This window comes from Camelina sativa, chromosome 5, assembly GCF_030686135.1.
Source record: "Camelina sativa cultivar CO46 ecotype springtype chromosome 5, ASM3068613v1".
In the NCBI taxonomy this organism is placed as follows: Eukaryota; Viridiplantae; Streptophyta; class Magnoliopsida; order Brassicales; family Brassicaceae; genus Camelina; species Camelina sativa.
In genome coordinates, this window is record NC_141884.1 from 38,590,029 (window position 1) to 38,708,198 (window position 118,170).

The following is a 118,170-nucleotide window of genomic DNA, read 5'->3' on the forward strand; positions in this document are numbered from 1 at the left end:
TGCAAGATAAGCACGCACCAAATAATATTCTGAGAGAGTAACTCTCGTTCTGATCAAATTAAACTTCTGGTGATAGTCCACGATTCCATCAGTTTCCTGCGATGCTTTCAACTCTGCTATCGGATCTTCTAACACATCAATAAACCTCTCCTTCATTAACAAGTTATATGAAGGCCAATCATACAACAAACTTTGGCTAAACGGTGTTTGCACTAAAGCATGATGCCAAACAGCTGCGTGACTATCAAAATGCATAGAGGCCATACGAACCTTAGAGTTATCTGGAGTAGCATCGAGAACAAAGTAATCTTCCAACTTACAGATCCACTCCGAGAAATGATCTCCATCAAACCGAGGGAAATCCACACGTCCTAAACGAGTAACCCTCGAGTAATGGCCAGATCCCGTCGATCCTCCATTGTGTTGTTGCCCAAAACCACTTCCACTTCCCTCTGGCATAGCCGACACCGCCAAAGGACTACGTTCTCCATGTGACTTAGAGCTTGAAGATGCTTGTTGACCCGAAATCATCCTGATCATCTGTATCATGTCAGCAATATTCCGATCCATCTTCTTATATTTATCCGCAATCGCTCGCTCTATCGCTTGAGTACGACTGAGAAGGTTCCTTGCGTTGCCGATCGTCTCAGTTTCACCTTTCTGGACTTCATCACCACCCAGACCTTGCCTGTAACGCCCCTGAACCGTCCTATGACCACGCAGGCCAACGGACAGCCACGGAACGCCACTATGGGAACTGCACCGGGTTGATCCGGCCGAGGGACGGAAGCTACATACTTCCCGACCGGTCCTCCCTAGCACAATTCCTCCCGCGACCGAGACTACTTAGGCTTTGCAACCCTCGCGGCCTGGTGCGTTGTGTTGGCCCGGACAAGGCTGGAACCATTTGAAAACTAAACAACTTAAATAAAAAGATTTTCAAATTTATTTACTTCATAAAATAGTCCATAAAGCATTAATACGAAAATGGCGCCAGGCTTAAGGCCAAAATACGATTAAGTAAATTTTACAAAAGAAAACATCTTGCAAAGGCAACGCAACTCTACACCGGCTGGCCTAACGTCCTGTGCTCCCCGCTAAGGCTTTTCCCCACTAAGGTTACCTGCAACACAAATATGGAGTCTTGAGTGCTAACACTCAGTGAGTTCGGAAACCTAACGAGAAACCAAACCCAACCCCAACTCCAGCAAGCAACACACAAAGATGCAAGCTAAACAAACAACAACAACTACATGCAGCACTCAAATGCTACATGCAAACCAAAATGCAAGAAAAACAAGCAAGATAATATGCAAGTTAGTCAAGCAATCTCCAAGTATACTATCAAAGTATACGCATGCGGAAGCTAACAACTCTTCTTCATCTTCAAGTCCAAGGGCCCTTCTCTCCTTTACTTTAACGCCTCAACGCTTTATCACTTCATCACTTCATCACTTCCCCCATACCCGTGAACACCTACACTCACAGCCACAAAGGCACGCGAGCATAGAACATCACATGCGAGTTCCTCTCAACAGGCGATCTCGACTACACCGTCGTGTAGTACTCGGCCATAGGCTGCAATCCCGTCTCTCCGAGTCTTCGTAATCCGCACCGATTACGGTCTTTGGGGAAGTCTTTACCTTCACAACCTCAACACACAACCAAACAAACCTGCATAGCACACAAGCTACATGCAAGCTACAAACAACAACACGCAAGGCACACAAGCCACATGCAACCACAAACAACATGCAAGGCACACAAGCCACATGCAATAATAACAACATGCAAGGCACACAAGCCACATGCAAGCAACTACCACTAACATGCATTGCACACAAGCAACATGCAATCACAAACAAGCGACAAAGACACTAGAAATAAATCTAGAGGCTAAGCGCTAGACACAACCTCACACCAACATGCAAACAAGCAATAAACGAGACTTAACTTTCTAGAACTTCGATCTAGAAAGAAAAGAAACGAATCTACCCAACACCCCAACGAAAATGCTTAGATTTACCACAAAAATCCTAAGCGAAAACAACCCAAATCCCACCTATAATGTGCCATATCACACGCTTCGAAACTCACCTGGCTTGGCTGAGAAGAACACACTCTAAACAGACTTCAAGCAGGGACTAGACGCGAACAGCTCCTACAGCAGCGGTTCGCTACACACTCGCGGAAAGAGAGAACTCTAAGGAAGAACTCTCTCTCGCTCACTCTATAACTTTTCTTACTCTCTCTTTTACTCTAACTTAGCAAGAGATACGAAAATGGCTTCTAAGGACCTAAGTCCTCTATTTATAGTGAAGTGTGAGTGCTTTGGGCGGCAACAATGGCCAATGCATGGCGAGCAAGTGCTTCCCTTTCTCCTTGGCCACAAAACACTTAGGGAAAACGCACAACACTTGGCCACTTACTCTCCACTCCTTTCCTTTGTCTCACATTCTCCTTTGCATGAAACTCCATTGGCCAGCTTTGAGAAGACAAAATGATTATGTCTCCCACTTCTTTTTCTTCCAAAGAATATTCCATTTTAAACCACAAGATTCCAAAGAATATTCCTCCTTCACTTGCATGAAATTTCATTGGTCCACTCCATCTCCTTTGTCTCCCACTAATTTGCATGAAATCCTATTGGTCAATCCAAAGAAAGAAGCGTTTACGCGCCCACACGCTCGTCCCAAAGTATCCATGTCGCGATTCTGCGGTACGCTCTCGGACGGTCCTCTCGGCACTTTTCGGCAACGCTCGGACATTTCTCTCTGCAATACTCGGTCTTGGTCTGGACAACTCTCGACAACTCTCGGTAGTCTCGGACAACCATCGGCAGTCCTCGGACAGCTTCCTCGGACAGCTATCGACGATCCCTCCGGCAACTCTCGGATACACCTCAGTCTTTCTCGGACCATTCTCCTGATCCTTTCAAGCTTCTCCCGATCCTCTTGATCATTACCCGGACAACTCTCGGTCCTTCGGACGACTCGGACAGTACGTCGTGGTCAACTCGGCCATTTCTCAATTCACTCATAATTTCTCGGACTTGTCTTCAACAATTCTTCTAATCTCCTCGTTGGCTTCCTTTCTTGGTCTTTTGGCCTTGGGTTTTCATTTTGCAATTTACCCCTTGGTGAGGGTCACTACATTGCCAGTTTAGCTGTGATCTCGTCTCCACCACCATTGTTCGAGGTTCGACTTTGCTCTGATACCAATGATAACGTTTAATCAAACCACACTCACAACAATAAAAATAGAGGAAACAGAGGAAATACAGAGTTGATTTATTGAGATAAACGATATAATGAAACAACATTCTCTAGGAACGCAGATTCATCTTCTCACCTACAAGAGCCTCGAAAGAGATACTCCAGCAAGGCGATGAGGGAGAAAGTACTAGAAAGACCTTAAAAACTTTTACAACTCTGAATATGCGTAAAAGATAAACGATGAGCTAACACTGCTCTTATACTGCCACCACATTAACAGTGTCAACCGATTATTCCCGTTACCGTTTCTTGATGTTGACAACCTGCAACTTCTGTCACCTGCATATTGCCAGCTTTATTATTCCTTCTCCACGCGCTCGTCACTCTCTTATCCATAAACATGTGTCCCATTGTGCACTTTAATACCTCATTTGCTATATCAGCTTGGAGCTTCGTGCTACCTGTGATGGTAGAGGAGTAAAGGATTAATCTTAAGAGATGGTAGAGGAGTAGTCTTTAGAGATGGATCCGCCAATGTTATAAATATCAGAACCAACCACGACGAGACCCAATGCGTGTGCAAGAGGATCATTGGGAACTGGGACTGCAGCCAATACAAGCAGGCCCAGCTCATACTCATGGCGAGAGGGGTGGGTGGCCAGGGGACCAATTTTTTTTTTTGAAAAAGCCTTAAGTAGATGGAGTCCAAAAAAAAAAATTTATGTTGAAAAGGGTCCAAAAAACCTATATGCCTAGGGACAAAAAATTTATTGAGACGGGGCTGAATACAAGTCCTGAATTAGGTTTTCAGGAGAGAGTGAACCAGCGAGGGTTAGCGTCAGAAGGGTTTAAGCACACGTAGAGACAAGTCTCGGTGCAGCCTAAAACTGAACGAGTCTCATAAAGCTCAGGTGAAGCAAGGAGAGGTCGTAATCTCTTGAAGAAGAGAGAGAGAATCGTGTAGTCCAGTCTCGACACGCGTGCCAAGATACTTATTAGCAAATCATCGGGAAGTTGAGTCGATTGAGGCGTCGGAGGAAGTGAAGGGGACGTCTTTGTCTTCCGTCAAAATCAAACTGTAATGAGCTTCTGATTAAGGGTTTTTTTTAATGCTAGAATTTTCCACCGTAATGAGCTTCTGATTTAACTTTTAATGGGCCTCAAAAAAATTAAAATTTGTAAATTTGAACGAAAAAATAGAAATGTTTTAATTTTTATAAATCAATATCTCCATAATCTATCTTGAATTTTGGGATTCAAATATCTGATACATAAAATATATATTTTATTACCGATTGTTATTCGGAAGAGTTCGAGTTTTGTTAATGTTCAAATTTTTTAACTGTACCAAAATGATAGATAGATATCCAAAATTTTCTGTTAATTAACACAAATAGAGTAAATACATGTTTATTAATAATGGAAATATGGATTAGATCCGATGCACGTGATTAGTTTTCACACAAAGGCTGGCGGGGCCAAGAAGTTTCCAAAGCTTATCAAGTTGATTATCTTTTAATTAAATCTCTGCATCGTGCTGATTAGTGAACATCTCTTTTAGAAACCTCTCCTTTGTCACTTTCATGTCAATAAGCGGAGACATTTTTCGAGAGCTAAGCGAATAAGAAGATCATATCAGAGCCACGATTACATATTCCCAAAGAAGCATACGTTCCAAACCGAGTGTCCTTTGGCTAGCACTGAATTTAAATCAACTTAGCCGAGTTTCATAGAAGTCAATCAGTAATTGTATTGAAAATTTGATGTTTTTAATGCAAAGAACTTACGAAATATATATGCTCCAACAATTTCTACAAAAAAAAAAACATAACCAAAAAAGAAAGAACAAGAAAAAATTGAAGCACTTATAGAAGTTATCCACAACTCTCTCCATAATTCTAGCACAGAGTAAAACCAAAACCACTATTTAATACATAATTGATTGATCACTAAATCCTCCGACAGAAAAGTTCAACTTCATGGTGCCAGAGACAAAACTCACAAGCAGAAGAAGTCTTGATGTCGTTACTGTCCTCATTGTATGGATGCCAATCACAGTTCCTTGCTAAGAACATCATGGTTTTACCATCGCATTTGCACTTCTCTCGAACGTAGACTGTTTTGAGTTGTTCCATCACCGGGTTGGCACGATCCCATTCGCTGTCTCTAATCTTTTCAATCTTGTATCGAAGTTCCATCAGCTCATCTATCGTAGTTGACAACAACGGCTTTGTAACAGAAGACAAGATCTTAAAACCCTTTTGTTTTGTTTGGCCTCCAAGACAGATCAGAATCAACCCATAGACATATTTTGCCTCTTTGTGTCCTTTTTCTGCAGCTTTAGCTAAATATTTGAGTCCTTTGTGATCACGGTTCTGAAGAAAGTAGTAGATGAATCCTTTGCGATACAAAGCTTCGGGGTTTCCATTCTTGCGACATCTTTTGAAAAAATTGGAGAACGTTTCATGGTCGCGATGCCATGGGAACAGAGGGGTTTCTTGGAGCGAAAGTCTGCGGAGAACATATCCATCATCGCAAATACGTCGAAACGGTTTTGAAACTAATCTGAGATTACGAACCTCTGACAAGGAAGAAGCTGCGATACATGACGAAATCTCCACAAGAAGATCTTCCGGTAAAGAATCGAGGCAAATTCTTGTTTTTCTAGATTTCCTTATAGACGAAGAAGACGAGAACAGAGAGGATGATACCATGTTGTTGTTGTTGATAAAATTCAAGAGTACTGTTTCCAATTATTGTTATATATATAGAGAGGGCTTAATTCGTTTTCCTTTTTTGATTAGGAGAGACAAATTGTTCCTTTTCCATATTACAAAAGGAAAAAAAATAGATAGATGACCAAAAAAAACAGGAATAAGAAATTCACAATAGGCTTAAGATCCTATTTCTCAACCCGTCTAGGATTTTAAAACCCAATAGACTCAAGAAGATTGTATGCCCATCGAACAGGATCAAGAACTCACTTTAGCTGCGCGTTTTGGAGATCCTACAACCAAAAAAAAAAGGGGTCTCATTATCATCAATAAAGACAATAAGCCTAGGCGTTATAAACTAACTACTCATTTGTTTTTTCATTGGAATCAATAAAAACAATAAACCTAAGCGTTATTGTTTTGTCATGAGCAGATAAACAAAATAGAATAATAACCCATAGTAAAGAACTTTCTATAGAGATCTGAAGATATATATGTAAAATCAATCCTAAAGTAGATTCTATGATAGCAAGAGAGTCACATATGACGGAGATGATATCTAATAACTGGCTAGGTTCAAATCAGTACAGTTAACTACTCAAGAGACAGTCCTTCACATATCCTCTTACCAAATTATAGTAGCATTAAGGAGGCATAACAATTTAAAATAAAAGACATACTTCATAATACAATCTCCATCAAGTGCATGGACTACAAACTTTCCTACACGGTATTCAGAGAATTACAGCCAACAAAACTCCACAGAAACATTAAAAAAGAAACCAACACTTGAAGATACAAACACGAACCATAGTCTATGACAATCCACTTACTATTGTACCCGTGCACAGAAGGCAGCGTTACATGTTTGACTCCTTTCTGCTTTTGCTTGGCCTGTGAAGAGAAATACAAGAGAACCATATATTTGATCACTCTTATAATGTTCCAAAAAAACAAATTACTCAAAACGAGTTCACAAAACAGCTACTCATTATCCACCAGAGGTCAATTCTCACATCTTTTATCACAAAATTGGCTACATCACAAAATCAACAATCTCAACGATAGATATACCTCTTGTAAGAGATATATCTCTCTATCTCTGATTTCTGTTCAGGCTTATAAGCTAACCATCTTTCATGTGGACATAAATCATCAAATGTCCCTAGATCTGCATATTAATTAATAAGATTGAGATTAAATTACTAAACACATTTGCATATCAAAACATAAAAAAAAACGTTAAGCAAAATTTCAAACCTTGAAGCAAAAATTTTGGTTCTTCTTCATAGCACTTGAGTTTCCAAAGAACAAGACCATTATCATACAATATAATTGGTTTAGTTCTATATGCATCACATATACGCGTCTCTGTAAATAGAATTTGTCACGTTACAGACAACAAACATATAAGACAACAATATATAAAACATATTGAGTCTAAGGATTTAGACTTACGTTGAGATGTCATGCCTTTTGCTTCCATCATCTCGTCATGAGCTTCTTTAGCGGCTCTTATTTGAGACATGATTACGTTATGTTCCTCAATGGACAATGGAGCTCCATTTTTCTCCATAATGGCTTTGGCAACATCCTCTTGCATCTTCTGTTTGAGCTTCTTCTCCTATAAAGACAAAACGAGCTTTAGCACAACAAAGAGATTGATATATATATTACAGATTTTAGAAAATACCTTTTCCTTTGCTGCTGCAAACTTTTCTTTAGCTTCTTTTTTCTGGTCTTCACACTCCTCAATTTCGCTTTTTATGTAATCTCTCATTACCCTGAGAAAATTACACACATGAGGTATCTCAAAATAAAGCATAAACTACAAGAAAATTTGATATTGGCATACAAAGATTCACATACTTTGTGCCAAGTGATTCATCACATAAGAAATTTAGAAGCTTGAGCCTTCTCGATGCATCCATCTTCTCGTACTCAGTAACACCCGCTACAAAAGTTTCAGGAGGGAACTCATCACTCAAAACTTCTGACTGCGATAGGATCTCTCCGATAGCAGTGAACCAACTGCTGTCAGTTGCACTTAGAGTCAAGGACCTGTAATATAAAATGCAAATGCATCACAAACATGAGCAAGAAAACAAACATGTGTATACATTTATATAGACTCATACATCTCTCTATGATGTGATATTAAATCCAACAACTGGATCATCATCTGGATAATAGGGCAGTATTGGGTTCTCCTTGTGTTACACCCACATACAAAAAGCTCACGGACAACAGTTTCAGCTTGTCCTTCCTTCAAAGAAAGAGCCTATCACAAAAGTTAAAAGCGAATCAGACTAAGAGTAAATCATTAGAGACCATACGTTGCTAAAGAGAGTAATTATATATCATACGTTTCCAAAGGCTGTGCAAAACTTGAAAAACTGGAATACATTTCCAGCTTCTTCAGTGGGTATATCAATGCCTGATACACAAGTCAAGCTTGTACCCTGAGGAACTACTGGAGCCTCAAACTGAATCTCCTCTTTAAGTTTGTCACTGGATTTGGCTCTCCTCCTCTTGCCCACCGCTTTCTTCTCCTCCTTGGGAACATCTGTTTCATAAACCTTAAATCATTGGCCTCTTCTTTTATATTAGAAAATTAACAAAACACAATTCTAAACTTATTGTCTCACCTAATGTTTCCACTTCTGTCCCTGGAACAGATTCACTATTGCTACTACTACCTTCAATGGAAGCAGCAATCTACATAATTAAACCATGTTAATCAAGTAAGTATAATTAAAGACAAAAGCTAAAGATCATTAAAAACAGGATTTGTATTTTAGTTACCAGTTTTGGCTTCCTCTGATAAGCAAACTTATCAGGCCCTTCAACTTCAAGAAGCTCAACGACTGAAGCCAACCCACAAGCTCTAGCCTTATGTACCAAAATCCCAGTGGGGTTTAGCCCTCGGCTTGTCCTGTAAAATCCACACAAACCATTTTATTTCATTGATAAAGCTCTAATATATTAATTTCAAAGACATGTATAATTACATGCACACGCTGCAGATGCATATGCCTCTACATTGAGGACATACCCAGTCGTCCAACTTTGCTACTTCTTCTGCATTCTCACCATACCTATGGTTCAAATCATGAATAACACACATTATAATTAAGAAACCATAATTGTCTCTGGAAAAAAAATCAATGAAAACAAAAAAAACGAACCTGTTTGATAAGCATTTGTAACAAAACTTATTGGGGCATAGCTTGTTATTCATCCTCCTGACCTTGCACGGTGCGACGAAGTCCATAGTCTTCTGTCGACACTACAAACAAACAAATGAACCAACAGTTTAAATCAAGAAAGAAAAAAAAAAACGTTATTATCTAACCAAACAAAACTAAGTCTCACACCTGGTGACAGGATTTGCCATTTTTGGAATCATAAACTCTTCTTCCAACGACTCTAACGCCAGGATTGTGATTATGTTTGTTCTCCATAACAACAGTAAACTACGGTGAAAAAGAATCGAATTTTAACATATTTTAGGTCTTGTTTAGTCATGTTTTGCATCATATAGAAGTAATTCCTTAGGTCTTATAACCATTTCTATCCAAATATGCATTTAGGATGTTTAGAAGCATGCATTGCATACATTTGTACATTGGAAGTATTATTAGGTGTTATGGAGATCTAAAATCTAAGGAAGGACTTGGTGTTATTTCTGGAGCTAACCAAGAGGACTAGAAGCATCAAGAACGTATAAGAAAGAACTCGACCACACCACTCAACCACACCACTCGACCATGAACATGGTCGAGCACTCGGTCGGATTCATAACGAGCTCATCGATCCGAATGAAGTTTTCTGTTGCGATTCAGTTTCAGCATACTTCGTATAAGTTTTAGGAAATCGGGTTACTTTTCCAATGGCGGTGGTTTCAGGTCAATCAGAGGTGTCCTTCAAGAGTTATCCCTGTTTTACTGAATAGATAACATCCCAGATCGAAGACTGGAGCTACCTAACGGACCAACCACTCGACCATGCACTCGACCGAGCACATGGTCGAGCACTTGCAGCCGACTTTCTGTTTTGTCCTCTAGCAAAATATGGTTTCTCCCTCTTTTCTATATATATATGTGTACTGCCACTTGTGGCCGCAGACAGACACCTCATAACCTAGTTTTTGCCATTTTTAGCCTATTTTTACTTTATTGCATCCTCTTATTTTTTCTAGGGTTTTTAGCCACCAAAGTTTGTAATCTTGATAACTTTGGATCTGTTGACAATTTGCTTTCACTTCTTTGTATTAAATTGTTCATCTCTCTCTTATCTATCTGATCATGCTTGTTTTATCATTTTCTGGGTTTGTGTTCTTCATCATGATTTGTAGATCTGAATAGTAACTAGATCCTTGGGGATGGGTTAGGTTGATTGAGAGTTTGGTTGTTCTAGCACTTTTTAAGCCTTGATTGTTATAGATCCCTTCTAGATTAGATGTTCTCTAAGCTATTCTTGTTCTGAGAAGTTAAGAATAGATCTGAGGTTTTTTATTATGGAAAAGATATTTAAGATGTTGGATAAGACTAATACTGGAGATTATTGTGTCTAGCTTAAGAGATTAGTTGTCTAGGGTGGTTTTGACAAAAATGAATCTGGGATTTAATGCCTGTTTATCCATGTCTTAGCTAGTGAGAACTAGGTCTAGGAGTGTTTAAACTTGATTGTTATTGCCATGAGAGTGGATTAACAAGTTTATGAGATCATTGTCTATGGATAGCTTCTATGAGTTTTGTTAGACAGTCTAGATAAGCCAAGCTTGATATCAACCCATTATTCCCATCTCTAGGATCTATTTGCTTATTATTTGTTACTGCTTTCATATTTGATCATTTGTCATCGTTTATTTTGCATCTTTGTTCTTTGTTTTGCTTTTGTTCTTCTGTTATGCATCACTCGACCACCTGCTCGACCATGAACTCGACCGAGTGCATACTCGAGCACCAATTTATTTCCTTGTTTATGTTATGTTTCATTCCAGTTTGCTCTTAATTGCATCTGTTAGTAGTTTTCTCTAGCTTAGCATAGTTTATTGCACTAGTTCTATAGTTTAATTCTGCATTAGTACTGTCTTAAGTTGCCTTTGTTCATTGCATTTCATTTCTGCCAATAGGTTGTTAGAAACAAACTAACTTGATATTTGGCTTAACTTAAATGCATTGATCATGTCTTGACTGCTTACATTTCATACTCTTTATAGATTGACATCCTTTATGTTACAACAACATAAGGGTATTGAAACACTTTGCATCCCATTTGATCATCTTAGCCTAAGTCTGTTTGTTTGCTGTCATCCATTCATTCATAGGTTAAGATCAGAAAAGACCATGTTTCACTATGACGCTTTTTGGTAAATGTGAGATCAAAGATTATCGACAATCTTCCAAAAGCGAATCAATGGAGGACAAAATAGCCATTGTCAAGAGACGAACTGGCGTTGGTGAGTGGGCCAAAGTCATGATTCTTGGCGGCACGAGAAGAACATAGCTTGTGGGAGTGGTGTGAAGGCTGTGATGCTTGAAATTAAATCATCGGAATAGCAAGGAGAGTGGTCATTGGACAAGTTCAAGAGCCAGGATGTTGAAGTTCTCACCAAAGGCCTTGAATTAGGTAGGGTTTTACTGGGTTTTAAAAGGGGAAATAAAAAGATTAACAAAAGAGAAAAAATAGGAGATTGAAGAGTTTGATGAGGAGAGAAAGGTTGAACAGGGTGAGGCCTCGATACTAGTGTGTGGGAGCTTTTGGGGGGGGGTTTAATTCGAAAAATGTACCACATAATATTTATAATTATATTTAGGATATATTTACATCGTTTTAATTAAATTTGGTAGTAGATCCAAGTCAGATCTGAATATCTTATTTTTCAAAAATCAACATATTTGGAATATGATCGGAAAGTTCCCTATGTCATATCATTTTTTTTTTGTGTCAACGGAACACTAATTAGAAAAGAACTTCAATGTTGATAGCACAAACTGGAGGAACATAGTTTACAAACTGGAGGAACATAGTTTATAAAGGAAAATGCTAAAATTAAAGATCTAGAAGACCGAGCCAGACAATCCACCTACAAATTTTGCATGCAAAAAATCTTGGACAAGGAGAAGTGTGTGAAGGCGGCTCAAAGCAAGTGAAAATCGTCAAGAAGATTAGAGAAGCCAGGCCAGTCTTGAGGGGCTTAAATCATTGCTACTAGTTATGCATAATCCGTCTCGAAACTCTAACAAGCAACTCCATTTGCAAGGATACACTCCATGGCCCAAAGCAGAGATTCTAACTCTGCATGGAGCGGGGAAGGATTTCGTCGAAAACATCGAACACCCAATTAAAAGTCTCAGCATCGCCATTACAACACCACCAACCGAAACCTGCATTGGATCAGATTCTTTCCAGAAACCGTTGATTTGACAAAAGGGACCCTGACCCGGTCTCACCGAGGGAACCAAAGAATCCGCGGGATCTGAAATACAGGAGGCAACCTGATGTGAGCACAGGACCAGAACCCGACCGAGACGACCGAGACGTACCGGACGCGACCAAGACGCCTGACAGAGACGCACCGAACGCGATGGAGACTCCAGCATCGAGCACGGCCAAGGTTCCAGCGATCCTCCCGGGAGCCAGGACAAGGTCAAGGAGCTCCGCCAAGGCCACCAAGCAGAGGATCAACCTCTTTGTTCGAGCGTTCGTCCAACACCGCGACCAGACCAAAGACCATGAAGAAACAATTCGCATGGCCTTCACTCTTACCCAAGGGTGAAGGCAACCAAGTCATTGTAAGTGAGGAATCATACTCTTTTTCCTCACTCCGGGTTTTTCCCAAGTGGTTTACCGGAGGAGGTTTTAACGAGGCGAGGAGCTTCAATGCACAACGTCCAAAGCCAAGTCGTTTCCCGTGCCAAGGCCAAAGACGATTTTCTATTTTTACTTATGATGTGCGTTTTAATTTGAACTATAGAATTTTCTTTTGAACGTTGAGACTGTTTGTGGTTAAGTTTGATTTTCAAAGAGAGCGACATGGTCTATTTCAAAGAGAACACGTCAAAGGACAAGTGTGCGGACCATTGCGAGTCCACGTGTCCTTAAGCATTTTCTAAACTGATGTTCATATATTTTACCATGTTTTCCCTTAGTTTATTCACATCTTTTGCATCTTTTTCTATCCATTTTCACCATTATTGTGTAGCTTTAGGACTAATCATGCATTATAGTGTAGTTGCATTGCATTTGCATCTTTTCATGCATAAACAGGTGATTTTGGAGCTTAAGGAGCATGGAAGCAATGGAGAAGAGATGTGAAGCAATCATGAGGAGGAAACAAGGGAGTTAAGGCTGAAGAACAAAGGATCCGGAGTCCAGCTCGACCAAGCACTCGACCGAGTGGGAGATGGACTCGACCGTGTGGAGTTGCACAAGAGAAGCCAGCTCGACCCCCAGCTCGACCGAGCACTGGTCGAGTTGACCGATGCGTGGACCACTTTGACTTTTCCCATTTTTAGGGCTTCCACCTTCCCCACTATATAAGGACTTGTACTGCAGCCACCTGAACGAAGTTTTAATCTAGATTTTTAGTCAGCTTTTCAGATATTTTAAACCTAGTTTTTGCCTTTTGAGGAATATTATTCCTTTTGCTTTTTATTTCTTTTTTGGATCTTGTACTTAGAAAAGAAGAATTTCCTCATACTTGTTGGTTGAATAACTTTCTAAGTATTGAGAATCTGAGTTTGATTTCTTCTTTAAAGTTGTAGATCTTAATCTTATCTTTCTAATCATGCAAGTTTCAATGATTTCTGGGTTTATGATTTGTTTGATCATGTCTTGTTGTGAGTAGTCTTCTTAGGATCTTGAGGATGGGTTAGGATAGATTGATCTTGTGGTATATCTGATTTGATCAAGCTTGATTGTTGTAGATCTCTTCTAGGCTAGATGTTCTTAATGCTGATCCTATATCTGAGAGGGTAGGATCTGATCTCAAGCTTTTTAGCATCACACCAATGTTTAAGAAGCATAGATAAGGCTAGATCTAGAGCTTACCATTAGGCTTGCTAAGAGATTAGAGGTCTTGTTTGGTTTGAGATGTATTGCTTAATGCCTGCTTGTGTAGATTCTTTTCATTGTGAGAGCAAGTCTAGGATTGCATAGGTTTGATTGTCTCTTGACCATGAGAGTGGGAGAGACTTGTCTTAGATTAATATGTCTAGAGGTTAGCTCATAGCATTGCTTGAGATTTGTTGATCAAGTTAGATTACCACAATGGTTAGTTTATCCCATGAATCCATCCTCAGGAACCTTCTTTGTTTATTGAGTTTAAAGTCTTAATCTTGTTATTTGCCTGCTGTTTGATCTGTGTTAACTTTACTCTGTTTTTATTGCATTGCTCTGTTTTCCCGGATTTGTCTAGCTCGACCACCCACTCGACCTACACTCGGTCGAGTGCTGCTCGAGTTCATCCCCAGAACTCTTGTTTATGATCTGTGTTTGTCTTGTTTCATTCCTGTTTAATTTCCATTGCATTCACTTAGCATCTAGTTCATTACCTGTCTTGCATTAGTTCATATCTAGTGTTTACAGTTTCTGTTTCTGTTCTTAGTTCATAATCATTCTGTTCTACTTGCATCTAGTTCTTAGCTCTTGTAGTTTATTTTCTGCATTTTATCATTATCATCATAGGATTGTTAGTGACAAACATCCTTTCATATTTGTCTTAACTTAGATTCATATGCATATCTTGATTGTTCACAAGCACTCAGACTGGATTGACACCCCTTATACTGCAACTGCATAAGGGGAATTGAAACACCCATCATTCCATATCATACCATTGCACACACTCATTCACCACCATCACACAACACAATAAATCATGTTTCAATTTGGCGCCGTTGCCTGTTTGAGTTAGTTTTTGTGATATTTAGGATCCATATTAGTCTAAGATTAAGTCCTTGTATACATTTGTGAAGTTTCTGCACTTGAATCTTGTGTTTGGGGTTGAAGTTCCGTTTCAGGTACCACTCGACCAGTCACTCGACCACCACTCGACCGGGTAGTGCTCGAGCACTTGATCGAGCCAGACCCCGGATCTCTGTAAGCCTCTTTTTCCAGTTGCCCTACCTTCCTACTTGAGCCTGTGCTCAGTCGCTTGCTCGGGAAAAATCGTTTGTGTTCGTTGATGCACACAAGGTCCAAAGGAAAGGACAATCTTCTAAGGCATAGTGACAGCATCAACAAGTTGAACAAGGGTTTGGGATCCAAGAAGAAGAGAGTTGTTCAGCAACAACAAGAGGTTCCAGTAGCTATGGATCAGCAAGATCAGGTTCAGAGACCAAGACATATTGGTGCTGGAGATGCACCCAACACACACAACCAAAGAGCTGGCATTGTACCACCAACAGTTGCCAATAACAACTTTGAGATCAAGAGTGGATTGATTTCAATGATTCAGGCCAATAAGTTTCATGGATTGCCTATGGAGGATCCACTTGATCATCTTGATGAGTTTGACAGAATTTGTGGTCTTACCAAGATCAATGGAGTAAGTGAAGATGGTTTCAAGCTGAGGTTGTTCCCTTTCTCTCTTGGGGACAAGGCTCATTTATGGGAGAAGACTCTGCCCACTGGTGCTATCACTACTTGGGACCAATGTAAGAAGGCTTTCTTGGCAAAATTCTTCTCCAATGCTAGGACAGCAAGGCTGAGGAATGAGATCTCTGGATTTGCTCAAAGGAACAATGAGAGCTTTTGTGAAGCTTGGGAAAGATTCAAGGGCTACCAGACTCAATGCCCTCATCATGGTTTCAGTATGGAGTCATTGTTGAGCACATTGTATAGAGGAGTGCTTCCCAAGTTCAGAATGCTTCTTGACACAGCCTCCAATGGAAACTTCCTCAACAAGCATGTGGATGAAGGCTGGGAGTTAGTAGAGAATCTTGCTCAGTCAGATGGCAATTATAATGAAGATTATGATAGGACCATAAGGAGTTCCTCAACTGATCAAGAGGACAAGTACAAGAAGGATCTGAAGATGGTCAATGAGAAACTTGACAAGATACTCCTTAGCCAGTCCAAATCTATTCACTTCATTGGTGAAGAAGAAGCTCCAGTTCAAGAGGGGGAGAATGAGTTTGCTGAGCTTTGCTATATGCAAAACCAAGGTGGATTCAAGGGCTACAATCAAGGTGGTTTCAAGAACAACAACCTATCTTATAGGAGCACCAATGTGGCTAATCCACAAGATCAAGTTTACCCTCCTCAACAGCCTCAACAGCCTCAAGGGTTCCAAAACTATATCCCCAAACAACAGCAGCAGGTGTTCCAGCCCCAGTTGTGTCCCCCACCAGGGTTTCAGACTAACCAAGGCCAAGAACAAGACCTTAGAGCTATGATACAGCAGCTGTTGATTGGTCAAACACAAGGGAAGATTGAGGAAGCCAAGCAGTTTGCTGAGCTAAACCAAAGGCTTACATCCCAGTATAATGACCTGAACATGAAGTTTGAAGGACTTAACTCTAGAGTGAAGTACATGGAGAGTAACATAGCATCTACTTCAGCTCCAAAACCCAACCAACTCCCTGGAAAAGCTGTTCAAAATCCAAGGGAGTTCACAGCCAAAGCCATCCTACTTCAAGAGGAAGAAGTCACTGAGGACAGTGAAGTCCAAGTTTGGGGGAATTCATCAGTTACTGAAGCCCCAAGTGACATCTGTGCAAAGCAACAGGAGCTCGCAGGAGAACTCGACCAGCAGCTCGACCACACACTCGATCGAGTGCATGCTCGAGTGGTCGACCGAGCTGAAGACTCCGAAGCTGTCAAGCCTGCTAAGTACATTCCTCCTGCTTACAAGCCTCCACTACCATTTCCTGGGCGTTTCAAAGCACAGAAGATTAGGGAATTGAAGGAAATCATTGAGAAAAAGGAGATGTTGGCTAGGCAACAAGAGGAAGAGAGGGTTTTGAAAGAAGAAGCTTTGGTTGAGAAGGAGGAACAAGTGTCAGCCATTCAAGAGATCATCATAGCTTACCAAGAAGAGGAGAGATGACCTGCCTTGGAACAGTATGAGCCATATCCTCTCTACAAATTTTTTTTGCTTGATATGTCTAGTAAGAGGGCTGAAGCTCAAGATGAGAAGGATCTTGAGGACCTTGGAGGAGTGATCATTCCAGTAAAGCTTAAGGATCCAGGACCTTTTTATCTGCCCTGCACTATCAGCTACCTTCACTACAATCAGTGCCTTTGTGATTTGGGAGCTTCAACAAGTGTGATGCCATACTCCATAGCTCAAAAGTTAGGGAGAACTGATTTCAAATCTACCAATGTCCATGTGCTTCTAGCTGATGGGACGAATAGAGAGGTAGTTGGGAGGTTGGAGAATGTCCCACTCAAGATAGGGAAAGCAAGGATTCACACTGACTTTGTGGTGATAGAGATGGGCAAGGAGCCTGAGGATCCAATCTTGCTAGGGAGGCCATTCTTAGCTACTGTTGGAGCAGTTATTGATGTGAAGGAGGGTCTTGTGACCTTGAACATAGCTGAAGATGTGGTTATGAAGTTCAATATCCACAATCCAACAAACCTTCCTACTATTGATGACCAGCCCTTCACTATCAAAGACAAAGGAGGTCAAGGAAGTTTAGGTGATAAGGCAACCCCAAAGGCTGAGTTCCCACTTCAAGAGGATTCTGTTGAGAAGCTTAAGAGGTCAGTTCAGGAGCTGACTAGTATGGTTGAGGACCTCCAAGTCAAACTGAATAAGAGGTCTTTGAGGAGAACAAGGCCAAGGCTCAAATTTAAGAAGAAGTATGGTTTGTGTGCTAAGGGTGAGGTGATCAAGGATCAACTTCACAGTGACCAAGAGGTTCCAGGGAGGATTTCATCACCTCCTTGGTACTTGAACCAAAGTTAAGATGGAAACCAAAGTCAAGCTTAGTGACTATAAACAAGCTCACTAGGGAGGAAGTCCCTAAGGTATCCCTTGTACATATGGTTTAATTTCTTAGTAGTTTTGATGTGTTTTGTTTTATGTTTTTGTTGGACAGGCTTTTTAATAAGAATATAGTTGAGTAAGGAGAAATGTGGACATGGAGAAGAAGGCTCGCAGGCCCACTCGACCACAAAACAAGAGGCACTCGGCCGAGCACCTTCCCAGACCACCTTATGGCTTCCCACCTCCAGCTGCTTATCCAGGTTATCCACATTACCCACCCTTCCCACCCCAATTCTTTATGGATCCCACACTATACCAGCAGTACCAGCAGTACCAAGCTCAACATATGGAGACACGCAACCCAGCTCGACCCCCCCACTCGGACATGCACTCGACCGAGTCCCGGTCGATCTCTGTAGTCGAGCTGCCCCAAAGTCCTTCTCCAAGCCACCAGCCTGACCCCAACTACTCCTATGATAGCATGCAGATGGATGTGGACAACTTCTTCCACAATCCCTAAGGTACCATCATCACCTTACCATTGTTTATACCATTGCATTTGATGTGTGTTTTGTGTTGTGTTTTAATCTTGAATCTTCTCACAACTTTTTCACACAAGGGACTGTGTGATTTAAGTTTGGGGGAGGGTTCTAGATAGCATTTGATGTTGTGTTTTGTGTTCTTATTTCAAATTTTTATCAACATCATGTTAGCACTTGCATTAGCATCTAAGGCATAGAAAAACCATAAAAATTTGAAAAATATTGAAAAAATCTTCATAAAAAAAAGAGTGTTCATGTAGTTTGCATTGCATATTAGGATCTTGTTTAGCATGTTTCATGTAGAATTGTATAATATTTGCATTAGGGATCTATGATGAGTATTTCCTTGTTAGCTTGCTTTATTCACTAGACTAGGATCAATGCCCAAGTTATTAGTACTTTGATGCTAGTTGAGTGGTTAGAAGCATAAGACTGAACCAAGCCTTGAATTCCTGCATTGCATTTGGTCTAAATTGAAGCATGTTGTGATTTGATTCCATTTCCTATTTATAAGAACTTAATATTGACTTTTAATTATCATTGTATGCATTGCTTTAAACTCATGGATACCATATACATATTTGGATCATCTTTCTCCTTTTTACCACTCTTGTTGATCCAAGTAGCTGATTTCACTTTTAAATCAGTTTCCCTACCCCTAACCAAACCTTTCTTTCAAGCCATGTTTATTCTTGTGTGTGTGAGGCCTTTTTGGGATTGAGCTTGGTAGAAAGTGTTAGGTTTGAACTGACAAGAGTAAGACCTTGTGTAGTTCTTGTTTGCATTTTTCAAACTAGATAGGACTAGGTGGTTCACTTGTTGGGTTTGGGACTTGGCTGTAATAAAAAGGAAAGAAAGAAAAGAGAAAGAAAAAGGGTAGAGTCTTTAGGAGAGGAATGTGTTTAAGTGAAGGCTAATGTCTAGTGAAAGGATGGGAAGTAAGAAAATGTTATCTAAGATGGTTCTAGTCAAAAGAAAGAGAAAAGAAAGCAAAGAGCAGTTTAGCAAAAAGCTTAATTGTCTTAAGAGTAAGAAGAAAAGAGAACCATAGTAATCAATAAGAATCCCCCATCCCACTAGAAAGATCAAATAAGAAACCTCTCCTAAGACTTGAAAACCAAAAAGAGAAAAGGGTTAAAGAGAAAAGAAGAAGTTAAAGGGTAGCACTAGGATCATTTGGGTTTAGATTGATAGGATGAAGTCTTTGGGTGCCTTTGGGTAGACAAGGTTTTGTTCTTGTATGTGTCTAAGTGTTCTTACCTTTAGCATTCTTCTAAAGCTCAATCCATTTTTCATGAGAGAACCTTGATATTGATAAGCCCCACTCTGAAAAGAGACCATCATTGTCTCAAAACCCTTTATTACCAAGCCAAATGAGTTTAAGCATTGCATAGAATTGATTCATGTTCTTGATTAATGAATGTTAAAGGAAATGGTTGATTTGAATGCATGTGAATATCTAAGGCTCAAATCAGTAAAGGTTGTGATGTGCTTGTCTAAAGTTTTTAAGTATAGCTCTTCACCTTGCATTCTAGTACTAGTAACTTGGACATTGATTCTAGATGGTCTATTTGCAAGCTTTAGGAGCTGAGATCCCACTTTTAAACCTCACTTACCTTCTTATGTCTTGTTTATTTGCTTGAGGGCAAGCAAAGACTAAGTTTGGGGGTGTTGATGTTCATATATTTTACCATGTTTTCTCTTAGTTTATTCACATCTTTTGCATCTTTTTCTATCCATTTTCACCATTATTGTGTAGCTTTAGGACTAATCATGCATTATAGTGTAGTTGCATTGCATTTGCATCTTTTCATGCATAAACAGGTGATTTTGGAGCTTAAGGAGCATGGAAGCAATGGAGAAGAGATGTGAAGCAATCATGAGGAGGAAACAAGGGAGTTAAGGCTGAAGAACAAAGGATCCAGAGTCCAGCTCGACCAAGCACTCGACCGAGTGGGAGATGGACTCGACCGTGTGGAGTTGCACAAGAGAAGCCAGCTCGACCCCCAGCTCGACCGAGCACTGGTCGAGTTGACCGATGCGTGGACCACTTTGACTTTTCCCATTTTTAGGGCTTCCACCTTCCCCACTATATAAGGACTTGTACTGCAGCCACCTGAACGAAGTTTTAATCTAGATTTTTAGTCAGCTTTTCAGATATTTTAAACCTAGTTTTTGCCTTTTGAGGAATATTATTCCTTTTGCTTTTTATTTCTTTTTTGGATCTTGTACTTAGAAAAGAAGAATTTCCTCATACTTGTTGGTTGAATAACTTTCTAAGTATTGAGAATCTGAGTTTGATTTCTTCTTTAAAGTTGTAGATCTTAATCTTATCTTTCTAATCATGCAAGTTTCAATGATTTCTGGGTTTATGATTTGTTTGATCATGTCTTGTTGTGAGTAGTCTTCTTAGGATCTTGAGGATGGGTTAGGATAGATTGATCTTGTGGTATATCTGATTTGATCAAGCTTGATTGTTGTAGATCTCTTCTAGGCTAGATGTTCTTAATGCTGATCCTATATCTGAGAGGGTAGGATCTGATCTCAAGCTTTTTAGCATCACACCAATGTTTAAGAAGCATAGATAAGGCTAGATCTAGAGCTTACCATTAGGCTTGCTAAGAGATTAGAGGTCTTGTTTGGTTTGAGATGTATTGCTTAATGCCTGCTTGTGTAGATTCTTTTCATTGTGAGAGCAAGTCTAGGATTGCATAGGTTTGATTGTCTCTTGACCATGAGAGTGGGAGAGACTTGTCTTAGATTAATATGTCTAGAGGTTAGCTCATAGCATTGCTTGAGATTTGTTGATCAAGTTAGATTACCACAATGGTTAGTTTATCCCATGAATCCATCCTCAGGAACCTTCTTTGTTTATTGAGTTTAAAGTCTTAATCTTGTTATTTGCCTGCTGTTTGATCTGTGTTAACTTTACTCTGTTTTTATTGCATTGCTCTGTTTTCCCGGATTTGTCTAGCTCGACCACCCACTCGACCTACACTCGGTCGAGTGCTGCTCGAGTTCATCCCCAGAACTCTTGTTTATGATCTGTGTTTGTCTTGTTTCATTCCTGTTTAATTTCCATTGCATTCACTTAGCATCTAGTTCATTACCTGTCTTGCATTAGTTCATATCTAGTGTTTACAGTTTCTGTTTCTGTTCTTAGTTCATAATCATTCTGTTCTACTTGCATCTAGTTCTTAGCTCTTGTAGTTTATTTTCTGCATTTTATCATTATCATCATAGGATTGTTAGTGACAAACATCCTTTCATATTTGTCTTAACTTAGATTCATATGCATATCTTGATTGTTCACAAGCACTCAGACTGGATTGACACCCCTTATACTGCAACTGCATAAGGGGAATTGAAACACCCATCATTCCATATCATACCATTGCACACACTCATTCACCACCATCACACAACACAATAAATCATGTTTCTCAAACATTTGTAGAACCCTCTCTTAAACATTTGTAGCCTTCAGACTTGAATGAAATAAAAACATTTCTCAAAGGGAGATTCTTTGACCTTGTCTAACTCCTTTCAGTAGAACAATCCGGGATTGCTCTAGCGAGAGAACCCTAACGACTCGAACCATGTTCGTCGTCGTTAGCTTGGCCATATCGAAAAAGTGCGAAGAGCAATTGTACGCCAACTTGGAAAAGTGCGTCTTTGCTGCTGATGAGTTAGTGTGTCTAGGTTTTGTTGTAAGTTCGTAGGGCCTCAAGGTAGATGGAGAGAAGATTCGCGCCATAGAGGAGTGGCCCACGCCTACAAGCATCTCGCACATCCGATTGTTCCACGGCGTCGCTAGCTTCTATTGGAGGTTCGTGAAGGACTTCAGCATGGTCACAGCGTCCTTGACCGCGGTAATCAAGAAGAACCAGGAGTTCAAGTGGGGAGAGGAGCAAGAGCGAGCGTTCAAAGAACTAAAGAGACGTCTCACTCAAGCCCCTCTACTGACCTTGCCCGACTTCAACAAGACGTTCGAGGTCAAGTGCGATGCGTCTGGTGTAGGCATCGGGGTGGTTCTCACTCAAGGAGGCAAACCGGTGGCTTACTTCATCGAAAAGCTTAGCGGCGCCTCCCTCAACTACCCCACATACGACAAGGAGCTCTACGCCTTGGTGCGCGCTAGGGAGACCTGGCAACATTACCTCCTGGCCCGAGAGTTCATGATTCACACCGATCACGAAACTTTGAAGCATTTACGCGGCCAGACAAACCTCAAGAGACGTCACGCCAAGTGGCTCGAGTTCATCAAGTCTTTCCTGTACGTGATCAAATATAAGAAGGGGATAGAGAATGTCGTCTCCGACGCCTTGTCACGGAGACACGCCTTGAGCACCACAATGGACGCTCGAGTGTTGGGGTTCGAAAGCATTAAGGGTGCGTACGCTGAAGATGTCGAGTTTGGTGATTGTTTCAAGAATCACGGCAAAGGCATCTACACCGAGTTCTACTTGCACGAAGGGTTCTTGTTCCGAGGCCAGCGTCTTTGCATCCCTACCGGATCCATACGCGAGTTGTTAGTCTGAGAAGCACACAGTGGAGGCTTGTCCCGTCAATTTGGTATCACCAAGACGCTGGCCGTGCTTCAAGAGCATTTCTGTTGGTCGAAGATGCGCAGCATGGTCGAGAAACACTGCGTAGTGTGTCGAGCTTCAAAGTCGACAACTCATCCTCACGGCCTCTACATGCCTCTACCTGTGTCAACAGCGCCTTGGATCGACTTATCAATGGACTTCGTTCTCGGCCTACCTCTCTTACCACATAAGGACATAATAATGGTTGTGGTGGGCAGGTTTTCAAAGATGGCGCACTTCATACCTTGCAACAAAAGCAATGACGCTGTACGACTGGTGAACCTCTTCTTTAGTCAAGTGATCAGATTTCACGGACTACCGCACACTATCATCTCCGACCGAGACCCGAAGTTCCTTTGTCACTTCTGGCGAACAATATGGAAGAAACTTGGCACCAAGCTTCTATATTCCACCGCTCCTCATCCGCAAACTGACGGCCAGACCGAAGTCGTGAACCGGTCAATAGGAGCCTTACTTCGGCGGCGATCGCAAGCAACAAGGGTTCATGGCTCGAGTGCTTTCCCCTCATTGAATTCGCGTACAACCAAGCCGTCCATTCTTCAACAAAGAAGTGTCCGTTTGAAGTTGCCTATGGGTTCAAGCCGCTTACACCTATGGATCTCCTACCTCTACCACCGGACGAGACCGAGAATCAAGATGGAGCCGCGAGAGCAGAGTTAGTCAAGAAGCTGAACAAGGACGTTCGAGCAAACATCGAGAGAAGGACCAAACAGTATGCGCGCTTCTTGAACCACGGACGCAAGCCGATGTTGTTCAAGCAAGGCGATTTGGTTTGGTTGCACTTGAGGCCAGAGCGGTTCCAGCAGAAGAGAAAGGACAAGCTTAGCCCACGCGGAGACGGACCATTCAGAGTCATCGAGAAGATCAATGACAATGCCTACCGACTCAAACTACCAGGTGAGTATACTACATCTACTTCCTTCAACGTTACTGATCTCGTTCCATTTGATGTAGGTGACGATGAAGAAGTTTTGGGGACAAAACATTTTCAAGGGGGAGACGCCTTACCGAGACCCGCCAAACGCGACCGAGACTCCAGCATCGAGCAAGGCCAAGGTTCCAACGATCCTCCCGGGAGCCTTGACAAGGTCAGGGAGCTCCGCCAAGGCCACCAAGCAGAGGATCAACCTCTATGTCCGAGCGTTCGTCCAACACCGCGACCAGACCAAAGACCATGAAGAAATAGTTCGCCTGGCCTTCACTCTTACCCAAGGGTGAAGGCAACCAAGTCATTGTAAGTGAGGAATCGTACTCTTTTTCCTCACTCCGGGTTTTTCCCAAGTGGTTTACTGGAGGAGATTTTAACGACGAGAGGAGCTTCAATGCACAACGTCCGAAGCCAAGTCGTTTCCCGCGCCAAGGCCAAAGATGGTTTTCTATTTTTACTTATGCTGTGCGTTTTAATTTGAACTCTAGAATCTTCTTTTGAACGTTGAGAGTGTTTGTGGTTAAGTTTGATTGTCAAAGAGAGCGACGTGTTCTATTTCGAAGAGAACACGTCAAAGGACAAGTGTGCGAAATTGTCAAAGAGAGCGACGTGTTCTATTTCAAAGAGAACACGTCAAAGGACAAGTGTGCGGACCATTGCGAGTCCGCGTGTCCTTAAGCCTTCTCTTAACCTAGCTATTTAAACCCTCTCTTAAAACATTTGTAGCCTTCAGACTTGAATAAAATAAATACATTTCTCAAAGAGAGATTCTTTGACCTTGTCTCACTCCTTCTAATAGAACAATCCGGGATTACTCTAGCGATAGAACCCTAACGACTCGAACCGGGTTCGTTGTCGTTAGCTTGGCTGTATCGAGAGGAGAGCCATTACTCTCGTGTCGTCACTCGTTCCACCGTCGCCTCCCTCAACTCGTTTCCACTCGCGTCCACCATCGCTTTGCATTGAAACCACTCGCTAGCCGTTCCGCATCCGATCCGTCCGTATCGCATCCTTTCGACCTGATCGCGGCCAAAAGCTCGATCTCTCAATCCACTCGTTTGTCTTCCTTCATCTTCGGTGTCTCTCGTTTGTTTCGTCCCTAGGGTCGAATCACCAAGCCTTGTCCGAGGAAAACCTCTCACAGTCCGAACGGCCCGAGAGCGACCTCTCTGCCCGTACTGCAACCGCGACCTCGGTTCACATCACTACCACTGATTGAAATTGCGCATTCTCTAATAACATTTTGTCGCTTACAGCTTGATTAATTACCTCATATGCGCGAGCTGCGTATTTTGAAAAACTTTTTATTCATATCCTTCCAAATTGACCATAATATCCAAGGTAACTGAAGAAAGGAATCATGATCGCCTGAGTGAGATGATCCTCTCCAATAGAGAAAATCAAGATTTGAGTATACAGACACATACAGAACACTCCCTGAAGAAATCTGAATCAGAGATAAACCCCAAATTTGTCACGAGTGAGGACAGTCAAAAAGAGCATGGTTAATTGTCTTATATGCCGAGTCACATTTTTTACACTTGATATCACACTGGACACCACAATTAGCTAATCCAAGAGTGCCGATGCAATTTGCCAAAAGAAATTATTATTTTTTGGTGAAACATGGAGCTTCCATGCTTGGGCTCTTAAAACCGTACATGTTGGGCCATATTCTACCTCTACCGCCATCACCCTAGCCAACACATAACCCGATTTCACCGAATATTTTCCAGACTTTGAATAATGATAAATCAAACGATTTGGCTTGAAATATTTGTTGATAGCCATATTCCGAATAATCTGAATATCCTGCAAATTTATAAACTCTTGGAGAATAGTTAAATGTCACTCCCTGGTAATCGGATTGACTAAATGATTAACCATTAAATTTGGATGCAAATGTCGACCCCTGCATGGCCATATAACTTTCCTGTTGAGCGAAGCTAGAATCAGGCTTCTACAGTCTTCAAGTTCGACGATATTTAGTTTATCCAGTTTCATGTTTGTAAATCATATTAGATATGAACATCTTACACTCTGTTTCCCATGATCTTTGGCTATTTTTTGTTTTTAATATCATCCTCATCAATTCACTAAAACTTTCTCACTAATATACACAAAAACATCAACAATCTCCTTAACTTGTCAATGAACCTGCTCGTTCTTTTTTTTTCCTTTAGCAGATGTATTGGGTTTAAGAAAACAAATCTGCTAAACCGGAACAGAACCCTCTTGGAATGATGAGTTTGCCAGTTAGCTGTCAAAGGGAGAAGAGTACGTCTATGCCAATGAATCCACTTTCACGTAGAACTCTAACCATGCACTACTATAACAATATTAGGAAACTCCAAATAGAAACCGCAAATTAAGAATAGGGAATGTTTGGGCAAAAATAATCGATTCGTTTAGAAACTACGGAAACAAGAAATAGATGTTGAATAGTCGTTTTTATTGATCAAAGTATCGAGCTCAAATACAAAAGTTTAAGGCACAACGTGTCAATTTAGGAACCCTAGCAATGCTTTGGAATTGAGTCGTGTGGCTGTGTTTTTGGTCTCTTGTTTTGGCTTCGATTTCCTTCCCTATCATGTCGAAATCGCTCCCTATTTATAGGGAAGTCCCTTTACCCTAATCCTCATGGGATTTGGGTTTGAGTAACCGCCTCTTCATGAGATAAGGTCGTTCCGAATATTCTCTCTACAAGATTAAGTCAAATATTCTCTCGATAATGTCGTAGCAAATCAGAGTCGGTCTCAAAGTCAGTTACAGCCCATATTGACTCGTTGTTTGTCGTTACAGCCCGTATTGGCTTGTTAATTATTGTGTTGGCCCGTATCGGCTTGATGCTTGTCGTTACGGCCCGTATTGGCTTGATGCTTACCGTTACGGCCGGTATTGACTCAATGTTTACCGTTACAGCCGGTATTGACTCAATGTTCTAGAGAATGCATAATTCTCTATTCTTTATAGAATATATCATAAATATAATAGAATTTATCCATTATAATTTATATGATTAAAATTATGCCCAACAGTTTGCCCCCCACTCTCTATTTTCTTAGTAAGAATTTAGAGAGTAGTATAGACAAATGGTATCATTTTAATAAACCATAAATATAAAAGCTAAATATTTGTATAAGTCATGACATACCTTTAGATGTAGTCGTTTTCTTTCACTTGATTAATTCACTGCCTTCCACTAATGATGTTGTGATCCACATCGTGATCTTGTAGTTTTGTAGTTTTGTAGCTTTGGAACGATGTTTATCCCATGGCAAGACCTATGACATTGTTTGTCATCACCGGTTTATCGAATCGATTGCGCATTGGCTTTATATTGACAATTTTGTCATAGCCAATTTAATGAATTGGCTTCGCATTGGCTCTAAAACGATATAGTTATCGTAATCAATTTCTTGAATTGGCTACACACTGATCCCATATTGGCTCTCAAACCAATATGCTGCCATAACCAATTTCTAGAATTGGTTACACATTAGTTCTGCATTGGCTGCAATTTGTCGGTTTAGCCTTAGCCAATTTGGTGAATTGGCTTCACATCGGCTCTAAAACGATAAAGTTACTGTAACCAAAGTTACCTGAATTGGCCACAACTTCACTTTGCATTGGCTCCAATTCTTTGAATCGGATACACGGTTGACTTAGTGTTGATTTAAGTTAACATTTGGCCATATCCACTTTATTGAATTGGCCGCACCTGAACTCCGGATTGGCTCGAAAACGCCAATTTGGCCTTAACCAATTTCTTGAATTGGCTGCACATTGGCCCTGCATTTGTTGCATTTATTCTAAAACGGCAAATCGGCTATAATCAATTTCTCGAATTCAGTGTACACTGACTCAGAGTTGGTTCGGAAACGACTGTGCAACCATAACCCAATTCTTGAATTGGCTATACGCGCGTTGGCTTTAAATAGACAATGTGGCTCCTACCCAATTTCGTGAATTGGCTTCATGTTGAGTCAGCTTTGGCTTCAAAATGACAATGTGGTCCCTAACCAATTTCTTGAACTGGTTACATATTGACTCTATATTGGCTTTTAAATGACAATGTGGTTCCTAACCAATTTCTTGAATTGGTTACACATTGACTTTATACTGGCTTTTAAATGACAATGTGGTTCTTAACCAATTTCTTGAATTAGCTGCACATTGGCCCTGCATTTGTTGCATTTATTCTAAAACGGCAAATCGGCTATAATAAATTTCTCGAATTCAGTGTACACGGACTCAGAGTTGGTTCGGAAACGACTGTGCAACCATAACCCAATTCTCTAACTTAGCAAGAGAAACAAAAATGGCTTCTAAGGACCTAAGTCCTCTATTTATAGTGAAGTGTGAGTGCTTTGGGCGGCAACAATGGCCAATGCATGGCGAGCAAGTGCTTCCCTTTCTTCTTGGCCACAAAACACTTAGGGAAAACGCACAACACTTGGCCACTTACTCTCCACTCCTTTCCTTTGTCTCACATTCTCCTTTTCATGAAACTCCATTGGCCAGCTTTGAGAAGACAAAATGATTATGTCTCCCACTTCTTTTTCTTCCAAAGAATATTCCATTTTAAACCACAAGATTCCAAAGAATATTCCTCCTTCACTTGCATGAAATTTCATTGGTCCACTCCATCTCCTTTGTCTCCCACTAATTTGCATGAAATCCTATTGGTCAATCCAAAGAAAGAAGCGTTTACGCGCCCACACGCTCGTCCCAAAGTATCCATGTCGCGATTCTGCGGTACGCTCTCGGACGGTCCTCTCGGCACTTTTCGGCAACGCTCGGACGTTCCTCTCTGCAATACTCGGTCTCGGTCTGGACAACTCTCGACAACTCTCGGTAGTCTCGGACAACCATCCGCAGTCCTCGGACAGCTTCCTCGGACAGCTATCGACGATCCCTCCGGCAACTCTCGGATACACCTCAGTCTTTCTCGGACCATTCTCTTGATCCTTTCAAGCTTCTCCCGATCCTCTCGATCATTACCCGGACAACTCTCGGTCCTTCGGACGACTCGGACAGTACGTCGTGGTCAACTCGGCCATTTCTCAATTCACTCATAATTTCTCGGACTTGTCTTCAACAATTCTTCTAATCTCCTCGTTGGCTTCCTTTCTTGGTCTTTTGGCCTTGGGTTTTCATTTTGCAATTTACCCCTTGGTGAGGGTCACTACATTGCCAGTTTAGCTGTGATCTCGTCTCCACCACCATTGTTCGAGGTTCGACTTCGCTCTGATACCAATGATAACGTTTAATCAAACCACACTCACAACAATAAAAATAGAGGAAACAGAGGAAATACAGAGTTGATTTATTGAGATAAACGATATAATGAAACAACATTCTCTAGGAACGCAGATTCATCTTCTCACCTACAAGAGCCTCGAAAGAGATACTCCAGCAAGACGATGAGGGGGAAAGTACTAGAAAGACCTTAAAAACTTTTACAACTCTGAATATGCGTAAAAGATAAACGATGAGCTAACACTGCTCTTATACTGCCACCACATTAACAGTGTCAACCGATTATTCCCGTTACCGTTTCTTGATGTTGACAACCTGCAACTTCTGTCACATGCATATTGCCAGCTTTATTATTTCTTCTCCACGCGCTCGTCACTCTCTTATCCATAAACATGTGTCCCATTGTGCACTTTAATACCTCATTTGCTATATCAGCTTGGAGCTTCGTGCTACCTGTGATGGTAGAGGAGTAAAGGATTAATCTTAAGAGATGGTAGAGGAGTAGTCTTTAGAGATGGATCCGCCAATGTTATAAATATCAGAACCAACCACGACGAGACCCAATGCGTGTGCAAGAGGATCATTGGGAACTGGGACTGCAGCCCATACAAGCAGGCCCAGCTCATACTCATGGCGAGAGGGGTGGGTGGCCAGGGGACCAATTTTTTTTTTTGAAAAAGCCTTAAGTAGATGGAGTCCAAAAAAAAAATTTTATGTTGAAAAGGGTCCAAAAAACCTATATGCCTAGGGACAAAAAATTTACTGAGACGGGGCTGAATACAAGTCCTGAATTAGGTTTTCAGGAGAGAGTGAACCAGCGAGGGTTAAAAGGGTTTAAGCACACGTAGAGACAAGTCTCGGTGCGGCCTAAAACTGAACGAGTCTCATAAAGCTCAGGTGAAGCAAGGAGAGGTCGTAATCTCTTGAAGAAGAGAGAGAGAATCGTGTAGTCCAGTCTCGACACGCGTGCCAAGATACTTATTAGCAAATCATCGGGAAGTTGAGTCGATTGAGGCGTCGGAGGGAGTGAAGGGGACGTCTTTGTCTTCCTCTCCTTCACCGGTGACGATGACATTGGCAAAATCAAACTGTAATGAGCTTCTGATTAAGGGTTTTTTTTAATGCTAGAATTTTCCACCGTAATAGCTTCTGATTTAACTTTTAATGGGCCTCAAAAACATTAAAATTTGTAAATTTGAACGAAAAAATAGAAATGTTTTAATTTTTATAAATCAATATCTCCATAATCTATCTTGAATTTTGGGATTCAAATATCTGATACATAAAATATATATTTTATTACCGATTGTTATTCGGAAGAGTTCGAGTTTTGTTAATGTTCAAATTTTTTAACTGTACCAAAATGATAGATAGATATCCAAAATTTTCTGTTAATTAACACAAATAGAGTAAATACATGTTTATTAATAATGGAAATATGGATTAGATCCGATGCACGTGATTAGTTTTCACACAAAGGCTGGCGGGGCCAAGAAGTTTCCAAAGCTTATCAAGTTGATTATCTTTTAATTAAATCTCTGCATCGTGCTGATTAGTGAACATCTCTTTTAGAAACCTCTCCTTTGTCACTTTCATGTCAATAAGCGGAGACATTTTTCGAGAGCTAAGCGAATAAGAAGATCATATCAGAGCCACGATTACATATTCCCAAAGAAGCATACGTTCCAAACCGAGTGTCCTTTGGCTAGCACTGAATTTAAATCAACTTAGCCGAGTTTCATAGAAGTCAATCAGTAATTGTATTGAAAATTTGATGTTTTTAATGCAAAGAACTTACGAAATATATATGCTCCAACAATTTCTACAAAAAAAAAAACATAACCAAAAAAGAAAGAACAAGAAAAAATTGAAGCACTTATAGAAGTTATCCACAACTCTCTCCATAATTCTAGCACAGAGTAAAACCAAAACCACTATTTAATACATAATTGATTGATCACTAAATCCTCCGACAGAAAAGTTCAACTTCATGGTGCCAGAGACAAAACTCACAAGCAGAAGAAGTCTTGATGTCGTTACTGTCCTCATTGTATGGATGCCAATCACAGTTCCTTGCTAAGAACATCATGGTTTTACCATCGCATTTGCACTTCTCTCGAACGTAGACTGTTTTGAGTTGTTCCATCACCGGGTTGGCACGATCCCATTCGCTGTCTCTAATCTTTTCAATCTTGTATCGAAGTTCCATCAGCTCATCTATCGTAGTTGACAACAACGGCTTTGTAACAGAAGACAAGATCTTAAAACCCTTTTGTTTTGTTTGGCCTCCAAGACAGATCAGAATCAACCCATAGACATATTTTGCCTCTTTGTGTCCTTTTTCTGCAGCTTTAGCTAAATATTTGAGTCCTTTGTGATCACGGTTCTGAAGAAAGTAGTAGATGAATCCTTTGCGATACAAAGCTTCGGGGTTTCCATTCTTGCGACATCTTTTGAAAAAATTGGAGAACGTTTCATGGTCGCGATGCCATGGGAACAGAGGGGTTTCTTGGAGCGAAAGTCTGCGGAGAACATATCCATCATCGCAAATACGTCGAAACGGTTTTGAAACTAATCTGAGATTACGAACCTCTGACAAGGAAGAAGCTGCGATACATGACGAAATCTCCACAAGAAGATCTTCCGGTAAAGAATCGAGGCAAATTCTTGTTTTTCTAGATTTCCTTATAGACGAAGAAGACGAGAACAGAGAGGATGATACCATGTTGTTGTTGTTGATAAAATTCAAGAGTACTGTTTCCAATTATTGTTATATATATAGAGAGGGCTTAATTCGTTTTCCTTTTTTGATTAGGAGAGACAAATTGTTCCTTTTCCATATTACAAAAGGAAAAAAAATAGATAGATGACCAAAAAAAACAGGAATAAGAAATTCACAATAGGCTTAAGATCCTATTTCTCAACCCGTCTAGGATTTTAAAACCCAATAGACTCAAGAAGATTGTATGCCCATCGAACAGGATCAAGAACTCACTTTAGCTGCGCGTTTTGGAGATCCTACAACCAAAAAAAAAAGGGGTCTCATTATCATCAATAAAGACAATAAGCCTAGGCGTTATAAACTAACTACTCATTTGTTTTTTCATTGGAATCAATAAAAACAATAAACCTAAGCGTTATTGTTTTGTCATGAGCAGATAAACAAAATAGAATAATAACCCATAGTAAAGAACTTTCTATAGAGATCTGAAGATATATATGTAAAATCAATCCTAAAGTAGATTCTATGATAGCAAGAGAGTCACATATGACGGAGATGATATCTAATAACTGGCTAGGTTCAAATCAGTACAGTTAACTACTCAAGAGACAGTCCTTCACATATCCTCTTACCAAATTATAGTAGCATTAAGGAGGCATAACAATTTAAAATAAAAGACATACTTCATAATACAATCTCCATCAAGTGCATGGACTACAAACTTTCCTACACGGTATTCAGAGAATTACAGCCAACAAAACTCCACAGAAACATTAAAAAAGAAACCAACACTTGAAGATACAAACACGAACCATAGTCTATGACAATCCACTTACTATTGTACCCGTGCACAGAAGGCAGCGTTACATGTTTGACTCCTTTCTGCTTTTGCTTGGCCTGTGAAGAGAAATACAAGAGAACCATATATTTGATCACTCTTATAATGTTCCAAAAAAACAAATTACTCAAAACGAGTTCACAAAACAGCTACTCATTATCCACCAGAGGTCAATTCTCACATCTTTTATCACAAAATTGGCTACATCACAAAATCAACAATCTCAACGATAGATATACCTCTTGTAAGAGATATATCTCTCTATCTCTGATTTCTGTTCAGGCTTATAAGCTAACCATCTTTCATGTGGACATAAATCATCAAATGTCCCTAGATCTGCATATTAATTAATAAGATTGAGATTAAATTACTAAACACATTTGCATATCAAAACATAAAAAAAAACGTTAAGCAAAATTTCAAACCTTGAAGCAAAAATTTTGGTTCTTCTTCATAGCACTTGAGTTTCCAAAGAACAAGACCATTATCATACAATATAATTGGTTTAGTTCTATATGCATCACATATACGCGTCTCTGTAAATAGAATTTGTCACGTTACAGACAACAAACATATAAGACAACAATATATAAAACATATTGAGTCTAAGGATTTAGACTTACGTTGAGATGTCATGCCTTTTGCTTCCATCATCTCGTCATGAGCTTCTTTAGCGGCTCTTATTTGAGACATGATTACGTTATGTTCCTCAATGGACAATGGAGCTCCATTTTTCTCCATAATGGCTTTGGCAACATCCTCTTGCATCTTCTGTTTGAGCTTCTTCTCCTATAAAGACAAAACGAGCTTTAGCACAACAAAGAGATTGATATATATATTACAGATTTTAGAAAATACCTTTTCCTTTGCTGCTGCAAACTTTTCTTTAGCTTCTTTTTTCTGGTCTTCACACTCCTCAATTTCGCTTTTTATGTAATCTCTCATTACCCTGAGAAAATTACACACATGAGGTATCTCAAAATAAAGCATAAACTACAAAAAAATTTGATATTGGCATACAAAGATTCACATACTTTGTGCCAAGTGATTCATCACATAAGAAATTTAGAAGCTTGAGCCTTCTCGATGCATCCATCTTCTCGTACTCAGTAACACCCGCTACAAAAGTTTCAGGAGGGAACTCATCACTCAAAACTTCTGACTGCGATAGGATCTCTCCGATAGCAGTGAACCAACTGCTGTCAGTTGCACTTAGAGTCAAGGACCTGTAATATAAAATGCAAATGCATCACAAACATGAGCAAGAAAACAAACATGTGTATACATTTATATAGACTCATACATCTCTCTATGATGTGATATTAAATCCAACAACTGGATCATCATCTGGATAATAGGGCAGTATTGGGTTCTCCTTGTGTTACACCCACATACAAAAAGCTCACGGACAACAGTTTCAGCTTGTCCTTCCTTCAAAGAAAGAGCCTATCACAAAAGTTAAAAGCGAATCAGACTAAGAGTAAATCATTAGAGACCATACGTTGCTAAAGAGAGTAATTATATATCATACGTTTCCAAAGGCTGTGCAAAACTTGAAAAACTGGAATACATTTCCAGCTTCTTCAGTGGGTATATCAATGCCTGATACACAAGTCAAGCTTGTACCCTGAGGAACTACTGGAGCCTCAAACTGAATCTCCTCTTTAAGTTTGTCACTGGATTTGGCTCTCCTCCTCTTGCCCACCGCTTTCTTCTCCTCCTTGGGAACATCTGTTTCATAAACCTTAAATCATTGGCCTCTTCTTTTATATTAGAAAATTAACAAAACACAATTCTAAACTTATTGTCTCACCTAATGTTTCCACTTCTGTCCCTGGAACAGATTCACTATTGCTACTACTACCTTCAATGGAAGCAGCAATCTACATAATTAAACCATGTTAATCAAGTAAGTATAATTAAAGACAAAGCTAAAGATCATTAAAAACAGGATTTGTATTTTAGTTACCAGTTTTGGCTTCCTCTGATAAGCAAACTTATCAGGCCCTTCAACTTCAAGAAGCTCAACGACTGAAGCCAACCCACAAGCTCTAGCCTTATGTACTTATCCCAGTGGGGTTTAGCCCTCGGCTTGTCCTGTAAAATCCACACAAACCATTTTATTTCATTGATAAAGCTCTAATATATTAATTTCAAAGACATGTATAATTACATGCACACGCTGCAGATGCATATGCCTCTACATTGAGGACATACCCAGTCGTCCAACTTTGCTACTTCTTCTGCATTCTCACCATACCTATGGTTCAAATCATGAATAACACACATTATAATTAAGAAACCATAATTGTCTCTGGAAAAAAAATCAATGAAAACAAAAAAAACGAACCTGTTTGATAAGCATTTGTAACAAAACTTATTGGGGCATAGCTTGTTATTCATCCTCCTGACCTTGCACGGTGCGACGAAGTCCATAGTCTTCTGTCGACACTACAAACAAACAAATGAACCAACAGTTTAAATCAAGAAAGAAAAAAAAAACGTTATTATCTAACCAAACAAAACTAAGTCTCACACCTGGTGACAGGATTTGCCATTTTTGGAATCATAAACTCTTCTTCCAACGACTCTAACGCCAGGATTGCGATTATGTTTGTTCTCCATAACAACAGTAAACTACGGTGAAAAAGAATCGAATTTTAACATATTTTAGGTCTTGTTTAGTCATGTTTTGCATCATATAGAAGTAATTCCTTAGGTCCTATAACCATTTCTATCCAAATATGCATTTAGGATGTTTATAAGCATGCATTGCATACATTTGTACATTGGAAGTATTATTAGGTGTTATGGAGATCTAAAATCTAAGGAAGGACTTGGTGTTATTTCTGGAGCTAACCAAGAGGACTAGAAGCATCAAGAACGTATAAGAAAGCACTCGACCACACCACTCGACCATGAACATGGTCGAGCACTCGGTCGGATTCATAACGAGCTCATCGATCCGAATGAAGATTTTCAGTTGCGATTCAGTTTCAGCATACTTCGTATAAGTTTTAGGAAATCGGGTTACTTTTCCAATGGCGGTGGTTTCAGGTCAATCAGAGGTGTCCTTCAAGAGTTATCCCTGTTTTACTGAATAGATAACATCCCAGATCGAAGACTGGAGCTACCTAACGGACCAACCACTCGACCATGCACTCGACCGAGCACATGGTCGAGCACTTGCAGCCGACTTTCTGTTTTGTCCTCTAGCAAAATATGGTTTCTCCATCTTTTCTATATATATATGTGTACTGCCACTTGTGGCCGCAGACAGACACCTCATAACCTAGTTTTTGCCATTTTTAGCCTACTTTTACTTTATTGCATCCTCTTATTTTTTGTAGGGTTTTTAGCCACCAAAGTTTGTAATCTTGATAACTTTGGATCTGTTGAGAATTTGCTTTCACTTCTTTATATTAAATTGTTCATCTCTCTCTTATCTATCTGATCATGCTTGTTTTATCATTTTCTGGGTTTGTGTTCTTCATCAGGATTTGTAGATCTGAATAGTAACTAGATCCTTGGGGATGGGTTAGGTTGATTGAGAGTTTGGTTGTTCTAGCACTTTTTAAGCCTTGATTGTTATAGATCCCTTCTAGATTAGGTGTTCTCTAAGCTATTCTTGTTCTGAGAAGTTAAGAATAGATCTGAGGTTTTTTATTATGCAAAAGATATTTAAGATGTTGGATAAGACTAATACTGGAGATTATTGTGTCTAGCTTAAGAGATTAGTTGTCTAGGGTGGTTTTGACAAAAATGAATCTGGGATTTAATGCTTGTTTATCCATGTCTTAGCTAGTGAGAACTAGGTCTAGGAGTGTTTAAACTTGATTGTTATTGCCATGAGAGTGGATTAACAAGTTTATGAGATCATTGTCTATGGATAGCTTCTATGAGTTTTGTTAGACAGTCTAGATAAGCCAAGCTTGATATCAACCCATTATTCCCATCTCTAGGATCTATTTTCTTATTATTTGTTACTGCTTTCATATTTGATCATTTGTCATCGTTTATTTTGCATCTTTGTTCTTTGTTTTGCTTTTGTTCTTCTGTTATGCATCACTCGACCACCTGCTCGACCATGAACTCGACCGAGTGCATACTCGAGCACCAATTTATTTCCTTGTTTATGTTATGTTTCATTCCAGTTTGCTCTTAATTGCATCTGTTAGTAGTTTTCTCTAGCTTAGCATAGTTTATTGCACTAGTTCTATAGTTTAATTCTGCATTAGTACTGTCTTAAGTTGCCTTTGTTCATTGCATTTCATTTCTGCCAATAGGTTGTTAGAAACAAACTAACTTGATATTTGGCTTATCTTAAATGCATTGATCATGTCTTGACTGCTTACATTTCATACTCTTTATAGATTGACATCCTTTATGTTACAGCAACATAAGGGTATTGAAACACTTTGCATCCCATTTGATCATCTTAGCCTAAGTCTGTCTGTTTGCTGTCATCCATTCATTCATAGGTTAAGATCAGAAAAGACCATGTTTCACTATGACGCTTTTTGGTAAATGTGAGATCAAAGATTATCGACAATCTTCCAAAAGCGAATCAGTGGAGGACAAAATAGCCATTGTCAAGAGACGAACTGGCGTTGATGAGTGGGCCAAAGTCATGATTCTTGGCGGCCCGAGAAGAACATAGCTTGTGGGAGTGGTGTGAAGGCTGTGATGCTTGAAATTAAATCATCGGAATAGCAAGGAGAGTGGTCATTGGACAAGTTCAAGAGCCAGGATGTTGAAGTTCTCACCAAAGGCCTTGAATTAGGTAGGGTTTTACTGGGTTTTAAAAGGGGAAATAAAAAGATTAACAAAAGAGAAAAAATAGGAGATTGAAGAGTTTGCTGAGGAGAGAAAGGTTGAACAGGGTGAGGCCTCGATACTAGTGTGTGGGAGCTTTTGGGGGGGGGGGGAGATTTAATTCGAAAAATGTTTAGGATATATTTACATCGTTTTAATTAAATTTGGTAGTAGATCCAAGTCAGATCTGAATATCTTATTTTTCAAAAATCAACATATTTGGAATATGATCGGAAAGTTCCCTATGTCATATCATTTTTTTTTTGTGTCAACCGAACACTAATTAGAAAAGAACTTCAATGTTGATAGCACAAACTGGAGGAACATAGTTTACAAACTGGAGGAACATAGTTTATAAAGGAAAATGCTAAAATTAAAGATCTAGAAGACCGAGCCAGACAATCCACCTACAAATTTTGCATGCAAAAAATCTTGGACAAGGAGAAGTGTGTGAAGGCGGCTCAAAGCAAGTGAAAATCGTCAAGAAGATTAGAGAAGCCAGGCCAGTCTTGAGGGGCTTGAATCATTGCTACTAGTTATGCATAATCCGTCTCGAAACTCTAACAAGCAACTCCATTTGCAAGGATACACTCCATGGCCCAAAGCAGAGATTCTAACTCTGCATGGAGCGGGGAAGGATTTCGTCGAAAACATCGAACACCCAATAAAAAAGTCTCAGCATAGCCATTACAACACCACCAACCGAAACCTGAATTGGATCAGATTCTTTCCAGAAACCGTTGATTTGACAAAAGGGACCCTGACCCGGTCTCACCGAGGGAACCAAAGAATCCGCGGGATCTGAAATACAGGAGGCAACCTGATGTGAGCACAGGACCAGAACCCGACCGAGACGACCGAGACGTACCGGACGCGACTGAGACGCCTGACAGAGACGCACCGAACGCGACCGAGACTCCAGCATCGAGCACGGCCAAGGTTCCAGCGATCCTCCCGGGAGCCAGGACAAGGTCAAGGAGCTCCGCCAAGGCCACCAAGCAGAGGATCAACCTCTTTGTTCGAGCGTTCGTCCAACACCGCGACCAGACCAAAGACCATGAAGAAACAATTCGCATGGCCTTCACTCTTACCCAAGGGTGAAGGCAACCAAGTCATTGTAAGTGAGGAATCATACTCTTTTTCCTCACTCCGGGTTTTTCCCAAGTGGTTTACCGGAGGAGGTTTTAACGAGGCGAGGAGCTTCAATGCACAACGTCCAAAGCCAAGTCGTTTCCCGTGCCAAGGCCAAAGACGATTTTCTATTTTTACTTATGATGTGCGTTTTAATTTGAACTCTAGAATTTTCTTTTGAACGTTGAGACTGTTTGTGGTTAAGTTTGATTTTCAAAGAGAGCGACATGGTCTATTTCAAAGAGAACACGTCAAAGGACAAGTGTGCGAAATTGTCAAAGAGAGCGACGTGTTCTATTTCAAAGAGAACACGTCAAAGGACAAGTGTGCGGACCATTGCGAGTCCGCATGTCCTTAAGCCTTCTCTTAACCTAGCTATTTAAACCCTCTCTTAAAACATTTGTAGCCTTCAGACTTGAATAAAATAAGAACATTTCTCAAAGAGAGATTCTTTGACCTTGTCTCACTCCTTCTAATAGAACAATCCGGGATTGCTCTAGCGATAGAACCCTAACGACTCGAACCGGGTTCGTTGTCGTTAGCTTGGCTGTATCGAGAGGAGAGCCATTACTCTCGTGTCGTCACTCGTTCCACCGTCGCCTCCCTCAACTCGTTTCCACTCGCATCCACCATCGCTTCGCATCGAAACCACTCGCTAGCCGTTCCGCATCCGATCCGTCCGTATCGCATCCTTTCGACCTGATCGCGGCCAAAAGCTCGATCTCTCAATCCACTCGTTTGTCTTCCTTCATCTTCGGTGTCCCTCGTTTCTTTCGTCCCTAGGGTCGAATCACCAAGCCTTGTCCGAGGAAAACCTCTCACAGTCCGAACGGCTCGAGAGCGACCTCTCTGCCCGTACTGCAACCGCGACCTCGGTTCACATCACTACCACTGATTGAAATTGCGCATTCTCTAATAACATTTTGTCGCTTACAGCTTGATTAATTACCTCATATGCGCGAGCTGCGTATTTTGAAAAACTTTTTTATTCATATCCTTCAAATTGACCATAATATCCAAGGTAACTGAAGAAAGGAATCATGATCGCCTGAGTGAGATGATCCTCTCCAATAGAGAAAATCAAGATTTGAGTACACAGACACATACAGAACACTCCCTGAAGAAATCTGAATCAGAGATAAACCCCAAATTTGTCACGAGTGAGGACACTCAAAAAGAGCATGGTTAATTGTCTTATATGCCGAGTCACATTTTTTACACTTGATATCACACTGGACACCACAATTAGCTAATCCAAGAGTGCCGATGCAATTTGCCAAAAGAAATTATTATTTTTTGGTGAAACATGGAGCTTCCATGCTTGGGCTCTTAAAACCGTACATGTTGGGCCATATTCTACCTCTACCGCCATCACCCTAGCCAACACATAACCCGATTTCACCGAATATTTTCCAGACTTTGAATAATGATAAATCAAACGATTTGGCTTGAAATATTTGTTGATAGCCATATTCCGAATAATCTGAATATCATGCAAATTTATAAACTCTTGGAGAATAGTTAAATGTCACTCCCTGGTAACCGGATTGACTAAATGATTAACCATTAAATTTGGATGCAAATGTCGACCCCTGCATGGCCATATAACTTTCCTGTTGAGCGAAGCTAGAATCAGGCTTCTACAGTCTTCAAGTTCGACGATATTTAGTTTATCCAGTTTCATGTTTGTAAATCATATTAGATATGAACATCTTACACTCTGTTTCCCATGATCTTTGGCTATTTTTTGTTTTTAATATCATCCTCATCAATTCACTAAAACTTTCTCACTAATATACACAAAAACATCAACAATCTCCTTAACTTGTCAATGAACCTGCTCGTTCTTTTTTTTTCCTTTAGCAGATGTATTGGGTTTAAGAAAACAAATCTGCTAAACCGGAACAGAACCCTCTTGGAATGATGAGTTTGCCAGTTAGCTGTCAAAGGGAGAAGAGTACGTCTATGCCAATGAATCCACTTTCACGTAGAACTCTAACCATGCACTACTATAACAATATTAGGAAACTCCAAATCGAAACCGCAAATTAAGAATAGGGAATGTTTGGGCAAAAATAATCGATTCGTTTAGAAACTACGGAAACAAGAAATAGATGTTGAATAGTCGTTTTTATTGATCAAAGTATCGAGCTCAAATACAAAAGTTTAAGGCACAACGTGTCAATTTAGGAACCCTAGCAATGCTTTGGAATTGAGTCGTGTGGCTGTGTTTTTGGTCTCTTGTTTTGGCTTCGATTTCCTTCCCTATCATGTCGAAATCGCTCCCTATTTATAGGGAAGTCCCTTTACCCTAATCCTCATGGGATTTGGGTTTGAGTAACCGCCTCTTCATGAGATAAGGTCGTTCCGAATATTCTCTCTACAAGATTAAGTCAAATATTCTCTCAATAATGTCGTAGCAAATGAGAGTCGGTCTCAAAGTCAGTTACAGCCCATATTGACTCGTTGTTTGTCGTTACAGCCCGTATTGGCTTGTTAATTATTGTGTTGGCCCGTATCGGCTTGATGCTTGTCGTTACGGCCCGTATTGGCTTGATGCTTACCGTTACGGCCGGTATTGACTCAATGTTTACCGTTACAGCCGGTATTGACTCAATGTTCTAGAGAATGCATAATTCTCTATTCTTTATAGAATATATCATAAATATAATAGAATTTATCCATTATAATTTATATGATTAAAATTATGCCCAACAGTTTGCCCCCCACTCTCTATTTTCTTAGTAAGAATTTAGAGAGTAGTATAGACAAATGGTATCATTTTAATAAACCATAAATATAAAAGCTAAATATTTGTATAAGTCATGACATACCTTTAGATGTAGTCGTTTTCTTTCACTTGATTAATTCACTGCCTTCCACTAATGATGTTGTGATCCACATCGTGATCTTGTAGTTTTGTAGTTTTGTAGCTTTGGAACGATGTTTATCCCATGGCAAGACCTATGACATTGTTTGTCATCACCGGTTTATCGAATCGATTGCGCATTGGCTTTATATTGACAATTTTGTCATAGCCAATTTAATGAATTGGCTTCGCATTGGCTCTAAAACGATATAGTTATCGTAATCAATTTCTTGAATTGGCTACACACTGATCCCATATTGGCTCTCAAACCAATATGCTGCCATAACAAATTTCTAGAATTGGTTACACATTAGTTCTGCATTGGCTGCAATTTGTCGGTTTAGCCTTAGCCAATTTGGTGAATTGGCTTCACATCGGCTCTAAAACGATAAAGTTACTGTAACCAAAGTTACCTGAATTGGCCACAACTTCATTTTGCATTGGCTCCAATTCTTTGAATCGGATACACGGTTGACTTAGTGTTGATTTAAGTTAACATTTGGCCATATCCACTTTATTGAATTGGCTGCACCTGAACTCCGGATTGGCTCTAAAACGCCAATTTGGCCTTAACCAATTTCTTGAATTGGCTGCACATTGGCCCTGCATTTGTTGCATTTATTCTAAAACGGCAAATCGGCTATAATCAATTTCTCGAATTCAGTGTACACTGACTCAGAGTTGGTTCGGAAACGACTGTGCAACCATAACCCAATTCTTGAATTGGCTATACGCGCGTTGGCTTTAAATAGACAATGTGGCTCCTACCCAATTTCGTGAATTGGCTTCATGTTGAGTCAGCTTTGGCTTCAAAATGACAATGTGGTCCCTAACCAATTTCTTGAACTGGTTACATATTGACTCTATATTGGCTTTTAAATGACAATGTGGTTCCTAACCAATTTCTTGAATTGGTTACACATTGACTTTATACTGGCTTTTAAATGACAATGTGGTTCTTAACCAATTTCTTGAATTGGCTGCACATTGGCCCTGCATTTGTTGCATTTATTCTAAAACGGCAAATCGGCTATAATAAATTTCTCGAATTCAGTGTACACGGACTCAGAGTTGGTTCGGAAACGACTGTACAACCATAACCCAATTCTTGAATTGGCTATACGTGCGTTGGCTTTAAATAGAAAATGTGGCTCCTACCCAATTTCGTGAATTGGCTTCATGTTGAGTCAGCTTTGGCTTCAAAATGACAATGTGGTCCCTAACCAATTTCTTGAACTGGTTACATATTGACTCTATATTAGCTTTTAAATGAGAATGTGGTTTAAGGCACAACGAGTCAATTTAGAGTCGTTTTTATTGATCAAAGTATCGAGCTCAAATACAAGAGTTTAAGGCACAACGAGTCAATTTAGGAACCCTAGCAATGCTTTGGAATTGAGTCATGTGGCTGTGTTTTTGGTCTCTTGTTTTGGCTTCGATTTCCTTCCCTATCATGTCGAAATCGCTCCCTATTTATAGGGAAGTCCCTTTACCCTAATCCTCAATAACGCTAGTCACTACTCCCACTGGGGCTAGGAAGTAAGCCCCACAACCCAAAGCGGCGAAGAACAAATAGAATTTGCTACAAAAGCCGGCTAACGGGGGTATTCCTGCGTATGAGAACATAGTAATGGAGAAGGTAATAGCCGAAATAGGATTCGTTTTGGCTAGAGCGCCCAAATCCGCTATATATTTGACACGGGTTTGCCGTAATGCTGAAACTATGGCGAATGCATCCATCGTCATTAATGCATAAATAAAGATACCAATTAGTAGTGATTGAATTCCTTCTATGGTTCCACATGAGAAACCAGTACGAATATAACCTACATGTCCAATTGAACTATGAGCTAGAGGTCTTTTGACTTTCGTTTGGGCCATGGCGGCCAGTGCTCCTAAGATCATAGAAGCAATGCTGCAGAAAAAGAAGATTTGTTGCAATGTAGCTCCATAGGAACCATAAATAGAAACACGTAAAATATTAGCAGAAATAGAGATTTTAGGCGCAATAGAAAGGAATGCTGTAACCGGGGTGGGCGAACCCTCATAGATATCTGGTGCCCACATATATAGAGTCAAAGGGAATATGGAGTCCGAGGAGGAGGGGGTTTTCTTCGGGGCTCGAGAGATTGAATAGACCCACAAGTTTTAAATTCGCCACTGGGGAATTCACACGAAAGGGAACGAGGAATTCTCAACGAAAAAAGTGCTCTCTGAACCGAACGTGAAAGTTTTTTTCCATCAGACGGCTGTTCCTGTAACTCTACTCTCGACTTGGATTATATATCCAAAAAGGTCCGCTCTCGGCCATTCCACACGCTGCCTAGCCGAGGTGTGGTTATCTGAAGTGGATTCTCTCTTTTCTAGTAGATGCCGAACCTGCTGCCCCATTGACTAAGAAGAGGGGCGGGCGCAGCAGCTACATGGACCCCTTCCTTTCTGTTGTTGCCAGCGCTTTCCCGGGCCGAGCCGGAATTTTTGATTATTATTCTAATGGGCAGGCAAAGCCCGCAGGCTGCTATCCCAATAGGCCAGCGGGCGGAATGAGGAGAGGCTCCAGCAATCATAGCACCGCGGTCGAAAAAGCGTGCTCCCTTCAGATAACACGCACCGTAGGCTATCCTCGGCCTTCTTCGTTTTCGATGCAAAAGAAAGTAAATCTCTCGATCTCCGAAAGCTCTTTTCCTTACCCCGCCGCATCTCCCTCCTTTCGTCGAGCCTTTCCGGGGTTGTTCCTTCCTTATCAGAACTTGGCGGGCATTCTTTCCAGCCGGGGGATGGGTTTTGTTTGAACATAGGCTCAAACATGATTTGAAGGTCCTAGCTACGCCATGCGTTCAATACCAAATCTGGAAAGCTGCAGAAATGACAAAAAGAGGGCGCTTTCCTATGTTGCACTGAAAAAAGAAGGACCTAAGAGCGTCTTCTCTTAGGTTTTTTCCTCCCGCGCCCGCCGCCGCCTGGCCCCTGTTAGAGGGGAAGGGGAAGATTAGCAAAGCGAAAAAAGACAGAGGGAGGGGGAGCAGCATTTTATTCTCTTCGCGAGAACTTCCGGATCAAAGAAGCATTCGGAACGGGCTCCGCGTTCATTTCGTTGGCGGAAACGATCCAATCCATTCGGGGCTTCGGCCAAAAACGAATTCGACTTGATTCATAGATAGAATCAATGATAAATAAACAAAAGATAGATGAACGAGATATCTTTTCTTTCTATAAAAAAAGAGGAATAGAATAGACATCCCTTTCTTTAGATGTCTATCTATCCTTCCGATTTTATATCGTTATATCTGCTCTCTCAATTTTTTTTAGAGAGAGCAGATAGATCCTATCCCCTATATCGAACACTAATTCCTATCTATTGATAGGAAGATCTTCGTCTAATAGCGGACTTTGCCTTTTTTTAGGAATTTCTCATATCCAAGGCAGCTTACCACAAGAACCCCACCCCATACGACTACTAGTTGGGGGGGCTGTTCGCCTTTTGAATCAAACAAAGTAAGTTGTAGGTAGGGGCTTCATAGCTACTTTCATTCTAAAGGAAAGCGAAGAACCAATCTTTAGTCAATAGGAGCCCTACTTCCCTCGACCTCATCACTTCAATTGTTGCGCAAACCAATTTCTTTCTTAGTCACCGGGCGGAGCGCACCTTTGTCACAGTAGGGCGAGCTGTTTGATAGTGACTTCTTGCGTTTGGTAGGGCGACGAAAGGCTACTTCCTTCAATCTAGGAAACAGCCGGAAACTCGAGAAGGTCGCCTTTGGAAGCGTTCGCCAGTAACCAAAGCCTTACTCCTTCCTTTTGATTATGTCGTGACGCTGACTGAATCCAATCTACAAAAAAACCCGGAAACTCAACAAAGTGCGTTCCCTTTCGTCAAGTAGGTAAAGTAGGCATACGAACCACTTTTGCTTTGCGGAATAAAACAATGAATGAGGCGGAATGGAGAAAGGAAAGGTCTGCAGGTATTTATTACTCTTATAAAAGAGGAACTCGAGCTTATTGCGAGAGGTGCTTTAGCAACTCGACTGAAAAGGAGAGGGACAAGGGCGGTCTTGCTTGGCGCGAAGGCTGCTGGTTTGGGGGTACGGTACTAAAGGTCCTCGGACTTCCAGGCGGTTTTTATTTTGGGCAGCTGTTCACCGTTGGATCTCGCCAATACAGCCCCCTATGGTTTTTGTTACCGAGATATCTTTTTTTTTCATTGTTCCTAGGGATTTTTTGGGTAATCTGCTCCCATGCTGCAAACAGTCAAATCTGAACTCAACCTTGTCGCTCTTTTTTCTTTCCTCGCGGGCAGGAAGCACACCAGCAGCGTGCGTTGCCTGATTCTACTGTGTTTTTTGCACTTGACTGGGTGGACAGTTGACCGGAAGAGAACTTCGATTCGCCCGGCCAGCAGGCGGGCGGCGTGCTTATCTTGTGTGACAACACTACAGAGCGAGTGGCTCTTCTAGGCGGGCAGCTGTGTGACAACACTACAAGGGTTTTTTTTCCTCGTGTAACATGCTATGGTCTCAATGCCCTTACGAGGTAGTGATGAGTTTCACTCGCTCTAAGCCTGGCCCGCGCGCGGTTAGGAAGATTGTCCGCAATCTGAGCGGTACCACCCACCCTACCCTACCACCTATAGGCGGCCGTCCGTCCTACAGCCGCCCGAAAAGGAACTGCAGTGATCTTGAATAGGAATCCTACAGCGATAGCCAGAATCCCCATAAAAATACCACTAGATCGAGCACCAGTGATTTCGTATCCGGTCAAAATCTTGGCTAATTGATCGAAGTGGGTAGCTAGAGTAGATCCATAGATCATGGAACAAATAGGGTGGGTAGGCCCAACCACCACACTACACGTATAGACGCGAACCCCCCTCGTTACCGTACGTGCGACTCTCACCGCATACGGCTCGCACAAAGACTCCTAAATCCATTCCGAGCCTTTTCTTCCCACTTCTCCCTTCAGTCGAGTTACTAAAGTACCTCTCCAATCCTCGATCAAACTTGCCCAGGCGCTATTAAATAAATGGGGGTCTTTCCTTCGCCTATCGTATATTGTATGTATCGGCTTGGCTTCGTCCAAAACTAAAACAAGAAGGCATTCCGGCGGGCGCGTGCGTGTAGGAAGGCCGACCATTACATAAGCTAAAAGACTAGGACTATAAGCCAGCCGGAAGCGACTCGCTTCTATTCCCCGTTGGGATTGGATATAGATGGGGAATCTATTGATCGTAGTAGTTCGCCAACCTCTCTAACTAACATACGATCAAATTTTCGGCACGGCCAAAAAAAAGAAAGAGCTTCGCTCGGTGGGCCTTCCTACGCTGACGAATGCCTCCTTTCTCTTCTCTTCAGTCTACAACAAGTGGGAGAGGCAGGATTCGAACCTACGTAGAAAAACTTTAACAGATTTACAGTCTGCCGCTTTTGACCACTCTCCCCTTTCCCTTTTCTCTTACCTTCTGCCTTCTCCCCTTCCCCTAGTTCCAATCGTTTTAGGAAAGTCGGCATTCTTTGTGGAAAGGACTTATACCATGAACGGACTCTTTGCCTTGGGTCAATCAGTTCCTTGGCTTACTAATGACCACTTCGAGAAGAACCTATTTGAAAACAGTCTAATGCCACATCTGACTCAACAGCTCCTTCTTCCTTTTCTTCTTCATACAAGCCCCCTTCAACTATATGCAACCACTTCTTGAACAACCTATTCCTATTCATGCGACAACAGCACATTCTATGCCATCTTACTTATACTATTATTAAACCAAGCTTCAATTGCACAAGCCATTCTAAGGAAGATTAGACTGGCATCTGCCTTAGCCCTGTCTCCCTCTCTAGCTAATTGAATACCAGCTTTCTCTTATATTAGTATTATATGTCACTTCCTTGTCCTATTCTTTTAGTTTTAGTATGCATGGGGGTAAGGAGATATTGATTACACAGTAGTTAGGAGCTCATAGTTTCGTGCGCTTACGGCGTGCTCTTTCTTTTCTTTTTATGACAAATGGCCGCCAGTAGACGACAATAGGTGAGGTGTCCGGTACGTGCTTCTAATGATTATTCCAGGCTGAGCATAACATTCTTATGCACCCATTTCACATGTTAGGTGTAGCTGGTGTATTCGGCGGCTCCCTATTTAGTGCTATGCATGGGTTCCTTTGTAACTTCTAGTTTGATCAGGGAAATCATAGAAAATGAATCTGCTAATGAAGGTTACAGATTCGGTCAAAAAGAATAAACTTACAACATTGTAGCTGCTCATGGTTATTTTGGCCGATTGATCTTCCGTTTCAACAATTCTCGTTCTTTACATTTCTTCTTAGCGGCTTGGCCGGTAGTAGGTATTTGGTTTACTGCTTTAGGTATTAGCACTATGGCTTTCAACCTAAATGGTTTCAATTTCAACCAATCAGTAGTTGATAGTCAAGGGCGTGTTATTAATACTTGGGCTGATATTATTAACCGTGCTAACTTTGGTATGGAAGTTATGCATGAACGTAATGCTCACAACTTCCCTCTAGACCTAGCTGCTGTTGAGGCTCCATTTAAGAGGGAACACTGTAACAACAACCAGATCGGGTCTATTCCCATTCCTTCACCGAAGTGGTTGACGAGCTCAAAAGTTCCTTTTTTCTTACTTTTCATGGCTGATTAGATCACTGAACTTGGTTCACTGACGCTAAGAGAAGGAACCATTGGATTATTTATATATCCCTCCCTTTCCACTAGGCTTAAATCGGCCAGTAAATTCTGGTGGACCAAATACAGCAACCTCACCTTTAGCCATGCAGAAGAGGAGATTCCCAGACTATGATGCCTGGCACCGATCAACTCTGAAAGTCCTGGATTTTTTGTACTCTCTCTGAAGAAACTATTGGATATGTATTTGGACTTGCAACAGCTCAGGAGGTCTCTCTTTGGCTGATCATTTCAATCATTGTTCTATCTCCCGTGACTTTTCTTTGCTAATAAGCTAGCTCTCTGCAAATGATAAGAAAGGTAGAACTAGGGAGATAAGAGATAAGAGATTTCTTTCCAATTCCCTTTTTTGGAGGCCAAGCGAGCTAAATGGTATAAAAATCACTCGCCAGCCAATGGGAGTTTGCTTAGGAAAATAAGGTGCAGGTCAGGTTCGGTTCGTTCCTTTCAGCAGTATCGAATAAGCCAAATGAAAGTGAGAAAGCAGGCCATCTATCCGTTGACTTGCCCCGGAGTGAGCTGCATCGACAGAAGAGAGAAGAGAGAGTGGAAGCAGTAAGTGAACTTGACTTGAAAGAATTGCCACTTGACGCCCGAACATCATTTTCAGAGGGAAGATATCGACCATACATAGGGAGAGAGCTCAAGTTAGACGGCGCCTTAGCGAAACTTTCTCACTCTACATTCATTCCCTAATCACACATGACTTTGAACGTTGATTTTACTTCACATAGCTTTTCGTCTCCTTGATAGCTGGAAGAGAACGTTGAGAAGCTGATCTGTCTTTCCGCGCAGAATCCTCTTTATCTAAAGTAAAGAGCAGAGTTGCGATAGAGAACCTATTTGCTTTCTTCGACTCCCTTGCCCCTGTCCTTGCAGCAAATTCAAAGAGTTGTGTGGCATTGACTAACTCACTATTCCTGCCTGAAGGAAATGCATGAGCGAATCTTTCAGTTGCAATTCCCCTTTCCAAATCTAAATCAAAGAACGGGATTAAGGGGAAATCAAAGTTGGCGATGGGACTGATGCTCTTTCATTGCTTCGAGGATCACATTTCTTTTCAGGTCAGAATCTGATTGATGCGTTGTAACATCCACTGACTCAAAGAACTACCCTTTAGTAAATAAATCCCAGGGAAAGTCCATTTATGTTCAAATCTCTAGTGTAGTGGCTGGTTCCTCTACAACTACATCATTAGAAGAAGCCAGGTCTGAGGCCAGCGAGCTCAAGATCAGGAGCCAAAGCGGACCGAAGAAGGCTTCATCTGCTCCAAGCCCCTAAAGAAGTGAAGGGACTTGCTTTCCTAAAAAAAAATGAAATGGAAAGAGTTCGTTTCTTCCTCAAATTGTAAACATGGGTTGTCCAACTGGAAATGATAACAGAATGCATAGGTCAAACGAAGGAGTCCCAATAAGCGGATGAATATAGTATACCTATTTCCTCTATGAGGGAGAAAGCAAATTGAAGAACCCGCGGATATGTGCAAAACTTCAATTCTTCTTAGCCAAGGCTTTCCAACTCTTATAGTAGATAATATCTAAAGCGATAGAGCTGGTGGATGGAAATGAAAATGTCCTCCAGAATGAAAGTGATAAAATAGATAAAGAAAGGGCGCAAAACGCAGTCCTCCAACGGAATCAATGGCATTCCTTTCTTACTAGTCCTTACGAACTCTACATTGCTTACAAGGTTGAATAGCAGAAAGCCTTAGCTTTAGCTACTTCAATCTCTCCTTTCCTCATATTCGAGCAAGGAAAGCTGTACAAAGGAAAAGGTATTCTAAAGACTTGTTTGCAAAAAATGCAAAATCTCTTACTTAGAAAAAGTACCTGCAGATTCCTGCCCAAAATCAACTGCTATTGAATCTAAGCCAATTGAATGGAATCAGATCATCCGTTTCTGGTATTTTGGGTGTCATCCTATCCAGTACTGGATGCAGTAGAAGGTGCTCTCGGGCGAATTCCCGGCTAAAAAGTACACTGAGTTAGGCGAGAATTGTCTCGAGATTGACAGATTGACTTAGGGGAATTAGGAGTTGTTTGGAGGTGGGTACCACGGAAGAGGTAGGTTATCCCTGAAAAAGGGACTCGGATAGGAATAGAGACTAGAAGCTGACAGCAAGCTCTTAGTCTTGGCTTCTTCTTCCTTTATTTTATGGAGACAGGGTTACTACCATACTTGGAGCATGAATTCATATATAAGATGCCCAGTTGGATCACTAATTCGTAAATTGACAACCTCTAGAAAGGGCCTTTTTCCCAAAAGATTCCTAATAGAAATTTCGTCGATATTGAATACCTTATTGACTTTGAGACTACTAGTAGCAACGAAGTTGACTCGACCAGTTTACAACTTCGAAAGAAGGAGAGCGGAGATCTTTCTTTCAATCGAAGGGTCATGGGTTTTTTCATAGGCACCGGACTGAGGTATGAAATGAAGGACTTGTTTCACTCGCTTCGGGCTCAAGCTTAGATAAAAGAGTCCAATGAGCCCAAATGGAAATTCGATAGAAAACTAAAGCTGAGAAAGTCACAATCCATTGAATAAGATCGGCTAAAGGTGAGAGCTCAAAAAAGAAAGAAAAGAAGTCGCTCACCCGCCTACGATTGATTGGAGACTTATTCAATAGGTCCTCCTTTAGGGGTCTATTTTCTCTGACTTGACTCAGCTTGACCTACTTGACTCAGCGGTTAGAGTATCGCTTTCATACGGCGAGAGTCATTGGTTCAAATCCAATAGTAGGTAAACCCGGCCGAAACCCCAGCAAGAAAACCTCCTTAAAATATTTCCCTGGCAACCTTTTAAGGGAACCCGCCCAGAAGCTTCGATTTGTCAAAGCTGCGCTAAAAGCCTTGAATTCAAAAGTTGAAGGTCGATAAAAGAATAAGAAAGGCCATAGAAGAACTAGACGCCATTCAATCCCAGCTATTCTTTTTCCAGTTCAATGAAAGGCTCGCAGAGCAAAAGAGTATATTATCAAATTGGATGAATTGAACGGATACAGAAAAGGATGGGGACCACAATATCAAAGACTTCCACACTACACTCACAGAAAGAAGGGCAAGGAAGACTATCAATATCAGTATCAAGAGAATAAAGAATGAGAGTGGAACCTGTGGAAGCCTACATCAAAAGAAAAGACAGGCGGAACTCTACTTTATTAATCTAGTGGGCACAGCTAGCAGAGTGGAGGGCCTCTATAATAGGTTAGGCTTCTTTCTTCTGGGAATTGGCAGTTGCTTTAGCAGCTGTGCATATCTTAACTAGTGGGCTTAGTCCGAAAAGAATATTGCCTGCTCTTCGTAGAGCAACTATGTCATTTCTGTCTATTAGTGAAAGGCTAAGGCTCCATCCATCCGAACTTTCGAATGATTCCTCTATCAAAGTTATGAAATAAGTTTGTTAGAGAAAGCTAGGTTTCCCTAAAAAAGGGTTTTCTCGCTCAGTGTCATCGTTCCGGTGATCACCTTTAGGTCAGGATACTAAAGTGGAATGGATTGCATTTCAATCTTGCCTATAATGTTGATTATTTTCCCCAGCGTATGTGGTCTTGAAGAGCCTTTCAGCGGCTTAATAAAGGCTGGAATTTACGGACCGGACTACTACGTGTCGGTTCCTTTTCAATCTAAAAGAGCAAAGGCCTATTCTCCCACCTACCAGCAGCCTAATTCCCCCTCTTTCCAATCCTAGCTCTACGCTTGATTCGAGAAAGAGGACCGAAGGAACAACCTAAGAGACCAATCCAAATCCAAACCTCACCTCTTCGCTTCTTCCTCTCTAGGCTTAGGCTTTCACGGGAGCTCTCTCTTCTTTCTTGTTGAAAAAGCTGTTCAACTGTGGCTAATCTCCGTGAAGGTTCGCAGGAATATGCTCTTTGCCTTTAGCCTGGCACTTTTTCCATTTCATCAGATGCTGTTAGCTCTCCAGATAGCGACGGAACTTAGGAATGAACGGATTTCAAAGTTTTCCGCTTTTACTTTAAAAAAGAAAGTTACGAAGTCTCCCTGACTTTTATTTAGAGCCCGACTACAATCCGATCTGTCTTCTCTTATGCTAAGATATTTCTAGTTACCTTGCAAACACTCTAAGACGCAACAACAACGGTTATTCAACTAAGACTTTTCTTCCGATAACAAGAACAGAAACACCGGTTATTGCCTACACTGGTTATTCAAGACCGGCTACGAGAGCTGTACCACCGAATACTGAATCAATTGCTAGTCTTCCCACACCGCTTACTTTGACAGAAGCGGATTGCCAAGAGTTGATTCATTACCATTTGTCCTGAAAAGCCCAAGTGGAACATACAGTAAACCCTGCCCCAGTCATTCTAGCAGAAACTTTCCGATCACTTCATCATTGTAGACTCTGTGGAGAAGAAAGGTTCGTAAAATGTTAAGCAACATTTGACCTATGCCACACTTTCGATTCCCCGAAAGTTCTAATCGAAGGCATTAAAGGTCGGCAAAAAGCAAGCTAATTCGGGTTATATCAAGGAAACGGCTCTCTTCAAAATTCGAAGACAAAGGGAATTTGGCTATACCACACAAAATGACAGGCAGTGAATATCCCCGAGTGCCTCTTTTCCGCGAACTCTAAATAGACTTTAAGTAAAAATGTGGAACTCTTATTCGTTACTTTTGATCAAGACGAAGCGAAAGAAAAAAGAGCCAGACTGTCGTGTACTTTAAAGTGTCCTTCGATTCGGGGGGCGACTTTTCTTTGAATGTGTAAAAATGAAGGTACTCCCAGGGGCTCAATGCAATGAAAGGGTTGGGATTTTCTTTGAATATATAAGCCAAGAGTCAAAGATCCCGATTGGACTACACGGCGGAGCAGATTCTTTTAATAGCGGTTGCTAGTCAAAATCATAAGCCGAGCACAAGCCTACCTGCGGACTAGATTCTAATTATATCAAAACCCAAGGGTTGTTCGGACTGGTACGATCTTGACTTCGACTCCGACCCCCGAAGTCAGGTATGACGCTCCTATAATCATATGATGAATGTTTTAGAGGATCTGCAGGTCGTGAAGGGGATAAGAAGAACTCTTGGTGAAAGGATTTTTTCTGACTTTCAAATCCTCATCAACTAACTAGTTAATGAGACTTCTCCAGAAGAGTCTTCTTTTGAATGCCTTGAGGAGCTCCTCTTTTTATCAATCGTAACAAAGCAGAAATGATTTCGTCTTGTAGGGACGACCGACTTGGAATTGGAATGCAATGTTGGCATTTACATTCCCTTTTTCAACTTCAGGGCTTTAGCGTTCCGGATTCAAATCCTTTTTTGGTTCCCGGCTTACTCTAAGCTAGACAAAATCCCTTCTTTCAAAGTCACTAGAAAGATAATAAAAGAATAAAAAAAAGGTCTAATGAGCTAACCAATCCTCCTATCCTATGGGAATGCTTTCCTAAACTCTGATTGCTCTTGCCGACTCGGAACGAAAAGATAGCGAGGGATTGAGAAATTCCTCGTTGGATTGGGAGACCAACTCGGAAAGAAAGAAAGAGGCTTGGATGCTAGGGATAGCTTGAAGAACGAGTACCGAGAGAAAGGACCTTCTTTTGAGGAATGAGGATTAGGAAGCTTACTCGTAGAAAATGAAGTTGGCACCTACTAAACCAAGTGCCTGAAAAGGGGTAGTGAAAAAGGAGAAGGCAATCTCGGATTGTTCAGACACTGCCTTTGGTTCATTACCCGTTGAGAAGGCAGTAGAAGAGGTAGCATTCGCATACCAAAGCAAAGACGGCTGGGGATTCTTCATAGCATAGCAAGAAGGAAGGGCGTGCTTAATATATAAGGACTAGTAGAGGCAGTATAGGTCCTTCACCATGAAGATTGTATGCTTTCCTTTTCACTCAACAATGAAAGCTAAACGAAACCGATTCTAATCTCTTTTCCATTCAGAAAGAGAATCGATTATGTAGCTCACAGAAGGGGTGATCAAAGAAGTTGACTAAGTGAATGGGAATCCGATAGCTCTACCAGCCTTGGAAGAGTAGTCAGAGGCAATTCGCTAATATTGAACCTTTTCTATCATCTTTCTTTCCTCAAGCATGAAACGGAGTTGAGCGGTAGGCATTCCTTTCCATTACAGTGGGAAAGCGTATGCGAGTCATAGAGTTCTTTTAGTAAGGTTTGAGGTCACAGGTACCGATGCAGTGGAAAAGGAAAACTAGGATATAAACAAGACCCATTTGTTTCAAGTTTAGGGCCCCCTAGTGTTACAAGCTACTGCTTGCGAAGGAAAGAAAGAGTTGCTAAAGCTCCATGAAAATAGTCTCCTTAAGATAACCATGCAGAAATTTGTAAAAGTTCTGTTAGGTTCTTAGTAGCAGTCGGCGACCTTTTCTTCTTTTACTTCACATAGCTTTTCGTCTCCTTGATAGCTGGAAGTTCTCCAAAAGTATGAAAAGCAGGAGGACTTTGTACCATCCATTCCAGTGTAGTTGAATTCAGTTCAAGAGCCCAAGGACTCGGAGCACATCTTTTGTTATTTCCACTGCTTAAAGTGATTGTTACGACTACGAAGAAACAACAAATCCCAACTACGGATATATAAGAGCCAAAACTGGAAAGGGCATTCCATCCAGCGTAAGCATCCGGATAATCTGGAATACGACGTGGCATACCTGAAAGCCCTAAGAAATGCATAGGAAAGAAGGTCAAATTAACCCCGAAAAAAGTGATCCAAAAATGGATTTGACCTAAAGTTTCAGGGTATGTCCGACCAAAGATTTTACCCACCCAATAGTAAAATCCTGCAAATAAAGCAAAAACGGCTCCCATAGAAAGTACATAATGGAAATGTGCAACCACATAATAAGTATCATGTAGAGCAATGTCTAGCCCTGAATTTGCCAGGACTATTCCAGTGAGTCCTCCTATGGTGAACAAAAAGATGAATCCTACAGCAAATAACATGGGTGTTTTGTATTGTATCGAACCCCCCCCCACATGGTAGCGATCCAACTAAAGATTTTGATTCCAGTGGGGACAGCTATGATCATGGTAGCCGCGGTGAAGTAGGCACGGGTATCTACGTCTAAGCCCACAGTAAACATATGATGAGCCCAAACAAGAAATCCTAAGACACCAATACTGATCATGGCATAAACCATGCCTAGATACTCGAAGACCGGTTTTCCCGAAAAAGTCGAAACGATATGACTTATGATACCGAATCCAGGCAGAATGAGAATATACACCTCTGGATGACCGAAGAACCAAAAGAGATGCTGGTATAAAATTGGGTCTCCCCCTCCAGCGGGATCAAAAAAGGTTGTATTAAAGTTTTGATCGGTTAATAACATGGTAATTGCCCCTGCCAGTACCGGGAGTGATAATAAAAGTAGGAATGCTGTCACTAGAACGGACCACACAAATAGGGGTAATCTATGCATAGTCATTCCAGGTCCACGCATGTTGAAGATAGTTGTTATAAAATTGATAGAACCTAAAATGGATGAAACACCAGATAGATGAAGACTAAAAATTGCTAAATCAACTGCTCCTCCAGAATGACTGGTAATACCACTTAAGGGCGGATAGACCGTCCACCCAGTGCCGCTACCTACTTCTACTAAGGCTGAGCTTAATAGGAGCAAGAGACTTGGTGGCAACAACCAGAATGAAATATTATTTAATCGTGGAAATGCCATGTCAGGTGCACCTATCAGAATCGGAACAAACCAATTACCAAATCCACCTATCATCGCCGGCATAACCATAAAAAAGATCATTAAAAAAGCATGAGCTGTTATTAAAACATTATAAAGTTGATGATTCCCACCAAGAATTTGATCGCCGGGTCGTGCTAATTCCATACGAATCAGTACTAAGAAGCATGTGCCCATCACTCCAGCAATGGCACCAAAAATAAAATAGAGAGTTCCTATATCCTTGTGATTTGTGGAGAACAGCCATCGAACTAGATTTTTCATAAATTTGAGATTCTTTCGTTTATTACCTTATCAGAGAGGGGTAGGGTATTTAGTAACTCGAGCATTTATTGTTTTTACTATCGTCCGAGGAACGCTTCAAATAGAAGTGGTTGTGGATTCGAACCACTGACACAAAAAGGATTTACAGTCCTTTGCTCTAACCAGCTGAGCTACCTGTGAACCACTTTGTTCTCAACTTATCCAATGAATCTCTTTCTCTTATTCAAATTCCACTTTGTTTAGTTTAGTGATAGTTAGAGGTTAGAGAGCTAGATCACTCCTCTAAGCAGCCTTCTGATTATATACGTATTTTTCTCAAAATCGATAAGCAAGGGTAGGGTTCCTGGATCGGTCTCGACCAGAAGACCGAGAGGTACTTTTGTCACGAGCTGGCTTAACCCATTCCCTTACCACCAAGCCTGGATAAGCAACTGAAAAGTAAAGTAGAATCCCTGGCTCTTTAGACTTCCACCAAGAATGCAACTAACAACTGTTGGACAATGCCAATAGAAAGAATTCATCCAGCTATATTGAAAAAGCTACTTCAATTTCCCTTGTGGTGCAACTCACCAGACTGAAAGGTGGAAGAGGAAAAGGTAGGTATGTATGATGGCACGCTGTGCGCCTAAGCTAAGTGGGCAGATAGGCTACCGATGAGTTGTTCTGCTTTGAATCTACTAATGCCATAGGATGTCTTTCAAGAGAACCTTTGTGGAGACGGAGATGGAACTCCTGATGATGCGCACCCGAAGCTTTGGCTTAGTTATGCTCTCCTTGCTTTATAGCTCAGGGGATACCTAAGGTCAATTGAAAGCCGCCCAACAGATTAACCTGACTTCGAGGAAAAGCTCCGGGTGCTTACCTTATTCATTGTATGGCTCTTTTCCGGCGCGAGCTAGCCTGTCTATAGTTTACCCAGGTATCCACTAGTGATAAAGGAAAGACTTGAGACTACTATTGCGCTAACGGCTGGGCGAGTGAGGTCCCGAGTGAAGTCCATAGATAACCATATACAATCTAGAGCTTTACCCTAAAAAAGAGAATAACAATTGATAGAGCGGCAAAGGAGGCTACCCTCCGCGGCGGGAATACCTGACTAAGCGAATAGGGTGAAGAGGCAAGTTTGAAATGCGAACATTTCATTTCATGTGAAAAGGTTAGCTAGCTCGACTTCCTGTCCAAGTCTGCCTTTGAAGCCTAGTTCCCATTTCCTTCGTGTATAAGTGAAATCGGTCTTAGTTGGATGAATAATCTAGTTCTTACTACGGTTAAGCAATGCTCTTCGCTGTGGGAAGAACTTGAGAATCACTTTCCTTTGCTGGTGCTTTAGGTTCACTTCAGTAGTTCGTAAGCCTTCAGTTCTTGCTCTTCCACTGGTTACCAGCTTATGACCAGCGGGTAACCTAAGGTTCTACCCTTTGGAATTGCTCCCTTTTTTTGCCAGCTCTTTGGAAGTGCCTTTTCCTTTACTTTATTTCCTTTAGAAAGATTATCCTTGTCTTTGTTTATGCGGAACAAATTACTAGAATTCGTCCCGATTAGTTGACACTTTTCACAAATTTGACGAACATATAATTGAGCTCGAGCGACTACGTACCTTTTAGTCGAGCATATTCTAACCTCAAGTGGCCGAACTCAAGGGACAAGGAAATGGAACCTCTAGAATAAGCGATAGGGCGGATAGACCTACAACCTCATAACCTACTTATAAGATTTAGAAAGCGTAAAAGACTCAAAAGACTCGAAGGCTAAAAAGGATTCATACCTTCCGTGATAACCCGATTATCATGTTAGCGCGACTAGTGATTCCGCACCTCCTTCGTTGTTACATCCAATAAAGTATGCTCTGGTCTTTATTGATTTGGAAGGCCCCTATGAACATCTTTTTCCCTTTCACACACTTTTCATCCTCACAGCGACTTCTCCTGTAGATGCCCAAAATAAAGCTTTCGCTCAAGGGATATCGCTTCATTTACTGCGTTAGGGTGGTGCCAAGCCCTTCATCTCTGGCTAAGGCTCAGTCAGATAGGCTCAATATCGGGCTTATCCGGCGAAGTCTCAAACTCTGTTGTGCCAGGGATATCAGGCTTGAGTTGGGACAGGTGCTTATTTCGATACCGCTTCTGTTGTTTTTGTGATGCTAGTGATCACATTTACAGTTAGAAGTAGGCCATGATTTGATTAGCTAGAGTAGAGCTAGGTTGGTGCTGCTTTGCTTGGCAATCCTTGATCTAATTGAATCAGAATCCGCAAGATAAGCAGCCGAACGAGCAGAGCAGTAGAAGGACATGTCATCTAGAATCCTATTCTTCCGATGCTTTGATCGGTTCCTTCTGATATGGAAGAGTTGACTACCCAGCACATCTTTGTTTGCTCGACTCGGTAAGTACAGCCGCTTCCTTTATTCTTTTCTTTGAACCATTACCCTCAAGGGACTACTCCGTTGGCCCAGTGACCCTTGGTCTTTTGTTGCTGTTCCCCGTTCCCTTTATCAGCTCTTTACCAGCTATCCGATTACCAATGAACAATAGCTATGACCGATAACCAAGGTTCGTAGAAACTCTATAAGGAGAGGCATAGACCGGTGGTCCCTTCAAAGTGCCTCTTTGTTTTGTACGAGCTGTTTCCAAGTGTTTTGATTAGTCGATTCTTCTTCTGAGTCCAGCACTTTTCCTTTGTCCGATCGTCCGTCTCTTCCTCTCCTCTTGGTCGAGTTGCTAAAGCACCTATCTTTCTGATCCGAAGCCAAGGGATGTGCGATGTTTCTTTCTTTTGTTATTGTGCTAATTGCACTTTAGATTGAGAAGATAGGACTGATCGGTATCCATTGAAGATTCCCTTGCTTATCGGCATTCCTGCCCTGTGCACTGCTTTCTCAGCTTCGAAGCTTGGTTTGTTTGTCTCGAAGATTGACGACTTATTGGCTGTTGATTGACCGGTATCTGGTATGCTTCTTCTTCCTTACAGTCGACTGTTGCTACTTCGGACTACTACCATTCACTGCTGAGAAGAAGCTGTTGTTTAAGGAGCGGCACCGATCAGTGCCTTGTTCCTGTTACCAGTGTCTTGTCTTGGTTCCTTGTGCCCATTGTCTCCTAGTGTTTTGTTGAGTTTACTGTGTCGATAAAGTCCTTTTTATTCGAGGAAGTGTAGCCTTTTCAATTACAATTCTTTTATTCGTCCAAGTTTACTGTGCCATTTCGAGACTGTCCTTCATTCGAGGTATCATGTTTATTGTGCCATTTATAGACATTGAGGACATTACTGTGTTGTACCAAGCACCAATAGTGTGAGGATTAAGCCGTTATTCTATCTTCCTTCCTTCGCTCTAACGGGTGGATTCGCTCTAACAGGAGGATTCCGCTCACTTGGGGTGGAGTAGCGTATGCACCTCTCTTTCTTTGTTGCCTCCGGTGTGCTACCGAGCCTTTCCCAGGTATTTACTTACTGCCGGTTTACTCCACAGCATTGCCATCTTCTTTGTTTTGTTGGTATGAGCTGATCGGCCCTCTCAAGCGTAAAATAGTCCTCTGATTGTGTTGTATTGGCTCCTTAAGCAACATTTGTTTACTTATGACCGGGTGCTGCTTATGCCTAGACATCTTCCCCAGGACTTCTTTTCGAAAGAAGTTGCCCTATGGTAGGTGCTGAGTCCAGCACAGTTGTTCCTTTGTTACTGTGCCATTTCGAGACCTTCGTCCGATCATTGTTCCTTTGAAGACCTGTCTTTTATTCCTTCTCTTTCCTTGCAGTAATTAACTCACATTTATGGTAATGCTGATGCTTGGCAGCTTCACTGTTCCTTCTTGTTGTGCGTAGGCTTGGCGTTGTTTACTCCATCGTGCTATCTTTGTGCTGCTAATCAGTATATTCTTTGCATACTGCTATCTTTGTGCTAATCCATTTCAGTAAACGGGAAAGTGGAGGAGTAATGATTGGTTCCATCAATCTTATTATTTCCTTTGTTTTGACTTGGGTTTCTTTCATACGAGTAATGCTATTTATCAATCTTTGTGTTCATCAGTAGACTCTTCAGCTCCTGGCTCCTGATCAATCTTCCACTCTGCGCCTGCTGCTGATCCATGTCATTCAGATGTTCCTCGTCCTGTTGATAAAGCACCTTTGCACCTTTTCCTCGAGGTTGGGGTTTCGGTATGCTTACAGGGGTTTTAGGGCGGAGTATGAGCGTGTTGTTTATTCATCGGCACCTTGACCTTGACTAATCAACGTAGAGCGTCTTGGCTTCGTACGGCTTGGTGCTGTAATCTTTCTTTCCTTGGTCAGTGGATTATGGTTCAGTACAGATAGTGATAATGCTCCAATGGTTACTGCACCTGTGTAGGGAATTTTATTTCTTTTTCTTTCTTTCGTAATTAAGTCCATTTTATCAGTCGGGGAAGGGAGGGAGAGTCCTGCTTCGGACCTGTGACCTGCTTCGGGGCATAAGTGTATTAGTGCTTCTGTGTACGATTGTGCTGATCAGTCGTTTGTGCTTTTGCGATAATGCGATAACTAAAATAAAGAAGAATGTGAAAGTATGAGTTTTGTACTTGAGTGATGTGCTACTGATCAGTTGTGTGAGGGCTTTTGTTTCCATAGAGCGTGTGCGAAGTGTGGAGTTTCGTACTTGACTCCATCCCGTGATCAATGTGCTAATCATTTCAATATTGAGACTCCATCCTGCTTCTGCTCCTGATCCTTTGTGCTGCTAATCAGTTTTGTATGCCAAACTGCTCCTTTGTGCTAATCATCAGTAGAAAGTGGAGGAGTAATGCTTGGTCAAAGTGCTGTAGATTTGTTTCGGTGCGAGCACTGCCATTGTGCTAATCATCATTTCAGTATATTCTTTCTTTCGTGTTCCATCCTGATTAATCTGTAATCTATGTTTTGTACAGCTGGCTTGGGAATCATCAGTAGAGTCTTTCCGCTCCTGATCTGTCAACTTTCTTTCGTACGGCTGCTTGGTGTGCTGTTATCTTTGCTACTCCGCTTCGTACGGTTTTGGGTGAAGGTTCAATCTTTTGTTTCGTACGAGTCGGATATGTTTGTGCGAGAAGAAGGACAGCTTTCGTAGAGAGTCCGATCAATCTTCCACTCTTGCACTTGCATTCATTCGGTTCTCCTCTCAGTTCCATCTAAATCCCCTCGTCCTGACTAAAGCACCTCTCCGTGTTCCGTCGATCACCTAGATAAATTAAATATAGTAATAAGAATGAAAAGTATGGCTTGGCGTGTTGGATCAATCAGTCATTGCTTTCATCTTTAATTAAGTATATAGAAAAGAAGTGTTGTCTGTGCCAAGTCTAGAAGTGGTAGTATTAGCGATCCTATTGAGGTGTTTATCGGGTTCGCAGCTCGAATTTCAATAAAGTCAAGTTTCCTCAATCCCGTTTCTGTTGAGTTGCCAAGATTTCTCAATCCTTGTATTAGTTGATCCTTTTGTTTATTTGAAAGATCGGCGGGATGCTACTTCAGGTAGGGTACGGGCGCTCTATCATTGTCTGATTTTAGGTTTCTGATCGCTAGCCTGCCGGGCCCCCCATCAAACTATCAATCTCATAAGAGAAGAAATCTCTATGCTCCCTGTTCTTGGTTTTCTCCCATGTTTTTGTTAGTCAACAACCAACAACCACAACTTTTTATAGTTGTTACTCCTAGAGGCTTGACGTAAGCTGTCTGGAGGGAATCATTTTATTGAAATCAATTAATTTAATCATGCGACAAAATCCGAATCTCCTTTTTTGCAGTTCCACGAATTCCGGAACTAACGACGTTCTGCCAGGAGTGCCAGTTCTCGACATGTTTCCTACTATCTCAGTCGAGAACATAATTACCCACCCCTTCTACTGTTTGGGTACAGTAGCTCTCTCAGAGGAATTGGTGGATCCAATTATTATGGATAGGTTAACCCGGTTGAATCACTTCTTAGTTAATATGCGCTGGGATTTTTACGAGGGAGTGATTCAGGCCGGATATATTCGGAACCTCCATCGAGAATTGGACCAGACTCCTGCGGAACTACTAGGCGATAAGCTGAACGTTATTTATTTTCGGGAATCCCTTAATCTATCTACCAAAGTGAATGAATGGTATCTGCAAAATTTTGGCGTTCCTGGCCCTATCAATTTTATTCGAGAATATGAAGCAAAGTGTTATTCTAAATTTGTTCAAGTTATGCAAGCCCCCACACCGCTAGAAGAATTAAATTTTACATTTTTATTTAGTATTACTACTATCGGTATTATATTAGTATTTTTCCTATTCTGGGGTATGAGAAGAAAGAAGAATTGCAATAAGTGTGAGAAAAGGATGTTAGAAGGTGCAAAATCAATAGGTGCCGGAGCTGCTACAATTGCTTCAGCGGGAGCTGCTATCGGTATTGGAAACGTCTTCAGTTCTTTGATCCATTCTGTGGCGCGAAATCCATCATTGGCTAAACAATCATTTGGTTATGCCATTTTGGGCTTTGCTCTAACCGAAGCTATTGCATTGTTTGCCCCAATGATGGCCTTTTTGATCTTATTCGTTCTGGTCGGAGAAGCGGGCTAGTCCCCGAAAATGCCCGTTAATCAAGTTGGGGATTCGAACTTTATACAGAAGGTTTTTCCGTACCAGCTTCTTCTACCTATACCGCAGTTGAAGCACCTAAAGGAGAATTTGGTGTCTTTCTGGTCAGTAATGGAAGCAATCGTCTCTACCGTCGTAAAATAAGAGCACCCGGCTCTGCCCATTTACAAGGACTCTCATTTCGTCCAGATCTTTGCTTTGCGGCATCTCCAACTGTAAGCTCTGATGGACCAACACTTATGCATGCGATTTCAAGTCTTCATAAATGAGAAAGTTCGAGTCATTACACAAGCAAAGGATAGCTATAACGAGAAAAAGGTATTTTTATTTTGCTAATCCCAAGGGGAATGTGAAATGTGGAATGAATCAGGAAGTAGCCCTTTGATTTATAAAAAATACAGAAGTAGTAGTCTTCCCGGGTCTCACTGTTCGGATAACTTTCCTTTTAATCCTACTGCATAGGCAAGATCTCATCCTTCGGCGAATCATGTGGGGCTCAGAAGAGTGCTCCCTACGACGGTAAATCGGGGCAAAAGACCCTTTCTTCGACGACGTGGACACGGGGAGGGAGCAGGCGAAGCGTGTCGTTCGTAATGGAAAGAAAGAGACCACTACTTCGCCTCTTTGTTGGACCGCCGGCGCAAACACAGTGGTCTCTGATCAGGACCAGGAACCAATTCGAATTTGGATCTTGACATGTTGGTGGTTTTTAACCGTAGGCATCTTGCCAGGAAGTTGGTGGGCTTATCATGAATTAGGTCGGGGTGGCTGGTGGTTTCGGGATCCCGTAGAAAATGCTTCTTTTATGCCTCGGGTATTAGCCACAGCTCGTATTCATTCTGTAATTTTACCCCTTCTTCATTCTTGGACCTCGTTTCTTAATATTGTGACTTTTCCATGCTGTGTCTCAGGAACCTTTTCAATACGGTCCGGATTGCTAGCTCCCGTTCATAGTTTTGCTACAGATGATACACGAGGAATCTTTTTATGGTGGTTCTTCCTTTTAATGACCGGCATATCTATGATTCTTTTCTACCAGATGAAGCAGCAGGCATCGGTCCGTAGAACGTATAAAAAAGAGATGGTTGTGGCGCGAAGTACTCTTGTGCATCTACGCCACTCGGCTCGCGCGCAACCCCGCCCCGTTATGTTATGGAAGAATTGAACTTCTTGCTGGGCTTGTTATTCAGAGCCAGCAATTGGCTGCCGGATTTCGTCCTGCAATGAGGCAGATCGCTTCGGGGGGTCACTATGGCGTGGCTGAATGTAGAGCAGTCCGCCCCTATAGCGTTTGATCAGTAGATTATTTAGAACTTCGGAAGATGGTCAAGGTACGAAGTGACAAGCCACTGCGCTAGATGCGCATGTGGTCGTAGTAGTCGGCTCGTCGCTACTTTTATCCAAAGAATAAGGCCTACAAGCTCTCTGTTTGGAGACAGAACAACGTTATAAGTTCTGAGTCGTATGAAAACTAGCGGTTTGGGGGAAATAGCGATTTATCAATAACATAGAATAAACAAGCTTGCTTGGCAGACTGGAAGATAAAGGCAAGCAGCAACATAGAGTAACTTGACCTGCTCGCTGGGGACATAAGGATTGACATGTGCCGAGACAGCTGTCCCGCGGATTAAGGAATCCGCAAAGGCTAATGCCATAAGACGAGCAAGACTAAAGAAAGAGAAGATCGGTCCTCGTCCACTCGGAAAGCTTTTTCTCATCATAGGGGGACGGAGACGGTTAGTCAGCATTCCACTACCAACGAGCAGCAAACTCCTTGCGACTCTAATTGAGAAAAACCCAACAACGGCCACCCTCCCTAGGTGTAAGATAATAGGGCTTGATGCCTAGCGGCTTCCTTTTACGGGTTGTCCGATCTCACAGGTTTACACCTTTTAGGAATGAATGTTCCACGAGTCGTGATGCTTTGATTGTCGTCTTTCGAATGAAGGATTTGTCTAGCTAATAAACATCATCCTTCAGTCCGCGCCGGCATTCCAGAACAAATTCTTATCGCTTAGCACAAGCGCTAACCCTGACAAGGCCCTACATCGCATATGCAGTTGGAGTGGTTAGTCGATTCATGCAAAATCCAAAGAAACCTCACTTTCGACGAATATTGAGGTACATGAAAGGAAGACTTGACTATGGTCTTCTGTATAAGAAAGGAGAACAGTGTAAGATAGTTGGCTATTGTGACGCCGACTATGCTGGTGATCACGACACGCGTCGATCAACAACTGGAAACGTGTTCAGGCTTGGTTTAGAAGCAGTTTGTCTTTGAAAAGTAAGCGGTGTTTTAGCCGTAACCCTTGTTGGAAGAGAATACCACGTAGGAGTGAAAACTCCCCTGCTCATCTATCTTCATTCCAAAGGCGAACATTTCAATTGAGTGACTGTAACTGCTATCTATAGTTTACAGTCAGTAGTTCTTAACCAACCGCCCAGCTTTATAAAGCTTTAAGAGGGAATAGGGAGTAAGGGGGACCTTCGCTTCATTATCAAATTGACCTGGACCCTCTTTCTTCTCCTGCTGCAGATTTTGCCCTGCGCGGATTCTGGAGCTTCTTCTTTAGTCTAGGATTTCAAATAATAATCAAATCAAAAGAAGCGGCTGGGCGAGAACAAGAAGCGGTCGTCGTACGCCGGCCGGTAGCTCTACTAAGCGAAGAACCGCTCGCTGCCTTTTCTTCGCGAATAACCATGTGGAGTGGAGGTAGCCTAGGAGAAGAGAAGCAAGCTACCTTCGCCTACCTCCCATCTATAAGCGGCAATGGTAAGAGCTGGTAAGCATGGTAACTGTATCGACTAAGGGGCCGTTGCTCCGCGTTCTATCTAGGTTCTGCTCTGACCTTTCCCCACCTCACATAGAAGAAGGGGAAGCCCTTCAATAGAAGAACCCGTGTGAGTGGGAGGATTGAATCATTCATTCATCGGATACGTCTTTTCCCGTGATCCATTTCATGTCAACTCTAATTAGTTATCAAAAGGCCTACCTTACAAAGGGAAATGGCCGCATCAGCCCGCTTCGTCACCGTCGGTTCCCGCAACCAAGCCTTTCTCTTATTCTTTCTTTCAGAAGGGCTTGCGGTTCATTACACCAAAGGCTTTTAGTGAACTATTGAAGCTATCGAGAGAGTACCAAATGCTGACGGTGACGAAGGTTACCGACTTTCGGTGGACGCGGAGCCAACGAGTTCAGTCGAAGAGCGTAACGAGTCTAAGGTTACAGAAGCGTTCACCAACTTTGATAGGTATAGCATTGCGAGCAAATAGAGAGCAGAGAGCTTACCCTTTCTTTCTATGAGAGTCGCGAGCTTGTTGTAGTCGGTCCTAAAGAACCTTGCTGCTTACTTGCTATATTCCCGCGTTCTTGCATGGCTCGCGCGCAACCCCGCCCTGCTTTTCCCTTCCCCCTCCCCCCCCCCCCCTTACCGTCCAAAACTCAGAGGCCGTATAAACTAAAGGAAAAGACTTACCCATTCGGTGACTTTCGCGGTCGCCCTCACTGAACCGATTTGAATCTGAACTACAATTTTTTCCAAGTCTTACCGAAATCGGATTTCCTTTTCGTGCCATATTTTTTGACTTTATGGATTTCTGTCCCTTTTTTCTTCCCGGTCCAATATTTGTTCTCGAAAGTCTGAGTTTACGTGTACTCTCCAAATTTATGACCAACCTTCCCCTCAGTGATCTTAGAACGCTACTACGCATCTTTACTATATAGTGTGGTAAGGTAGGTTTGGGTATAGCAGGACTTGAACCTGCGACCATTAGGTTAAAAGCCCAATGCTCTACCAACTGAGCTATACACCCAAATAAAGATGTAGTAGTCAATTAAGATTGGTGCGGAAAAGAGAAAGAGGTCTCAACAAGCATTAACTAGTTGATGCTGATCGAACTCTCAGTTCGAACCTCTTCGCCAACATGTTACGAGGCTCCAGTCTTAGGCGGGTCACCATTACTTGACTTAGCTTAGAAAGGCGAACACCTGGGCAAGGGAAAGCGCAGTGCGCTTGGTCCTTTCGAACCAGTCTTTATAAACCTGGTGCAAATGGCTTTCGATAGTTGCATCGTAAACGGGCATCCAATAGATTCTACTCATAAAGAGATAGATCAGTAGTTTAGGAATGTATGCTTGCTTTCTTTTTTTTTCTTTCCTTTCATCGGAAAATCAACAACCTAATTCAACTCACTTCTTTTACCGGGCGGTGGAAGACTAGGGATATATCATTTAATCAGGAAGGGCATCACCAGCTACAGTAGTTGCATTCTCACCAGCCTTCATAGCAAGATTTCATAAGGAGTATTTACTTAGGAGGGCTATAGATAAGATTCTAAGGTAGGGTTCTATATAATCTATTTATTTCCTGTTGAGGATAGTTTAATAATCTCATAGCGCATCGACGTAGATCGCCCAGTTGGTTCTAGGTGGGGTCTCGAGTAAGGGTAGCCGCACTCTCCTTCTTTTATAACAAAAAGCGGAGGACCTTCCCTCTTAGCTCTTAAGGAATTCTGAAACCTATACACGTTGTTAACGAGCTAACCTAACTAATATAGATAGAAAAACCTGAGCAAAGTAGCTAAGGGACTAGGTCGGTTATTTCAGTTCCGAGGAAAGAGAGGACTAGAACTAATTCTTATAAGCTAATGTGCGATACGCGTTACACGTGTTAAGCATATACGCGTGTAACATGTTCATATGTATGTTCATTCACATGTTCACATCAGTGGTAGCTTGAACAAACAACAATTTCTCCCTTCTCACATAGCATGTCTCATTCATATTCAAAGCAGACTGTCTTCATGCTCAATCAGTAGCAAGTTTACTTCATCCCCGAGGACCGGTCCAGTAGAGGAGCGGAAACAACTCTGTTATCTTGCATTCCTCATTCGCATTAGAGCATTAGAGTATGAATATAAGCAAGCTTTCCTTATTCTGAAATCTAAAAAAAAAGAGCTCTAGAAGTTCAGTCGGTGTTCTCTCATCTCTTAATTAAGATATTTCTTAATCGAGAATCGTGAGACTCGCCCAACCTAGTAAAGGGGCTTGAATCGGTATTTTGTTTAGGGAGAAAGCCTACTAAGGAAAGGATGAGATATAGCATTAACTCCACTTGTTGGTATTCGTTGGGACGCATGCTTGGAACGGCCTCTAAGGGGTTGTTGTATAACAAGTGCATAATGTCCACTAGAACGTCCGTGTATTTTATCATCAACCTAATGAATGAATTACAAGATATAGGGCTTTCCTATTATCACAGGCTGTTCAAAAGGATCTCCTGTTCTTCCATAAAAAAATCTGCTTTTTCCTGGATACTCGGGTTCAAATACCCATGGATTCGCTGTTTGCTTACTGGCTTCATATAATTCAGAAAACACTAGTTTTCTCGAAGCCTCTTGTTCATATCTCTCATCAAAAGGGGCTATTCGATAATGTCTATCTAGCAGACTTCCCGCTAACCCAAGCGAGCATTCAAATATCTGTCCTACATTCATTCGTGAGGGTACTCCTAATGGGTATGGGTTGAAGACCATATCCACGGGTCTTCCCGCTTAGGAAGAATTGCGAGCCGGAGTTTTGTTTTAGTCCATACAATGCCTTTCTGAGTCTACTAACTAGATGTGAAGAAACTGATCACCCTGGCGAAGGTATAAACTAAACCCGACTCTAAATCTAGAATCGTTTTCCATTCATAAAAGCATTCCCCACATCTCACTGGAACTTAGTATCAAGGGCTACAGTAAGAAAGACAAGAGAAAGGTAAGATGCCGTGGTGATCTAAGCCGTCAACGAGCAATTTGTCTCAGTTGAATCCAAAGAAAGAGGGCGAAGAAACTCATTAATTCATTGATGAGGGCTAGGCCCGAGAGAAAATAAATATGAAAGGGAAGGAGATATTCAGGTGGGTCGAATCCATAAGGTCATAATCGAGTTAAGCTTGCGCTTACGTTTTACAACATTGAGAACTTCGAATCATCCTCCACAACCCTAACCTCACAATCAAATCTTTTCAAATTCTCTTTTTAGCTGTGATTTGAATGTCTAAAGTTTTGTCTTCAACCTCCCTGGTTTCGACATGGGTTCAAAACTCCCGGTTAAGATCAAAAGTAGGAGCTAATTCGTCTATCACAGGTAGTAGCTCACCCGCCTCTCTTTCTCAAGTGAGACAAAGGCATTCAAGATGGACTGCTAAAAGACATATCTTACCTTTACTTTACATCGCATTTATTCTTTCAGAACCTTACTATCTATTGAGCTTGAACTACTAAATCTCTATTATTACATACCAGGGTTTACTACAGTTTCACTGCCCTGAAGGGAGCTAGCCCTGCTTCTTCTTCAGTGTTTGCTAACTGCTTCTGTGCTTAATCCCGCATGATAAGAGGAGGTTTCTGAAACGGACACGGACTCAAAACTCCCTGAGTCTATACCTAGTGAACTCCCTGGGGCTGAGAAGAAAGCTTATAATTCGATTGGAACATTTACTTCGAGGGCACTCATAACTAAAGTACTGGGGAGCGGTTTGTTGCCCTTGTAGGTAGTCCTTGTTGGAGAGTCATAGCTTATCTCAATTGAGAGTCCTGCGCTGCGTCTTATCTAGACCGCTGCCAGCCGGATTGAAATTCCAGTTGTTGGAAGAGCTACTGCAACTAAAGCAACAGATACTAGAACTATTGAAGTCACAGCTACTTCTGCAACTAACTACTGAGACTCTTACTTGAATCATTTATGGAACTCTCGTTGGAGCCTGTTCTTTCTTCTACGAAGCCTCCTGTAAAGGCATCATTTCCATTCATCTCAGTTAAAGGCTTTAGTTGTTGAATTACCTGGAGTTTCCTCAACACCCACTACTAGAGAAAGTGAAGATGGTTCATTTACAGACCCTGTCACTCTTTCTTATCCTGTAGTTTCATATGGAATGGTTTCAGCTTTCTCTACTCCTACTAGGTCTACTTAGCCTTCTATTCCGAGGTGGCTTGCTTTCCTGGGGCTGCTAGTCTTTCCTATCCCTATGGTGTAAGGAATGCTTACTATCCTATTTATTAGGTAACTCCCCTTCTCCTCTCCTTTCTTAGCTCTAGGCTTCAGCTTTCCTTCATTACAGTGAATGTAAGCAACACACCCAAATCTCCTGAGATATGAATAAGTAGGGACTGATTGAAACCATACCTCATCTGGAACATGGAAATTGATTGCTGTGGAAGGGTATTTGTTGATGATGTGCACAGCTGTGTTTGCAGCATCTGCCCTGAAAGTCTTGGGAAGTCCACACTCACAAAGCATACTTCTGATCTTTTCAATGATTGTGCGGTTCATCCTTTCAGCTACCCCGTTTTGTTGAGGGGTGTATGCACATGTCTTACAATCCCATTTCTCCGATTTACAGATCTTTCATTAAGGGATCTAACATTAAGGGATCTAACATTGATTTACCATTCCTCCTATGAAGTGAATAACTAACCAAACCTTTCTTCCTTGGCTTACTTGGCTTCCCTTGCTTTCCTACCATTCCCAACTAACCTACTTTCCTAGTTCTTTGATTCTGATATTCCTATTCCTGGGATTACTAGTTCTCACATTCCTCTTTTCTTTCTGGTTTCCCGGATTTCTCTTCTTCCTACTTTCTTTGCTCTCCTGGCTTTCTGGATGTGAGGGTTAGAACTATCTCTAGCTCTCCCAGCTACATCCGCTCTAACTGCATCTGTCCACCTATCCGCCTCTCTAGGCTCGATACTTTTTGAGAAGAATCTCACATGTATCATCTAAAATTGCTCCATCCTCCTAAGATATGATGGAAACTGCTCAACATCCGCAGCCCTTGGCTGCACCCCGCTACATGCGGCACAACTGGAGCCTGCACTGGTACCTCTCTCGATAACCGCTCCAACAGCACGTCAACAGATCCGCCAAGCGATCATCTCGACCCTGGCCTCCACCTGCTGCAACCCTTCACTTGGGTTCCTAGCACCCCCGGCACGCTCACCGGCTAACCCTCTCTGGTCCCTCCTGGTAAGCTTGCGACCCTCTAACGTACCTCCTTGTGGAACTCTAGGCCACCAACTTGCTGGCCTTGGGAACCTGCTCGACCACAACCACGACTACGACCACGCCCACATCCACAACCAACAACTCAAACACCTTTAACCGCTGCTCTTCCAAGAACAAAGACTAACAAGCATAAAAACAAACCAAAACCACACAAAGAAACATAACATACCATGGAATCTCATTGAAGGCTCGAAGAGGATGTTCTAGGACTCCATGCCACATACAATTAACTAACTCAAATAATCAATCTAAGCATGCAAATCTCATACATCAGCAACAGAAACACAATGAACCCATACCTAGAACCGTAAGGGCTCTGTACCAAACTGAAACGATCCGACCCGTTTTTTGTAATAAATAATAATAATATTAATAAATAATAATACATAATAAATAATAAATAAATAACTCAAAAATATTTATTTAAATATTTAACCAATAAGCATCGGAAAATGCCAATAATAATAAACCAATAATTAACCAGAATCATAGACCAAAAACTAGCAACTTAAACCATGGTTTTAACTCCAACATTCCAATTCTAGCAACCTATAATACACCAAAACATAACAACTAAGTCCCTAGAACATCTTCCTCTTCATTTCCATGATCCCAATGTCACACTTTGCCTCTACCTGCACCACAAACACAATGAGATGCATGAGTATTACCAAAAATACCCAGTGAGGCGATTCTCCCATCTACGAGCAATACACACAAGCAAATCAAGAGTACAACTACAAATAAAATATAACAAACTAGCCATTAAACAGAACAACCAATAACACTTTCACCACACCTACACATCATCACACAAAACAAGTCATACAACTCAATCGCTTAGATAAGCTCATGGTCACGCACTCACCTTAACAAGTGATTCAAGAAACTAACTACAACCAAATGAGAGGCTCTCCAATATCTAAGAACAACCAAACTGGCTCCTACAACCAATAACAACAATAAACAAACACTGAAAACAAACTGCCAGAAAAAAACAGTAAAGAACAACCTCACAAGTGAAACTACGAAATCGAAACAAACCGTTAACTTTCTAATCCCTCCGGTGAAAAGCAAGATACGTCTAGACCCTTCCCACAAAATGTCAGCACGATCGGTTTTCAGATGAAACCGCTATCGATCCCGAAACACCCAATGGTCTCAATCCGCGAATGAGAAGAAATGCCCCACAAAACTGCCAATATCTCCTAGAATATTAACTCAAATTCACTTCTGTAAAAAGGAGAGTGTACGAACATCTCTTAGCTATATCCATACCAAAACTCAATACCTTTAGAAACGATTTGACCAGTCGGATCCTCCTTCTCCCAAACTCTAACAATTATGTTTCTCTCTTTACTCTAAGGAAAAAGCTTGATCTCATTTTATTTCTCCTTTACACCCAATAACCAAGAGTTATCTCTCTTTCTCTCCCTCTCTCTGTTAACAATGTTGTCGGTAGTTTAAAAAATAGAGGAGGCGTGACTTTTAGAAGGAGCTTAAGGGGGGTGTATTGAACTTGATATTTTAGGAGATTTTGGAGTATTCTGAAATCCTCTGTTATTTAATTGATGATTTTTTAAAATCATCTGAAATCCTATGTTATTGAATATGAAATTTATAAAAATCATTTAAAATCTCTTGTTATTCAATCAATAATTTATAAATCTCACCTCAAATCTACTGTTATTCAAAAAATCACAACCTTTTTATAAAAATCTAATGAATGTGATTTTAGGAGACTTTTCTAACATTTCTAGTTAAGAAATATGGCTTACAAAATCCCACCTTAAAAGGTGAAATTTTGAAAAAAAAAAAAAAAAATCTTTTAAAAAGAGTTCGACATCTACAGCAACTCGCTTTCTCTCTCTCTTTTCTCTCTTTGATCATAAAAATCCTAAAAACTTTCGTTGAAGTGAATAATAACAAGTTTCTGCGGTCAGTTTTTTTTAATTACTGATGTGCTGGGAAACACACAAAAAAAAAATATTTCTTGGATTATCTATGATCATAGGTAAGAGTTGTCGGAGTCGAAACTTTGATCGGATGATCGTCTCTACCATCGCTCTCCATGTCTCCGCTCACCATAAACTTCTCTCCTGGCAATAATAATCCCCTTTATCATCTCAAGATTTTCAATTTCATGTTACAGACCCCCTAATCACTTAGCAGGTTTGAGATAATTGAAAAGTTGGATTCAATTTTCTTTACTTTCAGGAGCCAGTGAAGCAACATGATGAAAACCCAGTTATTATACAGGTATTTTTGATTTTGCAAACTCTGTTTATAATTATATCAGAAAACCCAAAAAAAAAAAACTGCAGACTTGTTTCCTCATGAATTTGCTTATGATATGAAATTGAAGTTTCGTTTGAGGTGATTAGAATGCAGTTTGCTTTTGTGTGGATATAGATTACATTGGAACAACTCATCATGGACCAATAACTAACAACGCAACGATATTAGGAGATTGGTAAAAGCTCTCTGCTTTGTTTCTTTTGTCTGAATTGAAAAGCTCTATGCTTTCTTTAAAAACTCTGATTAGTCATTGCTTATTGTGTATATGTAGGTAGTACAGAGGAATACTGGAAGAGAGAAGAGGCAGCTCAAGTCATCGCTCTTGTAAGTGTAAAAAGTTTGTTACAATAAGGTCATTGTTCTTGTTTCTTTTTGGTTCATGTGGATTATAATACCTCTTTGGGGTTTTAAAGCTTATAGTCATCATTATGTTTACCAAGAATGATTAGCAAAATTTTTGGTAAATAGCAATTGTGTTTGGTGATTCAGTTAATGTGGGAAGGAATTGGGCTAGGAGGTGGTGATGAACAGCTCCTCGAAGGTGATTATGGCAGCTACAATGGTCAAGGTAGTAAGCTTAGTCAAGGTTTTAAGCTTAGTCATCTCCACCACAAGTAACGAACCTTCGCCATTACCATCATCAAACATCGATTCTTTATCCAATCCTCTCTACACAAGTGTTTTTCAAACTCCAAACAAAACCCATTTTCACCATGAACCATCTTTACAAGCTTCTCTTGATCTGATTCAAGAAACCATGGCTTCTTCTGTTGATAACTTTATCTACATATCAAACCCAAATTACTCAAACGAAGCTACAAGTAAACAAACCACACCTTTGAAACACCTCAGTCTTCACCGTCACGGCTTGAAGATGATGAAGACGACGACGATATAACCAAAGAAGATCCAACACCAACATTGTCTCCAATGAAGGATCTGCCTGAAAAGTCATGCTCCGTTTCACTAAAAGCTAAGTTTGAGAGCTGCAGTTCTTCATATGAGATTAGTTCTTCATATGAGATTAATCTTTTTATGAACCTCACTTTTTGGTTAACTGTGACAGCTCTTCATTCTTCTGAAATGCATATCATTTTGGGCTTTTTATTTGTGTTGTAGTTGCTCCACCAACGATTGGAAAAAGAACATGACCAATGTCTATTTTTCTTCTTAAATTAATCATAGTATGAAAGAAGATTAGGTAAATAATCAACAACATTCCAAGTTGCTCTTTTTTTCTTCTTTCTAAATATTAAAATCACTTAAAATTCAATAATCAAATCTCAACAAATCTCAAAACCCAAATCTCACCAAATCCTAAAATCTCAAATTTAATAACCAAATTTCCTAAAATTACACTCAAATCTCTCAAAATTCTAAAATATTAAAATCTCAGTAAATCTCCTAAAATATCAAGTTCAATACACCCCCTAAGAGTTTTTGCTTTAATTAGATTAAAGCAGGAATTAATTAAACCAAAATTAATTAAAATCTACTTTTTAGGTTTACTTAACATATCACAAACACTATTCCTGAAACACGGATGTTACAATGTGTTAACAACTTAACATGTCTTATACACTTAAAATAAATTTGAATTTTTAAAACAAAAATATTTTAATTTATTAATTGAATGGGTAAACTTTATTTAAAGAGATTATAGTTTTTATTTACTTTAAACCTATAAAATCATCTAGTAGAACTTTTTAATAGTTTTTAGAAAAACAATTTTTTCTAAATAATATTAATTTAATGTTTTAGAAAAAAAAACTTTTGGATTAATGAAGATCGTGTTGCTAAAGCAAAGAGGTGAAAAGATCAATGAAAGATTCCTTATGAGATATGGAAACTTAAGGTAAAATAAAGAGGAAACAATATCGAAATATGGAAACGTAGTCCTAAGTCATATCGACACTAGGACGTGAGTGTAACTCACTATATATAAAGAAATACTCAAAGCTTGTATATCATCACTAGATGAGGACCCGCTCGATGTGCGGATAAATTAAATTAAATATAACAAAAATATATTAAAATTTATTTTACGTTATTTACAAATTTTATTTTTGTTATAATACACTGATTTATATCCATTTACAAATTTTTATGTATGTTATTATTAAAAGTGTATTTTTAACACCTAAATATATTCTATGTTACAAATATATCTTTATCACCACCTAGAAAATGTCTATATGAACACATTAAGCTAACTATTTTGACTTTCACTTTTACTTAGTATTTTAATTACTAAAATTGTTGGCTCAAAAAATATTTTGAATAAAAAATATATAATATAATCTACTGATCAATGATGTATCATCACAATAATGTAATCACCATGGAGAAAACCTCGGCTCCACCCTCATCTCTTATGGAGAGAACCTTGCGTCCAACCTCCTCCACCATGGAGAGAACCTTGGTTCCGCCTTCCTCCCATGGAGAGATAACCTTTCGTCCAACCTCCTCCACCTTCCTTCCTTATGGAGATAACTTTTTGTCCAACCTTCTTCACAATAGAGAGAACCTCGGCTATGCTCTCCTCATGTGTGGAGAGAACATTTTCACATCTTTTTGCTATCTCAAAATGACTTGTTTCAACAACCAATGAAAGTAAAAACATTTTTCTAACGTCCCAAAATCTTTTGATATGTTCAATTTCTCAATGTATTCGTGGAAATGTCTTTCACACACCATGATGTAGCCTCTTTCTCTGTAACGCCTCAACCACCACCTTGCTTAGTTAGGCCATGTCCACTCTCAGTCCATGGGACCACCTTCCTAAGTGGGTCCAACATCTATTCCCATCCCGTGGACCCATACATATTTGATTGCTTTAAAAACTTGTTTACCGACTCTACAAATCAACAAATGATATTTTCCTGAGTTTTGTCCACACTTGCACAGTTTCGACAATCACTTCCAGGAAGGTCACTCATCATGAAGTTCCCTCAGGACCCTTGACCGAAAAATAAGTACATTTTGGTGACATATGTGGCCAAATTAATTCTTTTAAACCTTTCCGCAAACCATGGTGTCACAGTCTTTGAGCTCATATGGATCTATCAACAACGATTTTTTTTTCCAATCTATCTAGCTACATTTGTTGTAAGCTTGTGTTTGATTAGCCTATTTTATCCATCCATTAGGTTGATGAGCTTCTACTCGTTATCTCCTTTTGGGATTGAACGGATAATGGTAACAATTATGTTTGCAAAAAAAAAAAAGTTTATGACCAACCAAATAACCAATCAAGGTTAGAGAAATTAGAAGAAAATTAACTTGACATAATTAAAGAAACAATAGAAAATTATAAGCACAATAATATATGAATCCCAAATAATAAAAAGATGAAAATATAAATTAAATAAAATAATCAAAAATACTACATTAAATTTTAAAATACAGTATTAGGAAAAGAAGAGGCATATATTAATCTTTTTTTTGGGTCAACATATTAATCTTACCTATTACCAACTGAAAAGGGATAAAATAGGAGAAAAATTTTGTTTAGAAAAATAAGAAAAATTTACCTTCCCTAAACCTTAAACCCTAAACTTCTATGTTTATAGAGAAGTGAGTATTTACAAAAATTTAGAATAAAAAATTAACTGTATATTTTCCTTAATCCTTTTTTCTATTTTTGTAGAATTAATAACTTAAAAATAAAATAAGTAAATAATATTATAATTTGGGCAATTCTCAAAAATAGCACAAAGTTAAGTTTTTCTTCCAAGCTTAGCACACACTCTCATATTTTCCAAAACTAGCACACATACTCTAATTAAATATTAAATACTAAAATTATTAATTCATCATCAATATTCTACGCGCTTTCTTAGCCCAAGTGAAAATCACATACCTCTTCTCCACATATCTCCGCCGTCTCATTGTTGAGTGCTTACATGAGATCGAAGCTTCGACAAAATCGCCGGCGATCAATTGAAGCATTCATGTCTGCTGACATCCGCAGTTCCAAGCTGTCGCATGTGATCGAATTGGAAGATAAATCTGATTTTGAGAAGCTTCTCTCATCGGATAATTGGATCTCCATAACAGGCTGTCTCTTTTAACCTGAAGAACTCCACAGTTTCCTGATTCAATCTACGCTCAATCTACTTCTGATGCAGATGTTGCTTCCTCTCTTCCTTCGATTCGTAATTTTCTCCCTCTAATGGTGATAACAACGGAGAGAGTGAGAGGGAGATGATACTTAAGACGTTTGAGATTAGGAGAAATTTGACAAAGGAGATTATCAAAAATATTTTAGAGAGGAAAGGCAGATTTGGGATTAAGTATACAAGTAATGTGACTGATAGTTTGGGTAATTTTGTTGTTCATGTGATGATTGAAGCTGTAGCGTTGAAGTGGTTGCCGGAATTTTCAGATTCAAAGGTTTATGAAAATTTAGGAAGGATTCCGCAAAATTCAGGAAAGCTTTCTTAAACTTCAAGGTAACTTTCATAAAAAGTTAGGATTTCATTAGGACACTAAAGAAAGCTTTCCTAAACTTCAAGGTGACTTTCATGTTAACGGAAGCAGGAAATTGGAGTCACCACCATGCTGGAGACTTTGAAAATCTCATCACCATGCTTAGGTTTAATTTTAGTAGTGTAATCCTCTAACTTATTGTTATGTAGTATCTCTTATGTTCATAACATTAGATTTGTTTTAAGTGCTATTAACAAGGATTTTTATTCTGTTTTTTCTTCTTGTTTAAGTTCTATGTATTTTTTAGAATCCTTTCTGATTTCTTGCATCTTGAAAAACCAGCATCCAACAACACTTTCCACGAAATTTAGGAAAGATTTTACGAAATTCAGGAAAGCGTCATTAAACTTTAGGATGACCTTCATTAAAAAATTGGAACTTAAGGATTACCTTCATAAAAAGTCTGGATATTGTTAAGTGATATCATTACCTCTCACTAATAGAGTAATCTTTCACATATTGTGGCAAAACACCAAAAACACATTTATTTAAATTTTAGGAAGGATTCAATAATATTTAGGAAGAAAACCTTAAACTTCATGATAGCCTTCCTAAAATATTTAGGAAGAAACAAAATCAAAATTTTTAATCTTTCATATATAGATAAAATATCATGATGTGCACAAAATAAAATCAAATATCACTCACCAAATAGAGTAATATGTGGTACATTATGGCAAAACATAAACTAAAAGATCCAAAAACTCATTTCTTTAGATTTAGGAAGGATTTCACGATGTCTAGGAAGACATTCTTGCAATTTAGGAAGATTTTCCTAAATAATCAGAAATCCCAAAAATGACGATGATCATAACCAGAAGATGCTCCCCCGCTGTACTCTGCATCATCAACACTACTAGCCAACTCCATCATCGACGAAGTACAAGCCGAAGACATCGACATCGAAGACGATGACAAACTTTCGTACTCTTTACCAACTGCTTTGTTATCAATGACATTATATCAAACACTTGGTATGCAACAACTTTGGTGTCCACATAGGAGAGAGTAGCACTCAAATACACATTTCAGCTTCAAGATTACCCATGATTTTCCATTTCATTCACAGTTCAGATTCCAATACCCAACAATTCAAGCCACCACTCATAATCAGATTTTATTCATTACCCAACATTTCCTAACAATTTCAATACCCAAACATTGGTTTAGCTCTGAGACCACCACTCTTAATCAAACGTACATATCGTAGAAGAATTTATTCTAGAATCTCAAAGAAGGTTCTGGCTGAGAACAGAGTAACGAGGACCTCGCGTCTCCGTTACACGGCAACGACGTGGCGTCTCCGACCAATCTTCGTTCTTCTCAAAACTCTTCCATCTTCATTCTTCATTTTTCTTCTTCTTCCATCTTTGTTCCTCCTTTATTTCTTCTTCCATCTTCGTTCTGCTTCTTCTTCTTCATCTTCTTCCAATAATCATCAGATCAGATTGACTGCAAATTTGTCTAATTTTTTAATTAAAAGCCATAAGAATCACGTCAGAAATCTCAAAATCTAAGATCAAAACTGATATATGAAGAAGAAGAAGAAGATCGGAAGCTTCACGTCAAACATCATTGGAAGCTTTACTTAAGCTTTCAAAATTGTAAGTAACAAAATAATAATTAATTTTATTATTTAAGAAAAAATCATAATAATGCTACTTTTGGAATATTTGAACTTGTGTGCTAACTTTGGAAGAAAAACATAAATTAGTGCTAGTTTAGGGTATTTCTCTTATAATTTCAAATTTTATGAAATATATATATATATATATATCCTTATAATTATTTAAAAAACTTTGTAATTTTCTATATTTTTTTGTATTTTTTGATAATTATCTTTTTATATTATTAATATGTTTTAAAACAAATATTTTGTTTTTGTTGTAATCAAATTCCTCCTATTAAATATTAAATTTTACACATGTCAAAATCTCAGATTGATAACTTGGCACATGTCAAAATCTTGTTAAAGACTAATTTTAAAATCCAACTTTATATAATAAGATAATCTCTTCTTCTGAAATCTTAACCAAGTTCGTGTTCTCCGATAAAATAAAATAAAAATTACTCAGATATTATAGAAAAATAGGAATATTGCTGGTGTATTATACATTTTTAAAAATTATTATATATTTAGTGTTATGGGTGTAATTACAATTATCATCCTGGATTAAATTTTCATTTTTAATTTTAAAAATATTAAGAAAATACACATTAGCAAACTATTCTACGTCATACAACAGCTGAGATATAATGTTTTGTCGCTGACTTATAACAAAAATAAACTGAAAGTAAACAGCTGAATTTTATTACTTGACGGCTGGGTTATAATACTCAAGTAAAAACGAAAGGTCTCGTAGATTCATATGACGGCTGAGTTATAATGTTTTGTGGCTGACTTATAACAAGAAATAAACTGAAAGTAAACAACTGAATTTTAGTACTTGACGGCTGAGTTATAATACTCAAAGGAAAATGAAAGGTGTCGTAACAAGAAATAAACTGAAAGTATACGACTGATTTATATTACTTCACGGTTGATTTATAATACTTAAGAGAAAACGAAAGGTCTCGTAGATTCATATGACGACAGAGTTATAATGCTTTGTGGCTGACTTATAACAAGAAATAAACTGGAAGTAAACTGCTGAATTTTATTACTTGACGGCTGAGTTATAATACTTAAGGGAAACGAAAGGTCTCGTAGATTCATATGATGGCTGAGTTATATTGCTACTCGGCTGTATATAAATCACTCAGCCAACACAAACCTTGTTCGAGAACATATAGCTCAGCTTTAGCTGATGGCTCAATGCGTTCAATCCGTAGTCATCGAGAACCAACTTCACAATTTTGTCGTGCGTTGTTTCCGCATCTATCTACAAAACTCTACACCCTCTATCGTTGGTGTTAAATATATTTATGTGTTTCTTTACCCAATTATTGGAAACAACAATTACCGGAACTGGATTCATGAACGAAATTGAAGAAGAATGAAGAAAATGAAGTTATGGATATCTCTGTTGATGTGAAGAACAAGTTGATGAACATGTAAATCCTTCACTTTTGAACCAGGTGTAGAAGAAGAGTCGAAAAAAGACATTTCATATTTCCTTAGAAGATGATGACATGGAATGATGACATGTAAATATGTGTGCGGCAAGTCAGCCACCAAATGAAAATGTAAATCAGCCTAATTAAATCAGCCATCAAACAAAATTATAACTCAGCCGCAACATGAATACTATTACAATAATTAAAAAAACAAAAAAACGGCTGCCAAACTCAGCCGCTTAATGTCATAACTCAACTGAAAATCTGTAACTCAGCCGTAACGTTTAATAAGTCGGCCATAACTGAATGGTATTCTAGTAATTAATCTTTTGCTACTAAGTCAGCCGTAAAATGGCTGAGTTTTCCAATAAGTCAGCTAATGACGGCTGAGTTATAGTATTTAATCATAACTCAGCAGTAACGACATCTCATAAGTAAAAGCCATTGTTAATAACTCAGCCAGCCGGAGAAAGTTAATTCAGCCGTGTCGAAGTATTAACTCAGTAAAAATTTTGACGACTCAACCATCGAATAAAAACTTAGTCGTACTTATGGCTGAGTTATGCTCTTAAGTCAGTCATTTTCTCATAACTCAGACAGATTTCATTAAGTCAACCGTAACTACATGCTGATTTATGCTCTTAAGTCAGCCGTCCTTTCATAACTCGGCCATTTTCCATAAACGAGTCTAACACCGGAAGATCCGTGCAAGAGCTAAAGATCGCATACACCACAATTATATGTGCAATTGCAACCTTTGAGATTGTGATGATGGAGATTTTACAGCTCAAGAATAGATGGGATAGCTTGTTTGGAAAGAAAGCGAAAGATCTAAAAGCTTATTCAACAAATTCTATTGATGTGGTCTAGTTTTTATTTTGCTTTTAATGTCTTAGTTAATTATTATCATTTGTCCACTCTTCTTCTTCAGTAAAATTCTAGGCTTGTTAGTCATTTTCCCTTTTCTTTTACATAAGTCATTCTTTGGTTTTACTTGTAGAAGATGAGTTAAGTTCTTTTATTCATTAATTAATTTTCTCAATGGAACTAACTGAACATATAACTGGCCATTATTCGTTTCTTCCCCTTATGCGAGTTTGTAACGGTGTAAATTTTCTGTAGGAAGCTTACACTGTTTGTATATCCTTCAAAGTCCTCAGTAGATATACTAAAAAAAAAAAAATGATGTGAGAAATAAGATTCGGACATACTCAAAGAAAACATGTGAATTCCTTTGCATTAATTTTTATTTTAATGCAAAAACAATAAAGAATGTGTTTTCATAATATACATCTCTCTTTATATTATGAATAAATTACAACTCTATCTTTAATAAACAAAAACAATGGCTTACTTAAAATTAACATCTTTCATAAATTAAAATATATATATGAATAAATTACAACTATATCTTTTCTTTGTTCTTTGAGTTTATCTTCTCAGATAATAATTACCACTAGGCTTTTGGATATACATGAAACTAGAAAGAATTCCTAGTTCCAGAGTCGGTAGGAGAAGCCAATGTTTATATATATATATTGGAGGCAGAGAGAGATCATAAGAAGGTCATTGAAGACACGAAGAAGGCGAATATTACTTGGTCTTCGTACGTTGTCGTTAGAAAGAGAAAGCAAAAAGTAGTACTTAGAAAAAGAAGCGTTAACACACATCGGATCTCGGAGGATAATCTTTATCATCGATGGAGGGGAGGAAGAGCCACGAAAGTGGAAAGATAGCGTCGTGTTCAGAGAGAGGAAGGAGAAGAAGTGAAGAAGAGAGACTGTCTCAAAGATGGAGGAAGAAGATAAGAGATGAATACTACGATGGTACATCATCATGGAAGAGGGACAGAAAACACAACATCTCTTGGTCGTCGTTGTCACAAAGAGGAAGAAGAATTGAAGACAAAAGTTGGAGATCAGATGATCTATCATCCATGGAAAAGGGAAAGATTGCACCGTCTTCATGGAGAGGAAGGAGAAGAAGAGATGAATATGACGGTGCATCATCATGGAAGAGGAAGAGCAACGGAAAAGACAAAATCTCTTGGTCTTTGTGGTCACGAAGAGAAAGAAGAACTGAAGAGTTACATCGGAGAAGAAGTGAAGACAGGCGAGATGATGCAACATCATGGAAGAGGAAGAGCAACGGGGAAGACAAATTCTCTTGGTCTTTGTGGTCATCACGAAGAGAAAGAAAAACTGAAGACTTACATCGGAGAAGAAGTGAAGACAGGAGAGATGATGCAACATCATGGAAGATAATTGAAAGAGCAAGCAAAAGAAAAAGAAGAAGGGAGGGAACTGATGAGATACTTAACCACGATGTGTTAGAACAAGTTATGTTGCGACTACCAGTGAAATCCCTGTTGAGATTCCAAACCGTGTCTAAACACTGGAGAGGTACGATAAGGTCCAAATCTTTTAAGGAAAGACACATGTTGCATCAGAAAACCCAGGAACCCAAAGTTGTGTGTTTATATTCTTATACAAGGTATAGAAGCTGGTATAGGAAAGTTGCTCTAAAGACTATGAGGTTGGAGTGGTCTTCCGCTTGTCTAGTAGAAGAAGAAGAAGAAGGATATCATATTAGCGATGATAAAGGGATACCTACTAGCGACGAATATGGGAGTCCTTCTGATAGTATCGATGGTCTTGTCTGCTTGTATGCCTCCACAAGAGAAATTACAGTGATAAACCCAGCCACGAGATGGTCCTACAAGCTTCCTCTTGCCAACTTTCAAATAGACAACAATGACTCAGAGGTCCCTTTGCCAGGATTTGGAAAAGACTACGTTACTGGAACACACAAAATAGTGTGGTTACATAATATTAACAAGTACAATACCACCTTATCATGCGATATATTCGATTTTGAAGTCAAGCAATGGAGGCAGGTGCCTCCACCTCTTCCTGAACATCGCTTAAACAACACCAACTTACCAACTTTTGCAAACGGATGGCTTTATTGGTTCCACCTAGACTTGACCAAATTGATTGCTTTTGATCTTCACACGGACATGTTTCAAGTCATTCCAAATCCTATTATTGAGACATTATCATCATCCGTTGTTGATATGAGCTTCGGTAGCATAGACGACGACCGTCGTCTTGTGTGGGCTTTAGAGACAAATGGAGATGGCATGCAACACGTTTGGAGGCTCACTAACCACAACACTGGTGGGGCATTATTGAAAATGGACAAGTTGTTCTCCATTGACTTGAACAAGATTAACCCCACTTGCTATACGCCTCATGATGAGACTTCACTCTTCCACCCTGCGGCAATTTCCAAGAATGGTAACAAGGTGATGCTCTTTAAGCAATTCCTGGAGCCCCTCCTATTTCAACCCCCAAACTCTACATATCACATCTTGTCTTGTTCTCCTCTTCGTGACAGTCTCCTTGTTCCTTTTTTTCCAAGTTTAGTCTCTCCCTTTATGAGTTAATTTCAAGTTCTTAAAATGGATTTTAATTAGTGTCACATTATATGACATCTTGTTGAACGTTGTCATATTTTTCAGTGCAAGTTTCAGACTTAATTTGGATTATTTTTGATCATCTATTAGTTCACCATGATGCTTCTTCAAAGGATATTAAGAAGAAGTGCTTGGATCTCATCCTACTTGTGTGGTTTTTCATTCTATTTTCCTTATCTTTTATTTATTTAAGTATTCCGTATTCGGTTTCTATTTGGAGTTTCCTAATATTGTTATAGTAGTGCATGGTTAGAGTTCTACGTCAAAGTGGATTTCACATATATATTCTGGAGGATAATTTCCTTGTAGCCATAGAATAATACAATTATCGATAATTAGTAAAATTACGATTTAGCAAATCTCTTTGTGTTCTAATTTGTTTGACGAGGATGGAATTGGAATACAACCACTACTTAACTTGTTCAAACCTGCTTAAGAGAGAATAGACCTCATGAACGACGACGATATCAAACATTGACGGTAACTTGTTTGATTCGCGGTCGTCAAAAAAAAATTCAGTCTTAGAAAAAAGTATTCTGCAGCTCAGAATCTTCGATAGTACAAGTGAGTATAATCTCGTATAAGGGGTTGTCCTTTTTATATCTAATATGAACTAGATAAAAAGCTGCGCTAGGCCACAGAAATATTTTTATAATTTGTATTAATTTATTCTTAGTCTAATACATTTTTATTTAGAATTATTTTTACTTTAGCTTATTACAAATGATTAATTTATTTACTTTAATAAAAGTTTTAAAACTATTACTGAGAAATTCATTTTAAAAAAGATTTATTTATTAGATAAATATATGCATTTATAAGAAAGTTTGAAGGATAACTAAGATCATGTTATTTCAACTTTATCATTTTTGGAAACTAAATATCAAACATTGCAGCTAAATGATATTTATATGTTTGCAAAAAAAAAAAAAAAAAATGGAGCAAAATCTTATATCTCTCGACAGTAGTTTTCTAATATGTTAGGTAAATTAAAGGTAAAAGCTAGAAGATTGATCGTGAAGCTTGTATCATCATGTAGTTCCCTCATGAAACTGCTTTTTTTCCATGGATGCAAATGTGCTCATGTTCTTTATCTTCTCCCAAACCCAAATTATGTCACATATTGAGATAAATGACTAAAAATGATGATAAATTTTTTAAAAGGATAGAGACGCTTCATTCTTATTAGGCAATATCTTCTTCCTAAGGATGGATTAATCTAGTAAAAGGCTAAAATTGTCGGTAACACATAAATTGCTTAGAACCTTTTGATCCTCTCGTTTTTATATTCTTTATCTCCAAACTCAACATGATTACATTCTTTTTCGCTTGAGGTTCATAAATCACCTTCTAGCTGGTTATGAATATTTACAAATCAGACTTTATTACTCGGATGGACAAGTCAATTACATTCTGATTCCAACGATGACTGTTTTCGGTGGAAAGTCGATGGTAAGGATGTTCGAGTCCGACTTCAATTCAGAAATTTCATCATCCATCTGATTCTAAATCTTCACCTATCAGAAAAAAAAAATTAAATTGAAAATTGTTATCACATCTCAAATATGAGTATATGTAACGGAGGAAAGACTTTGGGGCCGGGTTTGGTTTTATCAGTTTATTCGGTTTTTTGGGTTATTTATTTATCAAACATTTTTCAAGAACTAATATTCTCCTCTCGAACTGATAAGGGTGAGATGCGTACACACAAAACGTATGCCGTAACATACACATGTACGTGTACATACATGCAATGGTGTGTAACGTGTTCGAAATGACTTGATCGAGAGCCCTTGAGATGCGGAAATAATAACTAATGAAAGTTCCCACTTCTTCCCCAAACATATTGTCCTTCTTTCTCTTTGGACAACTTCTCGTTATACCAATGATCAACTCGCTCAAATTATATTTTTTTATTCTTCTTCTTTTTTGTACAACCCGCGATTTGAAATTCGAACTAAGTCGGATGTATTAGATTTGAAGGAAACAATTATCTATAATAAATAAATAAAAAAGTGGAAGATAAGGTAACGTTTTGGTGCTTAATAATCGAAGGATAAGAAAAAAAAGATTAAAATAAAAATTTATATATAAAAAAAAAGAATGTCATCTCTGTTCAGAATTTGTATTAAGACACCAAAAACCCCACGCCAATCATATTACATCAACACATATACTTTTTGTGAGTATGTTTTTTTTTTTTTTTTTTTTTTGTCGAGTGTGAGAATGTGTTTATTATTATATATAATCACATCACAAGTATTTCCTTTTTTTTTTTTTTTTTTTTTTCGCTCTCTCTCTCTCTCTTTACCTCCTCTGTTTTTATTTTCTTGCTCTGTTCCAATGGCGGAACAAAGCTGGATAAGAGGACCAATCATTGGGCGAGGCTCAACAGAAACGCTATCAATTGCAATGGAAAACTCCGGTGACTTCTTCGCCGTCAAGTCCTTTGAGTTTTCTTCAACGGAGTTTTTTCATAGAGAAGAACCGGATCCTCTCAAAGTAGAGCTCTCTTCACATATTCAAGTACACTGGGTCTCATGTAACGGTGGAGTCCGAAATTTTCGGTGGAGAAGGTGAGAAGATGGAGAATAAAAAAAACTTAGTAAACGTTTTGGGTTTCGTTTACTACCTGTTCGACGAAATGCCTCTGAGGAGGTATGTATGGTTCCTTAGAAATTTTTGTTTTCAAAATTCGTCTTTTTATTTCGTGTTTTATTTTTTATTTTTAGAGTCATATATAATAGAGGATTCTAAATAGAATACCCCATACAATCTTAACTCAAAGGCAGGCACCAAGATTCAAAGAAGAAAACGAAGAGTTCAAGAAGGAGTTCAGAAGAAGCTAGAGAATATGGCTCCACGATGGTCCAAGAAGGAGATTGAAGAACTACTAAAGGGTTATAATGATGGATCCTCATTCGTATCTCTGAGTTATTCGACATTCTCCTGCAAACGCACTCCTTCCGAGTGCAAAGCCAAGATTGATGAGCTCTCAAGAAACGTATGTAATGCATCGTTTTCATGTTCAAGACTTTGGACTTGTTTGTTAAGTTTCCAGACTTTTAGCGTCTCTTTCTTTATCTTCTTTTCCAGCCATGGTCGAGTAAAGAACCTGATCAGGTCCGAAGGTCAGGGGACCTCATTTGCTGTAACCCTTATCAAGCCTCACTTCGGTTCCAGAGACCAATCTGTGTTCTTCAAAGGAAATACAAGTTGTTGGCTCTAGCTAGACGGAAGCCTCTGCTTCATTTACAACATACACCCATGGAGCAACGACAGGTTAGTTCTCGAGTAGAAACTCTCGATTGATCATGTGATTAGGTAGGATTTGAAATAAGAATGGAACCCTTCTGTGGATTAGGTCAATAAGATGTGTCCTGGGAGTGATGTTGAGAAGATGGCTCTGAGTGATGTGGATAATTTACTATTATCCGGCTTAGAGAAGGAGAGAAAGAAACTTAGGGAGCTACTCGGTCTACGAGGTTGCATAGCAATTGTGGGTCCTGAGCAGTCTGGGAAGAAGGTTCTTCTCCGATCTGTGTGTGAGGAATTAAATATCCAGATAAATGTTGTTCCTCACAAGGTAAACCAATATACCTTTTTGAAACACGGTATATATTAATATACAGTACAGTGCCTCACAGTAGTTTATCTCTCATAGTTTTCGTCTTGTCTTTTCTATCAGAACATGAACCTCAAGACTCCTACTTGGTTCATCATGCTTTTTCACAAAAAAGCATGAACTCGCTTCTCTTTTTTGATGATGAAACGCTCTGTAAATGGGGTGCTGCCCTTGTTGATTTTCTTTCTTACCCTCGGAGTAAGAAGGATATATTTGTCGTGCTTTGTTTAAGTAGGCCGTATGTGCTTGACAAGATGGTTATAAGATTATTTGGGCAGAGGTACAGTAAAGACTCCCTTAATAGGTTTTTTTCTAGTTTTACAAGGTCTCAAGTTGTGATCCAAACTAACTACAATCTCATTTGATCTTTATACAGATTGATACTCGTGAATCCACCTGCTGCTTTGATAAGGACGTTAATTTTGAAGAAGATTCTTCAGGAAAAGGATATTGAAGTCAGTGATAGTATCGATCTTCAAATGTTCGGTACCCTCACGTATGGCTATAATCCGAAGGAGCTTGAGGTATGCTTTAATTTTTTTTCTACAAGTCGAAGTACTGTACTATTCTATGTTTGCAAGTTTTACATGACTTTTGTTTTTTTTGCTTATGGTAGCGGTTGTGTGACCTGGCGAGCTCTGCTCGGTTAACTAGAGAGGTACATGACGAACCTAGCTCACATTCCAGCTTGTTAAAAGTCTCTCAGGGAGACCTTATTGAAGCCTTTCAAAGAGTAAGTGGTAAAAATATAATGAAAATGGGTGTAAGTAAAAGTTGTGCGTGTGTGTGTTACTGATTTTACTATTTTCTTCTGTTTGCAGATAGAGCCCTTGTCAAGTTTGCCACTGTTGCAAAGTATGAAAGACTGGTGTGAGAGTGTTGCCAGTGTCAAGAACGACTGAGGAGAATGTTTTTAAACTAGTGTAGTGGTTTATAAAACTAGCTTCGAGTTTCCACATTTAACTCTTTCATGGTTTTTCCAAAATTTCATTCTGTTTTCTATACTTTTGCTTTCTCTCACTATTTCTCTCAATTCGAAAATCCACCACATTTAACTCTTTCATGGTTTTTCCAAAATTTCATTCTGTTTTCTATACTTTTGTTTTCACTCTCTTTTATGGTTCAAATACAATTAAATAAAAAAACACATTGATTTCATTAGCCTCTCGATTAATTTCATTATATACATTGCTGGGATCACTTATTTAGCTATGTCATGTGTACACATTTATTTGACTAAAAATATTAATGTGATGTAGGATCAAGTATATAATCTTCGATTGTATAGAATTAGTTCGTAAGCAATCTTTCATAATTCATTTTTTTTTTCTGGTTTTAGTATTTACCTGACCAACTAGGAATTGAAATCATACATTTGCATTACAGAAAGAATAGCGAACCAAAAGAGAAAGAAAAAAAAGTAGCGAACCGGTGAATGAACCGGTTTGGTTCAATAAATGGTTTATAGGGATTGAGAAGACAAGACAGAGTAATGGATAAAAATAGATGCATGAATAATGTGAACTGTTAAGGTTGATTTTCACCTAAGCGTTTATAATCAATACAATAAAAGTAGAATGTGTTGTTCTCCCTATCTGACAACTCAGCATTTTAGGTTATTCTCAGCTTGACATCTCAGTAAAATTGTTAACCAATAAAAACATTTTAAATAATACAACTCAACATGTCTTAACCTATGATAAGTCTCTTTTTTCCATGTCACTTTTTCTATTAAACTTAATCTTATTTTGTTGGACTTACTTTTTAAAATAAGTGGGCTTAAAATAATTGGACGAAAGAATTCAATAAAATTTGATTGAATAGATTTAAAGAATTTTTATTGGATGAAATTGGATGAAAGAATTCATACATAGAATTCAATAAAAAAATTTTTACTTCGTGATTTTTATGAAACGTTTGGTTCTATTTAGTAAAGAGTCTTAAAAATTGGTTTAGTGATGTAGAAGATTGATATTGGTCACGTTTAACAATAATTGAAGTTGGTTCAGTTTGAGTTAAGATGGATTGGTCATCAAGCTGCTTCGGCATAGTTAATCTGGGTTAAGATGGATCAATCACGTAAGATCAACGAAGTTCCACAATATAATCATAGTTAATTCTATTTCATTATTTGTATGGATCTGATTTCTAAAGAACTCTTTCTCTCGAGTATATATGTATGTGATTCTGTATGTGTATCACGTTATAATCAATCAACACATAAGTTCTCAACCTCTAATCTTTCAAGTGAATAGAATACTTATCCAGAAGGGTTGTTCGAGGTTGGTGATTTTTTGTCTCAGTTTGGAGATTTTTTTAAGGAGGCTGGGGAAGAGGGAAGAACCGGTATAGGTTCTTAATGTTAGGTTTTGATGGGTTTAATTTGAAATCGGGTTGAAATAAGGTTTAATCCGGTTAATAAGATTAATTAGTTGGTTAAGCAATTATTAAACCAATAGTAAACCACATAAATCCAGATTCAAGGAGTAATAGATGATATTTGATATTTTGAGGGGGAAATGACAATAAAACTATTGATTTGGGTGGAAATAGGTCTAAAACTATTGATTTAGGGAGACACGTAACGAGGTTAAAGTTCTGTGTAGATTTGATACGATGTTATAGTTACGAGGGGAAATAGGACGTCATTCCCATAATATACGATAGATTTACAAGCATTCTAAATACTTTCAAATCTTTCTCGTAAATTCTAACAATTATATTTTGCAACCCTTTAATAGAATAAAAGAGAGATTTTAATAGAATTGAAAAAATATCAATTCCACTAATTTCTCTGTTTCTTTCTCTCACCACGTTAACAAACAAAAAAAAAGCAAACTGAGCATCAAGAGCACACAACAACCTTAGCAGAAATCGCAGGCACTAAAAAAGCTAACATGTTGCCATCTCTCGTTCATGAAAGTAAAGAGATCGAGCCAAAGTTATTTTGCTGTCGTTTTAGTTGAATCCATATGTCGTCATTGGTGTTTGGTTGACTCCGTCTTATCAAAAGAGAGAAACGGCTAGGAGTCTAGGACACAAAATCTCCTTAACTGGAATAGGAGAAGTGAGGTATCATGTAGAGATGTCATGAGTGAGGCTTTGATCTCGTCAATATAAAAATGAGAGAAAAAGAGACGTTGGGTCTGTGATTTCTTCTATGTAGACTGATTCGGTTGAACTCAAATTATTGCAGTAGAATGGAAAAAAACATTATAATATTTAGAAATCGTTAAATTTTTCTCATAATTTTTCCGAACATAATATAATATAATAAAGACATAAATCAAATAGAATCAAATCATCAAGAGAGATTTTAAACCTGTAGATTCGTAAATAGAAGCATTTTTTGATCATAAGGTGGATTCATCAATGGCAATGGACATTCTTCTTATTCTGTACCGCGGAGAACAGACCCAGCCGCCGTAATCAGTCATCGGTGATTGTTATTTTTAATTACAAAAACATATAAAATTATGAAAATAAATAAAAATAAAAATAAAATATAAAACAATCCCGCGGCATAGCGCGGGTACTATCCTAGTCAATACACTAAAAACAGAATGCGTTTTTTTCTTGTGTTGACACCTAAGCATTTTTTGGTAACCTGGAGCTGACATATCAGATTATTTTTCAACCAATAAAATTATTTTATTAATACAGCTCAGCTTCATTTTTTTACACTTTTTTTTCAATTTTTTTTTTTTTTTGAAACACATTTTTTTACACCTAAACATTTTTCTCCTTTACTTCTTGACACATCACAATAATTTGTGTCATATGAAACGAATTCACAAACAAAAAAAGATGCTAATCTGAAAACAAACAAAAAAACTTAAGACGGATCGAGCTTGAGAGAGATTAATCGGAGATGGAGCAGAAGACTAAGAAAAACCTGATACAACCAGAGAGAGATGGATGTTAAGAGAGAAGATGGAGAAGAAGATTATCATACACAAACAAAGAAGATTAAGAAACATGGCTTGAAGCAAAACGCATCCCTTAATTCTACTGTTCGATTCTTTGTGGCTATTTCATTTGTGTAAAATTGAGATTAAGGAGTTTTTAAATTTGTTTTGCACTTTTTGTATCGTGAATCTGATGTATGGAATTGGTGGAGACCCCTAATTTTGATTATGGGGAAACCTTTGTTCTTTCTGGGTTATTAGGACTTGGGGCAAGTGCTGACTTTTTTTTGTTTATGTAGTTTGGGGAATTAGAGAACTAACATTCGGAACATTTGATTGATTCGTTTATTTTTAAGTGAGGGTTTTTGGGTAGCACAGGTTATGTATCATGGATCGAAAATGGGACTGTTCAAGACAACATCTTGTTTGGTCATCCAATGGTTAGATACAAAGTACGGAGAAGTTCTCAATGTCTGTTGCCTTGACAAAGACCTACAAATTATGGAGTTTGGCGATCAGACTGAGATTGGGGAACGCGGTATTAATCTCAGTGGAGGGCACAAGCAGCGTATACAGCTCGCATGTGCGGTCTATCAGGAATGCATTGTATACTTGCTCGACAATGTTTTTAGCGCAGTGGATGCTCATACCAGTTCAGATATATTCAAGGTAACAAGGGATAGAATTTTGTTATTGTGATGTTTGGCATAGAATTGTGTAAGAGGAGCTCTGAAAGGCAAGACCATATTGCTTGTAACCCATCAAGTGGATTTCTTGCACAAAGTTGATTGCATTTTGGTAGAACAATTATTCCTACTTTTATCTTCTCGAAATCCAAAGACTCGAACTTTGTCTTACGAAATAAATGGACTTTCAGGTTATGCGGGAGGGGAGGATTGTTGAGTCAGGAAGATATGGTGAATTAGTCAACTCAGGGTTGGATTTTGGGGAACTCTGGCTGCACATGAGACATCAGCAGAGCTAGAAGAGCAACTTCTTCAGCCCAATAACAACCGCTCCAAACGCTCAAGTCCGTGTACGACCCAGTCTTCCTACAAAGGAAGATGAACTTGATGCAACACAAGCTAAGATGGCTCTCTAGAGTAACTTTCTCATGTGACAAAACAAACAAAACCTATTTAACAATTTTGATATTTTATCGAATTGTTAAAACGCCTTTGTTTATATTTCTATTAATGAAGTCAAAGCTGTGTAAAGAAACACTAGGTAACAACCCGCACTTCAAATAAAATTATTACAAGTGAATTATTATTTGGGATCTAAAGTATCATAATAATAGTTTTACTCATATTGTTTTGTTTTATTTCAATTTGCATTTAATTATTTTGTGTAAAAATATGTTTGACCCGTGAAGTGTGGAAAAAAATTAAACGTGGTGGAAAAAGTTTTGATAAAATGTTATTAGTTATGGTAATCTGTTTTTTGTGTTTTTAAAAATCAAATTCATATATTTTATATTTCACATTATTATCTACATTCATATGCCATTAAATAGATAAGACAATATTTTTAGAACGGAAAAAATGTCATTAAAATCCCCAAGGTAGCATTTTCGTTGATTTAAATCACGAAGTCTTCATTTGTTGAAAAAAATCCTCACTCTTTTCTTGACTTCTATTTAAATCATGAAGTCTTGTTGACTTCGCCGTTTGAAGCACAACGTTAACTGGCCAGACGTAGATATTAAACGAGGTTAATTAGGCGTTAACAAAATTCATTAATTACATCCCTAAATCGAACCCGATTATCAATTCCTCTCAAAATCCCCAAATCACAAATCCTAATTTGCGATTCCTCCTTTTTTCTTCGATTGGATCTTCTTCTTCGAATTCAACTGATGATTCCGGCTCCACAAACACACTTCGATGGCACTCCACGGTCAAACAAAGCTACCACTGATGTCTCTGAGCTAGAACTCATCTGTTGAACTCGAAGAAGAAGAGAGAAATCGAAGAAGAAAATAGATTATCGATTGGGGTTTGAAATTTGGGGAAAATGAGAATCGATTTCTCAATTTGAGGGTTTTAGGGTGTTATAAACAGTGTCGTTTTGCTATTAACGGATCTCGTTAACAGAAAATTAACCACGTCTAATTTCTCCATTTGGCCACTTAACGTTATGCCTCAAAAGGCAAAGTCAACAAGAGTTTGCGAATTATTTGGAAGTTAACAAAAGATTTTTGTTTTTTACCTCCAAATCCAGAGTTTATGCTTTAAATCAACGAAAATGCTAACTTGGGGATTTTAATGATATTTTTCCTTTTTAGAATACTCAACTTAAACTAATCCTAAGTTTTAAAATACCGTGAGAAAAATGTATTAAAATGGTAAATAATAATAATAATAAAGTGTAGTAGTGGTGAAAATTAACAGGGAACAATTAATGTATGGAGTTTTCAAAAAAATTCATTCTCATGTTAAGATCGCTGAATCACCATTTATTATGAAATTATTAAAAAGTCAACATCTTATTATTACTATTATTACTATTTTTGATAATTTTTTAAATATATTTGAATAGTCATTAAATTTTTTAAATAGGACACAACTTTTTTGTTTTTCAAAAATTTAAATTGGTGAATAAAGTTAAAATTTTTCACGGAATGTTATTTATTTTTAAGATTATTGTGATAATTAATTTTTTAAATATACTCGAATAGTCATCAGATTTTTTAAAATTGGAAAATAAGTTTTGCATTTCAAAAAGTTAAATAAATGAATAAGTTTTTAATAGTTTGTGAATGTAATTAACTTATAATTAAATATGTTATGAAAATAATAATAAAATAATTACTTATATGTTATGGTTTTAATAGTTGATTATTTTTTAAAACTAATAGAAATAAACATTACCTTTATTCTAAGGGTGAGTTACTAGAATATTGCATAAAAGCTTCCTTATTACAAAAGCAACATACAATTGTTTGTAATGACTAGACTAACACCTTGTGCCTATACTACCCCTGAAACTAGTATTGAGAAAAAACGTAATTACGGCTAATGCCATTAGAAAAAAAAAACATTGGAAGTTGAGACTAAGTCTACCGATCCTTTGATAGTAGATTTATACACGTGGACTGATTAAAGGTGTACGTCAGATATTTTTGGTACACTTAGTTGTAGTCTTGGTACACTTATCGGTCACTGTAGATGGTACACTTAGTTGTAGTGTTGGTACACTTATCGGTGGACGTACATGAAATCGGTTCGGTAGATTAAGTTGGTAGAGGAATTTCCCTTTGATGATAGACTTTTGTTTTTAGCGCGTGTAGCGGCAAATGTAAAAGGGTGGGAAGATATTTATGGTAGACTAATGGCCTGTTGTGACAGATTTTTGCGACAGCCTTCTCTCCTTACAGATATTTTTGGTATACTTTGTTTGTTTTTTGAAATAGTTTTCGTAGTGTTGTGGTAAGCTTCTTGTCCGTGGTAGATTTAGTAAGCAAGATTGACAGCTGTAAAGTCTTACCACACTAGACGAAAACAACAACAAATAACTCAAGAAGCTCTGACGTAGATTGAAGACTTGTATATTCACGATATAGACATTTCCACCTTCATAATTACTAAAGCAAAATTAAAACAGTAGACAAACAAAGATATCATGTCATGCCGGCAAATCTTTTAAGTCTTAAAAACAACAACAATAAACGCAAGAAGCTTGTTTTAGGAGAAATTAATACAGACCTGTGGATAGTGATGTAAAGCCTCATGAGCTCTTTCATCTTTTCATCACCAAATCCCAACATGTGGGAAAACAAATTTGCACCATGATACAAAAATAGAAGTAAAGAGTACACTATCAGTACCGAAAACTCAGAAGCTACAAGAAACATGAAAAATATCACAGAAATATATACTCTTCACTAATCTCCGATAAACATACGCAGCTACAACAGGAACACGAGCAATCAGGTTGAGACAATCCTCATATGTTGGCTCCTAGAACCTGGACAAAATGATTTTTGTTATGATACCAGCTACTATGAAACGCTGTCAATAACTAAACCAGAAACTTGAAAAGCACACTTTGATATTGATATAAGGTAAAGAAAATTAGCATTCCGCTAAAAATTGAAAAAAGAAGAAAATAAGCTTTAACCCATCTCACAACAAGAACAAACAAAACAAGTGTACAAGTACAGAGAACCACACAATTGTATCATACCAACCTTTGGCCGTCTGAACGAACAATACTCACTAGTGACCACGACGTGTGACAGAGTTGTCCATGATGCATCATCAAGCACAAGAAAATAAACATGAAGCTGCAATGCAAAAGATAAAACGAGCATTGAGATAAAAGAGAAAGAGAGAGTCAGACAAAGAGAGAGAGAGTAAAAAAGGAAATTACTGATTCAATGCATCACCTGAGAGCACACAAAATGAAAGTCTCTTTATCAGTCAAACATTGGCCTTGCTGCAACAGCTTATATTAAGTATGGAGAGACCACGATTGAACTTCCCTGGATTGTTCACTATACCTTCCTGGATTGTTCTTCGAAAGTCAAGAAACTCAGACCCTGTAGTGGTAATTTACTTAAACAGAATTATTCATTTACAAACTTAAACATGAACAATGGAATTAGCTCTAATGTGTTGCTGAAGTATTTTGTTGTTGTTGTGTCATGAATATTATTTAGTTGAACTTGCTTACATATATGACATTTTTGAGTGGAACAGTTTTACAGGGTTCAAGTAAGTTTGCAATCCCCTGAAGGTGTTACCACAATGCGAGGAGTGTTGAGAAGATTTAATGATTTTCTTAAGCTATTATCCGATGTAAGTACTTGAATTTAAGGGGTTGTACTACTCTCCGTTATTTATGTATGATTAAATATAATGTGGTTGATGCCATATATGTTTTCCTTGCAGCTTAAAAGAACATTTCCTAGAAAAAGTTTTCCATCAGCTCCTCCCAAAGGGCTCTTGCGTATGAAAAGCAGAGCAGTGTTAGAAGAGGTATGCATTTTTTTTTTTCTGGGGCTAAGGAACTGAATGAGATCACTTGTGTTATTCTCAATAACTTTTCTGTTTAGTGCTACTTTTTCCCCTTCCTCCAATTCTTCCCAACCAAGATTAAGTACGAATAATGCAGATTGATGGTAGACTTCATGTGTATAAATATATGGAAAGCCATGTCCCAACAGAAAAATTACAATTATTCGTGTAAACTATTTGTTTCACAAGTGATAGTTGTGACCTCGTTGCAGAGAAGGTGCTCTCTTGAGGAGTGGATACCGAAGCTTTTATCTGATATAGAATTGGCAAGAAGTGTCGTAGTTGCATCCTTTCTTGAACTAGAAGCTGCTGCTAGGTCTGGTATGAGCTATTACAGTATGCACTTAAGTCGTGCATTGGTCAGTTCTGTGATATGTGATTAGAGTCTAACATGATCTTGCTTTTCAGCATGCCAAGATGTAGATCAGAATGCCTCTGATGCCAATAATGATAGAAATAGCACAAGTTCGTCTCCTTTGGTTCACCCAAGTCTGAGCTTGTTTCATGCGGGTGGGAGTTCTCTTACATCTGACTATGGCAGTGATACTGCTTACGAAACATCTGAGCTTGGATCACCAAGTTTAGGACAGGATGATATTTCTGAAATTGGCACCGAAGATCTAACTCTGGATGAGGATATTACAAATCCAATAGAGAAGCTTGTTAACTTCAGCATGTCCAACATTGACGAGGGACTTTCAATGAGCCAAACTATTCTTGAGCAGCTTGAAGACTTTCCCAAGCATAAAGCTCGCTCAAGATATGTCAATAATATCCTAGGGAAGGATGTGTACAATGGAAATGCTTCTAAAGGTGTATTTCTTGCTAACAATGGCTCACGACTTCTCTCTGAACCAGAATCATCTCACTCAGTAATGCATGATAGAAAGCTTTCTGTTGAGAGTGCTGATGGGTTTGCTCTACACACTGGTGAAACATCAACATCTGGATCGAACTTCTCATAGAAAGATTCCAATGCCTGAAAAAAAAGAAAAAGCAACTTTTTATATACAAGAATTCGAGATAGGGAAACCAAGACAGGTAAAAAAAACATAAATAATGCTTATACGAGCCTGCGGCAGTTCTGAAACCAAACACCATCTGGTTTATCTCAATCGAGACATCGTGGAACATCTCTCATCTAAATGTGCGTGTACTCAGCAAGAACATCTGGGAAACACCATAAACAGAGGACCAACAATAGCCCATATTAGATAAAGCAACCACTAGGCAAAAGGTTTATGGATGAAAGGTAACCTGAAAGTTAAACTCTGAAATCATACGCACTGCCACAATGCTTTCTCTCAGCACCTCCCACACTGTAATCCCGTGCCTATTCGATCTGCATCAAAGAAAGACAGAGATGTTTTCACTTACATAGAAAGAAAAAAAAAATCGGTTGAGAGATGTAGTGCAGAGAAGACAAAAACCATCCATCAAAACCATCACTCATCGATAAAAGGAAGAACAAGAGATAAATCATGTTTCAAAAGTCCCTGATGGCACAGTCAAAAATTCAAAATCTAGTCAATTAAAAAAAGAGATAGCTGACATATATTACCTGAATAAACTACATGTCCAGCCTTTTGCATCAGAGGAGCTTAGAGTTACCTGAATATTCCTCATGATTCCAAATTAAACAACACTAAATATAAGACATGAATCATAAGATTAAAAACCACATCAATCATTGACAGAGAAATAAAAAAAGCAAATCAAGATTCTTCCTAATTCTCTCCTTTTCAAAGATCGAAACAAAAAAAAAAAAAATTGGATACCTCACAAGAGATAACATCGGTTCTGGGATCACCAGGCAATTCCTTAACAAAGGAGTGGTCCCAGTTAAAATCTTCGACCTTCCATTTAACCTTACAACAACCTTCATCAACAGCTCCAAGAGTTTGATTCTGCAGATCTTTCGCTAAAGAATCAGTAGATGAATCTGTTACAGTCGTCGGAGACGAAGACGAAGCCGAAGAAGACTCCATCCGACCGAAGGAAGATCAGGTCAATCGAAATTGTCGGCGAAAGGAGAGACAAAAAGGGAGTTTCGAAGTTGAACTGAAGAGATGAAGTGGTCGGAGGTAGAAGAGAGACGACGGACAACACACACGCAACAACATTTCTTCTTTCCTTCTTCACAAAAAATTCGTACGACATTGAAAATAAACACTAGATCTACAACTAGATCTACTTTGTTCTTGAGAGAGAAAGAGAGAAAGTGAGAAAGTGAACAGTGAGATTATCTCCGGTGAGTCGGGTGAGATTATCGGCTTTCGGGCTGACCCGGATACCCAAAGAATCGTTGTCTCTGCTGCAATCTTGAAGCTCTTTCTGGACTCGACTGAAATCTATCATTTTTTTGATATATCTCCTCTGATTGAAATATCTCAAAGAAAAGAGAGAGAAAACCCTAACAAGAAAAAAAGATTGAAACTTTTATTGGAGAAGTAAAGCTTTTTTCTTGTATCTTATGGGAATTTATCCAACAGTCGATTCTTTTCTTGCAGAATCAGAGTAAAGGAGGATTTGACAAAAATCAAACAAACATCGATTCAAAAAGAAATAAAAACAAAAACAAGAAAACAAGAGCAAGAACATAAGATCTTAAGTTTTTTTCGACCAAATTTAATTATAAATGGCATACATCATAATAAAACACACAACCCTGGTTCATATGTAATTTACAAATTTTTATGTGTTTTTCTAGTAAGACAGAAATCTCAACGTAGTAGTCTAGTAATAAACCTACTTTTATGCAATATTCTAGGTAATTTCCCTTATTCTAATGGCATATTTATATAAATAATAATAAAATAATTATTTCCTTATATATTTTAATGGCACAATTAATAAATCAAAAGGTTTGTTTTTGTAAATATGTTTATCTTGAGATGCGTAACTGCAACTAAATCTCCAAATCGTTTTGGCAACGATACATCAGCATTTTCAACAAAATGCTTCTCTATTAATATATAGGAGATATTTAGTTGTAATTTAATTCTATTTGATCCATATAGTATAACAAACACTAGATTTTAATCTGCCCTACACCGCGGAGCTCATTATTTATTACTAATTTTTTTTTTTTTAATTTTTAAGTTTTATTTACTTGTTAATTTTGTTAGCTTAGTTTAGTGTTTAAGATTGTATATTTGTATTTTGATTGTAATTTTAAGATTGAACTCATGGTATACCGTGAAACAATTTGTTTTTTTACATAACATTTATTTCAACTTAGTAAATATGTATATTACTCAATATTGATAGTGTTGAAAAAATAATGAATATAATGTTTTTGTCTGTGTAGATTTGAATTAATGATATTTTAAATTTCTATCAATATCGATCCAAACTCGTCCCATCATATAACCATGTCCCATGATATTTTAGCTCGATGTACAACTTACTTTTAAATATTTATTGTTTTATTTTATAAGGATTAGATGAGTTTAATATGATATTTATTAAAATTGTAAATATTTAAAAAAATATTGATAAGATTTTTGCTTTTTACAAAATTTAAAAATTTATAAAATTTTAATATTTATCACATTTGTAATTTTTTCACGTTTAAATATTTCTAATATATGAAATTTCGTAAATGAGTAAATATATTATTAATATAAATGTTTTATAAAGTTTAACTTTTTCGAAAAATTAAAATTTCTAATTTTTAAAATTATTTTAAAGTATAACTATTTATAATATCTATTTTTAAGTTTATATTTATTTATAATAGTTTAAATTTTTTTGGAAATTTTAATTCTTTGAAATAATTTTAAGAGATATTATTGAAAAAAAATTTCCTTTTTAAGGTGTTGGCAGTTTTAATTTTCGACTAAAATGATATAAAAATCTTCAATTTGAATCTTGACAAAATCTTCTAAATATCTATATTATTAATTGTGAAACATTATATGATAATTTTAAAATCTTTTAATCGTGTTTGGTTATATAGATAGTAGATAAAATTAATTGTGAAGTTGTTACCTTGTAAATAAAATAATTATGAGTATTTTCTAGCAAAATGTACTTCAAAAATACTATAGTAAATGTTTTTTTAAAGACTGACATATATTTATTAAAAAGAAGTTAGTAGTGATATTTGAGATAAAATTAATATTATTAAGCTATTATGTGCTTAGCTTTACACAAGTAAACATTTAAAAATATGGCATACAATGTATACAAATTATGAAGTTAAATAAATAGTTGAACAAAACAAGAAATTAAATAAATAATTAGGATAAGTATTTTATCGAATATTTATATTTACCTTAACATATCACTATGGGAACTGATTTGATGATTCTCTATTTCTTTGTAAGGTTGTTTTGGCTTGGACTTCCATCCCAGGATCCCAATGAAGGCATGAAAAAAAGAGTATTACTAACCCTCTTGCTTTTTTGAAAGGAAAGCATGTGTGATGGAACATGACTTTTAAACTATATGATTAGTTTTCTAAGTATTTGTTTTTTGGTATGAACTGAAATTCAAATACAATTTAAGAAAATTACTCGCAGCGTAGCGCGGGTGTTAACCTAGTATCTTTAAATACACACATGTACAGAGAATTATAATCTGTATAGAATCGAGATTTGGTAATTTCTTCTTGTCATAAATTAACAATTCTTAATCAGATTAATCAAAAATATATGTTTGATTATATATTTTAACAACAAACACACATAGGGTAATATGGTAAACTTTTTTGTAAACAAAAAATTATTCTCAATTATTAGATGAAACGTGAATTAGCTATATATATATATTAACTTCAATCATTGGCCTAAAACAAATTTCCTTAAATTTTATCACAAATTTCCATCAATTTATGTGGAATTAATATATCTACCTAAAATTTTCATGTTCAAAACAAATATTTCTAATATATTTTAGTAGTAAATTTTAATAAGTTATCCATTAGGTCTCATATAGCTATAAATATTTTAACTATGGAAGTACCCGCGCTTAAAGCGCGGTATTAAGATTTTAATAACAACAGTTTTGTTACTTCATGATATATTACTTTTCTGAAAAATATGTAATAATTGACATATTTAAATATAGTATTTTATTTTTTGAAAAATTTTAAAATGTTTTATTGGATTGTCAAGAAGGTTTTGTATTTGCATATATAGGCAAAGATTTATCTTACTAAAGATAAATAATACTCTCAATGTGAAATATTAATTAAGTCTTTTAAATAAACAACTAAACTGTGGTAAACAGATATTGAGATTCAATAATGTATTATCTCAATTACAAAATAAAGATGAGAGTAATGCAAAGTTGGATTTCAAGTAGCGGTTAATACAAACATACTAAATTTTATAGACATTCAAAAAGAGACAAATAAACGACCAACACTCCATTCTTTACATTTGAGTGCATGTAACATCCGTGTTCCGGGAATAGAGTTTGGGTTATGTTGAGTAAACCAAAAGAGTGGATTTTAATTAATTTTGGTTTGATTAAATCCTGGTTTAATCAAATTAAACAAAAAACTCTTATTTCTCCTTCTAATTGTCGACACCTCCTCTCTCCTTTTGGGGCTTTTGTCGTCATTTTCATCAGAGAGAGGGAGAGAAAGAGATATAACTCTTGGTTATTGAGTGTGAAGGAGAAAGAGAAGGAGATCAAGCTTTTTTCTTAGTGTTAAGAGAGAAACAGAACTGTCAGGGTTTGGGAGAAGGAGGATTCAACGGGTCAAATCGTTTTGAAAGGTACTGATTTTTGGTATGGTTGTAGCAAATATATTTTCGTACACTCGCCTTTTTACAGAAGTGAATTTGGGTTAATATTCTAGGAGATATTGGCATTTTCGTAGGGCGTTTCTTCTCATTCGCGGATTGAGACCAGCGGGTGTTACGGGGACGATTACGTTTTCATCTATAATCTGATCGTGCTGTAATTTTGTGGGAAGCTTCTGGACGTATATACCTTGCTTTTCACTGGAGGGATTAGAAAGTTAACGGTTAGTTTTGATTTCGTGGTTTCACTTGTGAGGTTGTTCTTTTCTGTTTTTCTGGCAGTTTGTTTTCAATATTTGTTTGTTGTTGTTATTGGTTGTAGGAGCAAGTTTGGTTGTTCTTGGATATTGGAAAGCCTCTCATTTGGTTGTATTTAGTTTTGTGAATCACTTGTTAAGGTAAGTGCAAGACCATGGCTTATCTAAGCTGGAGATTTCTCTAATCTGCTTGTTTATATGTTGTTTGGCTTGTTGATTGTTGATTGATGATTGTTGGTTGATGGTTGATGGTTAGAGATGTCTCTATTGCTTGTGTGTATAGCCCAGTAGATGGGAGGATTGCCTTACTGAGTGTTTATTAAATACTCATGCATTGCAATATGTGTTTGTGGTGCAGGTAAAGGCAAAGTGTGACCATGGAATCAGGGCGATGAAGAGGAGGATGTTCTAGTGGTTTGTTTGGTTGTCTGGCTTCTGTTAGGTTGCTAGAGTGGAGTCCTAGAATGTCGTTTAGGATTGCTGGTTCTTTGGATGTTGTTTGGATCATTAGTTTGTGATTGGAATTAATATTGGCTATTTATATTTATTGGATATTGGTAATGTTTTCCGCTGATGATTGTGATTGTGGTTAGGTGGCTAGTGGATATGGGACCACTAGTTGTAGTTTATTATTATATTATATTATATATTTATTATTTATTATTAAAAAAAAGGGTCGGTCTTTTCATTTTGGTATCAGAGCCCTTACGGTTCTAGGTTTGGGTTCGCTAGGTTTCTGTTGTGATGTTTTGGATTGCATGCTTTGATTGATTATGTGAGTTAGTCAATTGTGTGTGGCATGGAGTCCTAGAACATCCTCTTCGAGCCTTCAATGAGATTCCACAGTGAGTTATTGTTATGTTTCTTTGTGTGGTATTGATTTGTTTTCTACTTGTTAGCCTCTGTTCTTGGAAGATCAGTGGTTAAGGTGTTTGAGTTGTTGGTCGTGGACGGAGACGTGGTCGTGGTCATTGCCGGGAGGGTCCCGAGGCCAAAGAGTGTGTGGTCCAGAGTTCCATGAGGAGGTACGTCAGAGGGTCGCAAGCGTATCAGGAGGGACCAGAGAGGGTTAGCCGGTGAGCGTGCCGGGGGTGCTGGGAACCCAGGTGTGGGGTTGTAGCAGGTGGATCCCAGGGTCGAGATGATCACTTGGCGGATCTGTTGGTGTGCTGTTGGAGCGGTTACCAAGAGGGGTACCAGTGTAGGCTCCAGTTGTGCCGCATGTGGTGGGGTGCAGCCGAGGGCTGCGAATGTTGGGGACTTCCCACCTTATGTTAACAGGATGGAGCGGTTGTAGATGACCGGTATGAGATTATTCTCAAGAGGTATCAGACCTAGAGAGGCGGATAGGTGGACATATGCAGTTGGAGCAGATATTTCTCTGTTTGGGGGTTAACCCAGTTGGATATTAGAAGTTTAGTGGGCAGGTGTAAAATTGCAATGTTATACTCGGACCACATGAGGTACTTTGTGTCGAGAGATGTTTATAGTCGTTAAGGATTGTTGCTCCTAAGGGGATGGTGATTCCCCTGAATACCGATAGCTCGAGGGGCTGAGGGCTCCGAGAGTGGCAGAGGGGATGAGTAGTTCCCCTGATACCGAGATCTTGAGGATTGTGGTCCAAGAGTGAAACGGTATAACTCGAAGACGATGGTCTGAGAGTGAGATCGGTATGGCTCAAAGTTTGCGACCTAAGAGAGGAAGAGTTGGGAGCAAGCAATGTATAGAACATGAGTATGAACATAACGACGAAATGTAGACCTCGAGAGTGATGATGGTTTAATCTTGGATTTTAGGATTATGTTGGCCGGTGGGCCGGGGTTTTATGACCGGAGTGGTCAAGAATGTGTGGCTGATGTGCCAGGATTGAGTGGCCGGTGGTGCTGCAGTCCCGGGAAGGAGAGCTGCAGCAGATATGAGCCGGTAAGGGCATGGTTTCCAGGTACATAAGATTCACGAGAAGCCTTCATGGCACGATAAACTAATTGTTGTGACGATGGTGGATGAAGTTCATTGGAGATGGACAAGGTTACTAGATTTAAGGTTTTGGTAAGCTTCCTGGGGGGAAACAAGTCAAGTAGGTTAAGTTGGCGGTCTGCAAAGCATTTGATACAGTGAATCGGAATATGCAAACGTATGGTACTTGTTTGTTTTATTACGCTCGTATTGATGATTTGCTATGGAGAATAGCTAAGCGGAAAGCTAATTTTAGATTAATCTATATTGTGGAAGTTTTCCCTAAGAGACAAGTTACTAGAGGTTCTTGGACGAACAAGAGGGTTGACATTCAGGTGGCCTCGAGTTGATGTCGGCATACTTGAGTGTTTGTTTGGCAGAGCTGAAGAAGCAGCTAGAGGATTTGTTGAGTAAGGGATTCAACCGTCCTAGTGTATCATTGTGGGGAGCGCCAGTGTTATTTGTCACGAAGAAGGATGGGAGTTTCCGGTTGTGCATTGATTATCGGGGTTTGAACCGGGTCACTGTGAAGAACAAGTACCCTCTTCCTAGGATCGATGAGTTGTTGGATCAGTTGAGGGATGCTACTTGGTTCTCTAAGGTAGATCTGGCGTCAAGTTATCATCAGATAACGATAGATGAGGCAGATGTGAGAAAGACGGCTTTCAGGATGAGGTATGGGCATTATGAGTTCATGGAGATGCCTTTTTGGGTTGACTAACGTACCAACAACGTTTATGAGATTGATGAACAGTGTGTTTCTGGAGTTTCTGGACGTGTCTGTCATCATTTTCGTCGACGATATCCTGGTATTTTCTAAGAGTCCTAAGGATTATGCAGTGAATTTGAGGGCAGTTCTGGAGAAGCTGCGGGAGCAGAAGTTGTTTGCTAAGTTGAGCAAGTGTAGTTTTTGGCAGCGTGTTATGGGTTCTCTGGGTCACATTGTTTCTGCAGAGTGAGTTTCTGTAGATCTGGAGAAGATTCAGGCTATCAGGGATTGGCCTAGACTACAGAATGTCACTGAGATCAGGAGTTCCTTGGTTTGACAGGTTACTACAGGACCAGGAGATGAAGTCTCTGGTAGGAGAGATCAGTGCGTTGAGCTTGTGTGCGGTTTCTCGAGAACCATTGGGTTAGGAGGCGGCTTATGGAGCGGATCTTCTAAGTAGGGTGTGGTTGGCTCAGGAGAAGGATTTGGGGCTGGTGAATGTCTCTAAGGATATTGATTCAGAGTATCAGGTCTCAGCTAATGGTACTATCTTGGTGCACGGTCGGATTTGTGTGCCCAAGGATGAGGATTTGAGATAGGAGATCTTGAGGGAGGCTCATGCGAGCATGTTTTCTATTCATCCAGGAGCGACTAAGATGTACCGTGATCTCAAGAGGTACTATCATTAGGTCAGGATGAAGAAGGTTGTAGCTAGTTGGGTCGCGAGGTGCGACGTGTGTCAGCTGGTGAAGGCTGAGCATCAGGTTCCAAGCGGATTACTAAAGAGTCTATCCATTCCAGAGTGGAAGTGGGATATGATCACGATGGATTTTGTAGTAGGATTGCCAGGGTCACGGACCTTTGATGCTATCTGGGTCATTGTGGACCGGTTGACTAAGTCAGCACATTTTATGGCCATTAAGAAGACTGATGGAGTAGTGGTCTTGGCTAAGAAGTATGTGAGGGAAATAATCAGATTGCATGGGGTGCCGGCGAGCATTGTGTCTGATAGGGATTCTAAGTTCACTTCGGTGTTCTGGAAGGCATTTCAGGCAGAGATGGGCACTAAGGTGCATATGAGTACAACTTATCATCCCCAGACAGATGGACAGTCTGAGAGGACGATCCAGACGCTGGAGGATTTGCTGAGGATGTGTGTGTTGGATTGGGGTGGCCATTGGGCGGATCACCTGAACCTGGTAGAGTTTGCTTACAACAACAGTTATCAGGTGAGTATTAAGATGGCTCTTTATGAGGCTTTGTATGGGAGACCATGTCGTACACCGTTATGCTGGATTCAGGTGGAGGAGAGGAGCATGTTTGGTGCTAGTTTTGTTCAGGAGACCTCAAAGAAGATTCGAGTTCTCAAGCTGAACATGAAGAAGGCTCAGGATAGACAGAGGAGTTATGCTGATAGGATGAGGAGAGATCTTGAGTTTCAGGTAGGAGACAGAGTGTACCTCAAGATGGCCATGTTGCGGGGTCCGAACAGGTCATTGTCAGAGACTAAGTTGAGTCCGAGGTATATGGGTTCATTCAGAGTGATCGAGCAGGTTGGACCTGCGGCATATAGACTGGAGTTACCCGAGGTTATGCGTGCATTCCATAAGGTTTTCCATGTGTCTATGTTGCGGAAGTATCTCCGTGAGGGTGAGCAGGTGTTGGCTAAGATTCCTGAGGATCTTCAGCCTAACATGACTTTGGAGGCGAGGCCAGTGAGGGTTCTCGAGAGGAGGATCAAGGAACTTCGGAAGAAGAAGATTCCTTTGATGAGAGTCCTGTGGGACTGTAATGGTGTTGAGGAGCAGACTTGGGAGCCTGAGGCAAAGATGAAGGCAAGGTTCAAGAAGTGGTATGAGAAGCAAGCCGCGACTTGAGCTTGTTTAGCCTGGTCCCATCTGTAATCCGTGGCTGGAGCGGGAACAGAGTATTCAGCCCATCTCTCTTGTTACTCGGTCGCTTGGGGTGGTTGGTTGTGCGACTCAGTAACAAGATGAGGTGGTGTTCGGGGTACAAAAGTAAACGTGAGGCGGGGTTTTGGAGGAAAGTTTCCTGAAATAGAAGTTTTCAAAAGTGGAAAGTTTTCAAAAATGGAAAGTGCTAAATATGGAAAGTTTTTCGGGAGTTGGAATTTGTCCATTTTAGCGGTGGGGAGCCTTGGAGGGGCTTGTGTGGCCTTAGTGGCGGAATTTTGAGTCAGTGTGCCCGTGTGTGGCGGTATTCTTTTGTTATTGTGTGGCCTTTGTGGCAGGCTGTTTAGCCAGAGTGCCTGTTTAGACGGTCCTTCGGGACAGACGGTCCTTCGGGACTGATGGTCCTTCGGGACAGATGGTCCTTCGAGACTGATGGTCCTTCGGGACAGACGGTCTTTCGGGACTGATGGTTCTTCGGGACAGACGGTCTTTTGGGACTGATGGTCCTTCGGGACAGACGGTCCTTTGGGACAGATGGCCTTTGTGGCGGGCTGTTTAGCCAGAGTGCCTATTTAGGCAGTCCTCTTAAGGACATTTGTGTGGCCTTGGTGGCGGTCCTCTTTAGGACATTTGTTTGGCCTTGGTGGAGGTCCTCTTTAGGATATTTCGTTTGGCCCTTGTGGCATGTATATGGTCCTTGTGTGGTCATGAGGTATTCCAGTGAGGGGATATGTGGTTGGTAGGACATTGAGATGTTTTACGTGAGCCACGAGAAGAAAACCTGGATAGGGATAGGACTTAGACGTGTTCAGAATTGTTTGCTCGCGGCTCTTGGAGGACTTAGGTTCTCCTAGTACTGCCATATTCAGACACTTTGTGGCTTGGGAGTATGGTTGGTATATCGACTTCGGACGACGGTCCGGAGGCGCGCTGTAGGGTGACGACCCGTGAGACGAGTTTAGATTTTTCCTTATATTATGGCATGCGAGTTTAGGCCCGATGAGGAGCCAACATTGGCATGCAAACTTAGGTCTCATGAGGAGCCAATGAAAACTCAAGGTTTAGGCCTATGAGTAAAAGGAAGTCCAAAAGTTGAGAGCAAATGACGCCTGGAGCGTGAGTCTATTGCCTAGAGGTGACCTTTTTTAGATCGGTCACAGGAGTGCGGGCCGTGGAGACGGTTGCACGGGAGTCCTTGACTAATGGTTGTTCGAGATTCGAGGACGAATCTATGTTGGTGGGGGAGAATTGTAACATCCGTGTTCCGGGAATAGAGTTTGGGTTATGTTGAGTAAACCAAAAGAGTGGATTTTAATTAATTTTGGTTTAATTAAATTCTGGTTTAATTAAATTAAACCAAAAACCCTTATTTCTCTTTCTAATTGTCGACACCTCCTCTCTCCTTTTGGTGCTTTTGTTGTCATTTTCATCAGAGAGAGGCAGAGAAAGAGACATAACTCTTGGTTATTGAGTGTGAAGGAGAAAGAGAAGGAGATCAAACTTTTTCCTTAGTGTTAAGAGAGAAACAGAACTGTCAGGGTTTGGGAGAAGGATGATTCAACGGGTCAAATCGTTTTGAAAGGTACTGATTTTTGGTATGGTTGTAGCAAATATATTTTCGTACACTCGCCTTTTTACAGAAGTGAATTTGGGTTAATATTCTAGGAGATATTGGCATTTTCGTGGGGCGTTTCTTCTCATTCGCGGATTAAGACCAGCGGGTGTTACGGGGACGATTGCGGTTTCATCTATTATCTGATCGTGCTGTAATTTTGTGGGAAGCTTCGAGACGTATATACCTTGCTTTTCACCGGAGGGATTAGAAAGTTAACGGTTAGTTTTGATTTCGTGGTTTCACTTGTGAGGTTGTTCTTTTCTGTTTTTATGGCAGTTTGTTTTCAATATTTGTTTGTTGTTGTGATTGGTTGTAGGAGCAAGTTTGGTTGTTCTTGTATATTGGAAAGCCTCTCATTTGGTTGTATTTAGTTTTGTAAATCACTTGTTAAGGTAAGTGCAGGACCATGGCTTATCTAAGCTGGAGATTTCTCTAATCTGCTTGTTTATGTGTTGTTTGGCTTGTTGATTGTTGATTGATGATTGTTGGTTGATGGTTGATGGTTAGAGATGTCTCTATTGATTGTGTGTATAGCCCAGTAGATGGGAGGATTGACTTACTGAGTGTTTATTAAATACTCATGCATTGCAATATGTGTTTGTGGTGCAGGTAAAGGCAAAGTGTGACCGTGGAATCAGGGCGATGAAGAGGAGGATGTTCTAGTGGTTTGTTTGGTTGTCTGGCTTCTGTTAGGTTGCTAGAGTGGAGTCCTAGAATGTTGTTTAGGATTGCTGGTTCTTTGGATGTTGTTTGGATCATTAGTTTGTGATTGGAATTAATATTGGCTATTTATATTTATTGGATATTGGTAATGTTTTCCGCTGATGATTGTGATTATGGTTAGGTGGCTAGTGGATATGGGACCACTAGTTGTAGTTTATTATTATGTTATATTATATATTTATTATTTATTATTATTATTTATTATTGAAAAAAAGGGTCGGGCTTTTCAGTGCCTGAGCTTTCACCTTGTTGCTTCATCACATGGTTTATGTAATAACACCCAGCAAATTTAGACTTGTAAATATATAAAGTGTTTAAAGAAATTTTACTTTTAACACCATACAGGACTTGATTTCATATACATAATCACATCTTACATAGCCTGGTGATGTTCTAGTCCTTCGAACTCTAGTTTAGTTGTAGTTCGGACCAAAATACAGTAAATCTCTGTATATGTGTGAAACGATCCGACCCATTTTTTGTAATAAATAAGAATAATAATAATAATAAATTATTACATAATAAATAATAAATAAATAACTCAAAAGTATTTATTTAAATATACGGAACTCAAATCACCAAATAAGCAACGGAAAATGCCAATAATAATAAACCAATAATTAAACAGAATCATAGACCAAAAACTAGCAACTTAAACCATGGTTCTAACTCCAACATTCCAATTCTAGCAACCTAGCATACACCAAAACATAACAACTATGTCCCTAAAACATCCTCCTCTTCATTGCCATGATGATCTCACGGTCACACTTTGCCTCTACCTGCACCACAAACACAATGAGATGCGTGAGTATTACCAAAAATACCCAGTGAGGCGATCCTCCTGATATGTCTATATTTTGCATCTCCTTAGCCTGTATTTGTCATGCATTTAGCTAGGATAACTAGCCGTTTTGCATCATTTTAGAACCTCTTTCGTACACTTTTCATGTTTAGGAAGTTTCTGCATCATCCTTGCATACATTGTGCATTTCGGAGTATTTCAGGTGTCTAGGAGGCGTTGGAAGCGCAGAGGAACGAGCCACGCTCAACCTCTGCAATCGAGCCATGCTCAACCTCTGCAATCGAGCCATGCTCAACCTCTGCAATCGAGCCATGCTCAACCTCCGCAATCGAGCCATGCTAAACCTCCGCAATCGAGCCACGCTCAACCTCCGCAATCGAGCCATGCTCAACCTCTGCAATCGAGCCATGCTCAACCTCTGCAATCGAGCCATGCTCAACCTCCGCAATCGAGCCATGCTCAACCTCCGTAATCGAGCCACGCTCAACCTCCGCAATCGAGCCACGCTCAACCTCCACAATCGAGCCACTCCCAGCTGCATCAATCGAGCCATCCTCAACTTTATTAATCGAGCCATCCTCAACTTCCACAATCGAGCCATCCTCAACTTCCACAATCGAGCCATCCTCAACCGTCTCAATCGAGCCATCACTCGAGCCACCGGTCTAGGGATTCAGCTTTTGACGTCTTCATCAAAGTTGTAGAAAATTGAGTCATCTTCCCAATGCCGTTTATTTCAAGCCAATCGAAGGTGTGGTTCAAGAGTTAGCATCGTTTTAGTGGATGCATATACACCCAGCTCGAGCCACTTTCACCGACCATGCTCGAGCCATTTTCACTCACACCACTCGAGCCACTCCTACTCACACCACTCGAGCCACTCCTACGCACACCAATCGAGACACTGGACGCTCTATCTAACATGCTTCAGGAGATTCCCAAACCGACGCTCTATCTTGTCGTTTTAAGTTTTAGGGATTCACACGTTTTTACTATATATACATTTTGTTAAGTCTTGTTTTGGGACATCTTAGTTTTTTATCTCGAAATACTAGTGTTTCTCTGATCAATTGGGACTAGGTTTGAGACATTTCCACGCCCAAAAGGTGCTTGATGAAATGTCTGACCAACTAGTGCCAGAGACTTACGTTCCTTGCCTAAGAGATTAGTTGTCTAGGATGTTTGTTGACGTGAATGAACTTGTTTGTAATGTCTGCTCGACCATGTTTCTCTAGCGAGAGCTAGGTATGGAAGTGGTTGAGTCTGAGTAGCTTTTGCCAAGAGATTGGATTAGCTAGGTTGTGATGTTCATTATTTAGGGATAGTTTGCTTTTGGTATGTTAAACTCTATGTAGACTCGGATACTCCATCGACATCAATTACTCCCATCCTTAGGACTTTTATCTATTTGATTGATATTACATTCCCGAGTCTGTTTCATTTGTTCATGCTTAGAATCGTTTTTGGTTTCACTTATTCTTGCTTGCTCCTTGTCATACATTTTCGTTTCTGTTTCTGTAACTCATTTTCATTTTGAATTTTGACCATTCTAGGATTGTTAGAAAAACACTCTTTTTGAATTGGCTTAACTTGTGACTTCTTGATTGCATCTTGAGTGACTAGCATCATCCCATTTGGATTGACACCTTAAGTGGGGGTTATTAGTTTAAGATTTGAAAAGAGTTTTAAAGACTTTAAATGTTATGTAGAATCTGTTGTTATTAGATCAAGATTTTGTTAAACTCTGTTAAAATTTAGTGTTATTAGTTTGTGATTTGTAAAAAGTCATTTAAAATCTTAACAAATCTGAGTTATTGGATTCAGACTTTTATAAAATCATTAAAAATTTTGTGTTATTCAATTAAAACAAAAGAGTCTAGGATTGTTAATGAGTTCAATTATTATGTTATTGGTTCATGATTTTAGACACTTTCTTTACAAAATAAAGTCATGGAAAGTATCATAAAAATACAAGGATTGTTTGGAGGACTTTACAAGATTTTAGAAAACTAATCAACAAAACTCTTTAGCAATCTTTAACAATCTTTCACTTATTCATTTTTAATGATTTTGTTGAATTCTTCAAAAATCTTCATAAATCTCAAACCAATACCACCCCCTAAGTACTACAACACATAAGGTTAATTGAATCTACTAGGAGACACAAAAAGCCTAGTATATTACCTCCCATCTACGAGCTACACACACAAGAAAATCAAGAGTACAACTACAAATAAAATATAAAAAAAATCAGCCATTAAACAGAACAACCAATAACACTTTCACCACACATACACATCATCACACAAAAAAAGTCATACAACCCAATCGCTTAGATAAGCTCATGGTCACGCACTCACCTTAACAAGTGATTCGCGAAACTAACTACAACCAAATGAGAGGATCTCTAATATCCAAGAACAACCAAAATCGCAACAACAAACAAACATTGAAAATAAACTGCAAGAAAAAATCAGTAAAGAACAACCTCACAAGTGAAACCACAAAATCAAAACAAACCGTTAACTTTCTAATCCCTCCGGTGAAAAGCAATGTCTCTACGTCCAGAAGCTTCCCACAAAATGTCAGCACGATCGGTTCTCAGATGAAACCGCTATCGATCTCGAAACACCCGCTAGTCTCAATCCGCGAATGAGAAGAAATGCCCCACAAAAATGCCAATATCTCCTAGATTATTAACTCAAATTCACTTCTGTAAAAAGGAGAGTAAACGAAGATCTCTTAGCTACATCCATAACAAAAATCAATACCTTTCGAAAGGATTTGACCAGTCGGATCCTCCTTCTTCCAATAACCAAGAGTTATCTCTCTCTCTCTCTCTCTGTTAACAATGTCGACAGTAGCACACAAAGGAGAGGAGGCATGACTTTTAGAAGGAGCTGGGTTTTTGGTTTAATTAGATTAAACCAGGATTTAATTAAACTAAAATTAATTAAAATCCACTCTTTTAGTTTACTTAACATATCCCAAACACTATTCCCGGAACATGGATGTTACAATATATAAAGGAAGTTCAATATTCGTCTCTCGGGTTGCCACCCTACAGCGCGTCCCCGGATCGTCATCCGAAGTCGATATACCAACCATACTCCCAAGCCACAAAGTCTCAGAATATGGCAGTACTAGGAGAACTAAAGTCCCCTAAGAGTCGCGAGCAAACAATTCTGAACACGTCTGAGTCCTATCCGTAACCAGGTTTTCTTCCCAGTGGCTCGCGTAAAACATCAAAATGTCCTACCAACCACATATCTCCTCACTGGAATACCTCATGACCGCACAAGGATCATATACATGCCACAAGAGCCGCCACAAAGGCCAAACAAATGTCCTAAACAGGACCGCCACCAAGGCCAAACAAATGTCCTCAAAAGGACCGTCACAAAGACCACTTGTCCCGAAGGACCGTCATGAAGACCACTTGTCCCGAAGGACCGTCACAAATACCACTTGTCCCGAAGGACCATCACGAAGACCAAACATCCCGAAGGATCGCCTCAACAGGCCACACGTCCCAAAGGACCGTCACGAAGAGTCGAAGACCATACATCTCGAAGGACCGCCTAAACAGGCTCATTGGCTAAACAGCCCGCCACAAAAGCCACACAATTGGCTAAACAGCCCGCCACAAAGGCCACACAATGTCCCGAACGACCGCCACACATGGGAATAATGACTCAAAAGTCCGCCACGAAGGCCACACAAGCCCCTCCAAGGCTCACAACCACTAAAAATGGACAAATTCTAACTCACATTAAACTTTCCATTTTTAGAACTTTCCACTTTTAGAAACCTCTATTTCAGGAAACTTTCCCTCAAACCACCGCCTCACGGAAATTTTGTACCCTAAACAGTCAAACACCACCTCATCTTGTTACTTAGTCGTACAACCAACAAACCCTAAGCGACCAAGTAAACAAGAGAGATGGGCTGGAATACTCCATTCCCGGTCCAGCCACGGACTACAGATGGGACCAGGCTAAACAAGCTCAAGTCGCGGCTTGCTTCTCATACCACTTCTTAAACCTAGCCTTCATCCTCGCCGCTGGATCCCAAGTCTGCTCCTCAACACCAACACAGTCCCAAAGGACTCTCATCAAAGGAATCTTCTTCTTCCGAAGTTCCTTGATCCTCCTCTCGAGAACCCTCAATGGTCTTGCCTCCAAAGTCATGTTAGGCTGAAGATCCTCAAGAATCTTAGCCATAACTGATCATCCTCACGGAGACATTTCCACAACATAGACACATGGAAAACCTTGTGGAACGCACGCATAACCTTAGGCATTTCTAGCCTATATGCTACCGGTCCCACCCGCTCAATCACTCTGAACGGATCCATATTCCTCGAACTCAACTTAGTCTCTGTCAATGACCTGTTCGGACCCCGTAACATGGCCATCTTGAGGTACACTCTGTCTCCTACCTGAAAATCAAGATATCTCCTCCTCTTATCAGCATAAGTCCTCTGATCCTGAGCTTCCTTCATGTCCAGCTTGAGAACCCAGATCTTCTCTGAGGTCTCCTGAACAAAATCCGCTCCGAACATGCTCCTCTCCCCCACTTAAGTCTAGCATAACAGTGTACGACATGGCCTTCAATACAAAGCCTCATAAGGAGCCATCTTAATACTCACCTGATAAATGTTGTATTAAGCAAACTCTACGAGGTTCAGGTGATCTGCCCAATGGCCACCCCAATCCAACACACACATCCTCAGCAAATCCTCCAGCGTCTGGATCGTCCTCTCTGACTCTCCATCGGCCTGGGATGATAAATTGTACTCATATGCACCTTAGTGCCCATCTCTGCTTGAAATGCCTTCCAGAACACTGAAGTGAACTTAGAGTCCCGATCAAACACAATACTCACTGGCACCCATGCAACTTGACTATCTCCTTCACATACTTCTTAGCCAAGACTGCTGCTCCATCAGTCTTTTTAATGGCCATAAACTGTGCTGACTTAGTTAACCGGTCCACAATGATCCAAATAGCATCAAAGGTCCGAGACACGGACAACCCTACCACAAAATCCATCATGATCATATCCGATTTCCACTCAGGAATGGGTAGACCTTTAGTAACCCGCCTGGAACCTGATGCTCATCCTTCACTAGCTGACACACATCACACCTCGCGACCTAACTAGCTACATCCTTCTTCATCCCGATCCAGTGATAATACCTCTTGAGATCAAGGTAAATCTTAGTCGCTCCTGGATGAATAGAAAACTGCTCGCATTAGCCTCTCTCAGGATCTCCTACCTCAACTTCTCATCCTTGGGCACACAAATCCGACCGTGTACCAAGATAGTACTATTAGCTGAGACCTGATACTCTGAATCAACATCCTTAGAGGCATTCACCAGCCCCAAATCCTTCTCCTGAGCCAACCACACCCTGCTCAGAAGATCTGCTCTATTAACTGCTTCCAAACCCAACGGTTCCTGAGAAATAGCACACAACCTCAAAGCACTGATCTCTCCTATCAGAGACTCCATCTCCTGCTCCTGAGCCGAAGCTACCCTCTTCCGACTTAGAGCATCCGCAGCCAAGTTAGCCTTACCAGGGTGATAAGCTATCTCCAGATCTTAATCTGCCACAAGCTCCAACCACCGCCTCTGTCTCAAAATCATCTCAGGCAGAGTAAATATATACTTAAGGCTCTTGTTGATACGATTTCCCCTAGGATTGGACTCTGTTGAAGGCTGATAACCGAGTGACAGGTGATGTGGATGGAATGTGATGATGAACGGATGGTTTTGGGTGATGATGTGTGAAGATCGAAGTAAGAAAACAATGGTTTGATGGAGATAGATGTTTAGGTGGTTGTATGGAACGAAACAAGTGAAGAGTTTCTATGTCACAAAGTGTTTAGAAACCCAGAATTCAAGAACGCATTCAAGAAATCAAAGTGAGGAAGAAAGATCAACAATTCATGTCACAACATCATTCTTCGATAAAGAACAAAAGAGGCGTAGCTTTGGGTTTTAAACACCCTAGGGCTCGACACTCCAAACAACAAGAAGTGCAAAACCAAAACAACAAGACGTTTAAGGAAATAAGAAAAACAGCAAAACGTCTAGGCGACCTGTAGTAGTACAAAAGTCGGCTGAACTAGTACAGAAGTACATTATTCCCCCTTTGGTAATGATTTCTAGATAACTCGACGTAGTGATCCATTTGCCTCATTAAAAACCATGCTGAGAAAACCCATTGGGACAAAACTCAGCTATGGGAAAAAGAGTACAAACTTCACACCTAAGTTACCTAGTCCTCATTACCGGGTGAAGTCTTCAAGGTGGATATGTTGAAGACTTGGATCCTTAGTAGGTTGAATGACCCGTCAACTATGAGTGAATGAGCTTCCTTTGCCATCTCCTTAGCTCTTGAACGAGTGATCCTTCCCACCACCTCCGGTTGCTCTGCAGCCTCTAGCTCCTTGCTTGCCACGATCATATCATCCTCCCCCTCTTCAAAAGGATTTGTCCTCAAATTGGAATCTGCATAGTAAGGGAGCAAGTCAGAAACATTGAATGTAGATGATATGGTATACTTACCTTGAAGATCAATCTGATATGCATTGTCATTGATCCTCCTGATGACTTCAAATGGACCATCAGCTCGTGGTAGAAGCTTGCTCTTCCTCTCTTCTGGGAACCTTTCCTTGCGTAAGTGAATCCACACTAAGTCTCCTTCTTCAAAGATGAGCTCCTTTCTACCCTTGTTCGCATGCTTCTCATATTGCTTGGTCCTTTTCTCTATGTTCTCCTTAGCTTTAGCATGTATCCTCCTCACCTGTTCAGCCTTTTCTTTGCCATCAAAGCTACACTTCACACTTAAAGGTAAAGGGATCAAGTCTAGAGGTGATTGTGGATTAAAACCATAAACAATTTCAAAAGGAGAAAATAGGGTAGCAGAATGCTTAGCGTGATTGTATGCGAACTCCACATGTGGGAGACATTCTTCCCATGATTTGAGATTGCTCCTCACTAAGGTCCTGAGAAGTGTAGATAGCGTCCTGTTCACCACTTCGGTTTGTCCATCTGTTTGCAGGTGACATGTGGTTGAGAATGAAAGCTTGGTTCCTAGTTTAGCCCATAACGTCCTCCAGAAGTGTCCTAGAAACTTGGTATCTCGGTCTGAGACAATTACTTGAGGCATTCCATGTAGGCGTACTACTTCCCTGAAAAACAAGTTAGCTACAATAGCAGCATCGTCCGTCTTGTGACTTGCAATGAAGTGAGCCATCTTGCTAAACCTGTCAACCACAACAAAAATAGAATCTCTACCATTTCTGGTTCGAGGTAAGCCAAGAACAAAATCCATAGAAATATGAGTCCAAGGTTGAGAAGGAATTGGTAGAGGAGTGTACAAGCCGTGAGGCTGTACCTTACCCTTCGCCATTTTGCAGATATGGCACCTAGAACAAACCTTTTCAACGTCTTTCTTCATTTGAGGCCAATAGAAGTGTTCTTGCAGTCCAAGTAGAGTCTTTGACACTCCGGAATGTCCAGCTAGTCCACCTCCATGAGCTTCTCTGATCAGCAGCTCTCTCATGGATCCTCTTGGTATACACAATCTATCCTTAAAGAACAGATATCTATCCTGCCTATAATAGTTCTCAAAAGCAAACTTATGGCATTTGCCATAGCTCTCAGCAAAATCAATGTCAGTCTCATAAAGTCCTACTATTTCAGC

General features: G+C 39.5%; 7 protein-coding genes, 4 long non-coding RNA genes, 2 other non-coding genes and 4 pseudogenes across 18 annotated transcripts; 8 read left to right on the forward strand and 9 right to left on the reverse strand.

Moving 5' to 3' along the window:
* Positions 1 to 928: 928 nt before the first annotated feature.
* LOC147944908 (uncharacterized) lies at positions 929 to 2,278 on the reverse strand. The gene is made up of 2 exons (XR_015598518.1): positions 2,098 to 2,278; positions 929 to 1,123 (listed from the first exon to the last, which is right to left on the reverse strand). It is a non-coding gene; the product is annotated as an uncharacterized LOC147944908 (long non-coding RNA).
* A 2,803-nt stretch (positions 2,279 to 5,081) lies between these two features.
* LOC147944909 (putative F-box protein At1g67623) lies at positions 5,082 to 5,933 on the reverse strand. The gene has a single exon (XM_087512802.1). The coding sequence runs from the start codon at positions 5,927 to 5,929 to the stop codon at positions 5,165 to 5,167; it is 765 nt and encodes a 254-aa protein (XP_087368928.1). The 5' UTR covers positions 5,930 to 5,933; the 3' UTR covers positions 5,082 to 5,164.
* A 254-nt stretch (positions 5,934 to 6,187) lies between these two features.
* On the reverse strand, positions 6,188 to 12,688 carry LOC104789663 (uncharacterized). The gene is made up of 16 exons (XM_087512767.1): positions 12,481 to 12,688; positions 12,232 to 12,413; positions 9,307 to 9,405; positions 9,118 to 9,218; positions 8,941 to 9,027; positions 8,735 to 8,864; positions 8,578 to 8,647; positions 8,296 to 8,495; positions 8,068 to 8,210; positions 7,799 to 7,990; positions 7,623 to 7,713; positions 7,388 to 7,553; positions 7,190 to 7,300; positions 7,004 to 7,100; positions 6,739 to 6,863; positions 6,188 to 6,222 (listed from the first exon to the last, which is right to left on the reverse strand). The coding sequence occupies exons 1-16, from the start codon at positions 12,686 to 12,688 to the stop codon at positions 6,188 to 6,190; spliced, it is 2,037 nt and encodes a 678-aa protein (XP_087368893.1).
* Positions 12,689 to 15,641: 2,953 nt separating this feature from the next.
* On the reverse strand, positions 15,642 to 15,748 carry LOC147944910 (small nucleolar RNA R71). The gene has a single exon (XR_015558602.1). It is a non-coding gene; the product is annotated as a small nucleolar RNA R71 (small nucleolar RNA).
* Positions 15,749 to 31,092: 15,344 nt separating this feature from the next.
* LOC147944911 (putative F-box protein At1g67623) lies at positions 31,093 to 31,944 on the reverse strand. The gene has a single exon (XM_087512804.1). The coding sequence runs from the start codon at positions 31,938 to 31,940 to the stop codon at positions 31,176 to 31,178; it is 765 nt and encodes a 254-aa protein (XP_087368930.1). The 5' UTR covers positions 31,941 to 31,944; the 3' UTR covers positions 31,093 to 31,175.
* Positions 31,945 to 32,198: 254 nt separating this feature from the next.
* LOC104773892 (uncharacterized) lies at positions 32,199 to 35,400 on the reverse strand (annotated as a pseudogene).
* Positions 35,401 to 58,155: 22,755 nt separating this feature from the next.
* On the forward strand, positions 58,156 to 60,086 carry LOC147944912 (uncharacterized). Its single transcript, XM_087449774.1, has 6 exons — positions 58,156 to 58,326; positions 58,479 to 58,514; positions 58,890 to 58,953; positions 59,619 to 59,749; positions 59,836 to 59,864; positions 60,044 to 60,086. The coding sequence occupies exons 1-6, from the start codon at positions 58,156 to 58,158 to the stop codon at positions 60,084 to 60,086; spliced, it is 474 nt and encodes a 157-aa protein (XP_087305900.1).
* A 2,693-nt stretch (positions 60,087 to 62,779) lies between these two features.
* On the forward strand, positions 62,780 to 63,964 carry LOC147944913 (cytochrome c biogenesis CcmF N-terminal-like mitochondrial protein 2; annotated as a pseudogene). The gene is made up of 2 exons (XR_015557992.1): positions 62,780 to 63,443; positions 63,550 to 63,964. The product of XR_015557992.1 is annotated as a cytochrome c biogenesis CcmF N-terminal-like mitochondrial protein 2 (transcript).
* A 2,567-nt stretch (positions 63,965 to 66,531) lies between these two features.
* Positions 66,532 to 66,604, reverse strand: TRNAK-UUU (transfer RNA lysine (anticodon UUU)). Its single transcript has one exon. It is a non-coding gene; the product is annotated as a tRNA-Lys (tRNA).
* A 4,642-nt stretch (positions 66,605 to 71,246) lies between these two features.
* On the reverse strand, positions 71,247 to 72,337 carry LOC147944915 (uncharacterized). Of its 2 annotated transcripts, none has more exons than XR_015598119.1 (4): positions 72,133 to 72,337; positions 71,886 to 72,036; positions 71,710 to 71,785; positions 71,247 to 71,476 (listed from the first exon to the last, which is right to left on the reverse strand). It is a non-coding gene; the product is annotated as an uncharacterized LOC147944915 (long non-coding RNA). The 2 variants fall into 2 exon arrangements; XR_015598120.1 differs by having other exon boundaries at positions 71,886 to 72,049; positions 72,133 to 72,283.
* Positions 72,338 to 72,701: 364 nt separating this feature from the next.
* Positions 72,702 to 74,348, forward strand: LOC147944916 (uncharacterized; annotated as a pseudogene). The gene is made up of 4 exons (XR_015557993.1): positions 72,702 to 73,100; positions 73,254 to 73,314; positions 73,411 to 73,463; positions 73,629 to 74,348. The product of XR_015557993.1 is annotated as an uncharacterized LOC147944916 (transcript).
* A 7,913-nt stretch (positions 74,349 to 82,261) lies between these two features.
* On the forward strand, positions 82,262 to 84,247 carry LOC147944917 (putative F-box/kelch-repeat protein At1g12870). The gene has a single exon (XM_087451394.1). The coding sequence runs from the start codon at positions 82,387 to 82,389 to the stop codon at positions 84,133 to 84,135; it is 1,749 nt and encodes a 582-aa protein (XP_087307520.1). The 5' UTR covers positions 82,262 to 82,386; the 3' UTR covers positions 84,136 to 84,247.
* A 2,185-nt stretch (positions 84,248 to 86,432) lies between these two features.
* LOC147944918 (uncharacterized) lies at positions 86,433 to 88,948 on the forward strand. Of its 2 annotated transcripts, none has more exons than XM_087451396.1 (8): positions 86,433 to 86,823; positions 86,954 to 87,169; positions 87,262 to 87,447; positions 87,530 to 87,751; positions 87,854 to 88,070; positions 88,167 to 88,314; positions 88,407 to 88,523; positions 88,612 to 88,948. In XM_087451396.1, exons 2-5 carry the CDS (start codon positions 87,020 to 87,022, stop codon positions 87,908 to 87,910), a joined length of 615 nt encoding a protein of 204 aa, XP_087307522.1. In that variant the 5' UTR covers positions 86,433 to 86,823; positions 86,954 to 87,019; the 3' UTR covers positions 87,911 to 88,070; positions 88,167 to 88,314; positions 88,407 to 88,523; positions 88,612 to 88,948. The 2 variants fall into 2 exon arrangements, with proteins under 2 accessions (XP_087307522.1, XP_087307523.1); XM_087451397.1 differs by having other exon boundaries at positions 86,958 to 87,169.
* A 7,245-nt stretch (positions 88,949 to 96,193) lies between these two features.
* Positions 96,194 to 96,680, forward strand: LOC147944919 (uncharacterized). The gene is made up of 3 exons (XR_015557994.1): positions 96,194 to 96,249; positions 96,402 to 96,500; positions 96,594 to 96,680. It is a non-coding gene; the product is annotated as an uncharacterized LOC147944919 (long non-coding RNA).
* A 137-nt stretch (positions 96,681 to 96,817) lies between these two features.
* On the reverse strand, positions 96,818 to 99,491 carry LOC147944920 (uncharacterized). Its single transcript, XM_087451398.1, has 5 exons — positions 98,498 to 99,491; positions 98,281 to 98,330; positions 97,977 to 98,061; positions 97,793 to 97,889; positions 96,818 to 97,698 (listed from the first exon to the last, which is right to left on the reverse strand). Exons 1-4 carry the CDS (start codon positions 98,705 to 98,707, stop codon positions 97,857 to 97,859), a joined length of 378 nt encoding a protein of 125 aa, XP_087307524.1. The 5' UTR covers positions 98,708 to 99,491; the 3' UTR covers positions 96,818 to 97,698; positions 97,793 to 97,856.
* On the forward strand, positions 96,857 to 97,715 carry LOC147944921 (PX domain-containing protein EREL1 pseudogene; annotated as a pseudogene).
* Positions 99,492 to 108,720: 9,229 nt separating the features above from the next.
* LOC147944922 (uncharacterized) lies at positions 108,721 to 109,750 on the forward strand. 2 transcript variants are annotated; one of them, XR_015598124.1, is made up of 3 exons: positions 108,741 to 109,143; positions 109,242 to 109,317; positions 109,535 to 109,750. It is a non-coding gene; the product is annotated as an uncharacterized LOC147944922 (long non-coding RNA). The 2 variants fall into 2 exon arrangements; XR_015598123.1 differs by lacking the exon at positions 109,242 to 109,317 and having other exon boundaries at positions 108,721 to 109,143.
* Positions 109,751 to 118,170: the final 8,420 nt, after the last annotated feature.

Bases quoted from the DNA above. Each gene is read 5' to 3' on its own strand.
- LOC147944912 (XM_087449774.1), top strand. From the start codon at position 58,156: ATGCCCAAAATAAAGCTTTCGCTCAAGGGATATCGCTTCATTTACTGC. The intron at 59,750-59,835 runs GTCCTCTGATTG...CATCTTCCCCAG, and splicing joins GCCCTCTCAAGCGTAAAATA to GACTTCTTTTCGAAAGAAGT. The intron at 59,865-60,043 runs GTAGGTGCTGAG...TGTTGTGCGTAG, and splicing joins TCGAAAGAAGTTGCCCTATG to GCTTGGCGTTGTTTACTCCA.
- LOC147944909 (XM_087512802.1), bottom strand. From the start codon at position 5,929: ATGGTATCATCCTCTCTGTTCTCGTCTTCTTCGTCTATAAGGAAATCT.
- LOC104789663 (XM_087512767.1), bottom strand. From the start codon at position 12,688: ATGCGAATTGTTTCTTCATGGTCTTTGGTCTGGTCGCGGTGTTGGACG. The intron at 12,414-12,480 runs GTACGTCTCGGT...CCTGTATTTCAG, and splicing joins AGGCGTCTTGGTCGCGTCCG to ATCCCGCGGATTCTTTGGTT. The intron at 7,101-7,189 runs GTTTGAAATTTT...ATTAATATGCAG, and splicing joins ACCAAAATTTTTGCTTCAAG to ATCTAGGGACATTTGATGAT.
- LOC147944911 (XM_087512804.1), bottom strand. From the start codon at position 31,940: ATGGTATCATCCTCTCTGTTCTCGTCTTCTTCGTCTATAAGGAAATCT.
- LOC147944918 (XM_087451396.1), top strand. From the start codon at position 87,020: ATGGCTCCACGATGGTCCAAGAAGGAGATTGAAGAACTACTAAAGGGT. The intron at 87,170-87,261 runs GTATGTAATGCA...CTTCTTTTCCAG, and splicing joins TTGATGAGCTCTCAAGAAAC to CCATGGTCGAGTAAAGAACC. The intron at 87,448-87,529 runs GTTAGTTCTCGA...TCTGTGGATTAG, and splicing joins CACCCATGGAGCAACGACAG to GTCAATAAGATGTGTCCTGG.
- LOC147944920 (XM_087451398.1), bottom strand. From the start codon at position 98,707: ATGGAGTCTTCTTCGGCTTCGTCTTCGTCTCCGACGACTGTAACAGAT. The intron at 98,062-98,280 runs GTAATATATGTC...TCTTTGATGCAG, and splicing joins TGGACATGTAGTTTATTCAG to ATCGAATAGGCACGGGATTA. The intron at 97,890-97,976 runs GTTACCTTTCAT...GGTGTTTCCCAG, and splicing joins TTTCAGAGTTTAACTTTCAG to ATGTTCTTGCTGAGTACACG.
- LOC147944917 (XM_087451394.1), top strand. From the start codon at position 82,387: ATGGAGGGGAGGAAGAGCCACGAAAGTGGAAAGATAGCGTCGTGTTCA.